Source organism: Mus pahari, chromosome 5 (genome assembly GCF_900095145.1).
Source record: "Mus pahari chromosome 5, PAHARI_EIJ_v1.1, whole genome shotgun sequence".
NCBI lineage: Eukaryota > Metazoa > Chordata > Mammalia > Rodentia > Muridae > Mus > Mus pahari.
The window spans coordinates 106718513-106859229 of NC_034594.1; the positions used below are offsets into that span (position 1 = coordinate 106718513).

A 140717-nucleotide genomic window follows, 5' to 3' on the forward strand; every position below is an offset into this window, starting at 1 on the left:
TTTGTTGCAGTGATAACAAATGTCGATGGTAAATGGAATGTTAAAGTAAAAATGTTGAAGTCGGGAACACTGAAGAAGGTAGAGTGTGTGTGTGTGTGTGTGTGTGTGTGTGTGTGTGTGTGTGTGTGTGTGATGCAGCTGGGTATGAGTCAGCCAGGCTGACCAGACTCGAGTAAGGACAGGGTCTCTGAGAGGAACAAGGTCAAAGTCAGCAAGCAGGCTGGCTGGCTGGCACTTCCATAGCTTCTTATCTCCAGGGCAGCTCGTTCTAACAGACTAAGTAAGAATGGTGTCTAAAGCTGGGCAGTGGTGGCGCACGCCTTTAATCCCAGCACTTGGGAGTCGGAGGCAGGCAGATTTCTGAGTTCGAGGCCAGTCTGGTCTACAGAGTGAGTTCCAAGGCTACATAGAGAGACCCTTTCTCGAAAAAACAAACAAAAAACAAAAAACAAAAAACTAAACAAAACAAAAAGAATGGTGTCTAAAAACCCTCTACCTATTCCAGAAAGAAACCACACCAGAGCACCCTCAGGCATGGAGCTGGATGCGAGGTAACCAAGGATGACTGCAGGTCCATCTTGGTAGCTGTGGTGGGACTTAGTTCCCCACTGTGGTAAAAAAAAAAAAAAAAAAAAAAAAAAAAAGTCTACATAAGTATGAAAACAAAGAGCAGGCTAATAAGTGGCTCGCAGGCCCCACCCAGGTCTGAGACCCATAGCATTGGCAACGTTGGCCAACCGCTAACAGAGTAAGTCAAAATACCCATGACAGCTGAGGTACAAAGATGTGTTTCTTCCTGATGGTCAGGAGGGAGAGACCGGCATCAGGACAGGCTCTCCCCAGAAGATTCACAGAATTTTCTGCAGTTGAAATTATAAGGGAAAGATATTCAAGAGAGAAAACCTGATCCAGTAATAGAGCTGAGGACAGACTTAATGCCAACTCCTTGCTACCTGGGATTCTAAATGTAATTGTCCAGCTGGTTCCCAGCAAGAAAGCAAAGCAGTCTGAATGGTTCAAAATGATGAAGGTTCTGAAGGGCTAGCAGCTGCTGAGAATGGCTGATGCTTGGGAAAGCTAAACATGGAAAAATCTGGGTTCATGAAAACCTGGTAGCGTTCCTTTCCCTTTTTGATATGCCTCTCCTCTAATCTCCTGTGTCTCTCTCCCTCTTGCCTCCCTGATTCCTCTCCTCTCCATCCCTTCCTCAATTCCCTTTTATTTTTTCAGAAGGCACCATGCTACGTAGCATGACTCATGTTGGCCCTGAATTTTAGGTTCCCCTCCTTCAGCCACCCTGGTGCTGGGATGCAGTTTGCATCATGCCTGCCCTTGGGCTGTCTCTAAAAGCCTCAGCATTTGCCACTGCTATTAGGTTTTTTTCCTTTTATTCCTTTCCTGATAAATTAGCTTTGCAAGCATATAATATCAACAGGAAAAAAACCTACCATTTTTCTCCAAATTCCTAAAGCTTCCTGTGGCAGTTAGACAAATGGTTCTTTCTGGTTCTTTCTGAACCCAGGGTCTCACACATACTTGGTAGGCAAGGGTTCTATGGCTGGATTCATTCTCATCCCCAAGGGGGGGGGATCATATCGTAGCCCAGGCTAGCCTCAAATGCACTATGTAGCATAGGCTGGCTTTTAACCAGCAACCATCCTTCACTAGCCTCCAGTGTGCTGGCTGGACTGAGGTGGGAATGGCTACCCCTAGGGAAGGTCACGTTTACAATTATTTTATTTTCATTTTTTTTGTTACTGCTTTCAAATGGCAGATTTCTTTACTTTCTTTTTTTTTAAACGTCATACTGTGAGAGATAAGGGTTTCTTACTATAGTCTGTACATCTCTAACATATGCTTTACTTATTAGGAATCATGAAACATGTTTTCAGCAATTAACTGGAGTCGCAAAGCATGGTTAGGACTAGAGACAGCAATGGTTGAGAGGCGGCACTGTGCACGGCTACTTCATGGGCAGCTGTGATCACAACAAACTCCTGGGGGGTTCTGACAAAGAAATTGGCTTTTATCTACAGATAAACATAAGATAGGACAGAGCAGGGTGGTGCTGGCACATGCCTTTCATCCCATCACTCAGGAGGCAGAGGCAGGCGGATCTCTGAGTTCAAGACCAGCCTGGTCTACAGAGTGAGTTCCAGGACATGCAAGGTTATAGAGAGACACTGTCTTGAAACAAACAAATAATAAAAGTTAGAACAAATTGTAGATTTCTGAGATTCTGCAGAATGATTAATAATGAAAAGGTCAAGCTCCCTGCTTTTCAAAACATCCAACTGTTTCAATTATTTGGCAACTACAGAAAACACTTCGAGGAATAATCATGTATGTGTGTTTGTGCGGGTATGTGTGTATATGTGTGTGTGTTTGTGTGTATGTATGTGTGTTTGTATGTGTTCATGTATTTATGTATGTGTTTGTGCATACATGTATATATGTGTGTGTATGTATGTATGTTTGTATGTGTTCATGTGTGTGTGTGTGTGTGTTCCATTGTTTTCCAGGGAATGGCATCCAAACCTACGTACATACTTTTCTTCCCTTCTCAATTTTCTTGTCTCCAGGGAATTCAGAGCTGTGTTGTAACTGTCCTTTTTTCTCCCTTTAATTACATTAAATCTGTAATTCTGCTGACAATGAACACTGACTGCAGTTGTACCCTTTTTCCAGGAAAGGCTTTGATCCTTGTTTTGTATTTTTGGTGCCACCCCAGATCTCTGCTGTGGTTGTCAACCTTGTCTCTATGTTGGAAGCACACAGGAACTTTTAAACACACTTATGTTCTCGATGCCAGCGGCCAGGGAGCTCTTGGTTGAGGGTGAGCAGAAGGGTCCCAGGTAGAGCATTCCCACCCCATCCTCCATAGTGTGTGAGCAGAAGGGTCCCAGGTAGAGCATTCCCACCCCATCCTCCATGGTGTGTGAGCAGAAGGGTCCCAGGTAGAGCGTTCCCACCCCATCTTCTATGGTGGTTCAGGCTCAACCCCATAGACTAACACAGGCGAGGGTAAGGCTCTACCATATATTCCAGCCTAGAATGTATGATTTTTATCAGTAACGGATGTAAATACTAACTTGCCTACTGCATGAAGGACAGAAAATATCTTACTGAGAGGGAAGTTCAGCCTGGCTAAAAACCAAGTTCTTTTTTCAGAATGACTGACAGGTACAAATTGCTGCAGGCCAAGAAGAAAAAAATTACTAAAAATTTCTCCCCTTCAGACAAAACTTCAGATACCCTGTTTGACAATTAGTAGTATTAACAAACTCTAATTAGCCCTCACAAAGCAAAGCTCACCAATTATAGTTTTTCATCAAAGTAGAATACAACGAATGACAAGGAATACAATGTTTACTATATCAAAAAAGAAAAGAAAAAAAGAAACCCCCCCCAAAAAAATCAATCCAACAACAACAACAAAAAAACCCAACCCCTGCTAATTCATTATGAGGTATAATCACACATATGCTCTATCACTAATTCAGAGATTTTTAGAATGCAAAAATATGCACATATAAACTTGACAAAATACAGTACATCTTTAACCTGGACTTCTTTGAAGTCCACGTTTTATCATCTCTGGTCAATGTGTCTGAGCTGGACATCTACCTTATACAAGCTGTTTCCCTCTCTGCATCCTCTGCACCAGCAAATGCAGCCCCCAAAGCAGAAACATGGCTCAGGTCAGACATCACACACACACACACACACACACACACACACACACACACACACACACACACCGTTTGCATTTATGCCTCTTCCAATTCTGTCTCCTAATCTCTCTCAAGCTCCTTGGTTGCTTTTCTCTCCTGTAGACTGGATTCAGATCATCCTTCTCGGCTAACAGGCTCACAGCAGTTATGTTTTCAGAGAGAGAGACAGAGAGAGAGGGGGGGGGGCTCTGTGGGTAAGGCTTAGGTTCAATCACCAGTAGCAGAAGAGCTGAAACCAAAGAAAAGCAAACCAGCAGCAGCAGCAACAACAACAAAAGCCCCAACCCGCCTAATTTTATTTCCTTCTTCTCTCTCACTCCAGGACTCACTATAGAACCCTTCCTGAGTGCTGAGATTACATATATGAGCTACAAGAGTGGGTAGGATTTTTATTTCTTAAGCATTAACTTGATCATATTATTCCTTCCTTGAAAATTTTACAAAATGCATGTTCCATTAGAAAAAAACATGGTGGGGCTGGAGAGATGGCTCAGCGGGTAAGAGCACTGACTGCTCTTCTGAAGGTCCTGAGTTCAAATTCCAGCAACCATATGGTGGCTCACAACCATCCGTAACGAGATCTGATGCCCTCTTCTGGAGTGTCTGAAGACAACTACAGTGTACTTACATATGATAAATAAATAAATAAATAAATAAATAAGTCTCTTCCTTTAAAAAAAATTTTATTTAAAAAAAAAAGAAAGAAAAAACATGGCAAGGGACACCAACAGACTGCCTACAAAAAATAAACCCATATACACGTGAAAAGTACATCATTATTACTTCATAAGTGAAACAATGTGGGTTTTTTTTTTCTGTTTCACTAAGCCAGTGGGTACAGCCGAAGAGACTTGATAATAAATCACTGTGAGAAGTGCAGAAATATTTCTACAAATTATTTCTGGTACTATAGTATTTGGATAGCATTTCAGAAATATTGGACACGAAAAGGAGTGAAAATTGTCCAATATCTCTGAACCTCGATTCCTGTTATTGGGTTAAATGGCTACAAGAAAGACATATTTAGGAGATAGTAACTGGTAAATAATGGCTTATATTTGCTGTCACCTGATTTTTTTTTTTAAAGATGTATTTATTTATTATATGTAAGTACACTGTAGCTGTCTTCAGACACTCCAGAAGAGGGCGTCAGATCTTGTTACGGATGGTTATGAGCCACCATGTGGTTGCTGGGATTTGAACTCAGGACCTTTGGAAGAGCAGTCAGGTGGTCTTACCTGCTGAGCCATCTCACCAGCCCCGTCACCTGATTTTTTATGCGCTTTGTATGCTAACCCATTTAATCCTCATAATTCTCTAAGTAGTATTATCACTCATCCTTATGTCACTTTACACATAAGGAAAGGGTTAAATAGCCATATGGTGGAGTCACTTAGGAGGACCTCTACATTACTGTCATTATAGCTACACAGGGGTGACTTGCCCACCACATCTACAGTCGGATAAACACCTCCCACCCCACGCCCATTAATTACCATCAGCTGGTCTTCTCTGATTGCTCTGTGTACATCAAGTCTGACAGAACTGTGGGACACTCAGTCCATCTCTCTTGACAATGTTCCTGTGCCCTAATCGATGTTGTGTACACCGTAATACCGCAGGAAAGGGTCGAACAAATGCTATCGTACCGTTTAATGTGATGCATGACATATTTTTAGAGACGTGAAATAATCTTCACGAAACTAAGTCAGGCACATAGTAACTATAGTACTCATAGTACGGTGAGACAAGCCAGCCCGCGCTCTGACCACGCCAAAGAGCTCCAACACTCTGGCACTAGGGGCCGACCTTTCCCGCTTTCCTGCAGTAGAAAGAATCTCCCGGAACCTTTCTTGCGGAGTCTCAGGCAGCCGCCGGGACAACTCAAGGATCACACAGCACTGTGAGTATTAGTGGGCTAGTGATATGCCTGAAATTTCTTGCTCACTTACGTGGTCCCGGAGAGAAAAGTTTTACATTCTTGTACTTTTTGGCGTTCCGACTGACTATGACATGTTTTTCTACCTCAGCAATATTATAGTTGGTTGATTACAAGAGCATTTAATATTTTTTTAAGTTAGGGAGAAATGAGGACAGCTACGTAAAACGAACAAGGAAGGCGGGGGAGGAAAGCGGAAGCCGCGGGGCCTTCTAAGTCCGAAAGTCTCCGGAGCTTGCGCCAGGCTCTTCGCGGCGCCCCCCACTTAGACGCGGGGCTTCTGAGCGGGTGGGGGAGACGGAACTGTTGCCGGTGCGGAGACCAGGCGGCCAGCGTCTGCAGGGATGAACCTCGAGTTGCTGGGTGAGGAGGGCTTGGCTGCGACTTAGCAAACCCTTCGGTACTGGGAAGGAGGGAACCTGGGCGGGAGGGACCGCAGGCTGCACCCTTAGGGACAGTCTTCTGAGATGTTTCATTGAATGCTCGTGAGGTGGAGTTGCAGCAGCAGGAGTAAGACCAGCTTCTGTCCGAAAAGAGGGCATTACTTTTCTGAAACGGCTTTCAGATCAGTTGTGGAGTCATTGAGGCACTTTTTGTCCGAGCTGTGATTTCGAAGATCGCAGGTGCTGAAGTAACAGATCAGACATGACCAGAGTTTTGGACATGCAGTCTGAGGAAGGGTGAAGTTTTGAAGACCTGTCAGGGAATCGGGTGCCTAGATGGAATAACTCTTACTGGAAAGGCGTTATTTAACCAGATTTTATTTTAAAAATAAAAATAAAAAATTTAAGAAAAGGTTAGGGGAATAGTTAAGAGTGTTGTGATTCGGCACTAAGTGGCGTAGTTGGCATTTGGAATCCGGTCATCTTGACTGCCAGTTTAGGGTCCTTTAACCTTAGGAAGGTGTAGATCCCCCGAAATGTGAACTACACAAGCAGTTGTTTTATTCTCTCTTTTAAAAATCATTGCCTCCTAACCCCTTATCCACATTGGTCTTCTGGCCTCCCACGAGGTAATGTTTAGCATGATGATTCTGTTTTCAAGAGCTCCTACATGGCTTGACTGCCTTTAATGTTTGTATTTTTTGAGAAGGGATGGAGGGCTACAAAGATAATTTTTTTAAGACTTATTTTGTATTTATTTTATGTATGTGAGTACACTGTTGCTGTCCTCAGACACACCAGAAGAGGGCATTACAGATGGTTGTGAGCCATCATGTAGTTGCTGTGAATATGAACTCAGGACCTCTTGAAGAACAGCCAGTGCTCTTAACCGCTGAGCCATCTCTCCAGCCCACTTACAAAGATAATTTTTAAAATGTTCTTTGTTTTTATAGTGGCTTTTTGGAGCATGCATGCATGCTTATGGATATATGAAAGTATGTGAAAAGTGTGTCTGAAATAAAAGACACCAATGAGAACATTTTTAATTTGTTATTTTATGTGTGGGGGTGCTTTGTCGGTGTGTGTGAGACTGACTGTGCACCAGTGATGTGTGTGCCTGGTGCCCACAGGAGCCAGAAGAGTCAGATTCCCTGAAACTGGAGTTACAAATGGTTTTGAGCTACAATATGGACACTGGGAATCATACCTGGGACCTTTGGAAGAGCAGCCAGTGCTCTTAACCACTGAACCATCTCTGCAGCCCCTCAGTGAGATAATTTTTCTGCTTTGCCCAAATGTGGATATTGTAATAAAGAGGATAACCAAGAGTTTAGATTGGTGCTGTTTATTTTATGGAGACTCATGGATGCCAGGTTGGACAGTTTACTTTTTAAGGAAGATAGGGCAGACCCAACAACAGCTCAGATGGAGCACTGATTTATAAAGTTTTTCTGACAGTTATAATGCATAGTTGAATGTTGAGACAATATAAAACCAGTCTGGAAGGCCACAATTTATAAGTGATACACAGAATGTGTGAACTGGGACATAGAAAAAACATTGGGGAGGCAGTGTTGGCAGGATTTGGGCATAGTGGTGATGAGAAAATAAACTACAGAATAACGATGCTTGACTAGTAAGATGCAAGGACATGTGAAAGGGAGCTTGGATCTGTTGGATGTAGACTGAGAGCTTGGGAGACAAATGATCACCATTCATTTCTGCTTATTGAAAGCCTGGGACTAGGTGTGACTAGGTGGAAGGGAAAAGATGAGAGGGGCAGAATATTGTCAGGGACAAGATCTTTGGTTATTTACCTGGAGGGGAAAGGATAATCACGCGATTGTAAGTTAACTAACATGCAGTGCTTCTATGAGCTAGTCACATTTTCCATATATTCCCTAAGTATAGCAGCTAAGAGGATACAGGTTAGCAGTACCTTCCATAGAACCAGTTGAGTGCCAAGGCAGCACTTGAGTCTGAAAACTGAGAAAAGCCTGCTCCATTTCATCTCTGGGCAGTTTGCATTCCTTAGCAGCCTAAGATGAAGGTGATTTTAGGAGGGTGTAGGAGAAGTAGAGACCAAGAGAGATGGTGCTTGTTTATAAGAGGAAAAGAGAAAAGCTGTTATAATAGTCCTTTGAAAGAGTTAACAGTATGTGTCACGGAGAAAGTTCTTTTGAATGATTCAGAAGGTTCATAGGGGAAACTTAGGAATTTTTAGTCTTGGCTGATTCAGCAATTAAAAAGAGGTCTGAGGCTCCAAAGAGAAATCTCTTGTAGAAATGACGGAGTATTATGTGAGAAAGTTAGTGATTATAGCTAACTTTATAATAATATAAGTAGGAAAAAGGAACAGAGGTGATATGGTGGGAATAGTTACACAGCGAAGGACATCTGGACAGATAAAGGAAACAAAGGATAGGCTAGGTTGTGGGATGTGCTACTCAGGTGGCCTAGACAGGATGCTAATTTACTTCTGTGACCATCAGACCACTTTTTGAGATGTTGCTGTGTAACAGTTGGGTGCACTGGAGATGAAAAATTACTAGGACAGTGCCTCTTGCATCCCTGGTCCTGTGCACTTAGACAAGTGCTGCATCACCAGCCCGAGATAGTTTTCAAACTCATCCTTTCCTATAACTCATAGTAAAAAAATAAAATTTATTTTTAAAATTTAAATTATCACTTACTTAGTGTGTATGGATTTGTGGGGTGGGGTATATGTATAAGCTCTCGTACAGGTCAGGACAACTTTGGCCAGTCACTTCTCTCTCACCATGTGAGTTCTGGAGCTCCAACTCAGGTTCTTAGATTTGGCAGCAAGCATCCTTAGCCACTGAACTATCTCACTGGCCCAAGAAATAAACTATCACAACCCCTATGTATGTACATGTGTAGTTAGGTCTATTTCTGGCATGGGTGTATCTGTGATGTATACCTATGTTTGTGTGCATGTGTGTGAGTGTGCACTCAAGAGGCCAGAGAAAGGAGTGATGTATTGTCCTTTGTCAGTCTTTGCTCCTTTCCTTTGAGGCAGAGTCTTTTCTGTCACCCTGGAGCTCATATTTTTCAGTTGGACTGATAGCCAGCAAACCCCTTTCTATCTCTGTCCCCTTTAGAGCTGGGATTTCTAGTCTGTGCAGGGTGGTGCTGGACTTCTGGGCATGCCGGAATCTGAACTCCAGGTCCATGCTTTACAGCAAGTGCTTTTAACCACTGAGTCATTTCTCCAGCCCTAGAAGTTTTTAAAATGATATTTAATCCTTTTGTTCATTATCTTCTGATATTTCCTGCTCTAATATATTTTCTTTTTAAAAACTTGTTTTTCATGGACTATGATGATTTATTCATTTTCAGTAGATTGAATTGTACCATCTGAAAACAATAAGATACTGCTTTTTTGTCCTGGATAAAAAACACAAACAGGAAAAGAGAAACAAATAATTCTGCATAATACAGAGTTACAATATATCACTAGAGTGTAGGGGAGCCATATGAAAGCAGCTAGTGCTGCTCTGTTGGTGGAATTGATGTAAAATTTGGGGAAATTTTACAGAGATATGAGATGGAGGTGCCTAGCCACCAACCAACAAAAGGAGTAGGAGCTTTCTGTGAAGCAAACATTCCTAGGCATGAATTAGTGAATGGCTGAGTACATACATGAGTGAATGAGTACAGGAAATTGTGTATTCTACAGCTGGTACTCAGGGCACGGTTAATTTACGTTCTGGGACAGGTGCTGATAGTACAAAGACAAAATCCAAAATGAAAAGTACTGGCCAGGGCCAGGCTGAGCTTGCTTTTCGAAGTTATGCTTAAAGAGTTTTGTTCATTTTGTTCGGCAGAGGGTTATGAGAGAGTGAGTGCTTTGGTACAGTTGTGGGTGGAGTCAGACGTAAAATTGTTTGAAAGATTGATCAAGGGAGGCAAGACTAAGCCCAAGGCAATGTAACAGGTGTGGTCATGTGAGACTGTGGAATGGCATATGGTATCTAGACCTACAAATTGAATTTCTCTGAAAGAAATACTGACAGAGCCATCACCAATTAAAGGCAGCAGAATGGTCTAGATAAACCAGCTACTATGGTTCCAAGCTGGTATGAAACGGAGGAATTTGTTGGCAATTAGAAAACAAATAGGACTATTGAGAGAAGCTCATGACAGCCAAATCTTGAAGGAGATAAAGACTTTACCCCATATGATGGGAGACACCTGGACTGCTTGCTCCAAGGCCATTTGAAGCAAGGATCCCACAGGAGACCTGAGGAGGTGCTTGAAGAAGCGGATGAAATTTCACTAAAAGCTAACTGAACTCAGATTCCAAAAAAGCAGGTATAGAGAGGGTCTGTAGTGGAACGTGGAGATAGGGAGGTAGCACATGGTTTTAAGGACAGAGTGAGGAAAGCTAATGCAATTGAAGCCAAGATTCTAAGAGTAAGGGGTCAAGAAAAGGTGTCAGTGTTTTATGAAACATGGAGAACAAAGAAGTCTTGAGGGCTGGAAGAAACAAGAGTTATTCATTCAGTACTCATAAATAACTTGTGTGTGCCCACTGTGATTTTTATAGGGAAAGGCTAACTAGATGGTGAAATTCTTTCTTTTTCTTTGGTTCTATGGCAAATAGCAGAATAAAATGAAAAATGATTGTTGCCAGAAAAGTTCTCATTAGATAAAGAATCTGGTAAGTTTCTTGGCTCACATTGCTAATTGTTGTTCAGTGCCTTGGCCCCCAAAAGAGCTTGAGAATGATATCACTATTGATGATCCTTGAGGATTTGAGGAAAGTGAAACTTTAGCTGTGCTGAAAAGATGATGGGTTCTTTCTTTCTTTCTTTCTTTCTTTCTTTCTTTCTTTCAGACTTATTTTATGTATGTGAGTACAGTGTAACTGTTTCCAGACACACCAGAAAAGGGCATCATATCCCTTTACAGATGGTTGTGAGCCACCATGTAATTGCTGGGAATTAAACTCAGGACCTTTGGAAGAGCAGTCAGTGGTCTTATCCACTCTCCAGCCCCGGATGGGTACACTTTGACTTTCAGGAAAAAGCAGGTGTGATTTGTAAATCAGAGTAGTTAGTGATCTCCTGGGCAAATCCAGGCAAGTTTTTAGGAGTTAACATTTTAGGCACAGGCATTGTTTCTGGGTCAGGTCAGAGTCTTTCCTTTTTTTTTTTTTTTTTTTAACTGTAGGACTTAGCTTTCATGGCTAGCTTTCATCTATAAAAATAAAGTGTGGTAATGCCTATTCAGTAGTGAGTTGAGAGGATTGACTAAGGTAAAATGTAGAATTTGTAGTAGCCCACTCTGTCCTGAACCCTACATACAGCTCAGGCCACCCTCAGACTCAGTACTGTCTCTGTCTCCCAAGTGCAGGGATCATGTAAAGATGTTCGTAACAATGCCTTTCTTAGTGATCTTAAAAATTTTTGTTTTGTGATTAAACATTTTATGTGTGAATAGTGTGTGTTCCTGTTTGTGTGTGTACAGGTGCATGTTGCTGTTTGCTGTGGATGTAGAGACCAGAGGTTGATGTTAGGTGTCTTCCTCTTCCTTTTTTGACATGGGGTCTGCCACAGAACCTGGAGGTCTCTGATTGGCTAGAGTGTCTGGCCGGCATCTGCCAGTCCTGTTCCCCGGTACACACCCCAGGCCTTATACCCTTTACATGGATTTTGATGCTCTCAACTTCAATCTCTAGCCAAATGGTTTTAAAAACTTGCATTAAAATTACGTGGGGGTGGGAGTGGGGGTGGGAGGGTTGGAGAGATGGCTCAGCGGTTAAGAGTGCTGGCTGCTCATTCAGAGGTCCTGAGTTCAATTCCCATCAACCACATGGTGGCTCACAGCCATCTTTAATGGGATCCAATGCCTTCTTTTGGTGTGTCTGAAGACAGCTACAGTGTACTCATACATTAAATAAACAAACAAACAAATCTTTTTAAAATTATATGTATGCATATATGTGTGGGTGCATGTGGAGGTCAAAGAACAACTTGTGGGAGCTGGTTTTCTCCTACTTTATGGGTCCTGGAGAATCAAACTCAGGGCTGCAGGCCTGGCTCTCCTCCCTCTCCCTGCTGAGCCAGCTTACTGGCCCTCCCTGATTTTTGTTTTTTATGTTTGAATGAGTACGCATTTTTGTTTGCTTCTCAGCCATGTGAATGTAGTCTATTGATTGGGAAGGAAACACCAGCTCTATAGTAAATGAAAGAAACAAGTCACTTTGTATGTGTGTAGTGTTTTCCTTCCCAGGTGGTGCTCAACACCTGCAGTCCCTTTAGCCACCAAGGCACGATCCAGCCCCAGCTATGCATGTCTATGTGACACATGCTCTACTTTAGTCACTTTACAAACAGTATTCAAGAACACTTTCTGGATACAGTTCAGCATTTGTGCGTCCATTCCCTTCTTTCATAATTGTGTGTGTTAGAAGGGACTGACTGGGGTTTTTTGTCAAGTAGGAATATGACAAGAAAATAGGATAGACTTTGAGGACAGTTGGTGATTCTGCATTCTAGTGACTGAGTGTTCTGAACTCACTCACAGTTTTATAGTTCTAATACTTGAGATCTAGAGGCTTATGGCTGCAAAGCTCAGAGCCAGAGGCTTGCCTTCCAGGTCTGTAAGCAGATGCTTACAGTAGGCTCACCTTGTCAGCACACCAGCTCATGTTGTTATTATATTACAGCCTCAGAAACACTTCCCTGTATGTTTATGAAATGACAGAAGTGAAAAGGCAAATGCCGTCTGCCTGTGGTGATGAGTAGGGTGAGCCCATGGAGCCCCTAAGCACGTGTCAACCAACCCCCCCCCAACCTGGCCAGGGCTGCTGTGTGCTGTTGGCGGTCTGTGTGGGCCCTTGTGTGTGACTCATGTTTCATCTCCTTCCTTTCTTTGCCTTGTTGCAGAGTCCTTTGGACAGAACTATCCAGAGGTGAGTTTAGTTTTGTTGTAATATGCGGAAAATAGTGACTGCCTTTTATTTGTTTGGTGACAAATAATTAAATCTCTCTCTCTCACACACACATATTGCTATGGTAAAAATGGAGTGTTTAGCTTTGAGGTAATGTACAAGTTTGACTGGAAATCTCACAGTAATTTTTTAAATCTTAAGGTTCACTTTTCTTTAAATAAAAGGAAAAAGTATTCACAACTTAAAATGAAGGACTTTTTAAACGAACAGTACCATTATTATATACAGGAACTTTTTTGTGAGTGATCACTGTGTAGTTGTGCACTTGTAACATTTCCTGTGCTTCATTGTGGTCATTGTGGTTATTTTTAAAGGTTTGACACTGATGTAAAATAATGTAATTTTCTTAATGTCAGACACACAGGCTATTTCATAGCTTTTACAATTTCCTGTAATCAAAGAACTCTTCCCTTAACTTCTATAACATTCTGCCCATAGACTGCAAAGTACAGAGATCCATTATACCCATTTGAGTAAGACACTGATCACTTGTCTCACTTTTATAATTATTTGTTCATTTTAGCCAATTTAAAAGGTGTATGAACACTTTTGCCCTTTATGACTGAGAGCCTTTGTGTATATTTCTTTATTTCTCTTATAGGAAGCTGATGGAACTTTGGATTGCATCAGCATGGCCCTGACTTGCACCTTTAACAGGTGGGGCACACTGCTTGCTGTTGGCTGTAACGATGGCCGAATTGTTATTTGGGATTTCTTGACAAGAGGCATTGCTAAAATAATTAGTGCACACATCCATCCAGTCTGTTCTTTGTGGTAAGGAATTTTGATTTGATTTGATTTACTTTGTGTGTGTGTGTGTGTGTGTGTGTGTGTGTGTGTGTGTGGTATTGGAGATTGAGCGGATCATATACATTCTGGGCAAACATTTTACTAATGAGTTACATAAATACCTTCACCCCCATGCTTCTTTTCCTTTTTTCTTTTTTACGTGCATGTGTATAGGTATATTGGCATGTGTGTGGCCTCGTGTGTGTGTGTGTGTGTGTATGTGTATATATGTGTGTGTGTGTGTGTGTATGCCTATGTGCTTGGGGCCCAGTATTAATTGCAGGTGTTGTAGATAGAACTGGTGAGAAAGGTACCCCAGTTTTTTTGTGAATAGACTTGAACTTAGACCCTCATAGTTAAACCCTTAGGTTATTTCTACCATCATTTGTCCCCAGAGTCTAGAATCTAGGAATAAATGCCTCATCTCTGATACAAGTGATTATCATTAGTATTTCTGAACCCTCCTTTTATGCCAGGCATTGGCTTAAGAACTTTATATATATTAACTCTAATTCTCTCAGTGGTCCTCTGTAGGTAAAGACTTTATCCCACCTGTCATAGATGAGGAGTTGAAGCCCAGAAAAGCCACACACTCCCTCAGATCAGGCAACTGGAAGGGAGTAATGTCTAGGCTTGAGCACAAGTCTGATTTGCAAGCTTCTACTCTTCTTGCATTGCCTGCTAAGTTCTTCAATACCAAGTATTTTGCATCCCACAGTTTGGGCTAATATTCCTTTGGGTTTCCTTTATGTTTCTTCTATATTTCCTTTCTCTGATTCCTGCCTTCCTATGGGTACTTGAACAAATTTAGGGTTTTGTAGACTTGTTTTTAATTCATAGAGATCCTCTTGTCTCTCTGCCTCAGGAGTCCTGGGATTAAAGGTGTGTGCCACCATGCCTGACTCTTGATCCCTAGTTTTTTATGAGAAATTGTCTTTATGTCATTGTTTTATCTATAGATGGGGTGTCATTTTCCTATTACCACGTTTTTTTTGTTTGTTTGTTTTGTTTTTGTTTTTTTCCAGACAAGTTTCTCTGTAGCCCTGACTGTCTTGAGACTCACTCTGTAGACCAGGCTGCCCTCACACTCAGAGATCCGCCTGCCTTTGCCTCCTGAATGCTGGGATTAAAGGCGTCTGCTACCAATACCCAGCCTCAGTGCCACTTTTAAGATTTAAGATTGAGAACATTTCTGCATTCAACATAATTTGTGTTTTGGAGTTTTTAATTTTTATTTTATTAATTTTTGGGTGTTATAGTTATATCATTTACCCCTTCTCATTCTTCCTTTCAAACCCTTCCATGTATCCCTCTCCCTTGCTCTCTTTAAAATTCATAGCCTCTTTATTTAAAAAAAATATTTGTACATGTGTGCATGTATATGTGTGTATAAACATGTGCATATATATATATTCCTAAATATGTAAATACAACCTGCTCAATCCATGTAATGTTACTTGAATGTATATATTTTCGTGGCTGACCACTTGGTATGTGATAACTATTTGTTGTGCTCTTTCCTAAGGAAGATTTTCGTTGCCTGTAGTTCATTGTCAGTAGTTAAGGCCTTGTGTGCTTTTCCCCATCCGCATTAGCATGCCTATTGTCTATTCTGCCCATGTTACGCAGTTATGTAGCTTCTGACATTCCTAGGAGACGCAGTCTCACAGCAAACTCCCTGTTCCTTTGGTTCTTAAAATGTTTCTACCCCATTTTCCACAATGCACCCAAAGCCTTGGGTGAAGGAGTTAAGTTGTAGATGGATCAGTTAGGCCTGGGCACCACAACTCTGCATTTTGATTGTTTGCAGTGTTCTTTAATAGTCTCCATGTGTTGCAAAGAGAAGTTTCCTTGATTACAGTTGAGTACTACACTTATCTGTGTGTATAAAGATAAATCTTAGTAGAATGTAGGTGGAGTTATGTTGGTTTAGTAAAGAGGCAATTGTATGTTCTCATCCAAGATCTGTGACTTCTCTATTTCTGGGTAGTTGGCTGGGTTTCTAGAACCAGGCATGATTTCCTTCTTGTCGAGCAAGTCCAATTAGAGCTGTTGGTTACTGCCAAGGTGTGCATGCCACTACTGTGTCTTTAGGGTTATCAGCTATGCTGGTTGTTACTGTGGTTCACGCTCCTTTGGAAGTTTGCATGGTGCTTTCTGGTATTTGAAAGCCAATCCTAAGTGAGGATGTTTTCAAATCAGTTCTAACTATGTATGGACAGACCTGTGCCTCATGTCTGAAGTGCATGGCCTTTTCACCAGTAAGGATGTCCTTTCATCTCTGGGGGTGAGGGGTGGGGGGTAACCATGGGTAATAGCATTGGCCTATAATGTTCTGGGAGTCTTTTGGGCAGCCCTGACCAGCAACTCAAAAAAGGTTTCTCATGACTGCTGTTGATGTGTGCTCACTAGCCTTAAACTTGTTATATATGATGTTGAACTTCTCATCTAATCCTCCTTTCTCTCCGGAGTGCTGAGATTACAAGTGTGTGTCCCTGTTCCTGGTTTTATACAATACTAGGAATGGAACCTAGGGCTTCTTGCATACTAAGCAAAAGCTCTACCAACTAAGCTATGTCCTCAGCTCCTGGAATGGTTTCTTTGGCTTGTATTGTTTGATTTCAGTCACCTGTTTTATATGGAGGTAGGTTCTATATGCTTTGTTATAGTTGCAGAAATTTAGCTGTCATTTCTTCAAGTACTTTAAAGGTACAGTCTATTCTTTGTATGACTTGGATACAGATATCAGATTATTTCTTGTCTCTCGGATCCCTGAGAGAGACTGTGTCCCTCCCACTCACTTAAATGTTTTTAATTTCTCATCCACATTGAATAATTTTTATTCTTTCCATTTACTGTTTCTTTCTTATCTTTCTCCAGCTCCATTGACTGCTGGATTCCTTTATTAAACTTTTACTCTGAGTTATTATATTTTCAGTTCCAGGGTTCCCTTAAGTGTTTTCTGTACACCTTTGCAGAAGCTGCTGGTAGGGTTGAAGTGGAGACTCTTCATGGGTTCTGCTGAAATCCTAATTGAGAAGGACAGCAAGGCCTTGATCCTTCCTTTCGTTTGACCTCCACAGGCACTGTGGTAGTGAGAGCTCACTAAGGAAGCCATTTCCACTCAGTTGTCTGTGGCAGCACCTGTGATGAGGCATGGGCGCCTCATTAGAGCTAGGTCAGGTAGAAGTCTAGCTGTCTGTTGGTGCTGGTAAGGACAGAGTTTTCTGTGGGGTTTGACTGGAGTGGAGGATTATTTTTTTAATCATTCCTTCTCCCCTTGACTGTCCTTTCCTGATCCCTCACCTTGGGAGAGCAAGGTCTTCTTGGGTGAGGGAAAGAGGAGGATTGTGTGTAACCATTGGCATTATCCAGGTGTTAGCTTCTTCACCCAGTCCAGGATGTGTGAGGCCAGCAGAAACTTCAGGAACTTATGTCTACCTTCTCCCCCCACCCCTTTTTAAAAAAATTTATTTATTTACATCCAAAAGACTGTCCCCTCTCCCAGTACCCCCTCACAGAGAACTACCTCCCTCCACCCCTTCCCCTTCTGAGAAGGTGCATCCCCCACACACACACAGTATCCCCCAACCCTAGCACATCAAGTCTCTGCAGGATTAGGCTCATCCTCTCCTACTGAGGCCAGACAAGGCCGCCCTGTTGGAGAACAGGATACCAAAGTTAGGCTCCAGTTTTAGGGAGAGCCTCTGCTCTAGTTGTTGAGGCCACATGAAGAGTCAGTCCACCTTTCAGTCTTTAACAACTTAATTTCTATTGTTTTTGCCTTTAAGATAGTCTCATTCTGTAGCCCAGGCTGTCCTGGGACTCTGGCTCCTCCTTCCCTGACTCCTGAGTACTGGGATTGTAGGGTAGAAGTCTAGCTGTCCCAACCTTGCTGACAATGATAGTATATTTGTCTTTTTTGTGTGTTTCATGGTCTTAACAGTCAACTGATTTGGGGACTTTACCAAGATGTTCATAAGTTATTTCATGGTGCTAACTGTAGTGTTATTTTGAAGTAGTAACATTATTGTATGTAAAGATAGTACAAGAACCAGGCATCATGGCATATACCTGTAATCCCAGCACTTGGGAAATAAAGGCAGGAGAATCATGAGTTCAGGGTCAGTCTGGGCATGTACTGAGAGACTTTGTCTCAGGAAAGGGTCAAAAATAAAAAAGAAAGCCATGGAAATATTTATTGATTAGTTGAGAAAGTTTGTTATAGATTTGATTGTATTTTTTAAAATGTTGACCTATAGAGGCAGGCGGATTTCTGAGTTCGAGGCCAGCCTGGTCTACAGAGTGAATTCCAGGACAGCCAGGGCTACACAGAGAAACCCTGTCTCGAAAAACCAAAAAAAAAAAAAAAAAAAAAAAAAAAAAAAAAAAAAAATTGTTGACCTGTGCAATTAGGTCAACGTTTTATCCATAGTAATGTAATGGTATGAATACTTTACCTTACACTGTGTGCTAAATCCACCTCTGTTTTTTCCCCTAGTTGGAGCCGAGATGGTCATAAGCTCGTGAGTGCTTCTACAGATAACATAGTGTCACAGTGGGATGTTCTTTCAGGAGATTGCGACCAGAGGTTTCGATTCCCTTCACCCATCTTAAAAGTCCAATATCATCCTCGAGATCAGTATGTTTAAGATATTCCTTTCCTAGGGCGGGGTCTCATTTCTGAGTGATTAGCCTGGGCTATGATATCTTCAGATTAAGGTTTTTTAGAGGCAAATACAACACCTTTTCAAGCCTATATAAAATCATCTTCTGTCTAGGTTGGTTCTACTGAATGTTTTGTAAGGAGATTATAACTGATTATTAGTAAGACTTTGGAAATGACCAAAGGTAGGAATAATGTGATATGGGGCCCTGGCCCTTCATTCTTTAAACTCCTTTAGAATGAAGAAACAGTTTCCTATTAAGACTACATTTAAGGAAAGTTGTCCAGTATTCCATTATGCACACACAGCTTTCATTTCTCGGGGCTCTCCCATAATCTACTCTGCGAGTATGATGCTCATCATATGTGCCTTGGGCCTGGCTTGATACATACACACACACATCTGCTAACAGAGTTAAAATCAGTATTTTTGTCTTCATTTTATTAAGTATCTTACTGGTTTGCCAAATGTTTTTAATGACCAACCTTCATTTATCAAGATAGGCTCTCATACCTTGAGTCTGTTATTAGATGTGTAGGTTGTATGTGTTTTTACCATTTCACGTTTGTTGGAGCTGGGAGAGCCAGTGGGGAAAGTAGTCAGGGATCAGGGAGGAAGGAGAGGGGCTCAATCTGCTGATACCAAAGCAATAGCCAATATGTGTTCATATTTTTAAACAGGAACAAGGTTCTCGTGTGTCCCATGAAATCTGCTCCTGTCATGTTGACCCTTTCAGATTCCAAACATGTTGTTCTGCCGGTAGACGATGACTCGGATTTGAACGTGGTGGCATCTTTTGATAGGCGAGGGGAATATATTTATACAGGAAATGCGAAAGGCAAGGTAAGCTATGAGGTTGGTGGAAAGACTGGGTGTCTGCCTTGGCTCTTGTTTACTCTTTCTGCTTTAAGTTTCTGTTATCCCTGGAACAGTCTCTCACCTGAAATGTAGCTAATCATGCCTTGATAATAATTTCTGTACTTTGAATTAGAGTAGACAGATTATTTGATTTAGATAAGGATGGAGACAGTGTGGTGGCTTGATTTATAATTCTTCCAGCACTTGGTGAGCACAGAAAGGAGGATTACTCCAAGTTTGAGGACTGTCTAAACTAAATAGTAAGGTCCAGGCTAGTTTGGGACTACATAGCAAGACTTACCTCAGGAAACAGAGAGAGAGGGAGAGGCAGAGAGGGAGGCCGGGCAATAGCTTAGTTGAAAAGTGCTTGTTATGTGCACATGAGTCTGTCAGAAAAAAAGCAAAAAAGGAAAGGACAAAAGGTTCTTGGCCAGTTAGTAGTAGTGAAAAGATTATTTCAAAGTTACCATCTGAAACACACTAATGAGGATAGCTTAATATCTAGTTCTGTAAAACGCAGTGCAGCCGGGTGGAGGTAGTGTGCGCCTTTAATCCCAGAACTCTGGAGGCAGAGGCAGGCAGGTATATCTGTGAGTTCTAGGCCAGCCTGGTCTATAGAGTGAGTTCCAGGGCAGCCAGGGCTACACAGAGAAACCCTGTCTTAAAAACAAAACCAAAAACCAAACAAACAAATAAAACAGAGTGAATGTACATATATGTGCACATGCACACAGAGAAACATGGTCTAATTCAAGTCATTTTAACCTATATATAGTACTGAGACTGTCATCTTTTTTTCCCCTTCAACTTGCCCTTGGAGGTGTTGGGAAGTGTAGACTTTTGGGGGGAAGGCAGTACATTGTAGGCGTTTCTTCTGGTAGCAGTTTTTTTTAAATTGTCATTAAGATATAGATATATAGATATATATAAACAGTTGTAGAGTACTTGCCTCCATGAGTAAGGTCCTGGGTTCTATCCCCAATATAAAAATAATACATAAAGAAGATACCCACAAATTATCCTTGTAATAAACATTTTAAAATGTTAAGCTCAGGGGAACTCATGCATTCCAGCCTCACCACTATCCTCTACAGACCTCTTTTATCTTGCAAATTGAACTGCTATCAGGGAGTCTGTCTCCAGGCCCTGACAGAGTCATTCTGTGGCCTATTCTTGAATTTGACCACTGTAAGCACTTAATGTAAATGGGATAATACTGTAGTTCTCCATATGCAACTGGCATATCTCACACCGCATAGTGTCCTCAGGGTGACTGTTGTACTGTGTGTCAGAGTTCGGTCATGTCATATTCGTGTGCCACAGTTGTCCTATGTGTCAGTCACTGGCTTGTTTCTACTTGTTACCTCTTGTAATTAATGTCAAACATGTTCATAGAGTAGATAGCTAAGACTCTATAGTTTATTGAAAGAAATAAAAGATAGCATCAATTAATAAGATTGAATATATAGAAGTAGAGATATTGAATTGTTACTAGGTCTCCTCACAGTTAAACACCAAGTCATCAGAATATTTACTTTTTATTTTTGTTCTGTAAACTTTAGATCTTGGTCCTAAAAACAGACTCTCAGGATCTTGTTGCTTCCTTCAGAGTAACAACTGGGACAAGCAATACTACCGCCATTAAGTCAATTGAGTTTGCCCGGAAGGGGAGGTAAGTGAGGTCTTGTCTTCTCTGTGGGTATGGAACTTTTGTAACAGAATCTCACTACATAGCTCAGGCTAGCCTAAGTCTCGTGGTTCTCCTACCTCAGCTTTCTGAGTGCAGAGATAATGGCACAGAGATGTCCAGTGAGCCCTTAGATTTGCTTTAGGGTTTTTTGTTTTTTGTTTTGGTAAGTGAATGGAATGCAAATAATAATTATTTATCTATTTTAATTTAATAGTTATTATTTTAATAATAATAATTATTGCAGTGTATGTAATTTATAAATGTTATTAAAGCTGTTAGAGTTGCTTACTGTCTGTTTTTTTAAATATTTATTTGTTTGTTTGTTTGTTTGTTTGTTTAATGTATGCAAGTACACTGTTGTTCTGCTCAAAGATACCAGAAGCAGACATCAGATCCCATTACAGATGGTTGTGAGCCACCATGTGGTTGCTGGGAATTAACTCAGGTCCTCCGGAAGAGCAGTCGGTGCTCTTAACCGCTGAGCCATTTCTCCAGCCCTTACTGTCTGGTTTTTAGGTTCATAAAATGTCCCTCACTGACCAGTGGTCACTTTTTGTTGTTGGAAGGTTACTAGGTGGTTCCTTTACAGAAAGATGCTTAAGTATCATTGCTTAGAATCAAAGTGCCTAGTGCATAGACCTGAGTAAAGATTTTAAATATTTCACTTATTTTTAGCTGTGCTAGAGACAAAACCCCAGGGCCTCCCTCCTAAACAAGTGCTCTAAAACTGTGGTGCACCCTCTGTCCCAAATAAATGAACATCATTTTTAAAAAGACACACTTAGCTTATTGATTCATAAATAGTCATACTGTGTTTGAAACAGACCAGATAAATGAAGTATTTAATTATTGAATATTACATAGGATGTGGATTGAGCAGGGTGGTTCAGAGATCTTAGATCTTAGTTCAGTCCAGACAGTGTTAACATGAGGTTTGAGGATACTCAGGATAAAGCACTTGTATTTTTACTTTATTGGTTTGGAGTGACAAGAAGAGACACATGGGCACTGAATCTTTGTTTTGTTTTGTTTTGTTTTTTGGTTTTTTGAGACAGGGTTTCTCTGTATAGCCCTGGCTGTCCTGGAACTCACTTTGTAGACCAGGCTGGCCTCAAACTCAGAAATCTGCCTGCCTCTGCCTCCCGAGTGCTGGGATTAAAGGCGGGGCACTGAATCTTGAACATTCTTAGTTTCTCTCATTTAACTGGTCTAAGAAGTAGCAGTAGGCAGTGTTAACAGGGACAGGTTTCTGACTTGTCTGAAACCCCTCTCCTTTCTGTAGTTGCTTCTTAATTAACACAGCAGATCGAATAATAAGAGTCTATGATGGCAGAGAGATTTTAACGTGTGGAAGGGATGGAGAGCCGGAGCCTATGCAGAAGCTGCAGGACTTAGTGAATAGGTAGGTATTGCTGCCAAAAGAGCATTTGCCCGACCTTCCCTGAGCTCCTGTTCCAGTTTCTCCTGGGGATGTTCTTTGTCTTTTAGGACTCCATGGAAAAAATGTTGTTTCTCTGGGGATGGGGAGTACATAGTAGCAGGCTCTGCGAGGCAGCATGCACTGTATATCTGGGAAAAGAGCATTGGCAACCTGGTGAAGATCTTACACGGGACCAGAGGGGAACTCCTGCTGGACGTGGCTGTGAGTAGAGCAGGACATTGCTTTCATGGCACGCTCTAGAATGGCTTGCATCTGTTCTGACAAACAATTCTTCTCTCTCTCAAATTACAATGTAGTGGCATCCAGTCCGACCCATCATAGCTTCTATTTCTAGTGGAGTGGTGTCCATTTGGGCCCAAAATCAAGTAGTAAGTATTTTTCTGGTTGATTTACTTTGAAACTAGGTATTTCTTTTATCAAAAGACAGCCATACAGAGTAAGCTAAATAGTACTTTAATTACTTTGTTTTGCATCTGATCCTTGTAGCCTAATTCAGTTCATTATATTTAGTGTCACTTCAGAGGGGTGTCCTTAGTTCAGAGCTGTTTTCCAATTTTGTTTCCATGTGTGTACACTTCCTACAACTTTTTAAACATATCTTTTGCTTTCTTACTTGAACACTTTTAAACTACCTTTGTGAAGTATATTTTGAAAAGATTAAAGGAAGTTGTGATTTAGGAAAGAAATGCAGTTAATAAACTTGAAGTGTTCATATATAAAATACATCAAGATGGCAACCAAACCCTTTAGATACCTAAGATTTTATTCTCTTATCCCAGGTTTAATCTTAGAATGCTTAGTCTGTTTCATGCTGAAGATAAGTTGTCAGAACTTACATTGTTACTGATTTTTCGTTCAGTGACTCCTCTGTTTTGTCATAGGAAAATTGGAGTGCATTTGCACCAGACTTCAAAGAGTTGGATGAAAATGTAGAATATGAGGAAAGAGAATCAGAATTTGATATTGAGGATGAAGATAAGAGTGAGCCTGAGCAAACAGGTGATGCCTCTCAATAATAGACAGTATTCCAAAGGGAAGGATTGTTTTACATAATGCTCTTTGAATTAGTGAATGCATTTATTTACTTTGTGTTGTAACTGTACTCAAAGCTTCGCCTGCCACCTTTCCCTCCCGAGTATGTAGTTTTCAGTGCTTGAGTCTTACTGTGTGTGCTACTTAGGCTCACATGGGCATTACCTGATCTAGCAGCACTCTGACAGTTCATCTGTAGTTCCTGATGAGGCACAGGTGGCTAAATGAGAGTGTGCATAGCCCACACTCAAAGCACAGAGATGTGCTCAGGCTCAGTTGATGGTGTGTCTTCTGTTACATCTTCATCAGTAGTAAAAAGGTCAAGATCATGGGCTCTGATACTAGGCAGCTTTTGACAAAATACTTATATTTGAATGCCTCATCTCTAAGGTGGATAATGGTAACACCCATGTCTTTGCATTGTAGGGAATAAATGGAATAATTCTTGTAGTGTATGCTCAGCCTCTATGAAGAAACCCCTAAGTCTTTTATTATTATGATCATAATCATTGTTATTATTAATGTCATCTTCTAAATTTCTGAATAGGAACTCCTTGAAAATAAAGATCCAACCTTCTTATTGCTGTTTGAAGGCAGAGTCTTGTTATTAGCACAGCCTGACCTCAAACTCCTAACCTTTGTGCACCAGCCTCCCCAGTGCTGAGATTACATGTGTACTTCACCACTCCCTTGAGATTTGATTTATCTTCCTGGTTTTTAACACGGAACTTTGCACATAGTAGGTGTACGTGCATGCGTGTGTGTGTGTGTGTGTGTGTGTGTGTGTGTGTGTGTGTGAATGTTTACTGTACCCATCTGGCACTGTAATTAAGGGACAGATCTTTAAAAGCTGGGCCACTTGATAGTGCTAAGAATTAGGGAATCAGATTAAAGAAAGGGACTTGAATCTCTCTAGCTTGAAAACTGTTCTTCATACTGTGCTGTGTTGAAGTGGTCTGTCTGTTTCCTGTGTAGACTATGAGCCTTATTGAAGAGCTGTTCCCAACTTCTTGGTTGTCACTGTTTCCAGTGTTAGTATCTAGTGGGGATTCCAGCCCCTATTGTTAAGTGATTGAATGAAATGAACTGTTGAGTTATTCTTAGGTAAAAAGCAGTTTTCCATTTCTTTTCAAACCTCTCCAATATTCTTTCCTTCAGGGGCTGATGCTGCTGAAGATGAGGAAGTGGATGTCACCAGCGTGGATCCCATTGCTGCCTTCTGTAGCAGGTGAGCAACTTGAAAGGCTGAGTGTTGCTCCTATGTCTTATGCACTGCCCGGTTTCCCCAGCTTTCCCTTCGCTTCCAACTGCTTACTTGTAGAATTGAGAACAGTTCTTTGCTGAACAAAATGTAATACAGATTTTATGTAACTGAAGTAAAACCAAGCATAGTGAATCCTACCTTAATCCTAGCATTCGGGAAGCAGAAGCCAGCCCTGGTCTATGGAGTGATTTCCAGAACAGCCAGGGCTATGCAGAGAGACCCTGTCTCAGGGTCTGAAACAAACAACAAAAACAAACAGTTGTAGTGAACTTAGTCTGCTTATGGTCGTCAGCTTACTATCCTCTTGCCTGGCTTCTTTCCTGCATTTCAGCTTTGTTAAAGTCTAGAGCTGTAACTGTTGTATGTACTAAATGTAGGCACTAGAGGAAAGGCTGAAGGGCTTGTGGTTTAAGCAACTATCTCCTCTTTTTTCCAATCCCTTGTCTGATCCTGTTCCAAATAGTGATGAAGAGCTGGAAGATTCAAAGGCTCTATTGTATTTACCCATTGCCCCTGAGGTAGAAGACCCTGAAGAAAACCCATATGGCCCTCCACCGGATGCAGTCCCAAGCTCCTTGATGGATGAAGGGGCTAGTTCAGAGAAGAAGAGGCAGTCTTCAGCAGATGGGTCCCAGCCACCAAAGAAGAAACCTAAAACCACCAATATAGAGCTCCAAGGAGTGCCGAATGATGGTGAGAGCCACCTCTTTATTCCCAGTGTCTGTGGGTTCATTGCCTTATTCTCCTGGGCACAGTAATTTCCTACTTGAGCCATTTTTACTTGGAAGGAGTTTCCCATGAGTCTTTTTCTACATTGCTTACAGTTCTGTAATGATTGAGTTTGTGTTCACTTATAAAATGGGGATGTTCTGCCCTCCAGTGTCTTGCCTAAGAGTATACACTTTGTCTTCTGACACATGTCTCAGGAATTGTTTCCTGAACTGTTCATCCACCCCCCCCTTTTCCCCCAATAGAGTAAAGTGCCAGTCAGAGCTGCATGGTCATTTTTTCCTTCTTGCTTTTACAGTGGGATTGGGAGCTTTTATTAAACATGTTGAAATGATTTGATAAGGGTTGGGTGGTATTACCAATAGGCATCATCCATTCTTTTTTTCTTATAGATAACAGGAGATCCATCAATTATACAACTGTACAGTCTCCGATGTGTATACTTTATTCCAGGCACCACTGTGTAGTTTCTATACGATTGCTCATGTTTTCATCTGCTCCTGCAAATTAGTTTATGTTTGTTGTTGTTGTTGTTGTTGTTATTATTATTATTATTGCTTTGCAAAGGAGAAAAGTTGGACTGAAGTTACATAACTTGTTCAAGGTCTCGCAGAAAGTGGTGGGCTCAGACCTCTTGCCTTGGTCCTTGCCTTGTTTTCTGATCCTCTATGCCTATGCTATGTGTTTGTGTCCCACACACTCCTTTTTAGGCTTGGATCAACTTAGATGTTTGGGTATTTTAATTATTTTTAATTTGGAGTTGCTGTGGTTTGGTATAAACCATATAGACTGTGTATGCCTTTGGTCTGGCAAGTATCAATTTAGTAGATATTCTTTTGTAATTTTAAAAATAATCATTTTTTTCCATAGAGTAGTGATGTGGGACACAAAAGCAAAGCTCTGAGCACTCAAAGGTCTGATTGGGATGCAGGGCCTGGGTGGTATGCACTGTCTTTCATGGTTGTCTGTCCCTCTGCAGAAGTCCATCCACTACTGGGTGTGAAGGGGGATGGCAAATCCAAGAAGAAGCAAGCAGGCCGGCCTAAAGGATCAAAAGGTAAAGAGAAAGATTCTCCATTTAAACCGAAACTCTACAAAGGGGACAGAGGTTTACCTCTGGAAGGATCAACGAAGGGTAAAGTGCAGGCGGAACTCAGCCAGCCCTTGGCAGGTAAGGACACATTGGGAGCACCATCTGGCTTGCTTTGTGGCCTTGCTTTGGTACAGCTCCTGACTTCCTTTAACTGCAGTGGGATTTTCCCTCCCTATCTTCCTTCCTTCTCCCCAGCATCAAGTAATCTCTGGAGTTCAAGCTCCAAGGGCAAGCTAAACCAAAATTGACTTAATTCATTGGCTTTCAACTCTGGTCCATAAGTAGATTTCAAGGGTCCCAGATACAAACAAAGTGTTATTGGAGTGTTTTTATGGGTAAAAACGCCTATTTCCCATTAGATTCCTATAGGAAAATCTATGACTCAGAAAGCTATGAGCCTCCAAGTTAATATATTTTGTCTGTATCTGCCCTTGGTGTTCTGTTTTTACATTTTTATTTGTAGATTTTTCTTTAGTTTGTTTTTTATTTTTGCTCCAAGACAAGTAGGCAGAAATACAAGCTGTTTTGATATAGCACCTGACTATTAAACTTGAGCATCTGCATACTGTTGAGATTCTCCAAGAAGTAGGATTCTTCCTTATCAGTCTAAACAAAGGAGGAGGTTTGTTATCAGTACCATAATATTAAAGAAGAAAAAAGGCTTTGAAGTTTCTTCCAATATTTGACAATAGGAGGAAATTGCCAAAAAGACACAATGTAGCTTTTTACCTTGTAAGTGTCCCTTAGGTTGTGAGTCTTAGCCTTTAACATGTGAGCCCTTTCAGCCCATAGCATAACCTGACACGTGATTAAGGGAGTTTTTTCAAGGAATGGAAATACTTGTGAACCAGTTAACTCAGATTTGTTTTAAAAAAAAAAAAAAAAAAAGATCAGGTTAGAGCTCATCTCCACTTAAATGTCCTTCAGATACCAGATAGACACACACACATAGAAGTACTTTGTTAATATAATATTCTTTTTTGTGCCTAATTGACACAGGTTAGATGAAATGTCAGTGGTTATATTTAGTTTTTTTCAGCCACTTTAAAATTTGTTAAAAGTGCTTTTGATAAATACTAGAATACAAAGCAGAATTCCTTGTTCAGTTTTTACTTTTACTAGTTAATTGTTGCCTATAAATAGGAATTATTTTCTACAGAGAAATTGAAGAAGAGAGTCGGTCATTAGTCCCCAAGTTTAGTATATCTAAACTTGAGGTTTTCATACTGCAGCACTCACCACTGAGTCTGATAGGTAGTTCTGCACAGTGAGTGGCTGTTACGGTTTCCACCTCCATGCTGAGTCCTGAGGTTGTGTGTGTGTGTCATGAAAGAGTCAGCAGGGAGCACAGGTCAGTAATTGCCTACAGAGGAGTAGATACTTGATTGCTTACAAAGATGGTCTTCCTATAGCCCATGTGCATAAGCCGTGTGCATAAGATTCAGTTAAGAGGAAGGCCAGTAAGCCGCGCATGGTGGTGCACGCCTTTAATCCCAGCACTCGGGAGGCAGAGTCAGGCGGATTTCTGTGAATTTGAGGCCAGCCTGGTCTACAAAGTGAGTTCCAGGACAGCCAGGGCTATACAGAGAAACCCTGTCTCGAAAAACCAAAAAAAAAAAAAAAAAAAAAAAAGGAAGGCCAGTGTGAAGCCTGAGTGGATTTTCCTGGCACAAAAAGCCCAGTTGCTTTTAGCATGATTTAAAAATGTGGCCAGATGTATAAAATTAATCAGAGCACTTTAGGACAGAGTCTCCATGCTTCTGCTGTTTTTGTTTTTTTAAATCAAAGAAAGGGACTCACTATGTCACAGACCAGGCTGACTTTGAACTTGTCTCCAGAGTGCTGAAGTTAAAGGTATGTGCAAGCATGCCTGACTTTTTTTCCCCTCTATTTCTTTTAAGGACTCGGGGAATCTGTGGTACAGCTCCATGGAGCAGCATTTGCCTAACTTGTGCAAGGCCCTGGGTTTGAGCTGCATCACCAGGATAAAAAGTAGTTAAAATTAATCTTGTGCTTTTCAATATGTATGTAAATGATAAACAACAACAGAATTGTAAAATTCTCTTTCCCAATAATAGAATGACTTAAAATTTTAATTTTAGTTGATATGTTCACTAGTAGCCACAGAAACTACGTGTCTAAATGAGAACCAAGATCAGAATGTTGGGAGATCTCTTCATTCCTGGAGAATGAGCTTATTAGTCTTCAAATCCATAAACACTGAATCTGTGCATTAGTATTGTTGTCTGAGTGCAAAAGAGAGTTTGCAGTAAAATCCTGCACTCTGAGGTGCCTACTGGGTATTCATGCAGGCCAGCATTTCAGCTTTTCTCCTAAGAGTAGGAGCATCTCCTGGGGTCTTTGTGAAGATGACACATTCATTGTCACCTAGTTTAGCTTCCAGGTTGCAGGAAGTACTGTCTTGAGGAGCAGGATAGTTCATGCCAGCTTATCCTACTTACTTCTGGTAAGCACTGAGGTGGGTGAGCCTTAAGAAGAGGCAACTATTTAACTAACAGCTCTGTCCTTAAGGACTTGAGAACCTGCCCCTGCTAGGGTGAGAGGATGGATACCGTTTATAAGGGCAGAGCAGCTCCGATCCTGCAGCTCCTCCCGACTGCGTGCTATGTGTGCTTCTCCATGCAACTCTGTGTCCTTCCTGTGTTCTTCTTCTCCGGCCTTGGTTCATTGATCTTTTCCTGAATGGAAATCTCCAGAATAGACTAAATACCACAGTGCTAAGGAGCAGAACCTTTAGCCAAACCTCAGCAGGGAGCTTGAGGCATGGTTCCAGGACCTTCAGAGGGTTGCCTGTGGATTTACTAACAAGTCAGTACAGTTGGGAACTTAGTGAGGCTGCAGATTTGTTTGTGAGCCCCACATAATTCTAAAAATAGCGCTTTCAGAGTAAGCTGTCATATCTTCTGTGTGGGGTTCTTTGGTTGAGGTTAGGCTTCTTCATTCAGTAGCATGCTGGGTTTGCAGGTTCTGGAACAAACCTGGAGCTGCTGCTATGCTTGTGGCCCAGGGGCCTCTAAGGAAGCTGATATGTTTTTATATCATGTTATTTATAATAACTCATGTTATTTGATACTTCAGATATTTTCAATAGCAGTTCTTTCCCACCAGATATTAAAACATAAAATTCATCCAGAATGCCTGTAGCAGAGATCTCTTTGAAAAGTAGCCCGCAGTGTCAGAGTGCAGGTCAGTGTTAGTACTGGCCTAGCATGTGCAAGGCTATAGGTTCTACTCTCAGCACTGCAGAAACAAAACAGTCTGCTCTGAGGATTGTGTTAAAGGTTCATTTCTGTGGCCTCCCTCTTCTTTTTGGGGGTGTGGGGTAGAGAGTAGTCGGGGCAGGGTTTCTCTGTGTAGCTCTGACTGTCCTGGAACTCACTCTAGACCAGGCTGGCCTCAAACTCACAGAGATCCACCTGCCTCTGCCTCCAGAGTGCTGGGATCAAAGGTGTGAACTCCCTTTGACTAGATAATTTTTGCATTAGTGTCAGAATTTTGAAGGAAGAATTTTAGGGGTAAGCTGTGTTATGCTCCAACCAGATAAATGATAGCTGTTTATTAATATGTACAAGTGGCCAATCACTACCGAATCCATTTTGTAAGCCTTAATGACTAACAAAAAACTGCCTTTATCTGTTACATGTTACAGCAGGTTAAGGATTAAGGGAAAATTGGAAGGCAAATAGACCACTGTCAATCTGGAGTCTGGAGCCACTGAAATACTTTCATGTCACATAGCTGATTAGCGTTGATTGCATAGGAGGGCCAGCACTCAGGGAGGATACCTCTCAAGGAAGCCTGCTAAGAGTAACCCTGAGTGGGGGATTCTCCAGGGACAGGCTTGCTGACACTGTCTAATCTCTCTTTCTGTTACCTTAACTCCATTTTTGAGCTTGAGGTGACAACACAAGCTGTTTTCCTTGTTACTCAAGACTTCAGATTCCTCATCAGTGCAATGCCACAAAGGACTGGTTTGTCACAAATATAATCTTACCCGGCCCCCGCCCCATGATAGACACTAGTGGCTTGATATATGTATGCCTGGATCTGTTGAAGGTGTCAAAGGCCAAAGAGAGCAGAAGAGCTGCTACTTAGAGAAGTGGACACCTGCAGCTTGACCTACTTTGGAACAACTATGCACTGCCTTCTGGAGCTAAAGCCATCTAATCACTTGCCACAACCCTGATTAGAAATGCCTGTCATATGTTAGCTGCTCCTTTGTCCTTCCTTCTCTCTTTCTTAGAGATAATTAGTCACTCCAAGACTAATTTATGCATGCTACTAAGACTTGATACCTAGTTGAATATTCTGTCTCATTCTGTATGATCCTCCTAGCTGACCAGGGAAGGATTGGAAATCATGTCCAAATGTTCTCTTTGACCATCCCGAATTAGGCTCTACCGAAATAGATCAAAAATAGCTGTGAATATCAGGCTGAATTTTTCTTAATATTATACTGCTGGAGATTTCCTGTATGGTGCAACTAAATATTGTTTCTATGAGCCAGATGCTGCAGGCCTTGTAGAGCTGTTTCCTTATGTATTTCCTTGCTAATAGTATTGCTTGCTCTGATTTTAGTTTGCCGCCTAATGCCTCTGTAAATATGCATGATGTCTTTCTTAAGAGTGGGGATGATATAGAAACATGAACTATTTTGGACAGTATAAGGTGCTCATTGTCTGGAGTGCCAATTATTAAAGGTGTCAACTTGTAATCAAACCATTTTTTTCCATCATAATCAACAGTTAGATTGGCAGTGCTGTGTTAATTTGTAACCTGAAAACTCAGTTGGTAGTCAGTGAAAGAGATAAATGAACTGAGTCATCTAGACTGTATTCTGTTATCTTAAGATTTAAATCAACTCAGGAGATTCTTTGTGTTTTATATTGAAGGAGATTTGAAAAACAAGTACCAAATACAAAGGTATCTTTTGAAATTATGAAGTTTAACTTTTAACAATATAGCATTTAGTAGAAAGCTTGTATCTTGTCTTAATTTCAGTCTGTCCTCAGCAAATGTGACTTTTTATTGTCAGTTTTCATTTATATATTAGAACTTCATTTTAAAAGTAACATTCACATAACTTTATAAATGAGCACCTTTCTTTTATTACTTAAGCAGCTAATTGCCCCCATTCTTCCCCTCCAGGCATTGTGTTACCCTCATTTAAGTTATAGCCAGGAGGCTTTTCTTCACCTTGTTCTCTGTTTATACTTCCTAGTTCATATTTCACAACAGCCCATTTACAGATGCCCCTCAGAAGTTGAACAGCTTCTATGGAGTCATCAGGGAAGTGGCTGTTTGTTCTTTCTTCTCAGGATTGTATTGAGTATGTCACTTAAGGAACAGTGGGGCTTGAACAGGGGCTCTGTCTTGTTCACTGTTAATCGTAATGACTGATTAGTCTAACATATGGAAGACTGAAAGGGCCAGCACCCTTCCTTTGTCTGTTGTGATCACCTGAGAGCCTGGTTATCAGCTTAGCAATTGTGTAGAAAAGCTCATCCATTGGAACACATTGGGACAATGCTGCAACAGTACTGAGTAGGGATTTGGAGTACAGATGGGCGGTTGCTTCAGTGAAGAGTGACTGGGAGTTGGGTTGTGTGTTTTTCTTCAAAGGCAGACAGCCTTAGCCTATGTGTGCCTGCCTGAAATACTAAAGCAAATTTTTTGGTGTCTAATCTCTTTAGCAGGAGGAGCAATCTCAGAACTGCTATGAAGACCGTGAAACCCTTGGTTCTTCTCACTTTGTCATCAGGTAGCCTTTGGACAGTGTGGCCAATCATCTGAGATTGGCTTTAGTTGAAAACAAAGGCCTCTGCCTCCCACCCAGGAGGTGAAGGAGTGGATTTTATGTTTGAATGAAGAAGTGAATTATGGAAGAAGAGCACACGTCCCTGCCTTCCCTTTCAAGCATAAGTCCAAATAGGCTCTCAGGAACGAGGATGCGTGAAGACGTCAGGAGATTTGACCCACTTCAACTTCACACGAGGTTGTGTTGCTGGTGAAGAATGCCTGAGTTTTGTTCACCTAACTGTTGAAGTCACATCTTTGGACATGTCATTTCCCATCTCCTGTTTGCCTTCCATCCTCAATGCATGTCCTCGAGTGACTTGTTCTTTTCTGAAAATTTGCTACCAGTACCTAGGAAAACTGATGCATCTTCTGTTTCTTTCATTCATAACTTTCCCCTCCCAGATGCTTCCTGTAGCTCTGTATTGTGTATAAAGGTTGGGCAGGGAAGCAAGTGCTTGAAAGATTTCAAACTGGCAGGAAAGGAAGGAAGATAGAAGGCCCCTCTCACGCTGTCTTACCATGACCTTTGCTCAGGAGACTGGGGTTCCCTTGCATTGCATGTTTTCCAGTATTAGATCTGTTTGAATAATCATGGCTTTTGGATATGATTAGCTTTACCCATCTCCAGCTAAGAATCATCAGTAGTTTGTGTATCACTTTACTTGTGTTGACTTCCAGAGTTAGAAACAAAGCAAGGTGTGTTTCTCCTCGAGGTTCTTTTTTATGGGTGTGGGGCACTGTGCAAGGACTGGCATGAGGACCCCACCCCCAAATCAAAGCAACAGCAGCCCACTTCAAATCAAAGATGAGGTTCGTTCGTTAAATCCTTGCCTGTGGAGAACCTGTCCCCGGCAGCCATAGTATGTCCTTTCCTGGAGCCACACCCTTTTACTGTCTTCACTCACTTCCTTTCTGTGAAAGGTTGCTTAGCTTTTTACCCTTCTCTTTCTCACCTTGGCTCTCTCTGCATTTGCTGTTCTTTTAATAAAAATAGCAAATTGAATGGATTTGTACAATAAGTGTTTGAAATTTTCTGAAAATCCAAAGTCAGGAAGCCAAGTGTGCGAAGGGTTAGTGACGCCTCTGGCAATAGCTTTGGCTTGCCCGGGGCCATACTCTGTCTGCACTGAAAGGAGGTTTAAGTACTATGCTAATTGTGAAATCTCTTATCAATTGGTGGAGGCTCCTTCAGACAGCCAAACCCATTGATTACATTGTACTGTGGGGTTGAGGTGATGGGGGACATGTAGGAAGTTTCTAGTGTCTGTTGCTCCTGTGCTGCTTCCTCAAGTGTGAGTGAGACCAATGGTTGTGATTGGTAAGTGGCTCACGGGACATTTTTATTTGTAGACATTACCTCCATGTCATGTCTCTGTACAGCACACTGCAGTTGTGTGCAAGCTGATACAGGGGTTTCTGCCTTCCCTGTGTGAAGTGGCTTGTCTTCCCTCCATCTGGATGCTAATGCTGTGTCCATTTCCATTATCGAGCTACTGAGTAAATCAGCTCAAACCCTGCCAGATTGTCTCTGGCAGCAGCTCCTAATAATTATTTATGCTTTGGGAATCTTTTTGTCGGCTTCTAGAACCTTCCGTCCACTCTCAGCTTGGGTGTTTGATTTGTGTAATATATGTATATTCTCCTTTTCCTTGCTGTCATCCTCCCTGCCTCTCCGTTTTGTTTCTTAAAATGTTCTGTAGTTTTGTACAAGATGAGACAGCCTTGGGTACTATTTCTTGCTAAAGCTTTAATGCTTTGTAAATAAAATTGGATGTTTATTAAACCACAAGTATACATGCTTGTTTGTAAACACTGGTTGCTTCTGGAACTCAGCAGCCATCTTTGGGTTTGTACAGTAGAAAGTATGTGTGGATTTCAGCTCTTTCTCTGTGGTCAACTGGATCAGGAAAGGTCAGGCAGTTTAGAATCCTTCCGTTGTCCAAACCAGAAATAAATGATTTGAGCCAAAAGCTGATGTTAATGAAAACAGTCCCATAGGAATTTCTCATAAGCTTTGAAGAGGCCACAGTACTAGGCATTCAGGGAGGTTACAGTAGTGCACCCTAGCCTTCCAAGGATCTTTGTTAGTCTAAATGTAGTTAATATTCTTCCTTGTTAATCCTGTTCTCTGATGAAGTCATTTTAACATCAATACAGAATAGTCATTATCTCATAGAGAATAAGATATCTCAGAGACTCGAGTAGTATGGTTTCAAAGATTACCAAATCTGTCAGCTTGCTACTCTGTTCTGTCACTAAGAGCCCATCTTTAGCATCATAGCTGTTTCATAGCAACCTTCACTGATGCAAACAATGAGCTCTTCTGTGCTGCGGGGGTAAAAAGAGCAGTCCAGAGTCAGGCAGCACCGGTCCGCCTCACATTAGCCAGGTCCTGATTCACTTAGAACAGGACGAGCTGCCTCTGCCACAGCTTCCTCACTTGCTCCTTCGGAAGGGTATGTTGGACTAAGTCTCTAACCTGGGCTGGCCTCTGTGTGTGTGTGTGTGTGTGTGTGTGTGTGTGTGTAGCTGAAGCTGACCTCTGTGTGTGTGTGTGTGTGTGTGTGTGTGTGTGTGTAGCTGAAGCTGACCTGAAATTTGTGATCTTCATGAGTGCTAGGAGAAGGGCTGTACAAACTCCCAGTTTATGTGATCAAACCCAAGCTTCATGCATGCACGGCAAGGGTGCTGCCACAGTCCACTGAAGCTTTTTCTTTTCATGAGACAGGTTTTAGAGTTAGCCTGTTTAGCCCAGGCTAGCCTTGAATTTGGCAGCAGTGCTGCCTCTTCGAGGCTACTTTCTTTGAAAGTCTGTACAAGTGAAGGTAGTTAAAACTGGGAATGGGCCGGGTGTGGTGGCTCAGGCCTTTAATCCTAGCACTTGGGAGGCAGAAGCAGGCGGATTTCTGAGTTCGAGGCCAGCCTAGTCTACAGAGTGAGTTCCAGGACAGCCATGGCTACACAGAGAAACCCTGTCTTGAAAAAACAAAACAAAAGAAAAAAAACAAAACAAAAAAACCGGGAATGGGGCTTTCAGGTGCAGTGTTCAAAGGGACCTTCCTGAAATGGACAGGGTGGAAGTCACGTGACTCCAGTCCAGCGATATCTGTTTTTTTCAAGATGGGGTTTCTTGATGTAACAGCTCTGGTTGTCCTGGAACTCGATCTGTGGACCAGGCTGGCCTTGAATTCACAGAAATCCACCTGCCTCTGTTTCCTGAGTTCTGGGATCAAAGGTGTATACCACCATGCCCAGCCAAAGTTATATTTTTAGTAGAGGTAGTTTAGGAATATTTGCAGTAAATTATTCAAGATATTCGAATTAACATCCTAGCCCGACCTTGCCGCACCCCTTTTGTAAGACTGGTTTTTGTATTTGATCAGATTTAGTATGGGTCTTTGAAACGCTCCCATAGTTTGGAAGGGAGGAAAAGAGTTAGCTTATAAACCTGGGGTAACATGGAAATTCACTTCAGATTCTCAGGTCTTTTCTTTTTTTCCTTCTCAAGCCTGTGGGTTTAAGTTCATTAGGAAGCGACAAGAATTGTGCCCTGGAAGACACCCCTGGCAGGCTTAAGCATGCAAGTTAGAGAGTCAAGCGACAATACTGTAAAAGTCTTCCTGCCTGTGGCTTTACCTGAGAATATGGACCACTCTTCTGTACACATCTGTGCATGTGTCGGTTTTGCTGACAGCTGTACATTATAATCTCTCAATGCTCAGGGTTATTCCAAGCTGGAGGGTCTGGTGTGGTACAATAGAACATTCATCTGGAATACCTGCTAGTAAAATACTTACTGAGTCATGAAGACTGGGGCCATCGTTTTTATCCTTGGGCGTCTGGTATCAATAACCTACCTGCCTTTGGTGTTGACGACACTGGAGATCCCTGAGAAGCTACAAAAAGCTGTGGGGAGAGTCATTGTCAATGCCACAGCATGCAGTGTTACATGTGGCCTTGGCTACAAGGAAGAGACAGACTGTGAGGTGGGTCCTGATGGAGTGAGGAGAAACTGCACATTCCAGCGTTTGGAGTGTGTGACCAACTGGATCTGTGGGATGCTCCATTTCACCATTGTCCATGGGAAGAAGTTTGAGCTGAACTGTCTCAGCTCAGACATCCTGGAGAAAGGGCAGGAAGCCTTCCGCTTCACCTGGAGGCTTGCTCGGGGCATCATCTCTACTAATGATGAGCTTTTTAGACCCTTCCGAGCCAATTCCCCCTTTATAGGATTTAAACCAGCCTATGAGTATAATGCTGGGACGTATCGATGTGACGTGCAGCTGCTAAAAAACTTGAAACTTGTCAAGAGGCTCTATTTTGGACTGAGGGTTCTTCCTCCAAAGTTGGTAAACCTAAATTTCCAACAGTCCCTTACTGAGGATCAGAAGTTGATAGACAAGGGCTGGGAAGTTAATCTGGACAACGGGTCTAAGCCTCACCTCCCCGTATGGCAAAGGAAAGTGACATCAGCCTTGGGCATAGGGATTGTGGCTGGAGTGGTTGGCGGCGTGTTGGTGAGTGTTGCTGTCTTCAGGGTCCTAGGAGGGACTGATGGCAGTGGGGACCGCAGCCACTTATGATGCAAGCCTTCCTCCCGGGAGGCTGCCCAGGAAGCCGAGCTAGCTTGTATGTGAGTATCCTGTGCCTCTGATGGTGAAGTGGCAAGAGAGGGCTCTCAGCCAGAGTTGGCTAGGAGGCTGGGAAGATGGTAGTTCACAGCAGCATCCACCATTGTATTCAGGTTTCCCTGATCCTAGATGCTCAGGAGACCCACTGCAGGCATTGCTTCTGTTACCAGGGAGAATTCTGTCTTCCAAGCTTGTTTTTGTGCCACACTTCCCAGTGTGTGTGCCCCGCTCACTCCCACTCCACCTCTCTGAACAGTGTGTATGGACCAGAATGTACTAATCACAGCCTTTTATTTTGGGAATTTTTTTTATTTTTTTTGTTCAATAAAAATTCACAGGAACTATACAGAAGCCTAAACCTTTGTTTTTTATGTAAAATTTCTCTCCTGTAGAAATTGCCCCATAGTTGTCCCGGCTCTCCTTTTCCTTGCGTTTTCTAGAACATACATTGCTTTATATGGCTCTGTGGGAATGGTTATTAGCAGTGACGCCTGAGTCAGCAGATGGACAGCCTTAAGTGTTAATAGCTTCGCTGCCCTCCCCGTCCTCCCTAGGCAGCCCTCTGAGTTCAGTATTGAATGTCCTGGCAAAACACTGGCTCCTGGTCACTGCAGTCTTTCCTGTGCTCCGTTTTGCTCCTCCGTTCTGTTCCTGGGGTTTGTATTCCTGGAAAGGTCAAGTGTAGTGGTTTCTTACAGCCTCTGAAGTCCCCAAAGGAGGACCACTGCCTTCATGTCTCTTGAGGAAATCCAGTCTTAAGCCCCTCAGGCATCATTCATGGGGTGTCTGAGGTAATTGGCTTATGGAACCCATGGGGAAAAGGCTCCTAGGCACCAGCTGAAAGCAAGAGAGCATTCCTCCTTCCTTCTCTGTAGCTGCAGGAGTGCCAGGGTCCGGAGGCCCCTGTGCTCCTCTTCCTTAGCTGTGCCAGAATCACCTGGATGACTTTGAAACCTAACCATTTCTGAGCCCCAACTCAGAGATGCTAATTCAGTGCAAGTTAGAGCCAAAAGATGACTAGTGTTGCTTTTTAAAAGGTTTGGTGAGCCCCAGATTAGTTACATTTCTGTTGCTGTGACAAAACACGAGAAAAGCAACCTAGGAAGCTTAATTTTATTGGGGTTACGGTACAAGGAGACAGGGTCCGTGATGGCAGAGGTAGCTGGTGGCAGAGGGCTGAAGCACCAGCTGAGAGCTCATTTCTCAAGTCAAAAGCAGGAGGCAGAGGGAGATAAACGGCAGAGTCCACCCCAGTGGCATAACTTCCTCCAACAAGGTCTCAGCTATCCTACCCAAACAGCCACCAAACAAGGAACCAAATATTCAAATGCTGGAGACTTGTGGACATCTCATTCACACCACCACCCCACCCAGACACAACATCCAGAGTCATCACAAGAATGCTTCTAGATGTATATTGATTTTGTGGAATCATTTGATAACTAGGCACAAACTGTGTGTGTGTGTGTGTGTGTGTGTGTGTGTATGTATGTACACGTGTACGTGGATGCATTAGTGTAGAGGTCAGTGGCCTGAGGTCAACCTGGGTGGTTATTCCTCAGGTGGCATCCACTGGGGAAGGGGGCATAGTTTGTGTGTGTGAGACAGGGTCTTTTGCTGGGACATAGGACTCACAGAGATAGGCTGGCTGGCCAGTGAGCCCCAGGAATCCTGTCTGCCTCTCCAGTGCCAGGATTACATGTGTATCTCCATACCCAGCTTTCTGATTCCAGCTGAGCTTTCTCCTGTATAGCCATGTGCCTTTATCACACCCAACCAGCAGCTGCCAGTCTTACATCCAACTTCTGTTCAGGTTTCCATTTTTAAAACCCCTAAATCTTTTTAGCATAATTTTAATCCAATATCAAAGATTCGTGTGCTCCATTCAGTGTTTTTCTCTTTGGTCTCTTAGCAAGTCCTTCATGTTCCTCATGATATTGATGCACTGAAGAATCAGGCTTGTCCATTGTCTCAGATACTGTCCCTCAACCTGAGAAATGGCTGTTCAATACTGAAAAGAGCCCTACATAGATGCATACTTACTGTGTCACACCAGGGGGCTGAGGTGTTACCCCTGCCTGTCACAGCCTCATCTTTGACACAAATGTCTGGGGGTGACCCAGGGAGATCCCCTGAGGTAAGCTATTTTGTAAACTGAAGTGCTGGGGTTTGGGGCCTATTATGTGATTCAGTCCTAGGCAGTCTGCTGAAACGTTCAACATTAGCCCATTGTAAAGGGATCTGTGATGGAGTCTGTCTGTACAGAAGGAACTTGGTAACATACTGCTAAAGGCTCCTGTTTCACATTTTGTAGATGGAAACCACCTAGGACAACCATTTAACACTTTGCCAACATTCTCTTACAGACTGATAGTCAAGCCTAAGGTGGATCGATCTTGTTCATAGCCGCCTCTCTGTGCCTTGGGGTTTTGAATTTTGACTCCGCTCAATTGCTTCAAATCCTGAGTCAAAAAGCAATTGAGCGAAGAGGAGGACAAAAGACCTTCAGATGGGCTTTGTAAAGACAACAGCATAGTTCTGTCTGGTCAAGGTGGCATATTTCTGTAATCGAAACTATTCAGGAGACTGAGGCAGTCTAGGCTATGTAGTGAGCTCATGGCCAGCCAGGACCACTTGGCAAGATCCCGCTTAGCATCTGCATGGCTCTGGTTATAGCAGCAAGCCCCCCTCAACTCGGTCCCCTGAGTCTTGTGTATATAACTGCCCCGGGAAGGTAAAAGCTGACTAAAGACTAAAGTCTGTGCAGTCTACCTGCCATGCTGGAAGGACTGTGGTCAGAAAAGCTAAGCATTGAATAGAGAGGCCTCCATTTATCTTCCTTTCCTCACAAAACAAAACAAAACAAAACCACAAAACAAAAAACCTGAGACACACCGTGTGTCCTACCTACTTAACACTGAAAAACCAAACTGGGGCTGCCTGCGTGTATCCCTGTGCGTGCTTAACTTGGAATGGCAGTCAGAGGGGCCCAGTGGAGAAGTTTCCAGTGTCAAGGCTGGAAACTGACTAGGAGTTCCACCACTTTGTGCCACCCTGATTGAACAACAGAGGTGACGGTCACCTCCTTACCAATTGGGGACATTAATCTCTTCATTGGGGGGGGGGACTCTCCTTAGGGACCAAGAAGTTAACACTTCAAGTGTATTGAAATCAGAGGAACTGGAAGTGGCTCCAGCCCTCAACCCACCCCACTCCAGCATGCTGACCACCATTAGGTGAAACCTGCTCAGGATGCCAGCAGTACTCAGCCTCCGTCTGCCTGCAAGTCTCCCGGCCTGGCTTTTCCCTCTAGTTGGAAGAAGCAGTATGAACTGTGTGCACAGCTTCCTCAGGGTTGGCCATGGGAGGGGTGGATGTACTGGCTGAACAACAGGCCCAGGAGGCAGGCTTTAATGAGGTGAGAAGTGCAGCTGCTTCCAGCCGCCTAGGCAGGTTGAGAAAACATCTTTATTTAAGAACTGCTTGCTACCAGAGTCAATAAATAACTACTACAAGCGCAAACAGTGGGCTGGGGTGGAGGAGCTGCACTTAAACAAGAACGGTCATCAGTGGTCCAGTGAAGCCCTGAGCTCAGAGCTATGCGGGCTCTGAAACCGGGGGCTAAGTTGGAGGTATCTGGTGCCAAGGCAGGTTGCGTCCCCTCTAAAGAAATTAAGGGCCCTAGGCCTCTGAGGCTACCTGGGACTCTGAACAGAGCTTTTTGATCCTTTTCCTCCTCTTCCTCCTCCTCCTCCTCCTCCTCTCTCTTGCTTTCTTTAATGCCTTGCTTTCCCAAAGCCTGGGACCACATATACAGGTTCAAGAGGCACACTCCAGACTCCCTGGCAAGGTATGGTCTCAGCTAGCGAGAGTGAACTCGTAACAGGTGTGAGGATACTGCTGTCCCCCCTGGCACGCAGGAGCCCTATTGGCTATTGGACAACTAGGAGAAGAAAAGGTGCCTCTGTTGCAGGAAAAGGCGTGAGGGAAGGATAGCTCGGCTAGCCACGCTGAGCTCGTGGCTACAGTACAGGCTAGGATGCGCTGGGGAAGGCACGGCTTTGTAAGGACTGTTCCGGGGATCGTTCCCAATGATGGCTTTTAAAATAAGCTGCAGATGGTACCTCTATGGCTTCCCAGTACTAGGCATTTGGATTCTAAGATCTCATCTCTGGAAGGACTCGGCACCTCCTACTCCTCAAGTCAGGACATCACCCAACCAAGATTGGAAGGAACACCGGAAATGCCTCAAAGGTTATCCAAAAGAAGCCCCTTCCTTATCCCCGAAGGCTTCCCTGACCTTGGCTTCATTCTCTCCTGTTCACGGTCGGGCTTCTCATCCTTGCCCCAATGGCCTCCCGACTTCCCTACTGTCTGGGTCACCTGCTGCCCTGGATGGCAGAGCCACTCATTTGTACCATCAGATGGCAATGAGCAGATAGCTCAGTGTGGTGGACCGAAAAGAGGGCACCTCCCAGCCCCTCAAGAGGCATTTATAGGCAGCTTCGTCCCTAGCCCTCGGGCCATTTCCTGCCTGTTAAGCCTAGACAGATCCCTTGGTTGTGGCTGTCCCTTTCACTTCTATCAAGAATGGATGGAATCTCTCGTAGGACCATAGCAGGGGCCAGTCCAACAGCTTCCCTAGCCTGTACAGACGTCAAGAGTACCCTTGGCCAGGGAGGGACTCTGAGAAGCCATTTAATCTAGCCCTCCCTCCCAAGCCAGTTAAGGTCCAAGTTTCCTCAGCAAGAAGCTTTTGTTCTATTTACAAGCTCGCTGGGCGGTGGTTGGCGAGTCACCTGCAGTCTCCTTCCACCTTAGCGAACACCCTCCTCGAAGCCCCAAAGCTGCTGGTACAGCCTCACCTCCCCACAGCAAACGCTACCTGCACAGGGCTGAGGTTTTCCTCCTCTCGGGTCTCCCAGCAGCTTGTCTGCTTTTCATGGACCTTGTTAGAAGAAAAGCTTAGGGGCTGCAGCCTCCCACCTCCCTGACCAGGTTCACTTACCCTGCCCAGACACTAGATACCCATTTCTTTAGCAACTCCCCTCCCCCGAAACCCAAGGCAGTGAGAAATAGGTAAACCTTGGAAAGTTTCAGGTGCCCCTTTCCAGGGCTAGCTAGGATTTTCCAGGGCTAGACCTGAGCCAAATCCCAGCCAACATAGGATGAGGAGGGATGCTGGACCAACTCTGGGGTTCACGTGAGGGAGAATGATCACATGGCTGAGCCCCTAGCACCCTTGTATGTGAGGTGCTGGGAGCAGAAGAGGGAGGGTTTGATCCGCTCCAAGGAAGCAGTCCTTAGCTAGGAGAAGGTGTGGAAGTGGTAGGGGGAAAGGTATGTGAGTGTGTGGACATCTTTAAAAAATTGTAGTGGGTAAATACTAACATAAACCCGCCCAGAAAAACAGAGCAGGGCTTAAAGTTTTAAAAACCCATAACAAAATAGAGCTCTAACTGTAAACTACAGAAATGGCCCAAGGAACAGCAGGGCAAGCGCCTCTCGAAACGCCTGCTCTGCTGCTCCCACGGGCCCAGGGCGTGGACACTGGCGATGATTTCTGGTCGGGCTGCACAGGGTCCTGGTCTAGGGAACTCTGTCCTTGCTTTGGCCTCTTTTCTTGAAATGAAAAGAGAGAGCCTGAGAGGCCCCAGCCAGCTCTCCCTGCTGAGTTCCCCGCAGAAGCCAGCCTCAGGCTGATGACTCCTGGAATCTGCCTGTGCCTTGGACCGAGCGCATCTATGTTGATCTTCTCAGCACCCTGAACCTCTTGAAGCAGAGGGCTCATCCTAGAGACCAGGCGGTGACTGCCCAGCGCACCATACCTCTCTCCTCCACAGAGCCTCCCACGGGTGGGGAGGAGACTCTGGTACTTGACCAAGCCTTGTCACTTACAGACCATGTGACCCTAAGAAGTCCCTAACCCTTTCTGGACCTCCATTTCCTCATCTGTTAAGGGCAAGGTATGGATAAGTCAAACTGTAAGGCTTCTTCAGCTCCTGTAGTCCGGTCTGTCACGGGTAACGTACCCAGAGCTCAAGGCAGGCTACCTCCTCCTCCACCACCACCACCTTATTAACTCTCTCTCCTTCTGGGGACCCAAGAGAGTAGTCCAAGCAGTTTGGGGAACAGGTGTGGCCAGGTGATGGAGGGTATTCCTGAAAGCAAGCAGGGCCACATTGATGCTGGCCCTTCTCAGATGCCTCTCCATCCCAGGACAAAGAATGGATGCCGTGTTGAGAGCTGGTTTCCAGGGCCTGCAGTCATGGGAGGAGGAGGCAGGCACAAATCTGCAGCCGGGCTGAAGGGACAAGCACGGCATTCAGATGGGCGTCGTCTGCCCCTACCCTGGAGGGTCCATGAAGGGAGCATCCTGATGAGGCAAGGCAACTTCTCGAGACAAGCCCTTTAGTCATGTAGCCACCTCAAGTGGCCCTGTCACTCCACCATTCCATCTGGAGGATGGCAGGGATGGCAGTGCTGGCTGAGGGGGCAGTGCCACTGGGGTGGTGACTGGGCCTTAGTCTGGTGCCCCTTTCCATCAGGTGGTGCAGTCTCTCAACTCTTTAGAGTTCTTATCCCCAGTAACCCAGGACCTTGTTCTTGGCTACTGAGCAAGCAGGACTGCCAGGGAGCCATAGAAGACCATGTGGGGACTAACTGTGGTGCTTCTCCATGGAGGACTAGGAGAGGTCCCTTTGCTTCATAGAAGGGAATTGATAGCCCACTGCTGCCCATGTTCCTGCTGGGCCTGGGACTCTCATCCCAGAGAGATTGCAGTGCCCACTTGTGGTCCCAGAGGGCTGTCCACTTGATCTGAAGATGTATATCAAATACCTTCTATCCAAAGGCTTTTTCCTTCTGTCCAGGATCCCAGAGGGTCCAGGCATTAGGCCTAGTATTATCATGGAAGTCACTGCCCAGTGCCTCTTGATTTAAAGAAAAATTCCTTGCCTGATTCTATCCTGTGGCAGGATAGAAATATCCTACCTCCTACATAAAGGGTACTGTTGGGAGTAGGTGACTAAGCCAGCCCACTCTCAGGCAGTGTTGGACCACCTTGGCGTTGGAGGGGGGCTGTGGCCAGCCGCGGTGTCTGTTAGGGTGGGTGTCCAGCTTGGGCGTGGCAGGCAGTGTTGAGATCAGAGCCTCTGGCAGCCGGCGAGCATCAGTATAACCATGCAGGAGAACACGGGACCAGGATGGGCGGGGCGGACGGCTGCGCTCTCCACCATCATGCTGGTGCCTGAAACCAGCCAGCAGCAGAAACTGGGTGGCTGAGTGAGCCTCCCAGCCCAGCCCTTACAAAAGAGCCCAGAGGCCTCTGGAGAAAAGTCGTACAGAGGCCTCAAGGACCAAAGACTAGTGGTGTTCTTGGCCTTTGTTCTTGGTCCCCAGCCCCTTGCATTCCATAAAAAAGATGTATTCCTTCCCTCCTTACCTTGGGGTAGCTCTAGGGCGGGGAGGGGACAGTGGCATGGCACCATTCATTGCCTGTCTTTTCCTTTCTCATGGGTTGGGGGTGTCTAGGTTAGAGCTGGCTCTTGGGGACAATCCCTTGACCAGTATCTGGCAGACCAATACTGCTGAGGGGCTAGGTAGAAAGGGGGAAGGGGGGCAGTACCTCCATTTCTCACAATGTGGACTTCGGCTGGCATCCCATCCCCTCCAGGCCCCGTGGTTCGAATCTGCACCAGAGCGTGACCGATGTCTTCAGGTACTGGTATTTCTATCCAGTTCTTGCTGGTGAGGTGGAGCATAGGAGTTGGGTGCAGGTCATTCTGATACAGCATCTGTGGGATAGAAGGTTCCAGATACAGCCTCCTGGACCCTCAAGGGGTCCTTCCTGTCTCCTTCGGTTTCTCATTGGCCAAGCTCACCGATGGGAGGTAGGTGTACAAGCAGCTAAGCTGTCTGGTCAGACTCCACCCCTAGCCCATCCCTGCCCTGCCCTCCATGCAGCCATACCATGTACGTGTTTTTATAGTCTCTACCGTGAACTACCCAGAGTCCCTGTGCGTCCATCTCTCCTAGACCCAGATGCCACAATGCAGGTCCCTATGACCACCAGAAAGATGGGAGCTATTTCTCCTCATAGCAGGCTTGCGTGCCCTTTCTCACCTTGTAGCCAGTGACTGTAGATTCATTTCGGAGAGGAACCACAGGGTCCCACTTAAGGCTGAGGCTGGAACTTGAGAAAGTCCAAGAGATGTTGCCAGGAGGTTGCCGTGGCGCTGCCGGGGGAGAGGGGGGATTGGGGACACTGCCGTATGCTTCCGTGGCTACCCTTTACCACTAGCCAGCCCCTTTCTGATGCCCACCCATATGTCAGGGATTCTCAGAACAATCTGTCACCACAAAAATCCAGAAGATGCCTCAGAGGCCATGGCCATGTTCAGTAGGTCCTCTGCCCTGCTTCTGCCTGGTGCTAACCATGTGGCAGGAATTGTCCCCACCCCGTGGCACATGCCCTTCCTCATCCCTGGCACTCACGGGGCTTCATGGTCATGGCATCGGCTGAAGGGCTAGCTGGTCCGGTGCCAGCCCGGTTGTAGGCCCTCACAGTTACGTGGTACTTGGTGTTGGGGTACAGGCCGGTGACTCGGGCACTGGAGTCTAGCCCTGCCGTCCTCACTCGGTCAGCGGCTGCTTCTTTGTCCCCAGCTTTCCAGTAGCGAATCTACAAGGGGCAGGATATGTTAACATGCATGGTAAAGCTTTTGGCTGCGCAGTCTCCATGCTTCTCTGATACTCAGGCTGGTCTAGTTTGATAACCTCCACACTAGGTCAGGTGACCTAGAAAGAATGTGACTGTGGCTATTCAACAGTGTCTACTCCAAGGAAGGTGTCCAGGATATGGGAGGAAAGAAGAAGTAGGTGGCTAGTGGGGAGATGAGCAGAGGTGAGAAAGGCCCAGGTTATCGCCATCTTTTTGTTTGTTTGTTTTTCCAGACAAGGTTTCTCTGTGTAGCACTGGCTGTCCCGGAACTCACTCTATAGACCAGGCTGGCCTCGAACTCAGAAATCCACCTGCAGCTGCCTCCCAAGTGCTGAGATTAAAGGCATGCGCCACCACTGCCTGGCAGTTATTGTCATCTTTAAGCCTTCTAAAGCTCCCCACTATCACTTAGGCCATGCCCAGCAAGCTCATTCTAGTACCAATGGAGTGCCAGGGTCTACTGCAGAGCTCTGGCTGCCTCTGCCTCCTACACTTCAGACCCCGGATGCTGGCTCGCAATGCAGTGTTCATCTCACTCACTCAGGTGCTCTCTTGGAGCATATGCTGGGACACGAAACTCACGTGTGTGCTTAGAAAGTAGTTCTATCCCCAGTGCCCAGTAAACACAACTCCCGTCACCAGCAGAATAGCAGGCCTTCACTAGTCTCCAATCCAGGGCTAAGGGTGGAGCTAGCTCCTTCTCCCAGTGATCTGTCTAACCAATTGTGCAAAACGCAGGAGCCAACCCTGGGAGGCACAGCCTGATAGCGGGCTCTCTCTCTCTCTGACAATATTGGGCCTGGGTTTTCGTCTTCCTTCCCTCTTGATCCCCTCACTGAGGAATTAGTGATCCTAGGGGAAATGACTAGTAAGCTGTCAGGTGTTGCCATCTACTCTGGAAAGCCTAGCCCTGCCTCTTTCCCGCCCCGGTGGACACTCACCTCATACCCCAGGAGAATGCCATTCATGTCTTGTAGCACAGGCTCCCAGCTCACGTTCATCTCTGAGGATGAGGAACCCTTGGCCCAGACCTTGGCAGGGGCCACCTTGGGCTCTAGGGAGAATAAATAAAGAATGGGCATATGTTGCCGAGACACCTCTGTATTCCACAGAATGACTGACCCTGACTAGGACTTTGCTGAGGATTTGGGGGGAAATCCCAGGGCCCAAGATGAAGCTCAATGCTCAGGATGAAGCCCAGGGGACACCAAGTGCACCCCAGGCTTGCTTCTCCTCCCATGATGTCCCCTCTCCTTCCCTATACCAGGGAGTCCAGGAGGGCCAGGCCCCAGGCCCCAGGCCCCAGAGCCTACCTTCCTCTGCTGAGTACACGATGGTAGTGAGGCTCTCAGGCCCATCCCCCCGGCGATTGTAGCTTCGGATCTTGACCTCAAAGGGTGTGTAGGGATGGATGCTGTCATTGCTGTAGACGAAGTACTGGGTATCAGCGCCGGGCACCCGGGCCGTCTGCCAACTGGAGCTGCCTTGCCTGCGGAAGGACAGCAGGTAGCCGAAGCCGTCTCCATTCTGGTACTCCCGTGACATGGGCTGAGGGCAAGAGCATGGCATGGGCCAGGGGTCATGGGTGTGTGTCCCTACCCATCCATCGGACTCCACCCAGTCTTCACCCAGAGGAGTGACCCTGGGATGCCTGTGTGGCCTCGAGAGAAGGATTCGTGAGAGATGCAGGGGGAGGAGAGGGGAGGGAGGGAAGCTGCTAGCTTCCAAATGAGACTGCATCGGTCCTTTCTGTTGCTGGGGCTGTGTCTGGAGACAAACAATGTCAGGAGGGAAAGGGGTGTGACTCCTGAGAGGCAAGCCATCTGCCTGCTTCTCTGTCCTTGTCCACTTACAGTCCAGTTGATGGTAAGCTCTCCAGGGGCTCCTCCTCCTCCACTGAGTCCTGATGGTGCCACAGAGGGGACTGTAAGGGACAAAGAACACAAATTTGTCATGTCAATGGGCAGAAAGTGTGTGTGTGTGTGGGGGGGGGAATTCCCCAGCCTGTGCCTGAAGATCATCTTAGATGGGGTGTCCTAAGTTATTTTCCCATAGTCCTTCTGTGCATGACTACAGAGTCAGGCCAGCCTGAGAACAATTCCCATCTTTGCTGTGCTTCTTCTACTTAGCCACTTAACCTTTCTGGGCCCTGATTATACTCTCTAGATGATGATGATGATGACTTAGCCACTTAACCTTTCTGGGCCCTGATTATACTCTCTAGATGATGATGATGATGATGATGATGATGCTGCTGCTGCTGATGTGTCTGTCAAAGTGAAAGTAGAAGAATTTAAACAAGGCCAGGCAGCATGGAATGGCTACTCTCGTATGTCATCCTTAACTCTGTTGGCTTTAGCTAAACCAGAGACCAGCTCCAGTTTGCTTCAGCTGATTGGAATAAAGAATTCTGAATGCCAGTTAATGCAAACAACAATAAAACAACACATTTTGTTAGAGGGTATTCCTAAGTATTTCCCTGGTTCTCTCTCTTCCTCTCCCTCCCTCTCCCGCCCTCCTAGATTTAATCTCCCTGTCTTTAGTATTAAACAAGACTGGTAAACACAAAGATGGCTTCTGTCAGCTCACAGAGGGCCAGGGTAAGACAGAAAGCCCGAGGTCCAGGGCAGTTAAGCAACTTGTCCAAAGTTCACACAGCTAATGCACCACTCAGCTAGAACGTGATCTCTGCTCTTATGACTTAAAAGATCCTCAGTGTCCCCCTGCTCATCTGTGTGCATCAGTTTCTGAGATGCTAGAAGCAAAGGGCCCCTTCTCAGCCCGTATGCCTTCTGGAGTTTCCCACTTGACACGGATGCCAGATGAAAATGTTGTGTGGTTCCAGAACCTGGAGAGTCAGCCTGGTGCAGGTAGGAGACATGGAGGTAGACCCTCTACCACACACAAGCACAGGTCTGGCTGGATAGGAAGGAGACAGGATTCTGACTACAATGCTGCTGTGTGGTCCTAGGCCCTCCGCTGGGAATGGTCAGAGCATAGCAGCTGCCTCTGTGCAGGTGAAGGCCATGCCTGTGCCCTTCCTGGTTCTCTCCTCAGACTCTGCCCTGGCTCTGACAAACGTGCGCTTTCACTGAGGGTCACAGGAACATTATTATCCCTCCTGCTCCACAGATGCCAGTGAAACAGGACCTGGAGTCTGGCTGCCTCTCTAGCCCCATGTATAGCGCATGTGCGTCCACACCCACTTGAGTGTACACATGCACACAGACACCTTCCTCATTCGCTGATTTCTGCAGTTTGTGGGCACTGTGGTGGCGCATGCCTTTAATCCCAGCACTCGGGAGGCAGAGGCAGGCGGATTTCTGAGTTCCAGGACAGCCTGGTCTACAAAGTGAGTTCCAGGACAGCCAGGGCTACACAGAGAAACCCTGTCTGGAAAACAAAACAAAACAAAACAAAACAAAAAACCCTCTCAAGGTTCTTGTCCTGGGTTCGAGAGCAGGCTCTCCCAGTATGACTCTTGTTCAAATCAGCTCTTCTGGCTTTAAATACTAAGCCAAAACAATGACTACATATCTGCCTGCAGGCATGCTTTTCAGCAAGGAGTTTGGATGAGGCAGTTTGTCTAAGCAGCAACTTTGTCTCTAACTTTTCATCTTTCCCTCTGTTGACCAGGGAGCCCAGGCCTGGTAAGCAGATTGGAACTTTATTTCTGCTTCCTCTCCTGGGGTTCCCTTTGCTGCCCCTCTCTCCCACCCTCTACTGTGCTCCCTCCTTTGGGACTCCCCCTACTGGAGCTCCTCTCTCCAAGCCACTGGAGCTCCCCCCTAGAGCTCCCTCTGCTGGGACTCCTCCCCCCCAATGCTGGAGCTCCTCCCCTAGAGCGCTCTCTGCAGGGGGGGGGGGCTCCTTCCCCAACACCACTGGAGCTCTCCTGGGCTAGAGCCTAGACCTCCCTTTGCTGGGACTCCTCCCCCCAATGCTGGAGCTCCTCCCCTAGAGCGCTCTCTGCAGGGGGGGGGGCTCCTTCCCCAACACCACTGGAGCTCTCCTGGGCTAGAGCCTAGACCTCCCTCTGCTGGGACTCCTCCCCCCAATGCTGGAGCTCCTCCCCTAGAGCGCTCTCTGCGGGGGGGGGGGGGCCTCCTTCCCCAACACCACTGGAGCTCCTGGGCTAGAGCCTAGACCTCCCTCTGCTGGGGTTCCCTTTGCAGAGCATTCTCTTTAGAACTCCAGACACTCACCTGCTTCCTTAGTGCGGATTTTGCTGGAGGGGCCGCTGGGCTCCCCAGTGCCCAAGATGTTGCTAGCTGAAACCCGAAACTCATAGTCCATCCAAGGCATGAGTCCCAGCACCTGAGCAGTCTCGGCATTGCCCTCGATATTCACAGGATCTGCAAGGTCCCAGGCAGTCAGTGGCTAGCGTCCTTTTGAGGATGGCGGGTTCCAGACCCATATGACCGGTTGTGTTCTGCCCTCAGCGTGGTCCTACCGTTCGCTAAGTCCTCAATTACTCTTTGACTGAAAAGCTAGTGAGCACTGATGCCACAGGGCCTTTGCCCCTCCCTCCACACATGTTGAGCATGCCAGCATTCTCTAGCAACGACCCTTCAAAGGCTTCAAGGGCACAGACCAAAGCAGCTGCCTCCAGCTCTCCCTCTCCTTACCGTCCTGGCTATGAAGGCTTCCCTGCCTGCCTAGGTGCTCCCTGGAGGTAAGAGAACACACCTTAATTCTTTTCGAAGCCCTTGACCCTCTGACCTGTCTTCCGCTGTGCACACAGTGGGGGCTTTATTAACAACCAACCCCTATGACATCTCATACTTACTGGTTCGAACCTGCTTCCATTTCCCTGAGGGCGGAGTCCGTGCTTGCAGGGTGTACTTGGCAATGGGGCTGTGATTGTCAAAGCCACGACTCCAGCTAAGCTGGACAGTGGTGTCTCCAATGTCTCTCACCACCACACCCCCGGGAGGACCTGGGGGACCTGTAAGAGGCAGAGCACCCTGGGTCAGAGGTGGGCAGCTCCCAGTTTGAGTCAGTTTTTATCTAGCCTCAGCTCCGGCTGACTCAGTATCTAGATGGGGCATCAGAGGGCAGGAGAGAACGGGTGGGTGGCCAGAGGGTGGGAGCAGAGGAGAAAGACGAGGAGCGAAGCAGCTCAGACTTGGTGGCTCACAGAGGGGTGGACTGCCCTGAACCTGGAACTCCTGAGCTTATGAGGTAAAGTCTTGGGGGTGTTGAGGGTACATTTTCTTTCTTGAGCATGGCTTTGGAAGACATAGTCTATCATTTAGGACCCACAAAAAACTATACAGGCACTAAACAGAAGTGTCCATCTCTCCGGCTTCTGTCAGCTTTCAGGGAGGGAAGAGAGGTGGGGAGAGTCGGGAAGCCTAGAGCCTCTCTGAGACTTGGGGCAGCTGACTCCCATTACCTCGGACCAGGACTGTGGCCTCTTTGGATGCACCGTCTACCACCGTCTGGGCCATGCATGTGTACTTCCCTCCGTGGCGTAGTTGGGCATTCAGGATAGTCAGGTCCCCGATGGTCTCCTTCTGTGCATAGGCAGCAGCAAGGAATGATGAGTCAGAAGGAAGCCCTGACTAGCATAGTAGGGCTTCCACAAGACGAAATGGAGCCTAGATTCCCTGGCTGAATGGCACCCGTGCTCTCTGTGCCTCAGTGTTCCTATCTGTTCAATGGGAAGAATGAGCTACTCGGTACCACTGGACATCAAAGGTGCCACATAAGACAGTCTTCATGAGCCAAGTTAATGATGGCATTTGCACTAGGGGAGAGGGACTGTAGCGGAGGGAATCTCCTGGAGCACTTGAAATGCTAAAGCTTGATTCTAACTTAGAAGGGTGGTTCTTGGATGGATGCAGGAAAGGTAGCGGTGGGTCCTAGGATGAGCTCTCTCAGCATGGCCTCGGGGGTTAGGGGAAACTTTGGAAAGCCTGAAGCTGGTAATGGCTGAGGCCATCTCAGGTCCCCTGTCTTATCTAGAAGGAGGGAGAATTATGAGGCCTCAGGCCTTACCACACTGGCTCTCCGATAGTGACCTCCAGGCTTATCAAAGTCAACAGGGAAGTCATCCAGGGTCCAGGTGAACGTGAGGTCCATAGTGGGGTCATGTGAGGCGTGGCACTGTAGGGTCAGGTTATCACCCACATTGATGTCAGCACTAGAAGGAGCTAGCGTGATCTTCGTTGCATCTACACCGCAAGACAGCAACAACAAAACAAGGCTCTATGATGGGAAAAGCCCAGGAAGGAGAGAGGCCCTGGCCTATACCCCAAGAAGAGATGCATATTCATGAGTGGACAGATTCTGGAGGCTGGCCAGGGGTGGTCCCAAGAGAGACTGAGTTCTGAGGTCGCCTTGAAAGCAGACGTATAGGGAGCCAAGAGCGGATGGCCGGCAGAACAGCATCCCAGCGACTGAACAGACCCCAGTTCTTACCGCGCACAGACAGGATCCCAGTACTGTTGGCTTTGCCCATGAAGTTCTCAGCAAAGCAGGTGTATTTTCCTTCGTCCGATCGACTGATGTTTCTGATAATCAAGGTGCCATCCAAAGTGACAGTCACCCTGCAGCAAGGACAGAAAAGATCTAGTCAACTGGGGGACACGCCGTGGCTGTTGGAAGGGGACTGGCCTCCAAGAAGTCATCTCAGCTGTGGTGTACAGAACCTACCTGGTACCGTTCCCCAGAATCTCAGTACCCTTGCTCCAAAGTATGGTAGCTTTTGGAGCCGCACGGGGCTGGCACGGGATACTGATCTCTCCCCCTCGGGCTGCAGGGATCAGCCGCCTCACAGGGTTCTGCCTGAAGTCTGGGGCCAGAGCTGCGGGAGAGGGGCTACTCAGACACTCACCCTCAAGACATCCACCCGCCCATCTCAATTAAGATGTCACCTGGCTATGTGCTAAGCATCTGGCCTCTGGAGACCAACTTGTCAAGCGGCAGCAACATCTCTAAAACTCATCTACCCCTGTATCATCACATCCGGCTCAACTCGTCCCTCTCACACGCTCCAACCATCTGTCTTGCTTTCAGCTCTTTCCCTTTTTCTTTTAAAGATTTGTTTTATTTTTACTTTATGTATGTGGGTTTTGCCTGCTTGTATATCTGGGTACCACCTGCATGCAGTGCCTGAGGCGGCCAGAAGAGGGCGTATGATTCGCTGGAACTGGAATTAGAGGTGTCGTGAGCCACCCTGTGGGTACTGGGGGTGGAACCTTGGTCTCCTGTGTAAGAGCAGCCAGTGCTCTTAACTGGTGAGTCATCTTTCCACCTCCTCGCCCCTCAGCTGTCCTTTTAACCCCCTGAACGCCAAATCTTTCCTGCTTTCGGATCGTTGTGTCTGCATGCATATTACCTGAAACTTCCCTAGATTTTTACAAGTCTGTCTCCCCCAGGTCACAGTCTAAATGTGACTTCCTTGGAGTCTTTCCTGACCATCCCATCTAACCTGCTCACCTGGGTATCACTGCTGTACTAATTTTTTGTTTTTTATACCATACTTTTAGGGTTCTCTGGAATGAATTTTGTCTAAATTTGTTCCTCTCCCTCTTTTTGTACAGTACTTTAAGTATTTAAGTACTTTTGTATTCGCTCCTCATGAGATGTTGAGTAAGTTATTGGTTGAATAATTGAATGAAAGGATGAGTCTTGGAGCTGGAGAGATGGCTCAGTGGGTCAGAGCATGGACCTGAGTTTCATTCCCAGCGCCCAATGGTGGCTCATAGCCATCTGTAACTCCAGTTTCAGGAGAATCAACACTCTCTTCTTTCTGACTTCGATAACATGTGATACACATACAAATACAGGCATTAGTACAAATAAAATAAAAAAATAAAAAGAACGAGTCATTGTTGCGCCTTATTAAACTTAATAAAGGCTTCTAACGTGCATCTTGTAGCAGAGAAAACGTGCCTCGTAAGCTCAAGTGGCTGGTGTTCCTTGTCCCTGTCAAAATGTCAGGCCAGTCACGGTTCACCCTTTGAATTTCACTTCCCCTCAAAGTGGTGTTCAAGGACAGGATGAAGCACTTTTTTTAAATCAGGAAACTGAGGCATAGAATCAGGTAACTTGCCACAGTCCACAGAGCTGAAGGAACTAGATTAAATACAGATCTTTTCACTGTATCGAGTGAGGAAAAAAAAAACCAAAACATGTCTTTGGAAAACTCTCAGTCTCATGTCTTGAAACTGGTGCTACTCAGGGGCCATTGGAAAACAAGAGAGAACGTCTATGTGTATGAATGTTAGCGCACGAGCCTGCACAAGCCTGTGTGTGGGGAAGCCCAGCCAGACACTCCAGGGCTGTCCCTGCCTCCTGGGTCCTTTACCTTGTACAGCCAGCTCAGCACTGGCATAGATCGTGCCATGCTTGTTTTCTGCCACACACTGGTACATGCCGGAGTCCTCCAGGCTCAGCTTAGAAAATCGCAGGTCCCCAGCCAAGACCTCCACCCGGTTCTGTGCAGAAGAGCCAAGGCAGGGCAAGAAGATGAGGACCATTGGAGGCCAGGAAGGGGCCAGGGGAGGGTGGTGATGGTGGTGTGCTGCAGAGGCTGTAAGCTAACATCCCTCAGCCTGAGGGCTCCTGAACATAGGTCTACTTTAGGGCTGCCTGGTACTTCAGGTCTCCTGGAGGCTAGATTAAGATTACATTTCTGGTTGATGGAGGGATCTCAGATCTCTGTGATGCCACACAGGTGACCCACCTGTGGCCATGTATCTCTCATGTGAGAAGCACCAGAACTTCCCAAGACCCCTTGGTTGGCCCAGCAGGGTAAGCGGGCAGGCAGCAGAAGAGGGTGGTTGTGTGGGAGGAAGCCTTGGTTTCCTACCTGGGAGGCCAGAGGTTCCCCGTTTCTCAGCCAGCGCACCATGGGCCGGGGTTTGCCTGCTGCTGCGCAGCCCCAACGTAAGTTGGAGCCAATGTCGGCTTCTGTGTCTGAGATCACCTTTAGCCACTCAGGCTGAGCTGTGGCGAAGAATGAGAGAAATGGGGAATTATAAGACTGCACTATTTGTAAGTGGCAGCAGAGGGCGCTGTTGGTATTCTGGGCTGGAGAGGACAAAGAAATGGGGGCGGGGAAGCTGGCACTCTATGGTTGTGCCAGGGACTGATTTAGCAACTGAATCTTTTGAAAGACTTGTGTGCTTTCTGTATGCCCCTGCTGAGCTCTGAGGCGGCCTCTCCAGCTATGCTTAGCAGTCCTGGCAAGGGTCAGAAGGCTCAAGCGGAAGGCCTTCCAGTCTCTTGGATTCTCGTGCAGCTTCCTCTGGGAAGGCGGAGGTCTCTCCAGCTCTGTACCTTGCACAATGATGCGTCCCTGGACAGTGTCACGGCCCTTGGAGTTCTCTGCCTCGCATTCGTAGGTACCCTCATCTTCAAAGCTCACGCTGGGGATCTGCAGGGTGGGCTCTGCTGTGCCCCACTGAGGGGACAAGGAACCATCCACTTTGCGCCACTTGATCCTGGGGACAGGGCTGGCAGGGGAGAAAGAGCCAGAGGGGATGAGCTGAGCTAAGCAAGTTCCTCGTGTGTCCACAGAGCCTATGCTCACCCTCGCAGGCCCTCCCGAAGCACTGGACTTCGGTGAAGGGGACTCCTGTTTGGGAAGGGACAGACGGGAAGAGGGCACAAATGAGACTAGGAACATAGGCTTTTATGGGTCCCCTTTATCATCACCCCGCCTTTCCAAGGCACATTAGTTATTAGTAACTTGTACATTAAAATGGGCTAGGGGACCATTGGATCTGAGGAGTCAACATGTTAACCTGCTCATTTATACATGTTCCCTGGACGCTCAAGAACGTCCCACCCAGCAGAAAGCAACGACCCTTGCTCTAGTGGATCCTTTTTCTGGGAACAGCAAGAAAGAGAAGCAAGCCTTTCTGTTGTAATTTGTGAAATGGCTAATGTAACATTCATGCCACACCTGTCAAAGCACCAAGTACCGCTCTCAGGACCTGGTATCCATTGACCCAGCTGATCTTTGTAACAGTCCTACAGGGACTGTCAACCCTGACCATCCATCAGTCCTAGAGCTGAGCCTGAGATATGAGGTCGTTTACCCGAGGTCTCCCAGCCAGCAAGTGTTGAAGCTGAGATTTGAACCAGCAGGACAGGGGTCGGTGCACTGTTTTTTTCTGCTGCTAGCCCTGGGTGCTCCTCAAACTGCCCAGGACTGCCATTTACTGTTGGGAGACCACATGACTCCCTCATGCCTATAAAGCGCCCCCCATCTGTGTGTGTGTGTGTGTGTGTGTGTGTGTGTGTGTGTGTGTGTGTGTGAGAGAGAGTGTGTGTGTGTGTGTGTGTGTGTGTGTGTGTGTGTGTGTGTGTGTGTGTGTGTGAGAGAGAGTGTGTGTGTGTGTGTGTGACGTCTCAGTGGCAGAACTTGTTTCATAGGTAGTGGGTGATGCCTGTTGTGTGCCCAGGACTCTGTTAGTCTATTGACTTTGTTCCCTTTCACTCTGGAACCCCTCCTGCTCTTGAGGGGCTTTGAAATGGAATCCCGCCTGGGCCCAGGACACTCTTGTCCCTGTGGTACTTACTTCCCAAAGGCAAAGCACTCCAGGGTGACCTGCTGCCCAACCAGTGCGTAGGTCTCTGGGGGGAACCGGGCTTTGATACTGGGAGCAAAGAGCCGGGGATCTGGGGGGGAGAGAGATTGATTGTGTAAATCACACACAAAGGGCTCCAGGGAGGTGCTTTGTAATAGTGCCCATGCCTTCCAAAGTTCACAGATCTCCAAATAAATGTTTGGAATCTCCAAACATTCTCTTTCTCTTAGGGACCTGGGGCAAGGGTCTGAGACCCAGGAGCAGGACCTCATACACTCTGAGCTGTAATTCTTAGGCTTGGTGGCATACCAATTCCCTTCAGCCCCCTCCATTACCCTAGGTCCTAACCTTCAGCAGCCAGGTTGAGCTGCGCGAATTTGCTGAAGACGCTCTTGGTGGAGAAGTCCAGGTGGCTGGTAGCCAGGCAAGAATAGTTGCCCAGGTCCGAGGCGTTGGTGCGGGCAATGTACAGGTTCCCTGTGGTCTGGGACACGAAGTGACGCCCATCCGTTGGGATGAAGTTAGGGAACTCATTGAGGAGCCACCGGTAGGACAAACCTAGAAAGGAAGGGGTCTGAGGAAACAAGGGTGTACTGGGATCACAGGCAACCTGGGCAAGACCCCAAACATGCTGCAAGCTCTGTCTCCTCATGAGAACCTGCAGCTCTAAACAGGGGCTGGGGGCGGAGAGGAGGGGGAGGACTTTGTCTCTCTCCTCATGAAGAACTGTGCACACACTCTCAGTCCGGCTAGGAAAGTGCAGAACCGTTTAAAGTTAAGACTTACCACCTCCTGTTCTGTTTTTCCTCTCCTGTGCTAGCATCCAGAAGTCCTTTCTGGTACATTCCCCCTCCCAGTCCAGCGCTGGCCCAGGATCCCCACTTACCTGGGTAATGGGCAGGTGGGTTACAGGGCAGCATCACCCCCCAGCCCTCGTGGGTTTTCACGGGGTCCCTCTCCTCCTTGGAGAATTCCTGTAGGACTGGAGATGGAGAAGAGGGCTCAGGCAACCGTCTTCAAGCATGCAGCTCCCCAGATCCTCCACCATGGGCAAGAAGCAGTCGCTAGCATGCCATTTGCTGGCAGGAAAGCCTGGCTCAAGGCTGCCGCCACCTGTCCTTCCTGGGAATCTTTTCCTGGCCCCATCTACCCACACCCAACAGCTTGGCTCCCATGGGTCTCACAGCCGAAACGGAGGACAGCTTCCTTGCTGACGACAGTGCCTACTGGGTTAGAGGCTAGGCACTGGTAGACACCAGCATCCTGTGCCTTGGTGGGACTCATGATGACCAGGTTGCCCCCCATCAGCTGGTGACGGGAGCCAGGTTCCAGGTTCATATCTGTGCCGTTCATCTTCCACCTGTAGCCGGGATGAAGTGGGGATGGGACTCCGGGCCTCGATGGGTAAGGCTGGTGTCAAGCAAAGCCGTATGGCTGCCCGGGGCTTCCCCACTCTCATGACTGGGATCTTACCTATAGGTGGCTGGAGGGCTAGCTCGGGCACGGCATGCCAGTGTCACCTGATCCTCAGCAGACTCCTCTGGGAATAGCAGGCCAACAGGTTGCTCTTCAAAGACGGGTCCAAAGGTAGCTGGGGTTCCCTGGGAAAAACTCCATCCTGCAAACAGGGGGTACCACTATAGCCTCCATGTCTGAGACCAAGTCCAGCGTCAAGGGCAGAACTTACTGGGGCTGCATCCTTTCCTGCGCTGTCCAGTAGGTAGCTATGGACCACGTGTGGCTATTGAGGGTTTGAAATGTGTCTAAGGAACCAAAATTTAAATTTAATTTAAATTAAACAGACTGGGCAGGCCCATCAATCTACATTGGCATATTCATTCATCCACCAACAGTCGCATATTAAGCACTTGCTGTATACCTGGAACTGGGCTGTGAAAATGAATCAGACACACGGTCCCTTTCTTTAAAGGGCTTTGCAGTTCAGGGAAGGAAATCGAGAACGGACAGTACAGGGTGCCATGGTGCAGGGTGCTTTAGGGACAAGATTCGGTAAGACTCTCAGGAAATCTCACACAGCGGAGGCATGTGAGAAGACACCGGCAGGAAACAGGGACAAAGAGTGTTCCTGGAGTCCAGTGCTCTCCTAGGGCAGTGTAGTTCAGTGAAAAGTGCTCATCTGGGGGCTGGGCTGGGTCTCCTACTGGCTATATTACCTTGGGCAAGCTATAGGCCCCCCTTTCTATTGATCTGATGTTTTCCAATGAAAAGAGTGGAAATTCACTTCCCAGATGATGTGTTTATAAAAAGATAAAGAAAGAGGGAACATGTTCTATATTGAGGGGCAGTGAAGTGTAGGGGAAGGGGGGTGTCTCAGCGGGCCCATGCCAAGGCATCCCGTCCCCCTGAAGGATCAGCCACACGATGGTGTAGTACAGAACAGAGTTTATTCACAGCATGAGGAGGGGAGTCAAGAGGGTAGCAGAGGCAGAGAAATGCAGAGAAAGACTAGAGAAGTGAGGATGGCCATGAGCACATGGAGGTGGGTGGGGGAAGGAGCGAGGGGACAGAGTGAGACCAAGAGGGCAAGAGAGGAACAAGAGAGAGGAGGGGGCAAGCAGTCCCCTTTTATAGTGGGTCAGGCCTATCTGACTGTTGCCAGGTAACTATGGGGTGGAGTTTAGACAGAATGCTAACACCAGGCCCATAACAGGTTCTAACAGTGGAAAATATGGGGGCCTGTCACAGGATGCAAACTCAGCAACTGGCGGTTAGACTCAACTGGGGACAGGGGTGAAGGACAGCTAGATGTCGGCTGGGTTAGCAGGTCGAATGGTAGCAGTTTTATAAACTGTGTCCCGGCTCAGGAAAGGCCCAGTGGTCATACGGCCAATCTGTGTCAGGCAAGTGATGTTGCTTAGCAAATGGCTTTCACACCTGCCCTTCCTAGCCCTGTCTCACCCAGGGCCTTGCTTTGCACACACCCTTGTCCTGTCTCACCAACACAGGGTCAGCAGGCAGGGGACTGGACAGTACTTCACACCTGCATAGGCACAGCGGGAGTTCCGCCACTGTGAGATCAGGTGGGAGCCAGGCCCCCTAATTGGCTCCAATCTCTCCTGCAGCTGCTTTCAGACCGTCCTTGTTGGGTGGGGGATGGGAGAAGGGAACTCCATTAACCAATTAGTGCCTTCTTTCTGGGCACCTCCAGCTGCCAGCCCTCTTCTGAGTGAGTATAGTCCCTCTGCTGCATCTGAGGGCCAGCTCTGGCCTCTTGGGAGCTGGGGCATCTGCTAAGCAGCCCTCTGAATGAGGAATGAGGTAGGGGGCAGGACTTTCAGAATAGTCTGGCAAGGGCTTCCCTTGAGTCCTGTTTGTGTCGTCTGCCCCTCCCCCAGTTGCTTGTCACTCTCCCTTACTGCTGCCTGGGGCCTCAGAGGTAGTGTCTGACAGCAACTGCATCATCTCCCCCTGGAAAGCCCAGCTTAATCCGGAGTTAATGATGGTGATGGAGGGGAGGGACCCTGTCCCAGCTGGGACCACCTGGAGAGAGGGGAGGGTGGAAAGGAGGAGAAGGAGAGGCTGCTGGGAACAACCACCTTATACAATAGCAGCTTCCAGGAACTCAGTCTGGGTGGTAGGAGGTGGCAGCCTGGGGTCTGGGCACACCGGTACTTTAAGATTAAGATTGTCTTTCATCTTGAAAAGGCTTTCTCTTCTACACTCAGTCACGTGCACACCATCACACACACACTCCAATACTCCCATGTACACACCTTCATGTCTTACCTGCACATGATCATACAATGTTCTCACATCACACATATGTTCATATACAGATGTCTCTCTCTAAGCCAATCAGATGGCCAGATATCCATCAGCGCACACTTCCGGACCAGGCAGGCAGAGCTGCCAATAGCCCCGCCTGCTCATCCCATATGCATGTATCATTGATAATAATTAAGTCATGAAAAGAATTGTGCTGTTCCGTTTGCATATATGGCTGCCTGATACCACACTCTAAATTTCTTCTCAAAGTGCCCTAAGAAGTGAGGTGCTTCTTACATCTCCAACATGGAGAAAGTTTAATAACTTTCTGCACTTCAAAGCAAAGAAGGTCTGCCCCCCATCCAGCCTCACCTTGCAGCCGACATTTCTAACCACAGTGGCTACAGTTTCTGACTTCAGGTTTTTGGGGCCATCTGGGGCCCTGGCTTCACTCTGGAGGCCTGAAATCAGAAGTTCTGGGAATGAAACCCAGAAACCTGGGGTGTAAAAGATGCTTCTGAAAGGAGCTGGAATTGAGGGCATGGAGGTCCAAGCTGTGCCGCACTCACACCGGCACCCTACAGCATCTATCTGGTCCACAGACAGCCTCACATAGCCCACACTGCCCCATAGCTACAGACAGACCTGTCTATGCTGCCGTACATACAGGTGAGCACATACGGACACACGCACTCCCCGGCAAAGGCAGCCTTCTCTGCGGCTCCTGCCCCAAACGCCCTCACTCTGCCCAGGTTACTCTTTTCCCCAGAAAAGTCATGAGACATTGCAGTGGAAGAAAGAAGCCAGAGGGATGCTTTGGGAGGGAAGATGCTGTGCCTTTCCTTGCCCTGGGGGTGAGTGGCCCAGAGATCTATGCTAGGATCTGGTGAGCAGGCCAAGAGCAGAGAAGCACGTCCCAGGTCTCAGGAAGGAGATCTAGAATCTAGAATTGGGCCATACTGGGAGATGGCAGCCCAGGTCCTGGCCCTAGGCAATTGCCTTCTTACCTATTTGGGTTAGAGTGCCCTGAGGGGTGCTCATACCTCCAAAAGGAGTTGCCCCCAAGAGAGGGGTTGCTGAGGACCCCTCCTCTGGCCTTTCTCAATGTGAGTCAAGAGTAGCAAGTGGATATCAGAGGAGACGAGGCGGGAGGAGCGGTGTCTAGAGTCATCCTCTCCCTCTCCCTCCAGTAGACAGATACAGGATCTCGTTCTGTGCCGTCAGAGCCTCCCACCCTGGCCGTTCCTCCCGTCTGGCAGAGATAGCCAGGACCAAGGTGTGCGAGTTAGACCCAATTCTCACCAGCCCCATAAACCACTGTGGGTACTGCGTAAATCAGAGCGACTGGGACCTGGCAAGAGCTTGTGAGCATGCCAGCAGAGACAGGCATGGCTGTGTCTTGAACGGTCGTGGGCAAAAGGTGTGTTCTAAACTCCAGGGCTTTGAGATGGGTGTTCCTTCTCCCTTGGAGCTCTTTGGGGAAAAAGAGACTCCTGTTGATTTGAATTTGGGACCCAGGCCCAGCCAAACAGTTGCCTGTGGGCCCCTCAGCAGCAAACCTGGGAGACACCCAGCTCCAGGGCGGGAACTCTCCAGGTGTTTGCTCCCTTCTCTGCCTTCTGGCAGCTGCTTCCCATCTCTGGGCTGAGTGAGCATGGCAAGTAGCATGGAGACTGGACCCTCTGTCAGCAACCCTGCCCCCTGCCTCATCTGGCTGCTCTCTGCCCAACCCATCCAGGTTCCCTCAAGGATCAGCATCCTATGGGGTAGCTGCTGTTCCCTTAGATCCAGGATCCTGGAGCATTCTTTAGGGAAAATGTCTGGATATGATGGAGGTGTCCCATAGAACACTTTGACATGTGTGGCAAGTTGGCTGAAGGCATCGTTTTCATTTGAATCACATCTTAGCTCAGGGGTCACACGGAGATGCCTACCACTCCGTGCAGTGACATTCTAGAGGCCAGATCTCCACCGGATAGCACGGAGAGCTGGCTTTGCCACATTGTGCTGTGTGACACAGGGTAAACCACTCAGCCTCCCTGGATCATGTTTTTCTTCATCTTCGACATAGTAAAGATTCATTTCCTTTCCTCCCAACTTCAAAGGTAAGGGAAGACCCGTGTATGGTAAGAATTTAGCAAGGAAATGGCCTCAGCAATACAGAGGAATTGCTATCTAAGTGGTAGTCATGATTTAACCCTATAATCTGCTGCTCTTACCTGGAGAGGAGATCAGAGCCACTGTGGCCAGCACCACCAGCAGCAAGCTTGCCCCTTTCCTGACCGGTGCTCCCATGGTGGGTGTTTCAGGTGAAGACAGAGTCCAGAAGAGAGGATCCACAGCCCAGAGCTCCAGGAGAGTCAGGAGAGACTGAAACACACCTGAGAAGACAGGATGAGGGCGCTGAGCATCCGTGCCCTTCCAGCTGCAGGCACATCTGGTTAGGAACTTGCTTTACTGCCTGTGCTGTGGAGCGAAAGCACTCATCTTCCTCAGGTCCCAGAGGAGGGAGGGAGGGGCTTGGCAATTACCATGGAGCTCTTCCAGGGCCTAGTGCCTCCCTGGTCCCCCTGGGAGTCTGGCTCTGCATGGTGCCCCCCCTCCCCCCAGCCTGCAGGTGCTGATCAGGAAGTGAAAGCAGAACTAATTGGCAGGCAAGACCCCACCTGCCCGCTTGCTTGCACTGGTGATCTCTCTGTGCCTGGAGGAGCCCTGGGGGGTGGGGGTGGGGTGCTTTGTCTGGGTGAGGATTTAAGGACGTCCTCCTCTGGTATCTGGGGATCAGGACAACTCTCTCCCTGCTTTTCTTCCCATAGCTGCCCAGGTGGGGGCCACTAAGTCCCCCTGGAGCTGCACAGTCTCTGAACTGTGACTGATTTTCTCAAAGTAAGGAAAGGCTCACGAGTTAGCTCTGCTCCAGCCTGTGATGCCTAGGTAAGGCACCTAGGTGTTTCGAATGGAGTCATGACCTCGGTTCTATCAGCCACATTCCCACCACGTGGGTTAGTGATCCAGCAGCTTTCTGTACTGCGAGCCTTAAGGAAACTCTCAGTGGAGCCTCTGTCTTACACGGGGACAGCAGAGGCTGGGTAGGCCACAGGGAGAAGGCCAGCAGCTGGGGAGATGAAGACCTCATTTGGAGAGGCAAGGGCAGGGACAGGGTCGCCTCCCTATCTACTCCCCGGGAAGATTTCCTGGGACAAGGACTCCCAGAAGCTACCTTGCAGGTGTTGGGGTGAGTCTGGTCGCACAGCCCATTCCCCCCTCTCAGAGCTGCCACAGGACCAGAGCACCTGGCTGCAGAGTCCAACAGCCCACTCTGCCTTCGAGCCTGCAGAAGGCCCAGGGCAAGGCAGGTTTGTCCCCACTGACTAGCTATGCGGCTTGCTGCCTACATCTGTGTCCTCAGTGAAACTGCTCTTTCAGGTCCTTTCAGCTCTCTGGGGCTTCCTGAGACAACAGAGTCGGGATCCCTGCCATGTGGGCTGAGAAGGAAAACTGTAGAAGGTGGACGCAGGATATGCCTGACCTCCCTCCTACTCCACTCACAGGAAAAGCCCTCTAGCCCTACCCCCGCCTGGGTTCTCACCACTTTTTCTGCTTCCAGCAACCAAAAGGCAAGGGGGAGAGTGCCCGGAGCCTGCCAGGGATGTGTGGCAGGGATGCCTGGCAGAATCAAGAAGCAGGGGTTAGGGTCCAGAGCAGAAGCACTCCATCCTCATGTGACCCCAGCCTCATCTTCTCTGTTTCTTGTCAGGAAGTGTGTCTGGTTGTTACCCCCTGCACTAGGGTGCAGACATTTGGCATCTCTCTCGATTCCCCCATCATCCACAGCACCCCTCTCCCACACCCCAAATTATTTCTCTGTAAGTAAGGTGTCCTTATACTGTAGAGTGCTGTTCACCCCTCACCTGCCTGGAAGTGCCCAAGGTATCCCAGCCTGAATACAGAATTCAACCCTTGATCATCAACAGCTCCTGCCTGTGGAATGGTTTGTCTCCAGTGGAAGAGTTTCAGTCCCCAAGAGGAGAAGCTGTAGTCTGTCTGTCTTTAGAGCACCACACTCAGCAAAATATCTAACACATAATATATGTCGCTTGTGAGTCACTCATTCAACTAATTGAGAACCGTTGTGGCCGGATGCCTCCAGGAGCCAATGGACACCCATGACACAGATGAGTATATGTGTGTACTCACAATGGAACTCAGTATATAACCTGACCAGGATGGAAGGAGGTCTTTGGCACAGCACATAGTACATATGCCCCCCCACACACACACACACAAGCACACCAAGGTCTCCGGGTCAGCAGGGCATCTAATCATAGGAAATCTCACCAGTGTACCTCTGGCTGCTGCCCAAATGTGGGGCATTGTCCACAGCACAGGGAGGTGCCGGCTCAGTTTGGAGCCCATGTACCCAAGGATCACAAAACCAAAACCAGTAGGCAAGAGTTGGTAATACTGCCTTCATCTCTGTTTTTTTTTTTTTTTTTATAAAGATTGACTTTATTTTTAATTATGTGTACTTGTGTGTGAATGCAGGTACTCACACGTGCTGGGAGAAGGTGTCAACCCCCTTGGAGCTCCACACTGGGAACCTAGCGCAGGCCCTTGAAAGAGCACTGCATACTCCTAACCACTGAGTTTTCTCTCTGGCTCCCTGACCTCATCTCTTTACAGCTCCGTGGGTTTAGATAAGTTATTCTCCTGACAGAGCCTCAGTTTTCCCATCATCAGAATGGGAATTATGTGAGCTTTACAGAGTGGTTCTATGGCTACACCTGTGCTGGTTATCAAGTGGCTGTGCGGCCTCAGAGCCCTCTGGACCTGTATTAGTCTCCTGTGGAGAGGGAGGGAGAGGATGGCTCTAGATGCCCCTTCTGTCTCCACCTCCTCTGGCTTCCACTTCCTGCTCTTGACTTTCCCAGGAGGCTCATCTCTGGGACTGGGGAATCCTGAACTCCTTTTTGGGCAGAGGGTGTTTATCTTGAACACACCAGAGCAAGGCAGAGATGAAGTCACAGTGGTCACCTCTGCCATGTAGTGGTCAAGATTTTGTGTTGTCTTTCTGGTGATGTCTGTAGATTAGGGATAATCCAATCCCACTGCATACATTAAACTTAAATCTAGGATTTTTATCATCCACCAGTCTGGCCTAAATATCCTGGGTACCCTCTAGGGACCAAGACCTTAGAGGAGGCTTTGGAGGAGATGTGTGTGGGGTCAGGAAGATATGAGGTGTCTTCTGGGGTGAACTGCATATCAACCAGTGTGAAGAGATATGTTGCCCACATATAAGTCTGGAGTAGGACTGGAGGGATGGCTCAGTGGTTAAGAGCACTGGTTGCTTTTCCAGAGGTCCTGAGTTCAACCACATAGTGGCTTACAACCATCTGTAATGGGATCTGATGCCCTCTTCTAGTGTGTCTGAAGACAGCATATATACATATGGTCTGGAATAAAAAGGCTGGAGCTTTCTGCTTCCATGAAGGTGAGGCAGCCAGACTCTACTTGCCTTGCATTCATTTCTAGTACCATGAGTGCATGCATTTGTGAGTGTGTGTGTGTGTGTGTGTGTGTATGTATGTGTGTACATGCGTGTATGTGCATGTGTGTGAGTGCATGTGTATGAGTGTGTATGTGTGAGAGTGCATGCATGTAAATGCATGTGTGTGTGCCTGTATGTATATGTGTGTGTATGAGTGCATTTGTGTGTGAGTACATGTGTGAGTGTATGTGTGCAAATACATGTGTGTGTCTATATGTGTGTCTATGTGTGTATGAGTGCATTTGTGTGTGAGTGCATGTATGTGTCTGTGTGTGTGAATGCATGTGTGTGTAAGTGTGTATATAAGTATGTGTGTGTGAGTGTATATGTGTGTATGTGTGGTGCATGTGTGTATATGTGTGTGTGAGTATATATGTGTGTATGTGTATGTGTGAGTGCATGTGTGTATATGTGTGTGAGTTCATGTCCCTATCTATCTATCTATCTATCTATCTATCTATCTATCTATCTATCTATCCACACACACATACCTTCAACCCATAATCCTATAGCCGACTCTCAAACACTGGGATCACAGGAATGTGCTTCCACATCCAATCCCATCACAGTGTTCGGAAACAACAGCCCAGGCATTGTGCTGAGCACAGGGTGGGCAGTAACTGAGGACCCCCCCACCTTTATGGCACTCACTGGATGGCTAAGAGCAGCCATGAGATGTGCTTTCAGGTTCATAGATCAGTTGTCTTCCTGTACCATCTGCTCTATAACATGCACTAGAAGGCCCAGGATGGAGAGGGCCTTTGTGTCAGAGTGAGGCTGGAGTGGAGTTATGCCAGGCCCAGATTGGCCCAGCCATCTCTGAGCCAGCCAAGTCTTGCCCAGGCCAGCTGCCCTGGTACAGGGGTGCAGGCACAGGCTGGCACAGTCGGGCACAGACTCTCACCATCAAGGGGCTGGTTCTGTGAGGTACTACTGATACATGGGAGAATAGGAGGTTCAGGGGTGCTGGTTGAAGTTCCAGGAAACAACGGGGGAGAGGAAGGAGGGACAGCTTGGGAACAGCAGACTATGAGACAGACTTCAGCACACGACAGGGTTTCCAGGCTGAGGATCTCTCTGTGGAGCCGGTTTTAAAAAATGCCCATAGCCCAGCAGGTATGTTGCTGCCTCCTGGGATGTCAGCTCCTGCTCGTCCCAGCTCTTCCTTCATCAGTCAAGCAGAGCAGAGAGTTCAAGGGTGTGGTAGTATTACATACAGTATAGTCGGAAGGGCGCTTGGAGCATGGTATAAGACACAGAGAGGTCTACAGTCAACCTTCAAAGTGTTGCAGGAGCCTCTGGGATGCTCACCTCAGCCTGGGCAGGTAGCATGTCTTGAGTTTGACAGGGCAGGTTATTGAGCCAGTGAGACCTGGGGTCCCTAGTTGTTATACCCTGAGTCCTAATCTCTTGTACCTTAGTCTTCTGTAAAATGGGGACAAAGAGGGTCACCTCAAGAGACTCGCGTGAGGTCAGAGCCAAAATTGGGCCACTGCCAATGCTTGGGAAAGATTGGACCTTATAGCCAAGCTCCCCCCACCCCCACCCCCCAGGACACCTATACACACTGCACTTTTGTGAGTCAGGCCTGCTGACATCGTTCTGTGCTAACGGCAAAGACACCTGCCACTTAGACCTTTTCCTCACATTCCACAGATGCAGTGTAATGGGGCAAACTCTGGACTGTGGCAGGAAGAGATCCCACTGGCAGACTTGTACCCAACACCACACATTTAGGGAATATGGCCTGGGTGTGCCCACATGACTCTCTCAATAATTTTTTCTCTCATGCACCCAACTCCTTCCAGGGACAGAGGGAGACTGAGCTCAATACCTGTTCTCCACTTAGGATCCTGTTCACTATCTGGCAGGGCCATCAAAGCCCAGGAGGCTCTCAGTTACCACAGTCTGCTTTAAGGAGGATGGGGCTCTAAGCAGAGGTGTGGAGGATGTTGGGTGCCCAGTAAGTCAGGCCAGGCACCACTGGATGGGGGGGCGGGGGAGGGCCTGAAGTAAAGAAGTGTTTGGGGGGGGATAAGGGTGGGATAGGGGGCTACAGATCCAAGTGAGAGAGGCTGGCAGTCCTCAGCCCATCTCCTCAGCAGGCACGGCTCTGTGTTTCAGCTCCTGAGGCATCGGTGCAGTTAGGTCTCATGGGAAGACCACGGTTCCCAGGCTCAGGAGTCTGTCTAGACCTTCAACACTGAGTTGGGGAGTCTGGCTCTTGGTCTGCAGCCTGGAGTCTACAGTGAAGAGACTTCAGTGTTAAAAGGCCAGAGCGTGGGGGACATGGTCTTCTTGGAGAGAAGTGTGAGACTGGGGTCCAGTCACCCCACACCCTCACTCTCTCCACCCCACCAATCCTTCTCTATGTGTAATTTGGGGTGGCAAGTAAAACCTTAGAAGACAGACCTCATACCCCACATAACCCAGAACCTCACATATTCGAGACAAGCACCTTCTACTTCACTCTACCTGCCCTCCCTGGAAAGATCCTTTGTAAAACTGGAGGAGCATGAACAATTGTTTCAGCTGGTTTTCAAAGGACCAAAGTAGGAAGGAGAGGATCTCATTCTACTGAGAAGAGACGCCTTCTTGTTCCCAGCCCATGACCCCAGTCCCCCAGGTGCTTTTCTGCAGGCCAGTGGAGAGCAGAAGCCTGTTCAGGTGGGGACTTCAAAATCCCGGGGATTGACAGACATTGAGATAACACAGGGTCCCTCGGGAGGAGACTATGGTTTTGAATCAGGACGGGTGTCTGTGAGCAGGGCAGGAGTTGACTTCGACAGGTCAGAAGGGGACCATGTGGTTGAGACAGACATTGAGGTATATTCTAGTATGTCCCGGAATGGATGATACTCAGGTTTAAGGCAAGGGCATTGCGAACCTTTGCTTTTGGTTGCACCTTGCTTAGTAGACAAAGAGACACGGACTCCTTTTGTAGCAAGGGCTCCTTTGACGGCAGGAAGGTTCGACTCTTCCAGGAAGGTGAGGTCATCCCTGTGGGTGTTCCGTGTTAGCAATAGTCCTGGAATTTTGGTCTAGATGTGAGCCAGTGGTCCCCCTGGAAGCACCAGAAATGCCAGCGTGTGGGAAGATGACAAGGATGTCATCATTTACCATCTGAAAGAGGACGACCTGAGGCTGGAAGAAATGTACCTGCACCCGACCTAACTTCTGCCTCTGGCATGACTGTCTCAAACCAACACTGACCCCAGATCTGCCGCCACCTTTACAGTTACGTGACCGGAGGCTGCCCTATGGCTCAGCTTCCTGCCCAGAAGTGTCCTCTATTGTCTACTGTAAGTCCCTTACACTCCAGTGGTATATTCTTCGCTCTGATTCTTCCCTTTGTGTGGATAAACCACTTCTTTCCTGATGCTCTTGCCCCACTCTGAGTCGCTCCAAAAACACAAATACCACCCATATCCATGCTTAGAGGTTGGCTCTGAAGTACGTTTCCTCAACCATCGTCTGGCTTGAGGCACTTACTGCCAGAGAGACCTTGTCCGCCTCAAGCCCTCACAAATGCGTGGCTGATCGTGTCAGCATAGAGGCTGGTTCAGGTGCTCCCTGCAGTTTATACCCCTCTTAGGACTGATCTGGAGTCAGTCCAGTGCAGTACATATAGCCGTCTAGTGGGTCATGGGGACTCAGAGCTAATGTATATGCCTCCACTTGTGCAGTGTCAGGAAGTGGAGATGCCCAGCAGAGGCCACTGGGGACAGTCTGAGGGTGACCCGAGGGCTGGAACCTGAAGAGTACATGCTCTGGGACGGGAGGTGCAAAGGATGGCTTGGCCTGGTGGAGATTGGGGAAGGGGAGAAACCAGTCCCTTCAGTGGCCCTTCTCTTCCCAAACTCCTCACTTCTTCCTGACGAGGACAGTGACTTCTGAAGGAGGCACGAGGGACCTTGAGTATCTTTGATGCTATCATTTCAGAAGCCCCTCCTATCTGTTTGTCTCATCCCCTAACTGCCTCTAAATTAGCAAAGATTCCCACAGGACAGTAGGAAGGACTTTGACCTTGGGCAAGAAGCACTGAGTGGTTCTGCCTGAGCCCAGAGTTAGTCGCTGGGGCCCCTGGGAGGAGCTGAATTCTCCTGACTCTCCCTGAAACATGACACCTGTTTTAACCACCAGACCATTTCCCGGCCCCGCCCCTGGAGCCTCAGCCGCACTTGCCCCTCCCACAGGTGGTCTACTCTTAGCTGCCCCGTGTCATTTAGTGATGTAGCTGGTCCCTTTGAGCAGGACCTAGGACAAGTGGTAGATCATCTCAGAAGCTAAGTGGATGGGGGGCATCTGAATAGAGATTGGGGGGAGGGGAGTGCCCAAAATAGCTGCCTAGCTGCTCAGGACCAGGCTATGTGGACAGTTCCCTCTCCTGTCTCCTTGGCAGAAGGAATTGGTGTTCAAACCCACCCTTGTCCAGGACTGGGGTCAATGCAAAACCACTCTGTGCTGGTCACACTAGTTACAAATGTACTAACAACTTTGGCAGCTTTACCCTGAAGACCGGAAGAAAGCTCAACTCCCCCTACCTCCCAGGGGTGGGGATGGGGTGGGGGTGGGGCAGAGCTTCAGGGTCCAGGCTGCCTGTGCAGCCCGAGACACTAGTCTCTAGGCATGGCTTCACCTTAGCCCCTTGCCCCCCAGTGCTGCAGCCAGTCTTGGAGGTGGTGACAGACACTCCCTGGCTGGGGCCGTTTCCTCCTGTAGTCCATTACATAAGCTATGGGGCTAGGCAGAGGGGTTACCCCCTCTCTCTAGAATCCCCTGGAAAGCCAAACTTTGAGCAAATCCTTCCCTCCCACCAGGGAGGCTGAGGGGGAGGGATCTGAGGAGAAGACAAGGTTGAGGAGGGAGGAGGGGAAAAGGAACTGCAGGCTACGTTCCAGCCTCACCCTTGGGGGGGGGGATGTGGCTTGCCTCAGTTTCTCCCCCAAGTTCCAGCTTCTGGGCAGCCTTTACCCAGACTTGTGTTCTGTTCTCGCCTCTCTTCAATAGCCTTCCTAGTCCAGCAGAACCAAGACTTCACAAGGAGGTCACACGGCAAAAACAGCCCCCCCCCCCCCATGAACTCATCATTTGGAAACTCAGGTTCAGGTCCATCTAGGGAGTTCCTGGGACAGGGTAGAGCCTGGCTCTACAGAGCTGCTGGGCACTGGCTGGGGTCCAGGGCAGGCCCTGGAGCCCCTGCCCTTTTGGCAGGTAGTTACCACTGCCTGCTCAGATTTCTGGACCCTCCCAGGGGCCAGCTTCCTGGACCGGTAAATCAGGCCTTGCAGAATGCCACCCACCTAGACAGGGTGGGTAAGAGCCTGCGGGGTCGCTACTGTGGGGTCGCTACTGTGGGGCTGGGATGAGAGGTCAATCGGGACCCAGCCCGCTGCCTGTCCCTGTCCCCTCCCAAGTTTCAAGGAAGACATTTATAAGGGCTGAGCCGGGAGCCCCTCTTGAAACAGCGCCCAGGGAAACCTCTGGACTGGAACAGACAAAAATGATAGGCACCTACCTAGAGTGCGGGAAGGGTGTTGGCTGGGGCAGTGCTGCGGCCGTCTGGTGAGCAGACCCTGCCGCCAGCCTCGGGGCTGCTTGGCCCCGCCGGCCTTAGCCACTGGCTGTCCTGGCGTGGCGGTAGCGGGCGAGGGTGCGTATGTGTGTGCGCGCCCCGAGCCACTGCAGCATCTCTGCATCAGGATGCGCTCCTCCCTCTCGCAGGCTCCGCTCACTGGCTGGCTCGGCTCCTCAGCCAACGCTCGGCCGGAGATGGCTTCCTCTGCCCCCTCCCACCCCACCGTCCCCACCCTCCTGGCTTTACCTCATTTGCTGTCATTTAAGGACCAGGGAGTGAGCCAGAGCGCTGCCGTCTTCCATCAAGCTTGGCCAGCTCCGTGCCCAGCCCAAAGCTGCGGAGGGGCGCTCTGAGAAGGCACAAAAAAGTGTCTCTTGCTTCTGAAATCCTGGAGACACCTGAGCATCAGGCGTCTCGCTTCTCTCTTTCCCTAGTCCCTTGTTAGAGAATGGGATCCACAGCAAGCCTTCAATTTTCTGTGTGGGGCAGCTGTGAAGGAGGGCTCAGCCTCCATTATCCCGGTCCCCTCTCCCATCACGTTCCTTTTCCTTGTATTTGCCCAGAAGTAACATGGAATTTTGTCGTTGCTGCTGTCAAAATGGTCAAACTGTAAAAGACATTAAAAATAGCAAAAGTCTCAGATTCTTAACCCATTCTTAACAAATTTGAATACCCGCCTCTAGGTTTATATTTTCACTTGGGTTATGAGAATTAATTTATGAAAATGAGACCACAAAATACATCATAATGTGCAAAATATATTAACTATACAATTGAGCTTGGACACCTTTGTACACGGGTACCCCTAGATCCAGCCCCCTTTTAGGCAGCAAAAGGTGAGACTTCATGAAAAGCTGGTGGGTCTGGAGTCTTTGCTATTGATAGGATGTGTGTGTTTGGCTAAGTCCCCTGCCTCCTTTGAGCCGCACTGGTAACCTGCAATGGTTAAAGATGGCTGAGGCCTCTGCTAGCTCTGAGATTCCAGGGGTTCACCCTGGGTAGGAGTGTACCCCTCCTGCCCTGCACATGCTTGGGAAGACTGAAGCCTGCAGGCAGAGGGACCCGCCATCTGCAGCACCAGTCAGCCCTGACAGGCTGTCACTGTCTTCTCACCCCACTTGGGTTGCCTGCTGTCCAGGGCCAAACTGGCTAGTGGCCCAGATGCTGCAACAGCTGGCAAGGCTGGCCAGCCTCTGAGTTTTAAATGCGATACCTGTCAAATACGAACACGGCTCCTGTCTTGCTGACTGGCCAGTGGCTGTGAGCCTGGAGAAGAATGAGGATCCTATTGCTTCAGAGACGTCTGCCTCTCTTCTCTCAGTGCCCCTCCCAAGGGCGGGCACACCTCCAAAGCACAACTTCTTTGTTCTGATACAGAGATGCCTAAACTCTACTAAGATGTTTCTCAGGTAATTTTGAATTAAATTTGTGACTAGACAGGCATATCCACCTCCTCCAGAGTGGCCTATCCCCGATATCATGGTCCTGTCTGTCTTCGACAAGTATGCTGTTCTCCAGGTCCTGAGGTACATTACACAGCTAACATCTCCCAAGTGAGCCTTGCCCCATCCACCTAGAGGCTCCGCAAGGTGTTTCCAGCAGAAGACAGTAGGGGGCAGATCCTTGCCAAAAGGTGATGTGTCTGCTGCTGTGAGCTGATGAGCCATGATGGGTTTGGAACTGTTTGCAGAATTGTTTTGGACGGAGACCGCTGTCTTTGTTGACTCTATTTTAGGGCAACTGCTGCCCTTGTGGTGGGGATCAGGTCTGGGGCAGGGGTGTTATTTGTGTCAGCAAATTTTCTCAAAGGCTCTCTCAGGTCCCTTTCCAGCCAACCTACCCCACTGCAGGTGGATCCTGACCAGCATAGTAGAAACAAATATTTACTAAGCCAGGATCTCAGTTTAGAAAGACAAGTCCCAAACTTGTGCTGAGTGATCAGCTGAGCCTGGTCCAGATGAGTTGCAGGGGTGGGTACCAGGGATCTTCAGTGCCAACCTCTGGCATGCTGCCATTCTAGGGGAATGCCTGAGTTAGGTATGTGAGGATCCAGGCAGGTCTTTGTCATGAATTCCATTAGTTTGGTAATAGCAGAAGTATTGTCTGTCTCCAGAAGGCCAAGGGCTGTGCTAAGAGCATTACCCACCAAACTCATCTAGGAGGTGTTACTCTCCTGTCCTTCCCCCCCCTCCTCCCCTCCTCCCTTCCTTCCCTCCTTCCCTTCTCCCCTCCTCCCCCTTCCTTTCCTCCTCCCTCCTCTCTTCCCCCTTTTCTTCCTCCTCCTTCTTCCTTTCCTCCTTCTCTTTCCCCTCCTCCCTCTCCTCCTCCTCTCCTTTCTCCTCTTCCCCTTCCTCTTCTCTCCTCTTCCTCCTCCTCTTCTTTTTTGTTTTTTGTTTTTTCGAGACAGGGTTTCTCTGTGTAGCCCTTGCTGTCCTGGAACTCACTCTGTAGACCAGGCTGGCCTCAAACTCAGAAATCTGCCTGCCTCTGCCTCCCAGGTGCTGGGATCAAAGGTGTGCGCCACAACTGCCCGGCCCTTCTCCTCTTCCTCCTTTCACCTGTGATGCTGGCCATATGCAGCTAATGCAGCAGAGTGGCTGACCTCCAGCTCCTGGCTTAACTCTTTGCTGAGGATGCCAATTGTCTGCTTTTGATGGTAAAAGGGATGCAAAATAGAGGGCAGGATCATCTCCCACTTGGGGTACCTGTCAGAGCCTGGAATTCTCAGCGTGGTTGACCATCAGGGGCAACCCTTTTTAACATGGAGAATCAATCAAATTCTGAGATGTCCAGAGCTCTCGATCTCCAAGCTGTGTCTCTGCAGACTCCCAAATGGGGTGAGAAAGGGCTAGCTAAAGATAGCCAAGTGGCTAATCAAATGGGCCACTGATTGGACTGTAAGCATTCAGTGTCCCCTGGGGAGGAGGCTCAGGAGGTATCCTGAGGACCATTGAATCCTCCCAAGGCCGTCTGCCCTTCTCTGTGTTAGCCCCACTCGATCAATAGCACCAGAGTCTAGAGGAACTCCATCAGCCTACAAGGGTCCAGTCCTAGGGACAAGGCAAAAGATTGAGACCTCGCTATGGCCCCTTGGCACTGGCAACTTTGTATTCTCTTTCCTTACCAGCACCTTATTTTTTCTATCTCTTCTCTTGGCTTCTCTAGCCGACAGCATAGCTGCCTCTGTTTTTAGATGCTACCCGCTTTTCTGGAGCTCCCAGGAGGCCTGCATGGCTGCCTAGAATGGCAGGGCCAGTGAGTGGTCTATCTTCAATCTTCTAATCTTTGTAGATGCTGTCTGCTGTAGAATGTGACTGTCCCTCCATAGCCATATCAACGTGGCTGCAAGACACTGAAGACAGACAAGCCTGGCTCTCCACCCTGCCTGTGAGCGTGGCCACAGACAAGTGACCCTCACCCCTATCTGAAAACAGAGGTCAGCACGCACACTCAGAGCGGACAACAGCGGAGAGGTGCGGAGGAAGGAGCTAACGCCTTTGGCCTTCAGGAACAGAACCTGCTCAACTGTAGCACAAGTGCCCACGAGGAGGAACATTTCCTACTTTCTCCCTCTCTGCTGCCACGAATAGGGTGGCAACAGTTCTGCCACTGAGAGAACAGACCGTCCCAGCTCAGCAACTCCTACCTGGACCACTTCAGGCAAGGCACCGAATAAGACTTGATTACTCTATGAGCCCATTCTTCTTTAAAGGCAAATAAACAAATTAATAACAAAACCCAAGACAGTCCCGCTTAGCCTTGAACTGTATTGTCACCTACATTCTACAGCAGACAGCACCTACAAAGAATGACCTTGGAATTGTGATTCCCCTGTCTCTACCTTCCTAGTGCTAGAATTAGAGTTGTGCACCACCACATCTGATTCTATTAGGTGCTAGGGATGGAACCCAGGGCTTTGTGCAGAGTAGGTAGCCACTCCGTCAAAGGAGGTGCACTTCCAGTCTCCATCCCTATAATATATTCAGTAAAATGGGGATGATTTTACTTCTGTTTAAGATGGTAGTATGGCTATGTGGTTAACCAGTTCTTCTCTCCCCTCCCCTCCTCTCCCCTCCCCTCCCCTCCCTTCCCTCCTCTTCATTGTTTCTTTGTTTCTTTTCTGAAGACAGGGTCTCACTATGTAGCCCTGGCTATCCTGGAACTAGCTCTGAAGACCAGGTTGGCCTCAAACTCACAGAGATCCACCTGCCTCTGCCACTCCAGTTCTGGAATTAAAGGCCGTGTGCCACCACCACCCAGCTTCTAATACATTTCTAAAAGGACTTCATGAACTGTCAGCTGTTACCCAAAGTTTCCATTACTATTGTCTTATCGGGCAGTATCTGGATGGAAAGGCCATCTCACCCAGCCCCCATCATCCTAGGTAGCACGGAGCCTGGTATGTGGCAGAAACCCAGTAAAGATAGCTGACTGGGTGAATGGCAGGAAGGTGGGGATGGAGTGGGCAGAGGCAGAGAAAGGCTTCGGTGGGACAGAGAGATGTGCCTCCTGGACGACTGCACAGGTGAGAGAAAGTTGGGGGTACTTTCCAGGCACGGGGTATGGGGGTGGCAGAAGCCTGGACGTGGAGCCTGTGCAAGGAGGACGTAGTGCCAGGAGTGAGGTTGACCTGAAGTAGAAATCTCCATACTCTATCCTTGCATTTGCCTTCCTAATTTCACTTAAGAGCCTGGAGGGGTTCATGGCCCAGAGGGGCCTCATTATTCTCTTTGCCATTTCAACCCTGGGCTCCCGAAGCTTCTTTTTAAGGCTTATAATAGACAATGCTAATGCCATTATTAATATTTAATGGTAATGATGCTAATAATGCCTGCATTTATGTGGTCTCTCCACATAGCTCAAAGAACCCTGAGTTCTTTCTTTTTCTCTCTCTCTCTCTCTCTCTCTCTCTCTCTCTCTCTCTCTCTCTNCTCTCTCTCTCTCTCTCTCTCTCTCTCTCTCTCTCTCTCTTTCTTTCTTTCTTTCTTTCTTTCTTTCTTTCTTTCTTTCTTTCTTTCTTTCTTTCTGAAACAATTTGGCTATCACAGGCAGTGGGAGGGTGGAGGACAAGGGTAAGGCAGTGGGGAGGGAGCAAGGCACCAGGAAGCTGGAGCCAGAAAAGGCAATGGCCAGGCCAGGGCTGCAGAGCAGCGGGGTGGAGCTGAACTAGGATTGGTGCTGGTGTCCCCTGCCTGAGTTCTGCCCTGCATTGAGATCTGAGGAGGACAGCCCTGCATTGAGATCTACAGGCATCCTTTGGTTCTGGCAAGAAGCATACCCTCTGGGGTGGGAGAAGGAATGAGGGAACAGGTTTAGGGGTAGTGATGCTGCTGGAGTAGGCAGGTAGCCTTTGCATGTTCTTTGTAAAAATGCTTTTATTATCTATATCAATTCTGCATAGTAATGGTTTCATTATGGCATTTTCATACATGTGCATAATGGGTTTAGGTCTCTTTGCCACCTTCTCTTATCCCCCTCCCGTTCCAGCCAATCTCTTTTCTCCCCTCAACTAGCCTGCCTTCTACACATGGGCATCTTATCATCTCTACGCTAATAAAGAAACACCTCTCCTCCCGTCCCTTCTGTCATTAACACCAGTTTAAAATCTTAAGAAGGAGTGGGGTCCCATGAGTTCATCCCCTTCTGGGAAAGGATGTTGATGGGCCCTAACTTGTGCAGATCAGTTAACCACAGACACTGTGAGTTCAAGAGTGCAGTAGCCGGGTCATGCCCAGAAGTTAGGGTTCCATAGCACTCCCCCCCCCATTCCTTCACCTCTTATGTTCTCTCCATCTCTTCTTCCAGGGTCTTCTCTGAGCCTTGAAGAGAGCAATGGAGATGTCCCAATGTGCCTGGGCATTCCCCATTTAGTCTTAGAACTTTGACTTTGGCAATGTTATGGGCACACCATGCAAAACAACAGCAACAGCTTCCATACTAGGACCCATAACCTTTCCAGAGGTGCTCCACAGGAGACTCTAACCAGGACAGCATCAAATCTAATCAGGAAGTGATTGTTAAGTCACATGACAGACTTGCCACTATAGCACTAGTAGGGTCATTGTTCTTGCCAGTTGGCATTGTGGCTGACAGGGTCCTCAGCTAACTGAAACTATTGATAGCAATTCTCCATCAGCACTTTCTAGTGCGACGAGGACTAGCCAACAGGAAAGAAGCTTCCAGCCCAGTTCTAGCTTGATGTCTTCCCGTACTGCAAGCCATGCTGATGGCATCTTCAGCAATCGGGTCTCACTATCTAGTTCTGATGAGCAAACAATGACTGTGACAATTGGCTGTAGTGTCTTAGAGGCCTAAGGGGGATTCCTTGACCAACTACCTATAGAGAAGTAGCTCATCTCTGCCCTGGGATTTTCATTTGATAACCTATGGCTTTTGATCAGTTTTATCCACCCATACAGGTCAACCCTGTTCAAACTCATTGTTTTGTTTTTATCGCCTTTATATTGTGGGCTGGGGAGATGGTTCAGATGGTTCACAAGGACCAGAGTTTGGACTCCCAGAATCCTCATAAATGTCAGGCAAGAATAGCAGTGGCCGGTAGTGGCAGAACTTGGGAGACAGAAGTAGAGGATCTCTGGGACAAGCCACCTAGTGGGACTAGTTAGAATTGGTCAACTCCATATTCAACAACAGACCCTGATTCAATAACAACAGAATGGAGAGATGGGGTCAGGAAGATGGAACAGGGGGTAAAGGTATTTGCTAGAAAACCACAGGACCTGAGTTTGAGCCATAGGACCTGTGTGGTGGGAGGAGAGAGTCAGCCCCATCAAGTTGTGCCCACATACAGACACACACAGGCACACATAAATAAATAAATGAATGAATTTAATTTAATTCAAGAGTTCTTTTGAAGTGAAGAACAGTAGAGGAAGACACCCAACATGAACTTTGAGCCTCCACTCACATGCACACACATGTGAACCTACATTCCCACAATCACATGTGTCAATATGTGTATGAACATGAATGCACACATGTATACCATACACACATACATACATATACAATTATTTTTGATTAGCTTATCAATATCAGATTTCATGTGGCTTGTTCATGCACTGTCAATTTTGGTTGACCCTCTTCTCTCTTCTTATCCTTTTCTCTCTCTCTCTCTCTCCTTTCGTCCCTCATTGCATAAAGCTCGGCACCCCTTCCACATTTATCTGCCCTACCACTCTCCTTCCTTTGAAGGATCTTTTCTCCCCTCCTGGTCCCTTTCTAGTTTTCTGTGCTTTACACATACATGTCCCCTGACAATTGCTCATATAGAAAGTCAGAAGCTAGGATCCAACATGAGAGAAAACATGGTGTTCTTTTTGGGGGGTGGGTGACCTCCCTTGACGTTTTCCTATTCCATCTATTTTCCTAAATATATACTTTTTCTTTACAGCTGAATAAAATTGAATTGTGTATGTGTTCCCCATTTTTTGAGTTTTTCATTCATCAGATTCATTTCATGGATAGACATTTACCCTGTTTCCATTTCCTGGCTTTTGTGAATATAGCTTCAATATGCATGGATTTGCAAGGGTTTCTGTGTAGGATACAGAGTTCACTAAGTATATATATGCCTAAAAGCTGGGTTGTATGGAAGGTCTATTTTTATTCTTTTAAAGGTTTATTTTATGTATGTGAGTACAGTGTCACTGTCTTCAGATACACCAGAACAGACTAGAAGAGGGTATCAGATCCCATTACAGATGGTTGTGAGAGCCACCATGTGGTGCTGGGAACTGAACTCTGAACCTCAGGAAGAGCAAGCAGCCAGTGCTCTTAACTGCTGAACCATCTCCTCCACACTGACTTCCACAGTGGATGCACTCCCACCAATGGTGGAATTAAGATGTAATCTCAATGTAGTTTTAATTTCCCTGATGGCTGAGGATGTTGAACATCTAAAGACTATTTATTGGTCATTGCATTTCTTCTTTTGGGCACTACGTGTCAGTTTGTTATCCCATTGGTTAATTGGGTTGTTTGTTTCTTTGGTTATTTATTAGTTAGTTCTTTGTAAAGTCTGGATATTAATCCTGTGCCAGATGTATTGCTGGTGAAGACTCTACTCTGTAGGCTGTATCTTCACGTGATTATCTATTTTCTTGGCTGGACAGAAGATTTTAAATTTTGTGACAAACCATTTGTCCTGAGTGACTGGGACAGTTCTCTTGATGGACCGTCCTGTAGTAGGCATGGAGTGACCCTCTTTATCTCTTCTAAGCAGTCTTGACTGGAAATCTCTTTTGTCAGCTACTAAACTAGGTACACCTGCATGCTTTCTACTTTCACTTGTTTGAAATATCCTATTTTTATTCTTTCTTGGAGGCAACAAATAGATGCATCTTGTCTTTTAGTTTACTCTGTTTTCTGTGCCTTTAATTAGGAAAATGAGACCATTAATATTCAGAGTTATTGCAGAAAGTGTGCATCAATTCCTGTCATTTGGTTGATTTTGTATTGTTAGGTGTTCTCCCAATTCTTCTTTACTTACTGCTCAACGTTCTTCACCCCCTGAAGCCCATTTGATGTGTTTATCATCTCCTGGTGTCCCCTATCTTAGCGGTCATTGAGTTCTTCAGCCAGCTTTGGTCGGTACGAGGATTCTTTCTCCTTAGGTTGGGGCAGAAGGTTTTGCTGGCTATTACTGTTAGTCTAGTTTTGCGGCTGTGGCCTTTTGGAACTTGAAACACACCATGCTGTACCTCTCTGGCTTTTAAAGCTTCGGTGGCAAGGTCAGCTGATGTTGTAATGGGCCTGCCTTCTGCAAACCTTGGTGTTTCTCTCTCGATGCTCTCGAGACCCTGGTTTTTTGTCTGTTTTGTCTGTTTTGTGCTTTGATTGTAATAGGATGTAGGGACTTTCTTTTCTGCTCCTGCTTATTTGGTGTACAACGTATTTCTTTACCTAGGTGGACCTCTCTTTCCCAAGATTTGAGGTTTTCTGTGATGATTGTATTAAAAGTATTTCCTGTGCCTTTAACATGGAATTCTTCTCTCCATGCCCATGGTTCATGGGTTTGGTCTTGGCTGGCATTCCAAGGGTCTTCATTTTTTTCTGTCTATAGCTTTAAAAGGTGTTATTGCCTTGACTGAATGCACCGAGTCCTCTGCCTGGTCTCCAGGCCCTGGTATTCTGCATCCCTTGAACTACTCTACTGGCGAGGCTTTCCGCTGTGCTTTAAATACACATTGCATTATTTATTTTATGTTATGGGGTGCATGCTATGGTGTATGTCTGGAGGTCAGAGGACAGCTTGAAGGGTCAGCTCTCTCCTTTCACCATATGGGTCCTGGGGACTGAGCTCAGGTCATCAAGTTTGGTGACAAGAGCCTTTACCCCCTGAGCCATCTTGTCAGATCCCCTTTTGTGCTTTTTATTTGACTTATTGAGATTGCCAGCATCTTTTCCATTAACCCCCCTCTCTATCTTGTTATTGAATTCCATTTTCATAGCCTGCCTTGGCTTCCTCATTCCATTCAGGTCTTGGTGCTCTTTTGGGAGTTTATTCATGTTCTATTTAATTTTTTCGAGCATATTTATCATTCTTTTGAATTCTTTGGAATTTCATTTAAACCCCTCCCATTGGGGCCAAGAGGAGATATGTCCCCTTGGTTCTTTAATATTCCTTCAGTTCTTGTGTTAAGACATGCCCATCAGGAGTTAGATCACTGGTTGATTTTCTTTTTAAATTTTAGGTCACCTTTCTTCTTTCAGCGATGGGGTAGTTGTAGTGGGATGGAAGTACTGATTTCCTCTTTTGTACTGATATTCTCCCATCCCAGCTTCCCCAGTGAGTGGTACACTGTCTGGATCAAAAGCCACTGTCCAGGAGTAGACCCGTCATGAAAATGGGGTAAAAATCAATTAAAAAAAATGATGATGACCCTCTAAGCACTAACTATGTAGGGAGTAAAGGGACAGAGATGCGTTGTGTGTGGGGATGCTTTTGTTGTTATGGGTATGTGTGGAAAGAAAAGAACAACAAGATTAGTGGTTTTCAGTGGGATGAAAGAAAGTAAAAGAGGGGCGTGAATAGAAGAGGAGATGGAAGGAACAAGAAAGGGATGCTGGTTAGAGAAAGACTAGAGAGAGACAGGTAAAGATGCTGTCAGACAGCACCGAGCAGCCTCGTCTCTCTGGATGCTGAGGCCCAGAGATCTGGAAAACCAGGCCACAGTGTATTTAGGAGAGGAGAAGACTAAAGAGAAATGGTAAGAAGAAAAGGAAAAAGCAAAGGAAAAGAAACACACGCAAGGCAAGAGTAAGGTTGATCTGATCTACAAGAATCACACTGAGAATTAACAAAGATGCAGCATGTTAGGACATGAAAACCATGCTGGCTGATTGCTGGTTTCGTCTGGACTCTCCTCTGTGGGGTCACCCACAGTCTTACTTCAGGGATCCCTTTCATGGCTGCAGTGAGCAGCCATGGCATTGCAGTACTTGGCATGGCCCAATCAGGTCACTTTACTACCATGGGTCCCTCTTTAAATGTCAGCAGAGGCATACTGATCCTGAAGGGAGGATGGAACTGGGGCCATTGCTCTTTCACCAGGACTCAAGGACAGGTGGCTCCCAGCCTGCAGCTTGGCAGACTCCTTGGAAGCTTGTTAACTGTGGGCTGTTGGAGGACCCCAGGAAACTCAAATCCCAAGCTAAAACTGTCATTTTTATGGGCTTGGGCTGGTTTAATCCAAAACCCACAAGTCTTGGTGGTTCCATGAGGTAAATAGTAGATGTGGCCAATGTCTGTAATCAGTTGACTTAAGTAAGGACTAGACCCTTGGCAAGGGGATGGGGCTTTATCTAATGAGTTACTAGGCCTTAAGACTAAGACTAGTCTATATCTGTACATAAGGTCTCAGGTGGCTGAGCCTGACCTTGAACTCTTGATCTCTTGTCTCCACCTCCCAAATTCTGGGATTACATGTATACCACCAATCCTGGTCTTTTGTAGCATCAATTCCTGCCTGAGACTTTCCAGATTTCTGGCTTTTCCATTCTCAGAATGCAGAGTAGCCAGGCTCCATAGCTATGGAAGGCAATTCCTCAATATATAGCTAATATATATAATATGCACTTTGAGTGTACACACTTCTAGTCCTTGATTGAGTTTTTTTGTTTGCTTGTTTTTGTTTTTTGTTTTTTTAACGGTATAAAAATGAGGTGCATTCAATAGAAAGCATACTTCAAATTTTGATTTTGATTTTTTTTTTCTGGCCTGGAAATTCTGTCCTTCTCTTGCTCCAGTGCTGGGGTCACAGGTGTACATGGACATAGCCAGCTTTTAGGTGAGTGCTGAAGGTCCCATCTCAAGCCGTTATGTCTGCACAGTCAGTGCTTTTAGTCACTGAGCCACCTCCCAAGCTTCTAAACACATTTTGACTGGCCCTTTCAATCTGAATGGGGTTTACTGGGCCACAGCTCGCTGGAAGGCCAGGAGTCACCCTGTGTGCTGTGGTTCTGTTTTTCTGGAGACCCTGATTGAAACAAAGCCCTTCCCAGCTCCCTGTCTTGGGCATCTTAGGCTGCTATAAGAAAATCCTCTAGCATGGATACCCTAAATTCAGATCTTTACTTTTCCACCATATTTGGATACTGGAAGTCTAAGATTCCATGTGAACCGGGTGAGAGAACTTCCTGCTTTGACTCCTCCTTCAGGTTAGAGCCAAGCTCCTTCCCCAATGCTCAGATTGTGACATTATGATTTCCTTCCTTCCTTCCTTCCTTCCTTCCTTNCTTCCTTCCTTCCTTCCTTCCTTCCCTCCTTCCTTCTTCCCTCCCTCCCTCCCTCCCTTCCTCCCTCCCTTCTTTTCTTCCTTCCTTTCCTTCTTTCTTCTTCTTTTTTCTTTTTTCTTTCTCCAAGACAGGGTTCCTCTGTGTAGTCTAGGTTGTCCTGGAACTCACTCTGTAGACCAGGCTGGCCTTGAACTCAGAGATCTGTCTGCCTCTGCCTCCCAAGTGTTGGGATTAAATGTGTGTGCCACCAGCACCCGGGAACATTATGATTCTTTAGTCCATGCTCTTCAGTTCACTTCAGCCAATTTGTTCCACTTACCCTTTCTGGAAAGAGCTGGGCTTTCCTACTGTGTTGTCTTTGTACTGCTTCTGGCTTGGAATAGTGTTCTCCTTTATGTTCCCTGAATAAACTTTCCCTACTCTCATGAAGTAGACCCACATCAACCCCTCTGGTTCCGCCCTTATCACATCACAGGCTACCACTGTATTGTAGTGGATATCTTCACCGCTGCATCCTATACCATTGTCCTCTTGACTCAGTATCTGATGCTGTGCATATTTGACATCCCTTTCTCTTTAGGGGATCAGCATGGCAGCAGATGGCATCATGTTTGAGCCAAGGGCTACTTCTTTTCCTACACTGGCACTGGTTCCCTGTTCGGCTTATATTGTACAAAGTCCTCTGAGCAGGTGTAGTTAGTGCAAGACCAAGTCCAGAGTGGGGCTGAGGACAGAGATGCCGAAGGTGGAACTGGCTAGAGCATGCCATTTATGAAGGCAGATGATGTAGTCTTCAAAGCTTGGCAAGGGGAGTTCAGCTTAACACCCCGTTCACCATCTCAGTCTGGTGTAGTATGTGACGATGTAGCCTAAAGGATCATGAAGGGCTATCCTCCAGGGTCACAGAGCCAGCTGGGTGTACCAGGTCCCCCTCTGTCAAAAGACTGTGGGGAGATATAGGCCGCCCTAGGAGGAAGGCTGAGGTCAGGGTGGGTTTCATGGGCTCAGCCCTTGGAGTTGCTTAGAGTCTGTGCACTGTGGGGACTGGTAGGGGGTGGCTGAACCTAGCCTGAAGCTGTACTAGTGATAAAATTAAGAGTAAGTTTTAATCAAGGAACTCGCTTTGCAGTGGGCACTAGAAGTGTGTTATTCCTGGGAGCTGGGTGGTGTTACCACACTAGAAACAGTACCTGGGTCAAAGGGAATTACGAACAAGTGATCCTCTGTTCCCACCCCAGAGAACCAGACCTCCTCAGCAACTTCAATCTCTGTCCTTGGCTTTTTGCCAGGAAGGGCTGGCAGATATCTGTGAGCCAAAGTTACACAAAGAAACCCCGTCTCAAACAAACAAACAAACAAACAAACAAACAAAAAAAAACCTCATAAATAATAAATAGTATTAATACAAATAAATAAAAATAAAATATAAGGTGTAGCCCAGCATAATATTACATGCATTTAATCCAACATAAAACTAGGAGGTAAAGACAGAGCAGAGCTCTAGGAATTCCAGATCAGCCAAAGCTACACAGTGAGACCCTGTCTTAAAAAAAAAACAAAAACAAAAAAAACCCAAAAGGCAACAGGGGTATCGTCTTTGTGCTTAAGAATGCATTGTGATTTTTAAAAGGTGTAAAAAAAATCAGAATATTTCACGACAATGAGAATAATATTCAGTTGACATCTTGTGTTCATACATGAGGTGGATTGGCTCATAGCCACACGCCCATGTTTCCTGCCACTGTGGCTGATAAGTAGTTACGATGGAGGCTGTATGGCTGCAAAGAAGAAATATTTATTACCTGGTCCTTTAGAGAAAATGCTTGTCAACTATTGAGTCAAGACATTTCTCTGTCATTTGGAGCCTAGACTCAACACTATGGGCTATCAGTCACTGACACTTAAGAACTGGGTCTCTCTTACTTTAGCTTAGAGGTTGTCAACTAGCGAATATTTGGCAATGTCTAGAGACATTTGGGGTTGTCATGATAAAGTGTGTGTCAAGGGCGGGGGGAGCGGGTGTTGGCATCTCCACAGTGAAAGTTAGGATGTTGTTAAGGATCCCTCCACTCCAAGGATAGTCTTTCATACCTAATTCCCTGACCCCAAATGTCCCCAGTGCTGGACAGAGATGCCCTGTGCCATGTCAGTGGATAGAGAGAGCCAGACCCCTGTAAGGCACCTGGGCTGAGGCCCAGCCTTAACTTCCACTCTCCCGGAACTTTACAGCTGGAAACTGGTGAGCACAGAGGAGGACCTGGAAGGGCTGTGTGGGAGAAGTCCCTTTTCTGGGACCCTGTGGCTTCTATACCTGCTAGGACCCAGGGTGAACCTCAAGGGGTGCTTGGGGGCTTGGGTGGGTGCAAAGTGCGTTTCCTTAGTTCCATGAGACCCAGCACAGGTAGGTGCCCATTGGCTTAGTCAGGTAAGCTTGACCCTGGAAAGAAAGATGATTATGAAGGACTTCAGTCACAGACATGGATGTTGTGAGATCTGTGGAGGCGCTTACTAGGACAAGGTGAATAGGGGGCCTGAATTCAGATTCAGATGCAAAGAGTGTGAGGCTGGGGGAGTGGTGGGGAGGAGGCTGGTGGGGAGGAGGCTGGCACGGATCCCACCAGCCTTCTGGGAAGTGTGAGGAACAGATGCTCAGGCTGTCAGATGAGAGAGGCTCCTGGCACTTTGGGAAATTGCAGAATTAACAAAAGGATGGTTGCTTTGAGGGAACACAAGCAGGGGGCACGGGGTGCACAGCTGGGATGGCCTCTAGGGACTCCCTTCCCCTGCAGGCAAGGAACAGGGCTTCTCTGGCCTAGCCTCTGGGCTGCTTACAGACAGGGTTGGGGGAAGGGAGGGCAGAGGTGGCTGAGTCATCTCCGGCTTGGGGCCAGAACAAGGTCAGGTTAGAGCTAGAGCCAGGGCCAAGGCTGCCAATAGCTTGGAGTCTCAACAGTGACAGGGCTGTCTGGAGGTCATCTCATCTATCTTTCTGCTTTTGGACTCAGCCCCAGCAGATGGCATCTTGCCGACAGAGGACCCAGGCAGAGGGGTCCTCAGCAGGAATGAGAATTCACCAGCTGTTATTTGCTAAGCCCCTAGAAGCAGCAGCCAGATCTGTAGACAAAAGGGCACGCACGTGTCTGAGGGTGTGCAGGGAAACTGCATTTTGGGGGGAGATGGGGGGAGTGGGCAGCCAAAGCAACTTCATCCAGGACATCAGCATGGCCTGCAAGAACAGCAGCTCTTTGCTGCTGCAGAGTCTAGAGGGGTGGGGCAAGTTGGATTGGCTGGGTGCCACTGAGAGGAAGAAAGGTTGGGCTCTGTGCGCTTAAACCTATTGAAGGTATAGGAAGAGAGAAAGTTGATAAGCAATTCCTAGTGCGGATAGTTCTAATGCAATTTAGAATTAACTTAGAGATCCAAAGATAGCACTTCCTAACACTGAAGTGTGAGATAGATACGCGCCTTAAGAGCTGTCGACTTTTTCCCAGGTGTCAGAGACCAGTCTGATCTGGAGGTGGGCTGGTTCTCCAGCCCAGTGGCCTGGCATGGTTTTGTCCTGGCTGTTTGACCCCAGTGATTTCTTGCCCCCAAGAACTGCAGCAGCTGAAGTATAGGGTGGTTGACTGGGGCAAGAAAGCCAGGGATGGGATTGCTGGGGATTGGGAGAGCCCCTAGCCAAGCAGACCGCCTGCCCATCTGGGAAATGAACTGGCTATCTCTTATGTCCATGACTGGGAAGGTGAACCAGGCCAGAGGGCAAGGGAGCAGCAGACAGATGCAAGAGATCACGCCCCTCATTTGCTGAGTGCCATTCCTCTCTGTCAGGCCTCTCCAGGGGTAGCTGACAGATGCGCCACGGAGGAGGGCAGGGGGCCTCTTTCTCATTGGCCAGCATCCTGACCACTTTCCCCCTTTCCTGCCAGATTCCCCCAGGCAGCCTGCATTGTTAGCTGGAGGTCTTGGGGGACAGACTTCCAGGCGAGGAAGCCCCGATGTGTGTGATGTGTGTGTTGGTTTTGTGGAGTCTCTGAACCAAGAACCTATTTGGCTAATGAAGTCATAATTACTCCCGACTCACTAATAGGATGAAAGCTGGGGGGGGGGGGCTCAGTTAAAAGCCACTGATGGGCCCTTGAGAGTCATCTGATGGCTCTAGAAAGGGCCTGTAGAGCAGGAAGTGGAAAGGATTGGGTATGGGGAGAGAAGAAGGTAAAAGAGCTGCATACAATACATTGCTCAGAGGCCCAGTGCTGGTTGAGTCTAGTTAGCTCTGACTAGCTGCCTGTGCCAAGCATGGCCACATAGGAAACTAGGGAAAGAATCTGAGGCTATGGCTCAGAAGGAGTTTGGTTTTGTTGTTCATGAATGTTATGTTTGGACCAGGTAGTTTGGCAGTGGTCAGCTTCCAACTCTTCGGGTTGTTTAAAGTTGCCATTTGCGAGGTAGCTCAGGCTGATCTTGAACCGCTGTGTAGACACGGCTGATTGAACTGACAACGGTATCTGCCAGTCTTCTTCCCCAAGGAACGGTGTTAGATGGGAGCAACCCTCACTCTCCTGCCCACAGTCTGTACATTGCTCCCAGGTAGAGTTAGGCTCCAAGTCAAAGTGTAAAACGACTCAGGGGAGTAACTCCCTCTAATTCCATCAAAGGCAATGTTGTAAAACTTTGTGGCAAGAGGCCAGCTGGGTCATGTGGGTTCTACATACACAGCCGGGCTAGTACTGGAAGGAGTGGGAAGGAGAGGTGAAAGATGAACGGTGCTTTTAGATAAATGAGCGTGGGTTCCAAGGCCTGCACAAGAGCCGAGGAGCATGGGCACTTCAGGAAAATTAATTAACGGGGCTGCAGGACAAGCCTCAAGCTCACAACATCATCCCAGCTCCCACCCCACGGGCATGTCTACATTTCAGAAAGGCAGGTGTCGCCCAAACCGTTCCTCACACTCCACTTCCCCAAACCACACAGACTAAACCACGAAGGCAGTTTGCAGTTCTATGGCAACAGCCTAAACACCAATGGTACCTGGTTGCATTGGGGACCACACTGGTCTCCAAGATCAGTCAACATGAGGATATGGATCATCTGATGTAGCTAGTGAGGAGTGGGCTGGGAACCACACAGGTAAAGGAGGCACAAGGAACTAACTGGCTCTGCTCTCCAGGGGGCTGCAGCCTAGCTAGGCATGGAAGAAATGGGTGGCTTTAGCGCCATGGGGCTTGTACTGAGAGCCAAGGGCTGGGGGGGGGGGGGAGCAAGCGAGGAGAAAGCTCTTAGGATAGGTAGTGCGGGGGTTGTGAACGGTGGGATTGCTAAAGAGGGTGGGAAGGGCCTCTGGAGGCAGAATTAGGACTGGGAAGGACATTTTTGTAGGCAGGAGAGAAGAAAAGCGAAATTACACATTGCTCTTGGAGTCCCGTCTTCACTGAACTGATCCGCACATCAGCCTATGCTATAGTTACAGTAGCTGTCCCTGTTTTGTGCATAAGAAGATTCAGCCAAAGAGAGGTTAAGTAACTTGTCTGAGACCACACAGCTAGAGCCCGATCCATCTGCAGGATCTCAGCTCTTACTCCAGCTCACGATAGGCTTAGAGGAGGACAGGACCTTACGGCTGTCACTGCCCTTGTTGGCTATGGCCCAGGACTTGTCGTGGGCATGTCTGCCGCTACAGGGTGAAGGAGGAGGGTGGATTGCTGCCGGAACAGGTTGAGAGGTTTGCAGAGGCTACTGCCCTGGCACAGTGCCCTTGAGCTGAAGGCTTCACGGCTGTGATGTTCATTCACGCCCCAAGCGTAACCTTGGAAGCAGGGTACATGAGTGGACTGGCCTGGCTCTTCCTTCCGGCACTGTCCCTTACCTTGGGTGCAATATCTTGCTGTTTGGAGTCAGTTTTCTCAACCTGTAACAGGAGATAGCTGCCTGCCTCACAGGGCTGCGGGAAGGTTAAAAGGGACGACCTTTTAGGGTTGGCGATACAGTGTAGCCTTAGAGTGTTTGCCTAGCATGTGGAGGGCCAGGGTTTTGATCCCCACCCCTGCAAGAAAACAAAAGAACAGGGAGGGTTCACATAAAGCCCACATCACGGTGGTAGCTGTCAGCATCCCCTTCTCTTACTGTGACTGTACTGTCCCCCAAAGGCCACCTGGTGCCCTCTTGCCATCAGTATTATAGATGGCTCAGTTCCCTGCAAGTTGCAAGGCTTGAGAACGTCAAAGCCCTGCCCACTTTTTTTTTTGGTCATTCTTGAGGGCTCCAATTCAGACTCCCCGTTCTCAATTCGCCTCTCTATCCTGATATTGAACTCACCGATTTCGCTAAAAATTTCTACTCACCCAGGGCAAACTCATGACTGAAGTAGGGTGACTGTCTGTGTGGAGGGCGCAAGAGGTGGTGGCTTCTCCCTCTTCCTGCTCCTTCAAGCAGCAGCCAGCATCACCTGCATGGGGACATGGGGAAAGTTCTCATAGCGAGCACCAGAGCTCAGATACTAGACCTGGGGATTTTTACTAGCTCCCACTTCCAGGAGAGTCCGGTATAACTGGGCTGAGAGCCACACGTAGGTAGACAGCATTACTCTCATCCTTCCCCTGCCTGTCTCAACGACTCCAGCGATTCCTCCAGACTGCCTAGACATCTTCAATCGCCCTTCTATTAACCAGGACTCTATCACCCACCTCCCTCATCCCCCACTTGCCATTTGTCAGCTCCCGGTCGACTCTAGGTGCTTTTAAATCCATACTGGGAATCTTTGAGAGTGAAATCACCCCATGTTCTGGCTGTTGCTGGCTCTCTGCAGTCAGGTTTATTGCGGTGAATTCTCAATAAGCTCGAGCCAGGGATCAAGGTCCATGGGTACTAAGGCCGGGTCAATCATGCCATGCTTCTCTGTGCTGGGGTGTAGACAAATCAGTAGCAAATTATGGTGTGGGGATGGATGTGAGGGTTGGGGCTGGGCCGTTGGGCCGCAGCTGTGGCTCCAAATTGCTATGAGGCCTACTGCCTAGTCCTTATTCCAGCAGGAACTGACATCAAACAAATGGGCCCTGATGCGTTAAGTTGTAAGTATGGGGGGAGGAGGGCCTGCAGTGGCCAGGCCTGCATTTTTGCATGTAATATGCTGCTGAGTCGTGGGGATAGAATGAATTCCCTGATTGCAGTATTGGGGGCAGCTGGGAAATAGCTCGTACAGGCTTTGCTCTTAATAAACATCCGAAGATAGCTTGTCTCCTCCCTACTGGGTCTGTTAAACCAACTCCAAGCTGGAGATTAGCATTTCTAATGGGCTGGGAGGCACAGCCTTCAGGAGACAGGGATGAAGGATGACATATTCAGGGGTCCCCAGGGTTCTTAAGAGAGGCAGGCGCTTTGTCTGGCCTCCACTGAATGGAGGTAGGTTTGCCTCAGATAAGGTTCTCTTGTCTCTCTGCTTCTGTTTCCTTGGGGGGCTCTGCACACTAGCCAATGGACCCCATCACTCTGAGGTCCGGCCTGAAATGTCACTCATTCAATATTCACCTATCCAGTACCAGCAGAGAAGAAAACAAATACTTGAATTTACACAGCCATGTCACGCAAAAAAAAGCAGGTCTCGTTCAAGCAACTCAATCATTTATTTCAATGCCAGGCACTGGTCTCTGGAAGCAGAGATGGGGAAAATGTGTGTTATACTCAGGGCATTGAGAGTGTAGGCAAAGAAAGAGAGAGTTGGAGAGATGGCTCAGAGGTTAAGAGCAATGACTGCTCTCCCAGAGGTCCTGAGTTCAGTTTCCAGCAACCACATGGTGGCTTACAACCATCTGTAATGGGATCTGATACCCTCTTCTGGTGTGTCTGAAGACAGCTACAGTGTACTCAAATAAATAAAATAAAAAAAAAAATAGACAAGATCACATGTCCAACCCCATGGTGCATGAAATAAATGCTAAGGATGTACAGAGTGGGGATCTGAACCCCTGAACACAGAGCTGTTGGGAAAGACTGCTCGTACGTAAGGTAGTCCCAGCTATTCTGGAATCTGAGATAGGAGAATTGCTTGAGTCTGAGAGTTGCAGACTGGCATGGTGACACCCTGTATAATAGGTATGTATATATGTACATGCATATGCATATGTCCATGTATGTATATATGTATACATATGTATATAGACATGTGTATAGTCAGGTAACCTAGAATATTGGCTACAGCTGCCTTTAGTAGTCTGGGAGGAATGGTCTGGAAGGTATAATGAGAAAAGCATTTAAAGTGGCCTAGGATCCAACGTACAAGGCCAGAGGTGGGGGTGACTGAGGAGTCGTGAACAGAGCCGCAGGCTATGATTTGTTCTGCGAACCCTTTTTTTCCTCAGGACTCTCTCAGCTTGAACCAAAGGTGAGATAGTAGCAAACGGACATCCGGCACTAATCTCAAAGCTATTTTGTTAATGTAGGAGTGGCAAGAAGGTTCAGAGAAAAGGTGTGACATGTCCCTGAGTTACCTGATAGTTCAAGAGGAGACACACCTGGAGCTACAGGCTGAGGTCTTGTGAAACTATGAGCGCTCAAGTCAGTGGTCCACTGTGAGGCCTCTCAGGAGGCGAGTAGGCCACAGGGTTGGGGGAGGGGTCACCTGCTGATTCTTTGCTCAAGAGAGTTGGGTGTACCTTTCCCGGTGATCTTTTTTGTCTTCGTTTTCCATTTCTACTTATGCACTGCCAGTTCTGTTTCTGCAGAGCAGAACCTCCTGCTGTGCACCAGGCTGAGGATGAGGAGGGGACAGGGCAATGGAGGAAGAACAGTGATATAAGACAGGTGCCATTGCCAAGTGCTCTCCTTGCCCCAGCCTCGCCAGCACGCTGCTCTTTAGGTGGTGTGTGAGCACCTACACTGAACCAGCAGATTCTCCTTGACCATCTCTAACCCAGCCACTTTGTGTTTAGAACACAAAGATGTGCAAATGAGTTTTCCAAATAAAGAGCAACTCCTAGATGGGGGCTCAGTGGCGGGATTCTGTAGCGGAGATTGCTGCCTAGTGCCCATGGGAAAGCCTTTGATTCCCCTCCTTCTTGCTATACAGCCCAGGCTGACCTTGAACTCACCAAACAGCTCAAATCCTTGAACCTCTTGCTTCAGCCTCCTTATTTACATGCACCACTTTGCCTAACCTTTACAGTCACTTCTGTCATTAATTTTTTGACATCGCTCTTGCCTACCAGCCAAAGAAACAAACCATGGCCAAGATCCATTTTGAACAACTTTTATTATACGTTTAGTGTTCTCTATACAAAAGAAATCAGTTTTTTTTTTTTTACAGTGATTCAAAAAAAAAAAAATCAGAATAATTTGGCCTTTTCATTGCTCATGCAGCCAGTTTATAAGTCCATGTATTAGACAGTCCTCCATGGCCCAGAAGTCCCTGCTGAAGGTCGTGCGTGACACCCTCAGATACACGTCTGTCGCTGACAATGTCGGTTAATGACAAATAACTCACAAGAAGGAAAGGACATGATGTGAGGGATTAATGTGAGCCTGCCATGGAGAGTTAAAGGTAACCAATGGAAAAAAAGATTAGACCAACTCATGTGCTTAGGGATGTGGGCAGCGTGGAGACACAGGGAACACAGCATTGGAAGGGAGAGATGTGTATGTGGGGGAGGGAGGGGTACCAGGTCCTCCAGGATCCACCATGGTTGAGGGCGGGACCAGGACAGAGAATGGGCGTGTCACAGGCGACTGATAACTCAGCTCAGAAGAAGTTGGCAAAGAGCTGGGAAGCCGGGTAGGGAGAGGCAAACACTGACTGAGGACATCACATTTGATAGAAGAGCAAGCAGGTCAGGGTCACCTGGTCTGCTACAGCTTTGAAAAAGAAACAGGATTGCACAAAACTCTGGATAGCGTCTCCCAGACTTTTGTGTTTATTGCTTCATAGAAGTCTTTACATCTGCTAAACTCCAGCTCGGCAGATCCCAGAGTAGGAGACTTGCCTGGGCCCTGCTACCCCTCAATACCTGCAGACTTGGCGGTCAAGGACAGGATGGACAAAGATGCCCCTCCTGACCCTCCCTTCTGAGGAATACAGTATGCTGAAGGCCAGGCGTGTGATGAATCAAGAGACACCATCCTGGGGCCCAGTCCAGGTTTCACAGTAACAAACACCTATGGGCTCATCGTTCTACATTCCAGCCTTGGGCTGCCTGGGACTCCCTGGCTGAGCTAACCACAGGCTATCACAGACTGGCTGATCTCGGACTCAGGGAGAGCCTGGGTTGTTTGCTGGGAGATTCTGGGAACATAGTGTAATGGTAGAGAGAGGTGACATGGTGACAAGCAGGACAGATCTCAGGCAACACCTGCTGAGGCAGCTGTGGTGAGAAGAAAAAACACTGGACACGGAGTCAGAAGGCCCAGAAGGCCCAAGTTCAAGTCCTAAATGTACCCTCACTGGCTAGATTCCCTCCCCACACTGTCATTTCCCTGTCTGTACAATGAGTCATTTTAAACAGATCAGCTCCGAGGTTCTTTCACATGAGGAATCCGATTCTGTCCTGAGCTAGATGCCTTGCATCTGTTTCATCTCCATCTCTTCTCAGGCAGCAGACTTTTAATACTAACATGCTGATAAGAGCAACATTGGTTTCCACGGTGGCTGGAGATATAGCTCAAGGGGTCTTGCAGCTTCCCCGGGCATGTGTCCTTCTCTGTCCTCTCCTGAATGTGTCGCTGGGAGTTCCCTTCTGAGTAGAGGAAGCAAAGCAAGGGCACTTTCTGGGCTGAGGCTGTGTTGGGTGGGGACAGCCACAGGTCTGGTGACAGGCATTTAGCCACTGAGTTGGGGACTCTCTGCCCAAGCTGCCGGTGTTACACTCCACATTTTCTGTCACTGGCTTGAGACTTCTTGTTTTGGAGTGGGGACTGCCTACATGGAATTCCTAGGCTACCATGTGAAATTCACATAAGGACTTTTGCTTCACTCGATAGAGAGCACTGTGGCCCAGCCTTTGGGACCTAATCCTGGCCATGGGCTTCCGTTGGGCAAAGGCTGCTGGCCTTGGTTGGAGGACACCCCACTCCGAACTGACCCAGATGAGGGACGGATTCTGGGCTGGCATTCTAGCAACCTGTTCTCCTTCCTCTGAGAAGTGAGTCTGGGCCTCAGCCCTAGACCATGGAGGGACCAAGGAGCTTCATCCGCTCAGCGTAACCATGAAACAGCCTCATGAATAGCAAGGAGACCTTGCTTCCCATCCAGAGGTCCTAGGACAGCTGAGCTTAGCTGGGGCTCCCAGGAGAGGCCTGTTTTTCTCTCCTTCAGATTTCTTCTCTACCTTCTGTCCACAGGAACCAAAAATAAGGCCCAATCTGGACAGCTTCTCCCTCCCCAAGGTCCCCTCACCTTCAGGCCTTAGCAGCTCATCTCATGTGAACCAAGATATGGATGCTCATGCTGTAAGATCATGATCTAGGGTGTTCCCTACAGGGAGCACTGCTCTGCAATTGAGTCTGCTTGTGTGTGTGTGTGTGCGCGTGCGCGCGCGCTGACTATGTTTAGGGAAACCAGGAACGTGCTTGCTCTCTTGTTCCCTTGTGAGGTGAGCTGAGTCACTGGCTGACTCTTGACCCAGGAATCACTCCAGACCTGGTTGCGAGGGGTGGTCCTTCCTACACTGACCTCTGGGAGGGAGGAAATAGGCAAGGGCAGGAGCCAGCCTGGCTTTCCCTCTAGTGTTAACTCAGCTATCTACACACGAGCAGAGCCTGATGTGTCCTGTTTAGCATATCCCAGGCAGGGTGGGGGACAGGATGGTCCTGACCGGTACACCTATCCTCCTCCAAACAGGAGCATTCAAAGAGGGGGCTAAATGTGGGAGACAGACACCCTAAAGCATTACAGTGCTGGTTACCGTATCCACCCATCCTGACCGTCATGTCCTGCCCAGATTTGCTGGCCCGATGGAGCACGTTCTCCCTTGGAAACTTCTCCCTTCTGACTTGAAGCCATCAGCAGTATAGGCAAACCAGGGCACAATGCTTCCAACGGAATGGACACGGTGTGCCAGTAACTCACCTACTCGTTTCCAGTAACATCAGCCCTGCGTGGGTAGGGACCACATCTGACCTCACTCACCGTTCACATGATATTCACGGCTTAAGCTTTGGCCCAGACTAGATGCTCAAAGAGCTTTTGATAAGCACTCAGAATCACTGCAGGATGACCCACCCTATCCCCCTGCTCCCGCCTGACAGATGACACACGAGCAGGCCTAGGCACCACTTTGGGTGACTGCCTAAGATCCAGGTGCACGGGTGGCAATACTGTTCTCTTGCTGAGTTGGGGGGTAGAATCTGGCAGGCTCTGTGAAAAGTGGCCTCTCCCCTTCCTGGAAAAAGCTGCCTCCTTGGAACCTCACACCGCTGAGCTGCTCTGTCTGGGAACCTGCCATTTCTCTGGTTGTCCGCCCCCCCCCCCCCCGTCTGTTCCTGCCAGGAGAGCTGTGACCGCTGGTGGCTGGGACAGCCACCAGCACCTACAACACAACAGCCTTAGGGAGGGACTGATGGACTAGGGAGGGACTGATGGACTTCTCCTTCCTTATGCAGAGGACAGTACTGAGCATGACAGAACTCCGGAATGAGGCACAGACAACCTAAGGATTCACCTCTCTCCCAGACCCTTAAGACCAAAGAGCCCTCTCCAGGCTGTCTGAGGCAGGGGGATTGCTACAATGACAACCAAGTCCCTTCCTCTGAATGCCTACTGTTGGTGCCATGGCTTTCCTAGCTGGATGGTGCTGTGTAAATGGTGCCTGAGAAACCCACCACTTTCTCCGGGTCCACAGTGTTTTCTTAGAAGGATGACTCTTTACTTCAGTTACATTTCTCTAACCCTCCCGTCAGGAATGGAGCCCTACACTGCAGCAATGCCCGGCTGTATCCCAGAAGTGTTAGACTAGAACAGGGCAGGGGGCCTGAGCACATCCCCACCCCTAGCTTTCCTGTTTACCCTGTCCCCTTTCACCATGAGAGCTGTCCCTCAGGCCTCCAGGAAGCAGTGCTGACCATGGGTTGGTCCAAAGGACCACGACACACTCTCAGGTTCAAACATTGTCAGCTCATCTCTGGGATATGATTTCTTACCTACAAAGAGTGTGTGCCTACACACACTTATCAAGTGACACAGCATTGTTAATACCTCTGCGGCTTAAACGTATGGCAAACGATGCTCTTGGAAAGTCTCTGGAATGCACAGCCCTGGTCCCACCCAGGCCCCTAACTAGTAACCTCAAGTTGGAGGCCAGGCCAATGGCGGGCGATCCATTCGCAGTGGTCAACCTTGCCCTCCCACAACTGCCTCAGGCTGCAGACACAGCTACAGGGCGACACTCTGGCTCGAGATCTCCCATCTCTTTGTGTCGCTGAGGCAAGGTACCTTTGGTTTCAAAAGTGGGTTAGGTGGGGGAATGAAGGCAGCACCTTCAGGCTGAGAACTGCAGGCCTGCGAGTGTCTCCATTAGGGCAGAGTGGGGTAAGGGCGTGTGTGGAGCGGCTGCTTCTGGTCCCAAGGGGACACTTGCATAGGCTGCCCTGGTCCCGAGACACACATCACTGGAGGCATCAAGACTTGCAGAATAGGGCTAGGGATCTGGGAACCGCAGGGTTAGATCCGAGCTGTATAAGGCATACGAAGAGCTTTGTGTCCTTCAAGGCGGGGAGGGGCATCACAGCACTGTTACTACGGTGCACCTCACGGTCCCCCCCATATGTATGCGTACCCTAATGAAAGGACAGATAGGTTCAGTCCGGGGGCAGCAGATCCCCATTCATATACCATGTCAAACACAAGTCAACGTCAGACACAATTGAGCAAGGAGAGGACGGGAGGAGGAGCAGCACTGTCACCCCCAGATTCGCCAGCCACGGTCCTGAATCTCAGGGCTCCAGCTCTTGGAGGGGTAACAGCATAGACCCTGACCAGGTGAGCAGACGTGGCCCTCTCTCCTCCACCCTGGGCTTCACCGCCAAAGACAAAAGAGGTCCAAACCCAGCCCTCTCTCTGCTCCGTTACCCAGGGACCACACCCTGACTTGCTTCCAGCTTTGGGGACTGGTCGACAGAGTCCTCATCGGCCTCCATTCCTTTCTCTTCTTCCGAGCAGCTCATCCGCAGACTCTCTGGTGGCAGGGGCGGAGTAAGAACCAGGAACAAGAGGTAAGGCCCCCTCCCAACCGAAGCAGGGTGTGGAAAGGAGTCCCGCGCACACCCTCTTCCTGCCAAAAAACACTGTCATTTTCCAGAAAAGAGCCAAGCCCAGCTCAGCATGGACGTGGCCGAGGCAGATGGGTGGGGAGTGGGGGTGGGGGAGGCATATGGCGAAAGGCATCCTTCGGAAACACACTGGCCTGGTGGCAGCTTGAATACTACAGCTTTTCTGCATGTTGTGTTATGGATCAATCCTTTTTTTGCCCATCTTTTTCATTTCCTTGGGGAGAGCCCACTTATTCTTTTTCCAGGGACTTTTTTTTTTTTCAAAAGTAAAAGAAAATGGAGACAATGACTTGGAAGGAGAAGATGCACAAAGCAGAGAGAGAGAGAGAGAGAGAGAGAGAGAGAGAGAGAGAGAGAGAGAGAGAATGAAAATATCGTAAGCAATAGAAATGAATGATCATGAGCCGAGATCAGGGGTGGCCATCGTGGTGGGACGCTCAGGGTGGCTGTGAGACAGGGCAAGGGACTAGGGCTCCCTCCAATGAGTGTAGCTCTAGCTTTCCCATCTAATGGTACCCAAGGTAACAGGGCATCGCTAGGAGGGGGTTGTGGATAGCTGGGTGGTCACTGGCCCTCACAGCTTGGCAGACCCCCACGTTGTACCCTTGTCCCTGAAGGTGGTGGTGGCTTTATGGTAGGTCTGCAGTTGCTTCATCTCCCCTCTCCCCTCCTACTTGCAAAGTAGTGCCGTGCCTGGGATACTCTGTCAGGCAAGGGAGTAGATGGCATTGACCGGCGACGTGGCCTCTGAGCTCTCGTTGCCCTCCGTCTCCTCCTTGTCCTTTTTGACAGTGTACTGGCCGATAAAGGAGCCATCTTCATTGAACTGGCCCTCGCCGCCTTCACCGTAGTCCACCAGGCTGTCATCGCTCTCCTGCTGCTTGATGGTGCCATCCAGAGATGTCTGGCTTCCCTGCAGGGGCTTGTTGTCCTCGTCACTGGCCAGAGAGAGACAGAGTCAGGCCCAGACTGGCCAGCACAGCCCAAACCAGGTGGGGGTGGGATAGGACTGCTGACTTCCTACCAAGCGCATGGTGCAGGAGGATTGCACCCGAGACTATCCAGCGTTTACCCTCCCCTGCCCAGCAGGCTCTACAAAAGGGGAAACTGAGGCGCAGAGAGGATAAGATCTTCCCTGGGGTAAATGGTACTCTGGGGAAGGTCAGGGACTAGAGACTGCACTTCTAGACTCCTTGTCTGAGGTCCCTTCCTTGAGACAAGCCAACTGGCCATCTTCTGAGATGCAGAGCCACAGCTTGTGAGACATGTGGCAAGAATTCAGAGGTCCTGGTTCCAGCAAGTCTCACTCACCCTTTGCTTTGTGATCTGACTATAACCCATCCATCCGTCTAGGAGGTGTAGAAGGTGGAGCTCCTGTGGCCTGTGCCATGGGACAAGCCCCTGCTCTTGGCAAGAAGTAAGCACCCTAAAGCAACCAGCTCTGCCTCTCTACTTCCATCTCAGCACTACTTGCCCGGGCAGGGCAGGGCAGGGCAGGGCAGGGCAGAGCAATGCCGATACTCTGGGCCCAGCAAGTCAAAGAGGTGTGGGGTGGGAGAGAGGACCACGCAGAGAACCATGTGAGGCCTGATAATTTGAGAAGACACTAGCAAGGCTCGGAGGATCCTATGAGCCCCTTCTAGTGTCTCCCTGTCCTTATGGCCCTCCTGGGTAACAAGAGTTAGGGGCCTTGGAGGTACAGTGGCATGGGACTGCAGGAACCGATGCCCAGTCCACACTCAGTTTTACTCTCTAGCAAATGAGGGGCTGCTCCACCAAGCTGGTGCTACCCCCTCCTGGCTGGAAAACTGCTCGACAGAGAGACCAGGTGACGCTGGTTCACAGGCGACACAGGCTCCCAGGTAGGAAGCAGCTGTGGGCCAGCAGAGGAGGTCTAGAGGACAGCAGAGGGAACCACAGTGGCTTTAGGTGGTCTGAATGGATACAGCACACCCTCTACAGTCCTAGCCATCAGTCCTTCCTGGCTAAACTGCCATTTTAACAGTGTGTTCGAACAGCAGCCTTGAGCTACCAGGAAGGGGCCTTAGATGGAGCTGGAGCTGAACATAAACAGATGGGAAACAGACTGCCAGGCAGTTGGCTAGACCAGGCACTCTTTCATTCAAATATCCTCCGTAGGCAAGGCCTATTCTTCTAGACCAAGGTCCCTTTCCCCTCAAGAGCCCTAGGCGCCGAGTTCTCTGTCTCTATGGAACTGTCTCTGCCTATGGGTGAAGTCCTTGGATCTTGTATATGGATCCCCTTAGACTACCTAATGTGATGTTCATGCCCCGCAGTGGCTGTGGGGTGAACATGCACCCCTTTTCCTTGATAGGCCTAAAGCATTAGCATTGCTCTGCCTGGGCAAGCAGCTGCTGAGACGGCAGTGGAAGAGCCTGTCTCCTCGGGATGCTCAGCTCTTGTCAAGAGCAGAGACTTGTCCTGCAGTCACAGGCCACTAGTGTCGCATCTACTCTTGATGGATGGGTTATAGCCAGGTCACAAAGCTGCTGGCCCATACCTGCTCCATACTGAGTGACTGTGACCTACTGTCATGGTCTATCCTTGTGCTCCGACCGCAGGGCCACAGGAATGACAGTGGCTGAGTGAACCTTCAGGACTGAGCTGAGTTTGGGCAGGAAGTGGAACTCTCTGCAAACAGTCCGATTCTTACTGCCAGGCTCCTCCTGCTCTGTGCCACACGGCGGGGCATGAGCGATGCTGCGGGGTCTAAGAGGACTCCCCTGTACTGGGTGCAGGAACTTCAGCTGAATGCACGTCTGGCCTAGTCAGAGGCTTCAGTACGTGGGCCTCTTGAGGGGAAAGGGTCCTTGGTCTAGAATAGTGGTTCTCAACCTTCCTAACGCTGCCATCCTTTAACAGAGTTCCTCATGTTGGGATGACTCCCAACCGTAAAGTTATTTCATGGCTACTCCATAACTGTAATTTTGCTACTGTTAGGAACTGTAACATAAATACTGGTGTTTTCCTATGATCTTAGGCACCCCCGTGAAAGGGTTGTTCAACCCCCCCCCCCCCCGTTCAACTCCCTTTACCCTGCAAAGGGTTGCAGCCTACAGGTTGAGAACTGCTAGTCTAGAAGAATGAGACTTTCCTCAGGAGGCAGCTGGTTTAGCCAACTGTCTATCTGTGTGGCCCGCCAGAGACCCACAAGGTCCAGGAGGACAGACATGGGGAAGAGGCTCATGAGAAAGGTACCCAGCAACAAAGCCAAGGACAGAGTAGGAGACCCCACTCTTTGCCCTCAGGCCCATATCCTTAGAAAGTAGTTCTTCTGATTTCCTAATTTTAGTAGGAATTTCCCTAGTAGGACTCCTGGACTCATTCGATACAGGCCATAGGAGCAGTGTCCACAAAGCCAAAGCTGGCCTGGAGGTAAGCGAGGTATAGACAGAAACAGCTCGCCCTGTCCTCATCTTCACTGGGCTGTACCAAGGGTATGGAGAGAAAAGCCCCACAGCCTTTTAACTGAGGGCCCGAGGAAGCTCTCAGCCCACTGGGAGGCTGGACCCTACCAGGTGGTCCCAGGACAGCCAGGGAAGGAGGAGGGGTGTCTCCCAGGGATGTCAGGCTGGATAGACAGCTGCGGCTATGAGCTGCCAGATGGCTCTGGGCAGGCAGACGCTCTCTGCCCATTGGCCTGGTGGTGTGTGCCAGGCTCCTGAGGAGCAGGTGGTAGAGGTTCAGAAGGAAGAGAGGTCAGAGGATGATCGGGTGACCTGTGCCCAGGGTTAGCAGGGTTGTGGTGGGGAAGGAGGGTTGTGATACACTTTCTCCTATCTCAGATGGTCTTGGATGAGATTCTCTGACCCACTCCTGAGCTCAGAATATACTGGCCATCCCGGTGGACCAGTGGGCAACTTGGAGAACTCCTGACTGAAGTTCGCATCAGATCTGAGAGGGAGCACGGGCATAGGACAGAAGCACCGGCTGGCAGCCCAGCCAGCTCCCTCAGCTCTGCCACTAGCACACAGGGTGGTGAGCCTTCTGGGGCCATTCACTGGCTTGGGAGTTCGGAGTGGGATGCTCGCTGGGAGGAGGCCTGATGGTCAAGCTCACGCCACAGAAAAGGGGCCCTGGGCTCATTTTGACTGAAAAAGTGAGAAGACTGAAATAGGAAGGCCTGTTCAGTAGAGGGTTCATGGGCCTTTCCACCTCTCTGGAAACATACACTCAAATGACTGCCACAGAGGTAAAAGCAGCAGTCCAGTGGCAGAGGGTTCTGTGGATACAGCGGTTCTGTGACTGCTGCGGAGGAACTGCTCCAGGGCAGCAAGGCGGGTAACCAGGGGAGGAGAGGAAGGGGATCGCCCACCTGTAGTCAAATGAGCCATCTTCTTCTTTGGGGTCTTCAGGGCCCAAGGGGACATCCTTCTTTTCTCGCACTGGTTGGTAAGAGAAAGGAAGGCAGGCAGGATGATTAAAAGGAATGCCTCTATTCGCTACAGTGTTTCTAAACACACTGCCCAAAGACAGCCTTGGGGGCTGGAGAGCTTCTAACCCCAGCGGTTATTAGGGCCTGCTGTGCAAGCATGGGAGTCTGAGTTGGAGTCCATTGCACCCATGGAAAAAGCTAGGCGTTGTTGTGTGTGCCTATAACTGTGGAGCTGTGGTGTGTGCGTGTGTGCGTGTGTGTGTGTGTGTGTGTGTGTGTGTGTGAGCGCGCGTGTGTGCGCGCGCGCATGTGTGACTAGCCTAGCTTCAGTCTCAGTGAGAGACCCTGACTCAAAGGAATAAGGCAGAGAAATGCTAGCATAGGTCAGTCAGTCCCTTCTTTTGGCTTTTGTGTATAAGTGCATGCACCCACATATACCCCCCCACACACACATACAGTACAAACCCCCAGACACCAGCTTGGGCTCAGCAACTGTCAATGACAAACTTCTTTTTAACAAAGCACTATTAATGGCCCCAGGCTCAATCAGTTGCTAAGCTGATTCTGCCTCCTTCACACCCCACAGGGTCTTTACACCCCAGCTGACAGACCTCTCAGCTCCCTGCCATTTCTTCTTGAAGTTGTCCCAATAGACACTAGAGAAATGATCGTCTTCTCTGCCAAAGGCAGATATTCCCTTGTTCAGCCCTTTCTCACGTTTGCTCTGCATTGTAATTACCTCTGTATGTTTCCTCACTGGTGACAGAAGCTAGCTAGCTTTCTCCTCCAGGATGGGGGACTGTGTTTCTCCAAAGCTCTGAGCAGAGCACTTGGGAGGGAGGCTGCATTCTCTGACCTCTGGGATGAAGGTGCTCACCTGTGAGCCTCGCTTGTTAGCGTCCTCTCTTGCCCTATATGGTCTCTGGGATGATGACATAACCAAGGCCCATCCTGCTATGCTGTGGATGGTCCTTCCGAGCTAGCGGTAATGTTGGGGACAGACCTCTCCCCTGTATTGAGCTTTCAGCACAGTGACTTACATGCAGGACTTTTGGATGCAGGAATGGGATAATCAACCCATGTGAGAGGCAAGAACAGGCCATAGAACCTGAAGCCTGGTACCTGGGTTGCCTGTCTGTCTTCTGACTGTATGAGCTACTTCCCCAAAGCTAGAGGGAGGGGAGCGGGCTCGGGAGAACTTTCTAGGCTGGGACACTTTCTGGGAGGGCAAAGGCAGGCTCTAAGTTTATCTGCTGGGTTCCTCTGGGGTTCAGGTCCCCCTGACTCAGTAAGCACCCCCATGTCTGGGCCTCTATCCAGCTATGGCTTTCTTTCTTGCAGAAGAAAAAAAATGTCTAAATATAGTGAAACAAAGTGAAAGAATTCCCTGCTCACCCATGGAATTAACTTTGCACTCCCCTCACTGGGCAGAGGCAGAGTGTCAGGACCCAAGGGTATGTGGGTCCTGGACAGGGAAAAGAATAAACTCGGGGCTGGAGAGATGGCTCAGTTGTTAAGAGCACTGACTGCTCTTCCTAAGTTCAATTCCCAGCAACCACATGGTGACTCACAACCCATCTGAAATGGGATCTGATGCCTTCTTCTGGGGTATCTGAAGACAGCAATAGTATACTCACGTACATAAAAATAGATAAATCTTTTAAGAAAGAGAGAATAAAGTCGATTCCCCCCCCCCATTCCCTTCATGCTGAGTTTGGCCATCCCCCAGCCTCCCCCAGGAGGAAAAGGATCTCAGAATGGGTCCAGTGCTGGGGCTCTAGGTCAGGGGCAGTTTCATTCTTCAGTTAACAGCATGGCTACTCTCAGGTTATCCTGTCTCCTGTCGTTTCACCCACCCTGTCACTCTTTGCGTCACTCTTTTCTGACAGACCAATGGGAGAGCTCCTTGTCCTCGACACTGGAGGCTCCTGAGGCGCAGGAGAAACATGTTTCTGTGGGACTTTAAGGAGGGGCTGGGGTGCTATTAGAGACTGCCTGCCTTACCCAGAGCTGCTGAGTCTATGTTGATGGGCACCAAGACAAGCCTCAGCAGGGTGTGGCCACCATTGGGATTCTCTCTTGGTTACACTGCTTCTGTCCTGCCCCCTGCTCTCCATGTTGAACATGGCCACCTCACTTCCCTACCACCCTGGCACAGGGTCTTAATAACTCTCAGGCTGAAGAAAGCCCCTCTGCCGAGCAGACAGGAGCTAAGTCAAGGAAGGGAAGGCCAGCCATCTCAGTAGGAGCTGAGTTCCTTCCGTGACTCTCTGGAGCTGTCTAGACTGCACCATCCATCCTTCTGGGGAAAATATAATGAACACAATTGCTTGCTGGCAGTTTCCAGGAAAGACCAACTATGCCACAGGCCTGAAGTTCTAAGCCTAAGAGCAGAGATCGGAGCCGGGATCTGGCTGGGGGGTGGGGGATGGGGTTTTGGGGGTGGGGGTGGGGCTGGTGACTCCCTGGAGGGCCTGACCACCCACCCCACATCTCACCTGGGTACTTGCCACCGCGACTCCTCTTGATGAAGCAGACGATGAGAAGGATCAGCACCAGAAGGGCGATGGCACACATGAGCCCGATGAACCAGCCCTGGGTGGCGATGTCTGCCTGGTTATTGGTGTAAGCTGGCAGGGAGGGTGGGAAGCAAACCATGAGCCGTTGCTCGGGGAGTGGGCGAGGAGGGGTAGGGAAGGCGCATGGCTCTTGTGCAGCTTTGCCCTAGAACCTACTGCTGCCACCTAGCAGCCCTTTGGCCCAAGCCACTCTGCTCAGAGGACAAAAGAAAACAGTAAAGAAGCCAAGGGGCCAAAAGATCAGAAAAGAGGCAAAGAAAAGGGGTGTGAGGAGCGGAGGAGCGGAAGGCTGTAGGATGGAGACATTTATTAACGAGGAGGCACGGCATTCCTATAAACTGCTCGCGCTGGCCACAGCCTGGTGGGACTGAGCGATGCCACGTGGCAAATGGGCCTGTGTGGTACCTGTCAGGGGGCTGAGCGAGGCCATGCTGCCTAACCGTGCTGGAGGACACCTAAACAGGCACAGCCTCTTTGTCCATCGGGCTTTGGCAGTGGGTCCTGGGCCAGATGGAGGTTCAGGTGGCCCTGTGCCTTTTCAAGTCTCCCCCGGTGGACTGTGTGCTTTCAATGACACCAATTCAAGCCCAGGTGCCCAGGTCGGGCAGATGGTGATGCTCTGTCCCTGCATGGTCACCTCACAGGGTTGCTCTTGGTGGCCTGTGACAAGGACAAGCCAACTTGCCTTCTCTTCTGTCCATGCCTGGGGGTCATCTCACAGATCCCTTTGTGGTCTGAAGGGAATACACATTGGTCTCAAACGGGAGCCCAAGAGTCCTTTGATGATGTCCATGATGTCCAGGGGCTGCGGTTTGGGGTAGTGTGCTATGTATCTACTCACCCTTCATTCTGTGGACTAAAGGATAAAGGGATACTTCCTGAAACACAGCCTTTCATGGGGACTGAGAATCAAGAAGGGAAGAATCCACGGAATGGGACATATTCAGAGCCCTGGGAGAGTTAGGTGACAGCAGAAATATGACAGTCCGTGGACTGAGTTCCAGCACCAAGCCGCCTCCTAGGAAGCATGCTGGACCTGTGACACCCTGTGTCCTTGCTCCTGGGTACATTTTACCCTTTGCCTGTATAGCATACAGAAATGCATTCATAAGTCTTCTCAGGGCCAGGCTGAGGACATCACACCAGGAAGGCTCTCTCAGTGAACAGTAAGGAGTGACAAGCAGGCCCTCGGTGGCACCCCAGCTGCAAAGTAGCCGAGTCCACAAGAAATGTGGCTGTTAACACCCTGAACTGTGTATGCTGCAGAGAAAAGGCTGAGCCCATTTCGATTTGGGGTTCTTCACACAGGGACCCCAGTCCCCAGGAGGTATTAAAATACATCCTTGCTACAACCCTTCAAAACTCGTAATTGCTCTGACAGAGAGCTGGTTATATCACCTCTAGCTGTGCATCACACTCCAAACTCTGACTCGCACGCCTGCCTCTGGACCTTTGTACCAGCTGCTCTCCACTGAAAAAGAGCAGTGATTCTCTCGGCAGTGACGTCGCTGCTTAGCTCTTGTCCCAGAACTACAGGAAGACATAGACCCATCCCATCATGCCTCTGCATCATTTTGCTGAACTCTGCTGCCCAGGGTCCAGCAACCCTGCTACTCCTCTCTTGCCCTCCAGACTGTGCACCCCTTCCCTAGACCTGGGCAGCTGCAGAGGCTCCCAAACCCACACAACCTCTGCAGCTGCCCCTTCCTTGTGTGTCTCAGGTCTTTCCTTTCCCCTCTCCAGAGTTTAAGTGGGATGCAGCTTGGGACTGGCAAGCACAGGTCCCAATGCCTCTCCATCTGCTCTAGAAGCCTTCTCTTCCCATAAAAGACCCATGAACTCCAGGCAGGTTCCATTTCCTCCTCTTTGCTCTCTTCTTTCTGTGTCTCAAAACACAAATCGGAGGGAACCTGTCAGACCTTCTGAGACAACCCTGTGCTGCTCAGGAGGAGTTGTCATCTCCAGGTCCTGCCAGGTCTACTCCTTGATCACAGGATGCTGACTGGGTTGCGCTAACCACCATGTCTCAGCTACCATTTCCAGTGAGCTACCCGCTCCCACACCTGCCCCCCACCCCCAGCCCTGACGCTGACCTCAGGCAAGTCTTGACATCTGGTTGGCAACCCTTTTAATCATCTCTGCATCCACAGCCAACTCCACAGCTGTGAGTCCATCACTCTTCCCTGACCCCTTGGCCTGAATTTCCAAGCGTGCTCCATATCCAAGGGCTGTCGTCAAACTCTGACACTTGATGTGCAGCACCTGTGCATTTTGGTACCCACAGCTGCAGTGAGGTTAGTGTCACCACTCCCTGTGTTCTTCAGATAATGCCTTTCTAATTTCCTGCCTTGTGGAATTCACGCCTGTCTGGCCTTCATCATGCCTTATTCCTACCCTACCTAAGATTCCATATTCTCATCCTTCCTTCTGACTACTTTTCAGTCTCCCGTTCCCTCCAGAGCCTCAGAACTCTCCAACTTACACCTTAGCTGGCCTAAGCCATCACTCTCTCTAGTCCACACAACTTAACGTTTAATTCTGTGTCCTTGCTTCCAACAGTGCTGTTCCAGTCTTGAGAACAGGGTGTCTCTGAACTAGTACTCAGCATAAGGCTAATTCTGTAACAAGTGACCGGGTTACTACTTACGGATGAACACATCAACCAAATCCTAAAGTAAGAAAGATAACCTGGGGCCCCACTCTTGGTTCTCCCCATACTAGCCAGTGGCCACATAGATGCTCCTGTCTATGTACCATGCCTAGGCAGTAGGCAAGAGGATTACATCACTTGTGTTTGGACAGTGGTACCCACATTTTGCAGACAGGTTGGTTTGCATCTCTGCAACGACCCGTTTGCACCCCCATCTTCCTTGCGTTTGTTCTGACACTCTGGCAGCCAGCTCCACGACATGCCCTTTTGCTTCAGAAAGAAGGTCGTGACGCCTGGGGAAAGTCGTTACAGGGGCAGTTTAGAAAGCAAAGGTAGTGGTCCGCTCCTGACAGTACCAGGCGAGGTTGAAATGTAGCTTCCGACTCGATTGGGGTGGGGTGGGGGAGTGAGAAACAAAGATGCTCGTGAACTTCAGACACAAAACCCAGTGAGATCAACTGACCCCACCTTCCTCCAGAGGGAGTGAGTTTCTTAGGAACAGAAAACAAGAGAGCAACAGAATGAGCTCAGCTTAGGCTGAGAGGACGTCATTTCCACAAGGCTCCAGAGTAATTCCACTCGACTGCCAACGCCACACTGAATTGATCCGCTAAACTGGTGCCGAGAGTCTAATGCTATAGCCTTCAGAGATGGCAAAGACACCACTTATACTCCCTGACTCCAACTGGAAATGACAGCAGCGGCTCTTATTCTGCCTTGGGCCTGACAAGGCGGAGTAAGACCCTTGACTCTTGCTCTGGTCAAAAAGTGTTCTCCTCCAAGCTTGTCCAAGCCATACCTAAAGCAAGGGAAGTCTTTGCAATCCCAGTCAGGGGAACTCTGTCTTGTAGCAAGCAAGCTTCCACCTAATTATTCTATACACTAAGCTGTCACACAATAAGGCAGCCTTCCTATGGCAGACAATGTGTTCTGAGACCAGGATGGAGTACGCAGAAAAATAACTTCCTCAGTCTGGTTTTATCTGTGCCCTGTGTTGTCTGAGCCTGTAGTCACCTCTACCGCCTTAACCCTGGGTAGCACTGAAATCACATTTGCATCAATCCTGCTGCAGACTCTAAGTCATATCACGTGTTAGGCATGGTCACAGAGGCAATTGGCAACTTGGGTAAAATGCATCTCTCTGAAGTTGTCTACCATCCTGCGAGTGACTGCTGACAACCTCATTCTATTCAAATTCAAACACGAATGAGTTATTCTAGGGGCTTTGGCGCCAATTCCAATTTGGGGTAGATGTTAATTTTACATCTCTCTGGACAAGTTCATCCAACCACAGCCTCTGACCTATTTAAAAAAAAAAAAAAAAAAGGAAATTCACTTGCTAACCGGCCAGTTCATCCAGCTCCCATGCCTGACTGGAGGAATCTGGTTTGGCCATAGACGACATCACTGAATGTCATTCTAGAAATGAGTGAACAGATAACGTAGCCACAGTGATCTTTCTTCAACACAACATGGCTGCTCTCCCTCAAGTACCACACCACCCTTCTCCGTACACACGCTGTCTCATCCTGCGGTCCCTCTGAGCTCCCTGAGCTCTGGGAAGACTGCTGCTTCTGCCCGTCCCTCATCCCAGCAGTGGAGCATGGGAAGGTCTGTGAGAATCCAGGGTCATATATCTGTGGCCTGTCAGGTTTCTGGCTTCAGAAGCTTTAAAAAGGGGGTGATTAAGTTCCCAGTGGGCTCTTTCTGGTGAGGGTTTGAAAGCCTGTCTGCATTCCCAGAAGTCCCTTCTCCTTCCTTCCTGAATACTGAGCATATCATCTTTGGACTAAAGTGGTGGCCTGCGGTTGGCTAAAGGACCTGTGGTTGGTGCCCAGATATATTCGAAAAAGCTTTGCTTCGATGAAACCCAGAGATCTGGGCGTTTGTGTGGGCTTGCCCCTGGAGTCCACCTACAGGAAATTGCTTTTGACACATATCTACAGGCACACACAGACTTCAGAGAGTGATATTTCTCCTCCCCCCAACCTCCCATGTGGACTGTACGCAGGAGTTTCCAGCTGGCCTAAGAGGAAGCAAATAACCCGAACTCAGACACAAGTTACTGAGCCTGGATGTTCCAGCTTACCCGAGAAGGGGTCTGGGGACACTTGTTAATGCTATATGTTTCTGTGGTTCTTAAGACTGGCAAGCAGACTGGGCCCCTCCAGATTCAGCACAGAGAAAGAAAAATAGGTATCGAAGATGACATTCAGAACCAAGTGTCAAGCCATTATCACTGTCCCCCTCCTCATACTGCATGCTTTTTACTTGAAACAGATTAGGCCAACCCCAAAGGCAAGGTCTGGCCCTTCTCTCTGGCTTTCTCTACAGGTCTTATCCACATCACCGAGGGGGACAAAGCTCTAAAAATAGGCAGTGCTGGGTTTTCCTGCATCTCTTGAATAGAGTTCTACCCTCGGGTGTCATCTTTGTTTCTTGCCCATGAGCTAGACTCAAGCTTGTCAAGAAATAAATGAAATACATCCAAAAGCTTGGGATCCCCGACCAGGTCAGAGTCCAGCTACCTGTTCTGCTTGGTCAGCTGTCCAGATGCATGGCTTCTCACGGAACACAATGAATGGCCTGGGTGCTCACTCAGACATCCTGCCTGAGTGGGCCTGACTCATTTTAAGCAAGGAGCTGCACATTCAAATTCTGTGGCCTGGAAATGCATGGGACGGGTAGAGGTCCACTAGGGAGACACATCAGGAGGGACCAGGCTAGAAGAGCTAGGAGGAGTTAGAGATGCAGATGGACAGTGACTCCCTAGATACAAGCTACCAGCATCAGCCTCATGCGGCTTGGCGAGGGAACAGTAAGTAATGAATATTCAAGTCAACATTTAGAAATTCAGATAAATCATTGTGGGGTTCCCCCCATCCTGTGCATCTAATAACCCACATCTGACCAAACCATCCCTAGAGGGAATGGCTGATCCTTTTCTCTCTTAATCCCTTTCCCTACCCCCCCCCTTAGCTCCAGGGCTTAGACTACAGGCCACTTGGCTGTGTCTGTCTGATTTGAAAGATGCATCCAAACCCAAACACTCACAGACAAGCAAGGGCCTCTGTGGTGTCCAGACTCCCGGATTCCCCCACCAGCAGAGAACATTCTAAACCTGGTCTCTCCCGAGCCCTAGGCAACCTAGTCATTCGATAGAATGACGATGCTTCTCCAACCAGGCTGAAGCTCTTACAGAGCCAGACTGTTGTCCTAGCCCTGGCATTGATAAACAAAAACCAACAGCCCAAACCACTTACTATTAGGCACGACAAACTGAGAGTGAAATTAAATAAGAACCAAAAAAAAAAAAAAAAAAAAATGCTGACGTTGTCATGGCAACAACATACACACTGATCCCAGGTTTAGTTAATCAGGAGATTTCTGAATCAAGACCCTGGGTTGGCTTTCTCCCCTCATTCTACATGGAGAAAGCAAGCTCCCAAATAGTGGGGCACAGGGCACAGCTCTCCCGCAGTCCCCAGCCCCACCCCCACTGACCAAGTCTGTGCATGCACTGAGCCCTTTTGTTACACACATGGTGGTGGAGGGGACTATGCATTCCCTGTCCTCATTATTCAGTCTTTTGTTTCCGCTGATCCCCCCCACCCTCCACTCAGTCCCCTGGCTCAGATCCTGGCTTGCTCTCCACTGGGCATGCACACCTGACTGCTTCTGACTTCCTGCGGGTCGGAGACACGCCATGCAAGGCAAGGAATGGGGTGGAGATGAGACCTGTTTCCAAGAAGAGACAAGCAGGAAGCTGGGGATGGGGATGAGATGCGCCCATGCTTGCAGGGGATGGCCAGGCCAGATCCCCTCTCACCTGTACTGGTCATAAAGGTGATGACGGTACTGCTGATGCCCTCGTTGTCCCGGGAATACACCCGCAACGTGTACGTCATCCCGGGAAAGAGGTCTGTCAGCTGTATAGGCTGGGCCTGGGCCTTAACAGGGACAGTTTTTTTCGTATGGTTGCCTGGGGAACAGAAACCTAGGTCAGCTTGCAACCAGGCACCAGGAGCTGGAGAGAGTGTTTAGGTTCCTGTTTCATCTGTCAGAGACGGAGAGGTGGGGAGACGGGGCTAAGGCACCCCGGGTCCAGTCCACCACACAGAACAGACGGCTTCAGCATGCAGCTCTAACTCCTCCTACATGATGTCTCCTCCTGAAGTCTCCCTTCCTCACCACGCATAGTCTTAGCACTAACCGTATCAAGATTGGCTGCCTTGGCCCTGAAGCGTGTCAGCTGCCCTGGCTGTGACTCACTTTCTGAGTGATTCGCTTTCTGGGAGGGCCAGCATGCTGGTTAGTATGCCACATGGTTAGTATCTCACATGGAGGTGGCTCTCACTCCACTCCTGGGTTCTTCTCGAACTCTGCCACATTGCAGATTGGCATATCAGACAAAGTATCTACATCTCCAGGTTGCGGGAGGGAATGGTGGTGATGGGAAGCTGAAAACAACCAGACCTAAATAGGGACTCCTGAGGCTCTAAAGCCCTCCTCCGACCACAAAACCTAGCACCAGGTTTTCATCTCCTAAGAGATCTTGGGGGGAAGGGATAACCCAGCTGTGTTTTCCGGCCAGTGTATTGGCTTCATTGCTCTTGCCCACATGAGAGAGGTGTGGGCTTCACCCTGAAGGACCAGGGGCCCCGCCTTGGCAAGAGCAGATGTTGGAACACATTCTGCAGCCCATTCAGTGTTTGATCCCAAGCTCTGATGCAGTGCGTGGGGTCATGATGAACCACTGGCTGTCTGTGACTGCTGCTTCCTCCTAGTCTCTGCACTGAGAGAGTATCTGCAGCTCAGGTCTGTGGCCTGGACAATACAGCAGAGCCATCAGAACGTCCTGGGTCTCGGTCAGATCAACACAGAAATGAGACCAGGCTCACTTTAGGACACTCAGCATCGTTATTCTGGGTAAGAGTGGACACAGGCCACAGTCCACGGATCCTCCATGACACATGCTCCTCAAGGCCTTTGCTAATGGGCTTCAGAGGTCCCTTCCTGCTCAAGGCTGTTCCTTCCACCTCCGCTACCTCTGGTAGGGATCGATTTCATGAGGCTAAAATGAAGCCAGGCTAAAAGGCTTCTAAGCCTAAGGGAGTTCAACAGGATCTCCTTAATGGGCATCTACCACTACCCTACCCACCAGCACTGCGCCACTGCCGCCACCCCCACCCCACATAGCAATGCTTACTGTCGATGTACTCAACCACAAAGTCAGTTCCAGGCCTGAAATTGTGCTTCCAGGTGATGTTGGCCCATTTACTGTTGGGGAGCACTGTGACGTTCCAAATGGACTGCTCGTCGGGGGCTGGCGGACGGGTTAGAAGAGGAGTTAGTGGTGAGGACAGAGGTGGCACAGGAGACTCAGAGAGGCACATCCATATGCATGCATACTCTCACACCCAGAGCCTGCCGGGAAAGGGAGGGATCAGGAAAGGCTGTGCATTCGGCCCAGTAGAGCTACAGGCTGCAGTCTTGATAGCCACAGGCCAAGGGTAGCTAGCCACCCAGGGCTGGGCAGGAGCAGCCAGGGGACCTGTCTGCATGTGAAGGGGATCAGGATGCTGTCGCTCACACCTCACAAGATGGGAACAAGAGTAGGCTTCCGGTCATTCCACTTATTCCCTTATTTTGGATTCCTTGCCATAGATCGGAAACAGTGCAAGGAAAGGGGCAAAGAAATGGGTCCTGTGGTCATGATGCCAGCAGACAGGGAGAGTAGGCTTTTTGTCTCCAACCAGAAGGAGAGGGGTTGCTTTTAAAAATCAAGCAGATGCCACTTGGGGTGTGGCTCAGTAGCAGTGAGCTTGCGGGGGGGGGGGGGCACATGGGTTCCACACCTAGCACCGCCAAAAATCACGGAAGAATGACTAGCAGCAAGGATGGGACTAAATACAGGCAAAGCTCTCCTGGCTTTCTGAAGCTAGAGAATACTAATCCAGGCAGGCGACATGGATCTGAGGCCCCCTGATCAATGAGAGCCTGGACGAACAGTACTGTGTGGCCAAGAACTTCAGGGTCCCTAATACAGTCAGAGTTGACATCCCTGCCACATGCCAGATGGGAACAAAAGATGATGAGCTCTCCTTGGTAGCCCAACCTTAGTGTTCTCTATATTAGAACCCTGCTTGCTGGCTTCCCAGCTATAGAACTACTGAGGCTTGATCTCTTCATAACAAAGAGGACGTTAATTATCGTGCTGGAGGGGGTGGTGGTGGCTGGGAACTACTCTATCAAAGCCACAGAGCTGTCTGAAACCATCACCCCGTCTACAGGAGAACGGCAGCAGCGTCCCAATGCAAGAGTCCCAGAAGTCTGATTACCACATTTCCCAGCAAAGATTTAGCAGCAGAGGACTAGCCAGGATACTTGTAGTTCAAAGGCTTTACAAGCCTGGCTCCTGTATATTTAATTAGAATGCAAGGGGGCACTGTCACCAACTCAGTTGTCAAACATAAATGAATAGTGTATTGACGGTGCATTTATGCATTATCTATCTGCCATGTGACTGAGTCTGCAGGGCTGGGGAAGTGATAAAAGATTTTCTGATTTTCACTTCAAAGAAATGTTTTTTTTCCCCTATTGCAATCCTGTCAGGTTGCCCCAGGTGAACACAGTGTGTGTCAAGAGAAGGGCTGAGAAAGGCGCCACTAATGGCAGCAGAAGGCCTGCTGCCTGGGAGGGAGGGGGACAGGCTGCTTTTCTGCTCCATGTTCCATTTTGATCATGCTGACTCCTCTCCTGATTCCCTCCTCCCGGAAGTTCAAGGCTCTTGTAGCAGTAATGGAGTTGTTTAGCTCCACTTTGGGGGTCTTTCTTGCTCCTCAGTCCGGGACTCTGTACAATCGCATTTGCATCTACACTAGATGGTTTGACCCCCAGTGAGCTTCGGGGTGCTCTTAGGAAAGGTCAAGTAGAGGCTGGAGTGGTGGCAGGGATGGAGATGCTTGTCGAGCAAGCCTGTCAAACCGAGTTAGGATCCCCCAAACCCAAACAGAAGCTGAATACAGAAACACAAGGGTCTGTCATTGCAGACCAGGAGACCAGAGGCTGAAAGAAGACATGAGAAGCCTGCAGGCCCTGTGTGTACAGCAGCAAACCACAAGACACTGTCTCAAGTAAGATGGAAAGCCAGCATCAACACTTAAGGCTGTTTCTCTGATCGTCATGTATGTATCTATTCACACACGCTGACATGCGCGCACACACACACACACACATTATACACACAGAGAATATAAAGTTCCTTTAAAAACCCAAGCAATGGGAGAGCAAGATGAGTTTGAGGCGGGGACCATACAGAAGGGCCAGAACGATGACTGCTAAAGAACTGTGGTGTTCAAAGGGGAGGGACCCAGAAGGTGAACCCTGAGGGGCTGTGAAGTCAGAGGGAGGCCGTGATCAGCAAGCGCTGTTCCACCCGCTCCTGGCACCTAAGAGCTAGGGAATAGCACACAAATCTAGAAAGTGCCACAAAGGATACCCTGCAAAAGGAGATGTTATGAGACATTTTATGTGACGGTAGAAGACAAGATGAAGATGAAATTTCATATAAAGATTCCCTGGAAGCTGAGGTACTTCGCGGTTGTCCCCAAACTCCCCATAAGACTGGGACTGAGGCCAGGCCCTCTGTAGCTTCAGACAAGGCCTACACCTGGGCAGTGAGTCATGGGGTCACGGGGTCAGTCCTGCCTGCTGTAAGAATGATGTTTCTAGGTCAGGAACTGCCAGGGCACAAGGTTCCGCTGTTTCTGGATTCTTGGATCAACTCTGTGAACTGAAGCACTTTAAGGATTCAAAAAGCCTTCCTCTGGTGAAAATCCCTCTCTGCGCCCTAGAGGACAGTGACCCCCCCTCCCCCCCCACCCCCCTGAGCCGCTGACGGCAGCATTTGATTGCTTGGACGGCCTCGCCTGGGCTGGCTTCGCCCATCACCTCCATGTTTACACTCCAGTACTGCACCTCGAAAGCAAACCAGCCTTTCCAAGGGCTGAGGGGCTCAGCTGTGACTCACCTGCCTCTGCTTACAGCTCACGAGACACCACAAAACTGAGCAAACTCTAACAGGACTGTCCAGCCTCCACCTCCATTCAGAGGCTAACAGGCAGGTGGGTGGGAGTCAGGGAGGCTGGGAGGCGGGAGGGACGTGCCCAAGAAGTAAAAGCCGTGGAGGCTGGGGGTGGGGCATCTAATGATTCTCCAGGAGAGGGAGCATTCTGGATTCTTCCTAGAAGTCTTTCCGGCTGCTTCAGGCTAACTTTATAGCTGCCTCCTGAGCACAGGAAGTTAGAGACCCTCTACTCTGGGATAATACAAGGTTGATGCTTGGGATTCAGAAATGGTTGGATTCTCCAAGGATCTTTTCATGCTCAGGGAGCAGGGCTGTGGAGCCCAGGGACCCTAAAGCCATCCCTGGAACTCTTGCAGTTCCTCCTCCAGGTATGTGCTTTAGGAGTGACAGAAAAGCGATGGGGCATGGTTGGGCACCATGACATGACCTGGGAACACCACTTCCTGCATGCTCTAACTTTTAAAAGGAAGTACCTGCAAGGAGTCCCTGGGGACAGGGGTGCAAGGAAGGGGCAGGGGCTCCAGAGCCAGCGCCGCATGGCACAGCAGCCACTCCCTGCTCCTCCTCCTCCTGGCCTCTGTCCCTAGAGGTGGACAGATGTGGTGGAGCCAGCAGCTCTCTTGGCCAGACACACAGCCATTAGAACCTTCCCCTCTCACCACTTCTCTTCTTGAGTACCCATCCCTGGCTGACGACTTGGCATATGCTTGGGATACTCTCTGAGAAGCCTGGAGCCCTGTGGAAGATCTGATTAGCATTAAGGAGCACTGGGTGGTGAATGACCACCCATGTGTGCTCAGGACAGGGTCTCTGGGCCTAGTTTGCAATGTAGAACATGGCAGGGCTGGGCTGGTAATTGCCACTCCAAAGCCCATCGCTCAGCCAGGGAAGTCTGGGTTTGTCTGGAGAAGCTGGGAGGTGGACTCAGAAGGGGTCAGGAGCATGGGCAGTGCACAATACCGGTTTCGTGAATCTTAGTCCCAGTGGTGGTAGTGGGAGGACTCTCCGTAGTGGTGGTGGTGGTGGCGGCAGTGGTTGTAGTAGTTGTGGCAATGGTGGTGGCGACGGTGGTAGGTACGACGGTTGGGATGATGGGAACTGTTGTGGCTTCGCTGGTGGCAGCAAGGGCAGTAGCATCAGTACTGCTCACAAGGCCTGTGGTACCCACGGTAGTCGGGGGTAACGTGGGAGGAGCTAAGAGGGAAGTGTGAAACAACCGAGTCTGGTTGGTCTGGTAGCACACAGCTAGTACATCTGGCCCCCACGTGCAAGGCAGGCAGCCCAGTGGCGAGATGGGCTCAGAAGTCAGAAGCCCCCCCAAGCATCCGCACTGGTCCAGAAGGACCCCAGCAACCAACATACAGCCATGGGAGAGGAAGAGAATGAAGCTGGTGTGTGGTTCATTTTCTTCTCATGGTCTGTGTAGCTTGAAGCACCCAGCATGCATTCAACCAGGGACCAGGAGAGTGGTCAAAGGACATTCACACTAAACCATTTGAACTCCAGGGATGGCACAAACCGTGGGCCACATACCATCTACAAAGTCTCAGAAATATCAGATGGGTCCAGCCCTGGAGCCTTGGCTCAGAGGAGCAGTGGGCAGGAGTCTGGGCTCTGTCCTCCAGGGACTCAGAGCAGACAACCACTCCCAGTTCTTCACTCTAAAGTCCCCTCATCCCCGGGTCATCTCTGTGGTTTCTGTCTCCCTTCCCCACCTCTCCCTTCTCTGCCTACTGATGGCTCCCCCAACCCCCAACCTAAACTTGCCTTTCAGTCTAGGATACTTAGGGTCTACAGACCCTGAGTCCTTCCTGTTCATATTCAAACCTAGAATGGATGACAGTGTGGCCTGTGATGGGCAACCTTAGCCTCCCAGCTACAGAAAGGCATGGAAACTGCAGGACAAAAGAGCTGAGTGCCAGCTCCCTCTCTGGAAATCTCCAGAGGGGCTCAGCCAGGCTCTTATCTGCGCTGACTGCTCACGATCCACCTCCATCTAAAGCGGCCCTGGGGTCTAGTCTACAAACTTGGCCACCTGTTCATCGTGTTCTTTTTCTGTTGAACAGACAGGGAAGCTCGTGAGGGTCTTCTCCTTGTTCTCCAGGTCAGTCTTTGCTGGGATAACAGTGTGAGGATGACCAGGCAAACGAGAGAGAGAGCAGAGTGGTCTCGCTTGCTGCATCACTGCTAATGATCTGACCACTGTCTATCTTCTGATGTCGTTGGCGGTAGGCAGAGACTAAGACATAAACGTAACCCTATCTTTGGAGACATAGTGACATGCTCTTCTGCCTCAAATCTCCTAAGAACCTGATAAATAATGTCCCCTCCATCTCCCATCCTCACAGAAGAGGGCAAGGCCAGGGATGGAAGCCAGAGAACTTTGCCCAGGAGAATCAGGCTCCTGAGTCGAAGACATTTCAATCAGAACGTGACTTATTTTACTTCCATGGGCCTCTGATGCTATAAGCCCTGTAGGGAAGAAGGGCGCATTTGCAAGGTCTCCGAAGCATCCTTATGTATAAAAGCAGAGCTATGACTGAGCCCTAAGTGTGGGGACTGGATGACTGTCCACTATGTCTCAGAGAATCCAACGGAAGTCCAAAGTCAGTAACAGTGTAGCCCCCAAACCCCAGTCAACTTCAGGCATCAAGAAAGTACCAGGAGGACCTGGTAGAGCGTAGTAGGGAGCAGGAGAGAAGCCCCCCTGTCATTGTTTTTCCAGGGTTCAAACCCAAGGTAGCCCTAGGCCAGAGAGTCAGCTCAGTGCTCTTAACACTCAGCACGAAGGGCTTGGCTTATCCCACTCACCAACATGCCCGTGGAAGCACGCATTCATGTCTGTGAGACACTATGAGGCAAAGATCAGCCGTCTCGGGGCTGGGTCTGTGTCCACCATGACTGTAACCACAAGTGAGGCAAAGGAAGGGGTTTTATTCCTCTGGATAGGACAGTTCTCACTTAGTTCTTTATGAACAATGCATCTTTTAGTACTTTCTGGGAGATGAGAGGGTCACAAGGTTCTGTTTTCTGTGACTATTTAAACGGTGTCATGAGAAAATACTCCTCATAACTTAGGTCACTGCCCCGCCCTGTCATAAAGTACAGGAACCTGGGTTCCTTTCCTTCAGGTACAGAGGCTGTACATTTTCCAGGGTCCACGAGTCCAAGTCCATTTTCCTCAATAGTCTCCTATGACTGCTGGTCCTTTAACAGACAGGGACATACACTCACATCTCCCCTAGTCCCTCTGTATCATGTGCTTTCCAGGGCATTTCAGCAAGAGCCCTTGGGACAGAAATGAGAGGTTAGACTAAGTTTCAAACTTTGTTCAGCAGCTTGAAGTTAAGGGTGAGAAGTGACCATGTGGATGCTTCCAGCCATATCCCCCTCCTCTGATAGCCATTCCTACCGCGTATAAAGGAAGGCATTCTCTGTGGTGATAGGTCCTGGGTTCTTCCCCTTGGGCTGTGGCAAGCTTCAGAGTAGAAGTGAGAAGAGGAAATGGGGAGAGAGGGTGGGAGCTACTGGAAGCCCCCAGGAATGTCCCCAGTGAAGTTCCGTAAAGAGTAGACCTCCAGAGGCCACAGCTGTTGAGTCAGCTTGCCCTGGACCCATTCATTGCTATGTCTGTCATCCCCAGGCCGGAGGGCCACAGGATACAGGGAGGGCAAAGCCAAGAGGAAAGGCATCATAGCTGGAGAGAGAACCATCCAAAGCCTGTGATGGGGAGGCAGGAAGGGCATGAGCTTTCCACAAGAGAACTATGTATTGCTCAGGCCTGTCAGAGCGCTTCAACCTAGGACTGAGTTGGGGAGAGGATGGAAGACTGGTGAGCCCTGAAGAGGGGCTGGCATTAACAGAGGGGATCACAGGTTAGGTAGACATATTCCTGGGTTAGAAGTTGTGTCTAGCCACAGCAGGAACTGAGTGTGGGGAAAGCCCTGGCTGGTACTGATTGGTGATCACAACTGGCCAGCAACCTAGAGAGAGCCATGAACGTCCAGTACCGAAGATGGTTAGAGAAGCCTAGATTTGGCAGCTGGGAGTCTGCCAATATAGGGAAGGCCAACCCTATAGACTGTCTCAGTCCCCAAGGAAAACACACAATTAAGGACTTGAGCGTTTGGGAGGGCACTGTGTAGAGACGGAGAGGCGACACATCTTGCTCATTTTCTCGGTGTCCTAAACCCGCCACAGAGCAGAGCTTCTTCTATCAGCAACCCACCCAACCTTCACAGCTCTGAGCTGAGTCAAAGACAAGAACAGCTTCCAGGCATTCCAAGATGGAATGTTCGGTCCAAGATCGTCCACATGGCACGAAGATTACCCCAGCCAAGTCACAGACTGTTAGACAGATGGGAAGTAGTCCTAGCAGACTGCAGATACAGGTGGATGAGAGGGATTATCCTCACCGGGCGATAGAAGAACTGATCAATTTGGGGGGAAGTGACGAGGTTTGGTGAAGATGAGAGAAGGAAGAGGGTGGCGGGCTGGACACTGCTCCCTTTGAATAGACCCAAGCTCTACTGGCCCCAGAAGGTGTTGTGCACGAAAAGCTGACAACATCTGATATAACTGGCACGTCTCCGTTACCAAAAAGTACAACCTACCCTTCCCGCATGTCATGTGGAAGTTGGTGCCTGGGAAACACACTTGATTGACAGCAGAGACCCGGGGCCCATTCTGCACGGCATGCTGAGTTTAGATCATTTAAAATTGGAAGGAGGACATGGAGGGGGAGTTGGAATGACACTTTTCCTTGCAACTGCAGCTCACAGGAGGGCTGCACAGACTGTCCTCTGAACACAGCAGACTTCTTACTGCTGGATCCTCTACACTGGGTCTGGAGTGCCCAATGAGGAGGGAGACAGGGAGATGCTTGACCAATGAATCAGCTTTGAGTGGACTCGCCCCAAGTACCTGTTGTCTCCACGGTGGAAGAGACTCACACATGAGCCAGGAAGACAGGGCGACCCTCCCTCTAGCATGGCAAGAATTGTTTGCTCTGTGGTTCCCAGGACTTGGACCACTTCTGTGATTCACATCCTGGAAGGGGGCTTGTGGCGGGGAAGCACTGGCCTAGCTGGCTGGCCTGGTTACTGGGTAGGAGGATGAAAGGCTGAGGTAGGGAAGCCTGGTGGTTTCTTATTGCGGGTGGATCTCGCTGGCAAAACATCAAACCATAAGGGGGATATGCAACAGAAGCAGAATCAACGTAGGAAGCAGTGGGTGGAAAGAAACGGGCGTTGGTAGGAAGCAAACCAAGTGAGCTAGGAAATACAGAGCAAGCTCGGATTCCTGCCTGGTTCTTGATTCTCTCACCTAAGGGTGTGTCTTAACAAAGCTTGTTTCTTTATACAGGCTCTCGTGTATTCTGTAATGCCCTCAGCTCCTCTAACTTGTGGGAAAATTCAAGCTCAGAGGACTAGGAAAGGAACCCGGACAGCCCTCGGTAGAGCTTTGATGGCCCTCAACCTAACATCATGAGGACTGGAGGGGAAAGTTGTTAGCAGGTTGGCTTTTATCACAGACCCACCTGGTCAGCTGCTGACCCCAAAGGAGGAGGTCTGTCTCCATACTGAATACTGAGGAGATGAGTTCCTGGAGTCAAGACCACCAATCCCTGACACACACTGAGGCTCCAGGCCCTGGAGCTCTGATCTCACTCGTGCTTGCTTAGTCTCACTGAATGGAACGTACGCTAGCTGGTGGAATGGCGCTGGGTCCCCCCATGCAGCATGCAAAGGCCAGCATGCAGTGTGTTCACCCTTTCAGGGGGAATTGTGGCATCACCAGGGCCAGGAGCCAGCTGTTCCCTCTATAGCACACCTTCTAAGAGCATCTCTATGATCAGAGATGTCAGGTCCAGCGAGGCTCAGGTGGCCACAACAGGTTTTCTCATGGCTTCAGAGGGTTCTGCATGTGAGACCCCTTCCGAGCCAGCCTCCTTCGCAGGGACAAGTATTATACGAAAGGAGAGAGCAGGCGCACATCCTCTAGTCAACACTCTCTAAACACCTTCCTTTCAAGGTTGGCTTCTCCACTGAAAGGGTGACCTGGAGCATGCTTTCAGCCCACGCCACTTCCTCTTGCTGGGCTCTGGCCAGCATGGGCTCCATCTGCACTGCCCCGAGCCATGCCCGTTACCTCTGTTGATGGTACAATACCTGCGGTTGGAGTAGCTTCAGACACAGCACCCAAGATGGCCAGAGAGAGAGAGAGAGAGAGAGAGAGGGAGAGAGGATGAGAGAGGGAAGAGAAAACAGCATAGGTGAGACCACAGAGGAGAAGAAAGGGCCTGGCTCAAGCCTGACTCCAGGGGTACCGCCAGGTGCTAGATGCAACCCTGAGGATGCTAAGTGGTGTTCAGGGAGTCATGCTCAACCCCACCAGAGCCAGGCAGGTTGCCATTATTTCACCTGGGGCTTAACACATTTCTATCCATATTCAAGGGTTTGCTGTATAAGACGTGCTGTGCCTGCAGGTACCATTCAGGCAGAGTGCTATATTCCAGCTTTCCCCCAAGGATTTTCCTACCCTGGCTGGGCTAAGTGACCCTCTATGACGCCAGGAATTGAGGATAAAGATGTAGGTGGTGCAGGAGCAGCAACAAGAGCCCCTGCAAGATGCTGGGTAGTAGGGCGAGGGACCGGCCCAGGCTCATACGTTCAAAGTATGATGACGCTGAAGGCCCTGGAGCTCTAAGAGCACCTGACCTGGTTTTCTACTGCCTCAGTTTCCCCTATTAATTGTACTTCATGAGATTAGGAACACGAATATGATGGAGAGCTCTAGAACAAATCTCTGAACAATTTCCACAAATTCAAAACTATCTGTGCTCTCTCATCCCTTGGAGTTGAGGAATTCCTCCATCATGGTCACTGGGGTTGGACAAAGGGGCTTTGTCTGCTGCCCTGAGCCGGGAAGAGAGGCTTTCTGGACATCTCTAGAAGTACGGAGAGAGTGTACCATAGCCTGTTAGTCTCTGGTGGCAACCCTAACCAACTTCCTGAATGTCCAGGGGTTGGAGGAGGATATCAGAATTGGGGGTTTGTGTGTGACTACACCTTATCTAGGAGACCAGAGAGGGACACAGGGGACCGAAGGTCCTTTCCCAACTGCTGCCGCAGCTGTACAGAATACTGAGATGGGGCAGCAGGGCCTGGTCGTCCCCTTAGGAAGCACAGTGCTCTCCTGGGACACAGATGAGAATGCTCGGAAGAGCACATCTGGATCAGGAGAAGACCACAGCCCTCATGGGAGGCAGGCACTAGTCGCGATCATGACAGTCTCAGGGATACTTGTTCATATCCCCTTACTTATTGAATCTCCCCAAACTTCCTGCCTTTGGCAGCACCTTCATTCAGGCAGAAAGACAAAGAGACACTCTTGAGGATTGTGAACTTCCTATTATCTCCATGTCCCTTGCTTCTGGTGCAGTGCCTGGCTTGGTACATGAGGGTGGGTCCTCCAAAAAAAATGGCTGTTGTATAGACTATTGTCTCTCTGGAGAGGTAGAGGGTGCTCACCATTTACAAGGTGCTGCCAGTATTGAGGCTTTTGTGGTCCAATTTTTTTGGGATGTTACACTGAAACCAGCAATGCACGCAAATGATCCGAGAGCGCCCTCTACTGTACACTCAAGTCAGGCGCAGCTCTGGCTTGGGATCTTAGAGGTTGGGACTGGCCTTGAAGCTGGCTTGGTAAAGAGTTGTTCCCAGCTCCTACCTCTCTGCAACCAGATACTTCACATTATTCATGTTGCAAAGGGAGAACATATTTCCTGCTCTGCTTTTGATCCAGGCAAGCATTTTGCCCTATCTCCTTGGCTTTATATGCCCTTGGCAAAGACAGGATGTTCCCAGAGTCTTTAGGGAGGACTCTCTCAGTGATATTCTTGCCTCACTCAGTAGATGAGCAGTTTGACTCTTTGGGGTTCATCAGGATGGTTATTTCTCATGTCCCCCGATCGCCTTTCAGCTCACATATCCTTCCTTATTCCCCTGCAAGGGCAGACAGTTGATAAGTAGCTGAGCAAGTCAGGGCAAAGTGGAGGACCAGTCTGCCTGTACATGTAAGAGTGATGATTTTCCCCGACACACTACTGATATCTCTCAGTACCCAAGTCGGGCTATCTCCTGCGGCGGGCCTGAGGTTATGTGGCCTCACTTCCTTTCTAGCCTGGAAGGCCAAACCCAGCTCCTGGTGTGTTTCACTAGGTGTCTAGATTAGTTAGGGCCTTTTACTCCAAGAACTGCCACCGTGGACCTACCTTCATTTGGAGGTGCTGGGGACTCCTCCGTGGCTGCTTCACCAGAGCCCACCTGCGTCCTGGCACTGAGGGAGAAACGGTAACGCGACACGGGGTCTGCTCTCTGCACCGAGAACTTGGTCTGATTGGGGGAGAAGTTTTCCACCATCTGCTTCCCCAGTTTGGTTCCATTAACTGGGGAGAGAGGCAAGTGGGAGGCTTAGTCCCTGCATGGGTTATAGGACAGCTTCCGGAGTTTCTGGAAGAGGAATGTGGCCCCTGCCCAGCAATATTCAAGACTTGGTTTAAAGGCAGGCATTGGGCATCCCCCCCACACACACACATATCAGGACCTCCCATTGTAAGTATTGAGGAACTTCCAGTGTTCCTCAGGGTTCACATTGGTCACTGAGTCCAGCGTCTCTAGCCTCCTGAAAGTCATGTGGCCAATTCTAAAGGCTTAGTACCGGGGAAATTCCCCAGGGCCTTGATTGCTACTACCTCTTTTGTAAAAGACCACTTTCTTCAATACAGGAGGGGAAGGGTCAGTCCAGAGATCAATTCAGAACAGCATGCAAGACACACTGCTAAAGTGTCAATAACAGGTCACTGGCCCTTTGAGCTTCCCAGAAAGGGGCAGCACTGTCTACACTAGACGTCTTAACATTGTTGAAGTGTGATGGCATCCCTGCTCCCATGGAGACTCCTGAGCATCCTCAGATGCCTGCGCACACTCCATCTGCCCATCACATAGAAGGGCTAATGGGAGAGGAACTCTTCTGCTTAGCCTTGTAGGTGCCGAAGACTGCTCACTCCCAGAGGGCTGGGATTGCTGCCTCCTGCAGGCGGGGCTGTGTAATTGCAGGGACTGGGTTCTGCCTGTTCCCTTAGTTATGGGGAGCTCTCCCTTAGCACTCACATTCCTACCCAATGCCCTCTGCTTCTGATCTCCACTCCTCAAGAAACTAGTGAGAAACAGTCTGTGATTGTATCTGACTCAGAGAGAGCAGAGAAACAGAACATACAGGGGACGTATCTGAGAGTGTATCCAATCAGGATTCCGTTGGGATGCTCTGGGTGGTCCCACTCCAGGTTGATGGTCTCCAGGTTGGGTTGTCGGACTCTGAACCGCCTGGGGGCACTGGGTACTTGGGGAAGGAGGAGGGAGCCAGGAGGTGAGGGCAGGGAGGATGAGGAGAACACAGAAAACAAAGTACAGGCATGAAGGCATGACCTTAGGTATCGCTGTGCTGGACTACTGCTGAACCTGGCCCTAGCTCCTTGAGGGCAGAGCCTGCTGCCTGCCTGGCAACCACTTTCACCCGGTATAAAGCCAAGCAGAGGCTCAGCTACTGCTGTTGAACTGGAGGAAGAAGACAAGTGAGTTTCCTTTTAGCAGCTACCCTGGAGTTGGCACAAATAGGTGGCTTCAATTCTGCAAATGTACCCCCAAACCATAGAGCCACTCCCAGGCAGGGAACCGATCATAACTGTCTTGTGGCAAGGGTGCAGTTCCCAGTCCCCAGCCAAGGGCTCTCACCACTGGCTGCAGCAGCAGGGCCCAGCTTCTGAGCTGGGAATGCAAGCTCTGTCGGGGAGGAGATAGAGACTCAGGACAGAGCACCTGGAAAGGGGTAGGGAAGTGATGGGGAGAGACTAATGATAGGAACCAAACTGAGGAAGGAGGGAGAGGCAGGGATAGAGAAGACAAGAGGAGAACAAGGGAGAAGTGAGAGGAGGAAAAGAAGAAAAATAGGAAACAATTAAGGAAGGAGGGAGGAGAAACAGAAAAGCCATAGCTCATGCCGAGTGGATAAAAGCTGATGGGGAACCAAGGTGATAATAGAACTGTCTAGATGTCTGGACCCCCGGGTTAGATCAAAGCACAAACCCTCAGGAGGGTGGGGGTGACACTTGGCGGCACTCTATACACATAGGCCAACATCCCAGGAGTGTCTCTTGATGCTGTGGGGGGAGGCTTGTGCAGATCTTGGGTGCTGGTCAGCAGGACACTGAAGTGGCCAGACGCACAGGTGGCTTCTCCTCAGAGGAGGTTCTGGCTTCAGTCTTATGGCCTGGGTCTGGAATGCCATGGGCTCACCGCACAGATCTCTTGTTAAACCAGCTTCCATTGGGTGGGTCGCTTTGATGGTCATCTGCTTGCCGAGGTCACCCTGGCTGTCCATGCTGGAGCTGCCCCAGGCTCACTGGTGGCACTACCCTTGTCCAAACCCAGATTAAAGAGCTTCGGGTCAGACCTACCTCCTTCCGGGGTGGTGAATTCCTTGGTTTCACTTCGAGGCCCGTCACCTCTCCCATTGACCACCACCATCTCCAGCTTGTAGTTACTGTAGGGGAACAGGCGGGCCACCACGCCCCGGGGACGGTCACCAGGGAAGCTGGCCTGCTGTCTCTTCTGAGACACCCACAGGTTCTTCAGCAAACTGCTTTCCCTCCAGTAGTAAGCCTTTGAGACAGAGGCAGGTTGGTGAGGGGCTAGGCAGCAGGGCCAGGTTAGTGGTTAGTGGCGGTAGTGACTGGTCCTCCCTTTGCTTGCTACAGGCTGCTCTGTCTCAGGTGACCTCATCCTCTCCATAGAGGATGGCAGGACAGCCTCAGGGTCCCGATCATGAATAGAATAACGCTGAACATGAAACACGGTTAAGATTTTCAGCCGTTTTTTGGAGCCACTCCACCACATCTTTGGAGACTATGTCCCAGCTGGGTAACAGGTTGCACAGGGAGAGTCCATGCCAGAACCATAAATGTGAACCAGGGGTGCTGGCGCAGAAAGCTTTGTGCCTGGTGCTCAAAGAGCATTTTGTTTTCAATTGGATTAGTACCGTTTAGGGAGACAGAAGGTGGGCACACGAGGAGCAGGTTGTCCCAGACAGTCGGAGTATATGAGCAATGGTTGATTTAATTCTCAGAAGCCAAGCGATTTCTTCACATACTGTTGAAGATCGTTCAGATGGCAGACACATGTCCCAGTCAGTAGGGTTACAGGGCTGCAGGGAGCAGAGCTCGGATGGGAAGGGTGGCCTTGGAGGTGGCAGAGGTGAAGGGTATAGTGAAGGTCTTATTAGCAGTGGTAGGAAGCCACGGGACAAACGTGTCACAGCAGTGTCACGGGCGAAGTGGTGAGGAAATCCACACTTAAGGAGACCGATAAGTACTTCAGTAAGAAAACTCTCCAGGCCAGCAGGTTAAGGGTTAAAAGTTAACTGTCGGGGAGGAGCTCGGTCAGGTGGGCCAGGCGCACCGGCCTTCCTTTCTTTAGTTCACTGCCAAGTTAATTTTCCAAGAAGGGATGGACCCCCTTCTGTGTGTTCCCAGCTGCCCATCAGCCAACTTCTGATGGCCTCAGAAGTCACAGACCCAGTGGGAACCCATGCCATACCACCCTCACTGCCAACTGAAATGCAGTTTCAGTTTCCCTCCTGAGGGAAAGTCCCGGGTTACTTCTACAACCTCAGCCCAGCCCTCTGAGGACAGACACTTTCCCAGGCTGGAAGCCCAAGAGGCCAGGGTCTTTGGAATCTGTGTCAAGTAGCAGAGTTGGCTGAGGTAACAGGGAGGCAGCTTATATCCCTTCCATGGCTTTGCCTGTTAGTGTGGCTTTCTGCAACCAGCTCAGCAGGTGCCTCTGAGGGAGAGGGTGCAGCTCAGGGGTGCTTCGGTTATACACCTGTCTACTCACATACGGATAGCCAACGTGTGCTCTGCAGTCCCGGCTGAAACCCAGCCCCGTCCTAAGGAGTCCTAGCCGAGCTTGACCTTTCAATAGATCTCGTGTGTTCCTATAGGCTGTGTGATGTTCCTGCTAGCAAGTGTCCAATCCCGTATGGTTCTCCCACCTAGCGATGGTTGTAGCTATCATGACATCGTTTTTTACAGACTATTACATGTATGGTCGTGCTGGACCGACAGTCACAAAACCATAGCAACACAACTGTACTGCTTGGTGCTGATCATCTTTAGGTTACCAGGTTACCCATTTATAATGCTATTTATGTTACTGTTTTGCTTTTGCAGTGCTGGAAGCCCAGCTTCACGGATGTTAGGCAAGCCCTCTCTCACTGAGCCATGCCCGGGCCCTGCATTTTTTTAAATCCTATTTGGAAAACGCAGCTTACTGTAAAACAGTGTCAACATTACACCGGCCACAGCCTCACACACCTTATGCTTGCTGTGCGTGTTGACTGCAGTGAGCTGCCGTGCTGAGAAACTGGCTTGTACCAGCTAGGTTTGTCTCAGTGCGCACCGTGATGCTGGCACAATGACAAAATTGGCTAATGATGCATTTCTAAGAACATATCCCTGTTGCTAAGTGGTATATGAGCATATGTATAATATACATAAGCATATGTATGCATGTATATGCTCCCAACTGGGTAATTTCAAATCCCAGAAATCATCTCGAATCAACTTTAGATCCCACAAGTACTCCGAGGGTCCCCCGAGATCCCCTACACACCATGGCTGCTATCCCTTTCCCTGGTTAGCAAGAAGGTGGTTACGTAGGGCTGGGTGTTTGGCCTTCTCACTCGATACTCTCTGAGCTGGCCCTGGACCGTGTCAGAGTAGACTCGGTTCCACTGAAGGCCGATGGCTGTGCTGTTCAGGACTCGGATTTTAACTTCAGTGGGCGCGGCCCTGGGATCTGCAATGTGTGGGGACAGAGAGCAGGTTAAACAGGCAAGGTTGGCTCTTGGACTCTAGAGTCCCCTAGGATGTGTTCTGAGCCTGTACCTCTACCCTACTGCATACTGGGTACTCCAGACAGCAGTGAAGTCTCGGGACAAAAGGTGACAATCCAGGTGACCAGAGCAATGATTTGTGGCACCCAAGCTCAGGTGATCAGAGCAATGACTTATGCCACCCAAGCTCGGGGATCATCTAACTTCCTTTCCACTCTCTACCTGTTCCTCGTCAGCTCTTTCTGGACCTCGTCAGCCGAGTACCTTTTCCTCAGGCTTCTTGAGGAGTTTGGTCAATAGGAGGTGCCAACATGAGGTGCCAGGGTAGGAATAAAGGGTAGTGGACATTGCGTCCCTCAGCGTCCTCTGCTGAGCTGCAGGTTGGCAGCACTGTGCTCTTCTGCCAAGTCCCTGCACATAGCCATAGCCCCTGGGGCAATGCTCATGGGTGGTGGTGGCTCATGCATCCCCTGCCCCTTTGAGGCGCAAAGGGAAATCACAAGTCCTCCCTCAGGAGGCTCAGAGACCTTAGGTTCTCCTTGAATACTCTTCAAAAAATTATCAATAATCAATTCTGAGTGTACCAACAGAAACACTATCTGTCTGTAGAAAGAAGATGCCCCAGTTTCATTCAGAAAAGGAACATGGCTGCTCTGTGACTAAAGCAGAGCTGCTGCAGAGATGCACAGGGCCCAGGGTGGGAAGATATGGTGGAAACCATGGGGCCATACGGGAAGCCTGCAGTCACACTCACTGACTGGCAGCCCCCCTACACTCCTGTAGAAAAGTGTCGTCCGAGTAGAGGTGGGACTGAGTGGGGCCCCTCTGCTCATTTCCAGTGGGTCCAGTTCATCATTGCTTCTGGGACTTGGTCCTCATGGCTTCCCCCCCTCACCATCGTGGGACCACGGACCTCACCTGGAACCTAGCCTACTGTGTCCACTCCTAGTAAGATCTGCTCTTGTCCCTTCTTTCTGCTCACCCCACCAATCTCTTAATCTCTTCTTGGATCAGTCAGCCCCAGCTGTTGAGTCTGGTTGATTGTGCCAAAGCCCTGCTTTGCTCACAAGCTGTGGGGCTAATGTGGATACATTAGGCACAGAGGCCAGGCACACACTCTCACATATGGGTCTGGAGTGTTGATTTGCCCAGGGACTGACTTCCTAAGACCATCCCATGTCGTGTTCAATTCCAAGGGCTGGGGACAGCGTCGGAATGCTGGCAGATGACGTGTCAGGAAGACTCTAGTCGGTACTCTGCAGACTTCTGTGCCTGTGGCTCCTCTGTCGTGGGAGCCTAGCCTGCGCACTGAGTCCTTGGAGCATCTAAACAGCTCTTTCAAATTGGAGTCCTAAAGTCTCTCTTGGTGCCAGCAATGCAAGGCTTGGCAGTAAAGCCACCCATCTAGGAACCTGGGGACCTGGGGACCTGGGGACTTGGATTCTTTTTTTCAAGCATGACTTTTGCTGTTGTAGAATCCTTGAAAGGGTTGTCTCTAGACTCTCTGTTTTTACAGTTGTAAAGTTCCAGCACTGGGGTGTGTATTGAGCTAAGGGGGCTGTGTTTAAAAGGTATTTCTCCTCTTGTTACCAGGTGCTGCACATCCCAGGTCATGGGTAAGGTAGCCCTGTCTCTTGGGAACTGTTTGCCCTCCCATGATACACCCCGAGCTTCTCAGCCTGTGAGAACAGCCACATAGAGCTTGGCAGTCCTGCTTGGGGAGAGAGGTGGGCCGATACTCACAATCTTCTCCCGAGTACCCAATGACGGTGTCAGGCTCGGGGCCTTTCCCAAAATCATTTTCAGCCTGGACTCGGATCTCGTAGGGTACGTAGACAGGTGTCTGCCCCACCACGTAGCGAGAGCCCCACACTGTGACATTGTTCCAAGTCTCTCGGGTCTCTCTCCGTCGCCACTTGACAATGTAGCGTAGGTTGGGGCCAAAGGCAGAGGTAGCATTCATAGGCTGTGCAGGGGGAGACAGACAGACAGACAGATGGGGTGGAAAGGGTGTTGGTAAAGTCACTCACTGCTTGCCCTCTTCATCTTGTGCTAAACACTCTGCCCAGGCTGCCTGCCATTGACCGGTTCCTTCGCAGTGCTGACTTCCTGGGGAGCCTAAAATCATAGGAGCTCTGTGGCGTCCAGATTCCCTATGGCAAAAGCTTCACCAGAGACTTCATCACTTTGACGGCAAGCACCACCCACACTGCAGTGCATCGGGAGCAAAGGGTTTACTTTGGGCAAATTTCCTCCTCAGACAGAAGGAGTGGGGCTCCAGAGAATGACAATCATGATCTCTGGAGTCAGAGATGGCTCCGCTCTAACCAAACTACTCTTTTACAGACTCAGAGTCCAGAACTGACTTCAGTTCTACCAAATCCACATATCCTTCTCCATACACCAGAGCTGGTTAAAGACGACTGAAACCCATTAGTCCTAAGGATCTGGTTCAGGAACCAAGGTCCTAAGGCTTGCCACACAGAGCCATAGACGAGCTGCCAGAATTCAGCCCAAAGCTGCCGGACAAGGATGTGGGAGGCACGTGCTTCAGAGTGACAGGGTTGATGGTGACACTTGAGGAACAAGCGCTACATCTCTGTGGTTGTTATTCACAGCAGCCTCTCAGTGCCACTTGAGCGAATATATTTACCAATATTAGTCTTGGAAGTGGTTTAGGAAAAGTCAATTTGAAAATATATATCCCAGTTTTAGTTTGGAAGGTATATTCAAGGGCTAGGCTGAAGAGGGGAGATGACCTTTCGGGTCACCTTGCCCATGCCGTAGAAATGCCCTGGACTTTGTAATGGTGCCAGTCTCCAACAACCCACAGCACAGAGCCAGTGCACATCAAACTCAGTGTTGATATTCTGCACGTCTTTTTCTCCTAAAGCCCAGGTCCCTCCTTAATCAAACTGTTCTAATTTGTTGGCTTTCTCGATGAATTTTGCCAGACTGGCAGCCTGTGACATTTGGCAACCTCTGCTCCCATCTCTGCTCCTAGACACTTGTTCTGTTTGATTTCCGAATGCTCAATTCTGACTAGCTTGGTTCTCAGAGGACAGTTGTCCCAATCGGTTAGGCCAGTGCTTCTCAACCTGTGGGTTGCACGAAACTCCTTGGGGGTGGGAAGGTGTGGAACAACTTTCACAGGGGTCACATATCAGACATCCTGTATATCAAATGTTCACACTACGATTCATAGCAGTGGCAAAATGACAGTTATGAAGTAGTAACAGAAATAATTTTATGGTTGGGAGGGTCACTGTATTAATTAGTGAGGAACCGTATTAAAGAGTCGCAGCATTAGGAAGGTTGAGAGCCACTGAGTTAGACAGGCTGAAGCACACTATGGCACCAGGGGAGTAAGGAATGGGGGCTCCTGGGTGCCTGCTGCCAAGTAAGCAGGCCTCTGGGGGTGGGGTGGGGAGGTACACTCACCGTCCATGTGATCTCCATATTGTTCTTTCTTGTCCCTTCGCCCTTCACATCACTGGGATTAGATTCAGGGGCTGGAATCCAAACAGATAAAGCTGAATCCCAACCTGAGCCTGACCAGGGTCCCCGTGTGCCTCCTACCTAACTGGCCCCTTCTGTACTCTGGCTCTTCTTAGCTCCTAACTTTTTCTTCCATGTGTGTTCTGTCTTCCTGGCTAAGACTTGCACCCCCAAAGTAGAGCTAATTGCTTTTCAGTGTAATCCTTTGCCGAGTTAGCGCTCATCATAAAGCTTTCTGCTGAGTATATTTTGTGAGATGCTGGCTTACCCTAGTATTTAATGTTTGGGGGCAAGCATTTCTACCTCCATGAGCTGGTGTGACAGCATAAATTCAGCCATTATCTTGGTGTGTTATGAAGAGAAATCCGACATAACACCAGATTATGTATATTCTTAAGGGCGTCTGCCACAGCTCCATGCTTTCAAGCAGATGATAAAGAATCATTAGCAATAATAAAAGTGACAGTTCAGATTTACTGTGTTTACTGTGTGATGGGCACCATAGTAAGTGCCTGGTGTGTATTTTCTATTCCTTCCTTTCATGTGCATCTGTGTGTGCACATGTGTCAGGGGTCAGGGGTCAGTATTGGGTGTCCTCCTCAATCACTCTCCACCGTTTTTTGTTTGTTTGTTTGTTTGTTTTGTTTTTGTTTTTCGAGACAGGGTTTCTCTGTATAGCCCTGGCTGTTCTGGAACTCACTTTGTAGACCAGGCCGGCCTCGAACTCAGAAATCTGCCTGTCTTTGCCTCCCAAGTGCTAGGATTAAAGGCATGCACCACCATGCCGGGCTTCCACCATATTTTTTGAGACAAGGTCTCTCACTGTACTTGGAACTCAGTGATTCAGCGACAGTGGCTACAGTGGCTAACGAGCAAGCCCTAGACATGATTCCTTCTCCTCCACTTCTCCATTGTTGGGATGACAAATGAGTGTCACCAGGCCCACCTTGACATGGGTCCTGGGTCCATTGAATTCAGGTCCTCATGCTTCACAGCAAGCATTTTACTAACTGAACTATCTTCCTGTCTCTTCCACATTATAGCTATTTGTTTGTTTGCTTGTTTAATGTATGCACATGTGGCTTCACATAGGCCACAGTGTATATGTGAAGGCCAGAGGACAACTTCCGAGATTCAGTCATCTCCTTCCATCCACTGGGTGCCAGGGATCAAACTCAGGTCATCAGACCTGGCAGCTGGTGCTTCTTCCCACTAAGCTACCCCCCAGCTTTTAAAAGTGGGAGTCCACTTCACAGCCCTGAGGTGTGTGTTATTAGCCTTCTGTTTCACAGGTGAAGGGGCTACAAGTGAGCTGTCTAAGTGCCCATGGCTGGAAGCTGGGGTGATCCTGGGCGAACTCAGGGCACCTGGCGCTCAAGTACTCACGTGCCCCGCTGGTCCGGTACCGCTCGGATGGAAGGCTGGGGTGGCTGCTCCCAACCTCGTTGACAGCGATGACTCGGAATTGGTAGTTGACATACGGGGATAGATGGAGGACAGCTGAGTTGACGCTGCCTGGGAACTTGGAGTGGTCATGCCAGACCCCTGGTTGGAACTGGTCCTCTTCAAACTGAACGACGTAGTCTGAATGGACAAGGAGGACAGAGCTGTTCTGGGAGTCACAGGGTCCTGCTTTACGACCACATCCTTCATGGCTTCTCTTTGTCTTTATCATTTCCGAGGGATACAGGGACACACAAAGACGCCTTCCCAAGACACAGGGCAACCAAGGTCTCCATGTGTGGGTCATGAGGCAGAGGTGGGAGCGGGACATTTTTTTGGGGGGAGGCTCATCCAAGACTCTCTAGTTCTGGGGCACAGAGCCCGGCCTGACCTGTGATAGGGCTGTTGTTGTCATCCCCTGGGATCCAGGTCAGCCTTACACTCCTCTCAGCCAGGTCAGTGAGCTCCAAGTCCCTGGGTCTGTCTGGCCGCCCTGGCAGCAGAGGAAAAAGATGTCACTCAGAGTTCCTGAAGGAGAGCCAGTCCCTCTCCTCGGGGTAGTACTAGTCCTGGACAAGTCCCCGAGGGGTTCATGTCTCTACTGCCAGTAGATCAAACCTACCCTGCAGAGACAGTGCAGGGACCACCCGCTTCCCTCCAGGAGACAAGGGAGAACCAAGAAGATCAAGAATATGGAAGAAGGGAATAAGGAGAGTCAGGTGGGACAGAGGGAATGAGGCCATCTTGTTTCTTCAGATCGTGTAGAACACACACATGGGGCGGGGGGGAGCTGCTGTTTCTGTGAGGGGGGCTGGTGGGGAGGAATGGGGACCTGTTTTTTGTCTCAGTCCTCATGATGACTGCTTGTCTTTCTGGATGCAAGGACTCTCGGGAGCATTCTAGGAGAGCTCTGCAGTGCTGAGCAGGGCAGACTGACGAGGGAAGTGAGAAGGGACCAAGACAGGCCGGGCCTGGTAGGAGACTCAGTCTGGATTATATGAGGATGTAGAGCAGAGGGGCCCACAGGCTTCCACACAGGGTAAAGGAAGCAGGTTTCTTTTTGGGGGTGGGGTGGGGGATGGGGGGGAGGGGGGTGGGGGGAGGGATGGACATGCTGTTCTAGTGAGTATCAGCATCATCCTGGTTTTGGAATAAAGTCGTGCAGCCACAGAACGGAAGCAGACACCCCCCCACCCCCCACACACACATTTTACCTCCCCGAACCAGCTATTTCCATCTTTTGGCTGGTTACTAGGAGGACCTACAACAGTGGTTCTCAACCCATGGGTGTCAACTCCTTTGTAGGGGGTTGAATAACCCTTACACAGTGGTAGCCCAAGGCCACCGGAAAACACAGATATTTACATTGTGATTCATAATAGTTGCAAAATTACAGGTATGAAGTAGCACGTACTTATGAAGTCTGCACAGAATGAACAAACATAATTTTATGATGTGGTGGGTCACCATAACGTGAGGACGGTATTAAAGGTTGTGGTGTTAGGAAGGTTGAGATTTACTAACCTAGAAAGTGAGTCACTTAAGTTCACAGTGGTGTGTGTGTGCATGTGCGTGTGTGCGTGTGTGTGTGTGTATGTGTGTGTGTTATGTGATGCACGGCAGTAGGTGAGTGGCAGTCTATAAACTGATGAGCCTGTAGATGATGTCTGAGGAAGCTTTCTTGATTGGCCATTAGGCCATGAGGCATAAGTTAGGGGTCAACAGTAGGCACCTTAAGGGAGAGCTAAGTGTGGTGGAAAGATGGAGGTCCAGACTTATGAGTCCAACCTGCAGAAGAAGCCTTGACATGGGCCAGGAAGGCAGGTGACTGTGAGTGCCTGAGGGTCAGAGGTCGCACGCAGGCATGTGAAAGTGTAGCCCACCAGCACATTTCTCCTCACGATCCCACCCCTGGGCACCAGAGCCCCTGATTAGTGCCAATTACCTTTGGGCAGGGCAGCCAAACGGTTAGTTGGAGTGGCCTGATCAGCTGCAACGGTAAGATGGGTTATCCAGGTTAGCAGGTGGTTATCCAGGTTGGTTAGCAGGGTTAGAGGGCTCTAGACGGACGCGGATGGATAGCCGAGGCTTTACAGCTGTCCCTGGGCAGCCCGCCTCCCAGCTGACTCTGTGTGTTTCTCCATGGCCTGGAGTGGGGTTTCTGACTTCTTCCTGTCCTAGTACTGTTAACGTATCTGGGCCCATCGTGGCCAGCAACGGTGACCTCCACTGCAGGAGTGCAGAGAGGAAACAGGGCAGAGACAGCAGTGAGGATCTGCTCCACTGGAAGGGGTAGCCACCTTCCCATCTGTTCAGAATGGCTTGCTCTCTGCAGGCCAGCATGGACAGGGAGGGGTGGCATCCTCTTAGTCAGCGTGTGGCAGTGTGAATGCCACTAAGTCCTGGGAGCAGCGTGGGAGGGAAAGGAAGCTGGAGGAGGTGCTGGAAGTGTGCGCACCCCCCCCACACCCTACACATACACACACAGCACTCTCCCACTGTACTTCCACAGACACACACCACACACAGATATACATACACAACCCACGTATAGCACACAACACTCCCCCTCCATGCTATACCTCCATAGATACATCCCCCACACCACACTTCATATATACATATACACTCATACACATGACACTGCCCCCCCCCCACACCTCCACACACCCACACCATCCCCCATTCCATACTATACCCCTCCACACCATATCACTGAACACACATACACACACACCACCACCACCACCACCATCATCATCATCATCATCATCATCATCATCATCATCATCATCATCATCCTCTTGGTCTAGCATTGCTTCAAGATGGCTTTAGTCAACTTGGTGGTGTGAAGGTGCTGTAAGAGAGCAGAAGAGGCAGAAGTCACTCCACTTTCTGCTGTTCCACACCTTTCAGCTGCGCTTGGGAGGTCAAGGACCTCACTCAGGAGACAGAACTCCACACTGTCCTCCTCGGCTTGTTTGAGAGTGGCAGCTCCTAATCCAGAGACCCGAAGAGGCCATGGCGCCTAACGGCTGCTGACTATGCATTGCCCTGCTGACTCTGCGTTACCCAGTGCTCACGGCTGCTCTGGCTGCTGAGAGGCAGGGAGATGGGCTGTTAGCACTGATGTGGGTGACAGATGTTACCTAGAACAGTGAGGTAGGCCTTTGCCAGGTCCTGGTCCAGCTCGGTGCTGGCCATGCACGTGTAACTGCCCTGGTCCCGCTCCGCCACTCCAAAGATGGTCAGGGAGTCGTCTTCCTTCTTCATCCTGCAAGATGCCAGGCTGAGGTTGGCAGGAGGGTGGCTCACATACCGGGGATAGCTGATACTTTTGTCCCACAAGGGGAGGGCGAGGAGGTAAAGGAGGCAGCCGGGCTAGGTGAGAGAGCACGGCTCCTTCTGGGGCGTGAGGGACCATCTCAACACTGACTGGATGCCCGAGGCCTCAGCACCCACAATGGACCTGGCTCTGGCTCTTTCTTGTGCTGTACACACTTCCCAAATTAGGGTACCATTACGCCGACAAACCAAGACAGGCTGGTGTCGCTCCCCTTCCCTTACATGTGTTTTATCCTGTGGACCAGTTTTGACTTCTCTGAGACCCTACAGCCTGTTTTCACCAAAGGTAGTGGGTATCCCAGAGCAATACAGGACAGCTCTAGAGCTTTCAGTATCAATGGGCTCTGGATGCCCGTGCACACAGGCAGGATGTAGCCCTGCATGAAGCTGCGTGAGACTGGGAATGGCTGGTGTCTTACTGCCTAGCTCAGAGACAGCCAAAAGCCCTGGGAAGGGAAGCTGGGATCAGTAGTTCTCAATCCCGACTGCACATTACAAAATACCCAAGGGACCTTTAAATACCATCAACACCTGAGTTCTTACACCAATAAAATTAGAACTGGGGTGTAGGAGGTGTAGTTGGGGGCACTGTCAAAGCATCCAGAAGATCCTGAGCTGAGATGCATCAGGCACCACGCTGGACAAGGAAGATGAGGCCAGACCTGCCCTCTACTGGTAAGCGGGGGTACTACAAGAAGGGCTGAAGGGATTGGATCGTGGAGAGCAGAATAAAGAGGAAAGGAAGGGAATAAGAAGAGGGGATGTAAAAGGGAGTAAGAAGAGTGAGAGGAGGGGCTGGAGAGATGGTTCAGAGGTTGAGAGAACTGACTGAGTTCAATTCCGAGCAACCGCACAGCGGCTCACATCCATATGTAATGAGATCTAGCGCCCTCTTCTGGCACTCAGGCATATACACAGACAGAACACTGTACATAAATTAATAAATCTTAAAGAAAGAAAGAAAGAAAGAAAGAAAGAAAGAAAGAAAGAAAGAAAAGTGAGAAGAGGAGAAGGGATGAGGAAGACAGAAGATGGGAGAGAAGAGGAGAAGGAGAGAGAGAGAGGTCTCTGATAAGAGAGGAAGAAAAGGTTCCTGGGGATCCCCCCTGAGGAAAGGTCACCAAGGCCATCACTACTCCTAGTGACATGTGTGACACTGAAAGCAAGGGCAAACTTCCCCTTAAATGCGCGTAAGGAGTGGAGATGGAGAGCAGAAACCTGTTTCCAATGTAGAGTGGCTCGTCGTCCTTCAGCCAGGAGACTGTGAGCTTCAAGGAGGGGTCGTGCTTCACACGGCACTCCAGCTGCACCGTGGTGCCCCTCTTGGCCACCTGGTCCTCGGGCATCCTGTAGATCCTGGTGGGGTCTGTGAAGACAACTGGATAGCTGACCGCTGACCCCTTCTCTGCCCCCCAGCTCCTATGTGACCATGTAGTGTGCCATGCCTGAGCTTGGGATGTCTGGCATAGAATACAAACTAGCTGTAAGATCAGAGGGGAGCTCCTGTGTGTAAGGTAATCAAAACCCCCAAATAGTTCTCTGGCTCAGAAATCCATGATGTGAGTGCTGGTTCAGGGAGACAGGTGAGCCTCTGGATCAGGCGGATAGGCTGCCTGCCCCAGTGTTCCCACACTTGGATCAGGCTGATGTCCACTGGGATCAGCCCTCAGGCAGGGGCATTTCCAAAAGCACTTAGCACCTATGGACAGCCATGAGCATGGCTTTATTGCCCCACCTGAACTCTCACTAGTGACACTCTCCCACCCCACCTCCGCTTACCTTTGACCTCCAGGCGGACTTGATTTTCAGCTTTGCCCAGGATGTTGGTGGCCACACAGGTGTAGATGCCTTGGTCCTCTTTGCGAATCATCTTGATTTCTAGACTGCCGTTTTCATAGACGTGGTAGTTACCGCCATCCAGGTTGCTTCCTTGCCCATTCTTAAACCTCACAACAGAGCAGCAAACACAGCATACTGAGAAAGGACTGGCCCAAGGGAGCCAGGGAGCAGCAGAGTCCACGGCAGGGGACTGGGGAGCTCAAGGTAGATGCAACGGGGTCCTGAGCCTTGTAGGCACTGCCTGAAACCACTAGCTGGAAAGATTCAGCCCCTCTGAACAATATGGGGGTTCACCCAGACAGCCAGTTTTGACAGTTTAAGGAGCCCAGGCTTTGCTAAATACCGCCTGCTGGGCAGAAGGGAAGCAAAAAGACAGATGTCCCCTGCTGGGGAGACCTGGTCTCCTGGGACTTACCATCGGAGTGTTGGGATGGGAGACCCAAAGAACGGACAGTCCAGCCGTGTCCGGTTGTAAAGGATCACCCTGATGAGCTGGTTCCGGGGAGACAGCATCCGAGGGGGTACATCTGAAACCCCAGAGGGTCAATTTTCCAATATGAGTGTGAAGCACATCCCCTCCCCTCCTTCCCTCGCTCCTCCCCTTCCAGCAGCCTTCTGGACACCTAGATACACTCATCCGTCCCTTCCTTTTTCAAACCTCATCTGAGGGAAACCGATCCAGCCTACGGTCCCTGGGATTCAGGTGTCCCAGGAGCATTACAAATGCTGCCCAACACAGTTGTAGACCACAGCCATGTTACAATGTCAAAGGATGACATCTCTGCTGTTTACGTGAGGAGAGGGTGAATTTATCCATCTATCTGTCTCCCATCTGTCCCACATCCAGACTAGCTTTTGCAAAGGGGTTTTCCCAAAGTCTTGCACAGCTTCTGGAGCCGATCCTCCACAGCCCTGAGATATACTGTATCTGCCAGTTCCCTCATCCGTCTCCCTGCCCAAGGAGAGCAGCAGCCATGCTCAGAAGCACTTCCTATGCAGCTTCTCTGATGGAATGAGCCCTGTGGTCACCTGGCTTGGTGGAGTGCAAGTCCTTTATTCATGCGCCACACCTCCCCAGGCCTGCCCAACATGCCCAGGCTGCAGAGAACATGTACTTCATGACGTCACTGGAACCCAGGAAGACCCCACTGCCAGTGGGCAGAGACTCACCCAACACGCTGACGAAGGCATTGGCCAGCAGGTAGCCATGTTCATTGGATGTGTTACATTGGTACACTGCCCTGCTGCTGATCTGAGTATCCCGGAAGATGATAGTGTCTCCGGCCACCTCACGGTTGGGATTGGGTGGTGCCGCTACAAGTAAGAAAGAGAGGCTTCCCGTAAGAAACGGAAAAGGGGACAGTGAAGGGCATGCAGGGATCTCTCTCTCTCTCTCTCTCTCTCTCTCTCTCTCTCTCGACAGGGTCCCAAGTATGCTAAGGGTTCTGTGGAATGTGAACCCAAGAAGAGCCAGCTTCTAGACTCAGCACTGTCGAACTGTGTGACCTGGGCCCTATGGGAATTTGTTTCTCCATCTATCATCTGGTGGGAACCTGAATCTTTGCTTTCTGCAGGTAATAGCTGAGCAGATGTGGCTAAAAATAAAAGCCATGGAAACAGACTTTGCAAATAGGGATCTAAGCACATCTCCAGTCAGTGTTGTTAACATTGCTTCAGTTCCTGCTCTGTGAGACAACCCATGGCCTCATGGGGTTTTGTGATGATATCCTGAGACTTTTCATACAGGTGTAAAGTGGTTAGCAAGGCCTAGCAATACTGTTAGTGTTTTCACTCAATTTATTTAGTCAGTTGATTTGTTTTCTGAGACAGGGCCTTGTTGTGGAGCTCTTGTTGGCCTTGACCGCATCACATTGCCCAGACTACACTCATGGCAATCCTCCTGTCTTAGCCACTAAATGCTGGGATTGCAGGCATGAGTCAGTGTGCCTGACATTCATTCATTATGATCTTAATCCAATGTGCATTGGCAAGAATACAGCAACATCCAAATGGCCCAGACCCATCATCTTCCCATCCTTTGGGCAGAGCCTCTTTCATACAAAAAAGCTGTCCACTGGCAAGAGCTTCCTGCCAACCGAGTCTTCATGCTTGCACAAAGACCTTCCTAAGACAAGTAGCCTACATCGAGACAGACCATTCTTGTCTATAGTTCTCCTGGGTTGCCGGGTCTGGAGAGCTATAGACCTTGTCCATATAAAGTCTTGTCCATCTGTCCTGAGGAAACATTATTCCTGTCTTCCCCATGAGAAGGAAGAATGAGGGGAGGGAGTAACGAGGAACTATAAAACGAAAGCTTTCCAGAAATGTAAAGAATAGTCACTCTTCTCATTTGTAACCACTGGGAATGTCTGGACCTGGAAGCAAATGCTTTGGCTTGCTGAGGCTGAGAGCTCACTGGGATTGCTCACATCTACAAGGGAACAGGAGTCTGGCCCTAGGGCGCCACTAACAGATGAGAATCTGGGGACTCAGCAGAAGGCAAATGAAGGCAGAGTCTATGTCCTTATCATCTACCCTGGGACCTACTCAGCAAAATGCCACCGGAGAAGTGGCGCCACCAGCCCAAACACATCCTTGCCTGGCCAATCTCACGAGCCCAGTTTTCCTACCAGTCACTTCTCTTAGGTACTTCCTGCAGACAGATGACTCAGCTCCAGGTTGTATCTACAGGACAAAGCTCTGAAGTGTACCACCGCTGCCTGCTTCCCCTGAAGTCTAGAAAG

General features: G+C 48.9%; 4 protein-coding genes across 24 annotated transcripts in view; 2 read left to right on the top strand and 2 right to left on the bottom strand.

Moving 5' to 3' along the window:
• The first annotated feature begins 5871 nt into the window (after nucleotides 1-5871).
• Nucleotides 5872-34201, top strand: Rbbp5 (RB binding protein 5, histone lysine methyltransferase complex subunit). Of its 2 annotated transcripts, none has more exons than XM_021198301.2 (14): nucleotides 5872-6036; nucleotides 12971-12996; nucleotides 13637-13809; nucleotides 18326-18466; nucleotides 19172-19334; nucleotides 20912-21021; nucleotides 22322-22441; nucleotides 22528-22681; nucleotides 22777-22848; nucleotides 23362-23479; nucleotides 24671-24740; nucleotides 25240-25469; nucleotides 26485-26676; nucleotides 32313-32776. In XM_021198301.2, the coding sequence occupies exons 1-14, from the start codon at nucleotides 6018-6020 to the stop codon at nucleotides 32339-32341; spliced, it is 1617 nt and encodes a 538-aa protein (XP_021053960.1). In that variant the 5' UTR covers nucleotides 5872-6017; the 3' UTR covers nucleotides 32342-32776. The 2 variants fall into 2 exon arrangements, with proteins under 2 accessions (XP_021053960.1, XP_021053962.1); XM_021198303.2 differs by having other exon boundaries at nucleotides 5876-6036; nucleotides 26485-26562; nucleotides 32313-34201.
• A 1453-nt stretch (nucleotides 34202-35654) lies between these two features.
• On the top strand, nucleotides 35655-37390 carry Tmem81 (transmembrane protein 81). The gene has a single exon (XM_021199370.1). The coding sequence runs from the start codon at nucleotides 36222-36224 to the stop codon at nucleotides 36999-37001; it is 780 nt and encodes a 259-aa protein (XP_021055029.1). The 5' UTR covers nucleotides 35655-36221; the 3' UTR covers nucleotides 37002-37390.
• A 3113-nt stretch (nucleotides 37391-40503) lies between these two features.
• On the bottom strand, nucleotides 40504-71319 carry Cntn2 (contactin 2). Its single transcript, XM_021197551.2, has 23 exons — nucleotides 71114-71319; nucleotides 62264-62425; nucleotides 57792-57936; nucleotides 57503-57678; nucleotides 57205-57300; nucleotides 56667-56876; nucleotides 56310-56409; nucleotides 55063-55238; nucleotides 54593-54729; nucleotides 54089-54218; nucleotides 52432-52582; nucleotides 52198-52325; nucleotides 51775-51950; nucleotides 51170-51290; nucleotides 50561-50719; nucleotides 49977-50126; nucleotides 47625-47695; nucleotides 47085-47319; nucleotides 46713-46825; nucleotides 45546-45732; nucleotides 45174-45286; nucleotides 44677-44845; nucleotides 40504-44298 (listed from the first exon to the last, which is right to left on the bottom strand). The coding sequence occupies exons 1-23, from the start codon at nucleotides 71292-71294 to the stop codon at nucleotides 44195-44197; spliced, it is 3390 nt and encodes a 1129-aa protein (XP_021053210.2). The 5' UTR covers nucleotides 71295-71319; the 3' UTR covers nucleotides 40504-44194.
• A 24063-nt stretch (nucleotides 71320-95382) lies between these two features.
• Nfasc (neurofascin) overlaps nucleotides 95383-140717 on the bottom strand; it is a 173911-nt gene continuing 128576 nt past the window's right edge. For 6 of the 20 annotated variants that reach the window (XM_029538287.1, XM_021199193.2, XM_029538291.1 and 3 more), the window contains 21 exons: nucleotides 139144-139287; nucleotides 138389-138500; nucleotides 137914-138080; nucleotides 137353-137500; nucleotides 135939-136063; nucleotides 134735-134779; nucleotides 133181-133282; nucleotides 132733-132930; nucleotides 131290-131360; nucleotides 129592-129814; nucleotides 127696-127811; nucleotides 125411-125615; nucleotides 124174-124296; nucleotides 123170-123343; nucleotides 121065-121079; nucleotides 115855-116088; nucleotides 112015-112131; nucleotides 110635-110787; nucleotides 104075-104206; nucleotides 101517-101586; nucleotides 95383-98118 (listed from right to left, as the gene is read on the bottom strand). In XM_029538287.1, coding sequence (XP_029394147.1) covers nucleotides 97887-98118; nucleotides 101517-101586; nucleotides 104075-104206; nucleotides 110635-110787; nucleotides 112015-112131; nucleotides 115855-116088; nucleotides 121065-121079; nucleotides 123170-123343; nucleotides 124174-124296; nucleotides 125411-125615; nucleotides 127696-127811; nucleotides 129592-129814; nucleotides 131290-131360; nucleotides 132733-132930; nucleotides 133181-133282; nucleotides 134735-134779; nucleotides 135939-136063; nucleotides 137353-137500; nucleotides 137914-138080; nucleotides 138389-138500; nucleotides 139144-139287 — 2906 coding nt within the window. In that variant the 3' untranslated portion in view covers nucleotides 95383-97886. Of the gene's footprint in view, nucleotides 98119-101516; nucleotides 101587-104074; nucleotides 104207-110634; nucleotides 110788-112014; nucleotides 112132-115854; nucleotides 116089-121064; nucleotides 121080-123169; nucleotides 123344-124173; nucleotides 124297-125410; nucleotides 125616-127126; nucleotides 127812-129591; nucleotides 129815-131289; nucleotides 131361-132732; nucleotides 132931-133180; nucleotides 133283-134734; nucleotides 134780-135938; nucleotides 136064-137352; nucleotides 137501-137913; nucleotides 138081-138388; nucleotides 138501-139143; nucleotides 139288-140717 lie in introns of those variants that run through there. The other 14 variants (XM_029538295.1, XM_021199195.2, XM_021199197.2 and 11 more) reach the window with 11 other exon arrangements.

Excerpts from the sequence above, each read along its gene's own strand:
- Rbbp5 (XM_021198301.2), top strand. Across the intron at positions 22,442-22,527 it reads CTGCAGGACTTAGTGAATAG|GACTCCATGGAAAAAATGTT; the intron begins GTAGGTATTGCT and ends TTTGTCTTTTAG. Across the intron at positions 25,470-26,484 it reads CCAAGGAGTGCCGAATGATG|AAGTCCATCCACTACTGGGT; the intron begins GTGAGAGCCACC and ends GTCCCTCTGCAG.
- Cntn2 (XM_021197551.2), bottom strand. The coding sequence starts at position 71,294 with ATGCAGAGATGCTGCAGTGGCTCGGGGCGCGCACACACATACGCACCC. Across the intron at positions 57,679-57,791 it reads AGCCCTCCAGCCACCTATAG|GTGGAAGATGAACGGCACAG; the intron begins GTAAGATCCCAG and ends TCCCGGCTACAG. Across the intron at positions 50,720-51,169 it reads GGCCACAGTCCTGGTCCGAG|GTCCCCCAGGTCCTCCCGGG; the intron begins GTAATGGGAGTC and ends TGCCTCTTACAG.
- Tmem81 (XM_021199370.1), top strand. The coding sequence starts at position 36,222 with ATGAAGACTGGGGCCATCGTTTTTATCCTTGGGCGTCTGGTATCAATA.